At 42.3% G+C, this 107,284-nt stretch overlaps 3 protein-coding genes across 5 annotated transcripts; all 3 read left to right on the plus strand.

The window, feature by feature from the left end:
- Positions 1 to 39,560: 39,560 nt before the first annotated feature.
- Positions 39,561 to 94,678, plus strand: neto1l (neuropilin (NRP) and tolloid (TLL)-like 1, like). 2 transcript variants are annotated; one of them, XM_040166925.2, is made up of 12 exons: positions 39,561 to 40,398; positions 41,146 to 41,202; positions 41,319 to 41,453; positions 41,780 to 42,028; positions 74,620 to 74,661; positions 75,850 to 75,977; positions 81,367 to 81,449; positions 82,374 to 82,519; positions 87,046 to 87,159; positions 89,552 to 90,176; positions 91,063 to 91,137; positions 94,015 to 94,678. In XM_040166925.2, exons 1-11 carry the CDS (start codon positions 40,371 to 40,373, stop codon positions 91,121 to 91,123), a joined length of 1,668 nt encoding a protein of 555 aa, XP_040022859.2. In that variant the 5' UTR covers positions 39,561 to 40,370; the 3' UTR covers positions 91,124 to 91,137; positions 94,015 to 94,678. The 2 variants fall into 2 exon arrangements, with proteins under 2 accessions (XP_040022859.2, XP_040022857.2); XM_040166923.2 differs by lacking the exon at positions 94,015 to 94,678 and adding an exon at positions 92,051 to 92,884.
- timm21 (translocase of inner mitochondrial membrane 21) lies at positions 94,664 to 97,059 on the plus strand. Its single transcript, XM_040166930.2, is given in 7 exon segments — positions 94,664 to 95,574; positions 95,906 to 95,968; positions 96,071 to 96,168; positions 96,320 to 96,393; positions 96,537 to 96,642; positions 96,793 to 96,879; positions 96,882 to 97,059. Coding segments are annotated over 7 exon segments (750 nt in total). The 5' UTR covers positions 94,664 to 95,285; the 3' UTR covers positions 96,915 to 97,059.
- Positions 97,060 to 97,438: 379 nt separating this feature from the next.
- Positions 97,439 to 104,853, plus strand: LOC120811523 (uncharacterized). 2 transcript variants are annotated; one of them, XM_040166931.2, is made up of 5 exons: positions 97,439 to 97,698; positions 98,197 to 98,255; positions 98,348 to 98,507; positions 101,674 to 101,806; positions 102,907 to 104,853. In XM_040166931.2, exons 2-5 carry the CDS (start codon positions 98,236 to 98,238, stop codon positions 103,125 to 103,127), a joined length of 534 nt encoding a protein of 177 aa, XP_040022865.2. In that variant the 5' UTR covers positions 97,439 to 97,698; positions 98,197 to 98,235; the 3' UTR covers positions 103,128 to 104,853. The 2 variants fall into 2 exon arrangements, with proteins under 2 accessions (XP_040022865.2, XP_040022867.2); XM_040166933.2 differs by having other exon boundaries at positions 97,546 to 97,950.
- Positions 104,854 to 107,284: the final 2,431 nt, after the last annotated feature.

Consider the following 107,284-nt stretch of genomic DNA (forward strand, 5'->3'; position numbering starts at 1 on the left):
ATTATGCTTTGTCCATACATGGAGACCTGTGTGTCCACAACCTTGAGCATGAACTAATATTAAGCATTGACCCTTAAAATAAAACCCCATTAGCACACTTTTTAAAGTTTTCTAAACGAGGTCATCCTTCACATGTTTAAATGCAATGAAACTATTACTGCTTTTGTATGAATCACGCAAATTAAGTTTACGTTTTCTATTATCCTGTACGGCCAAATTACCTCAATTGCATTGTCAGCCATTATGCAATCACTTTTAGATAAAAATTGAGTTTAATGTCCACACCCTGGGCAAGCAGCAGCTCTGGCAGCAGCAATATAATTAGTGTAGGAGCAATGGTTGCAAACAGTTGCTCTGCTGCATATCATAGGGCAGCACTGCTGATGGCAATAAAATAACTCTGTGTAATAGGATTTCAGAGGCACCCCTTCCTTTTCTCTGTGAGGGTCATCATCACCTTGAAAATATGCTTATTTTCACCCAAATGCATCACCAACGTTGTTGGCACAGGATTCAAAATCAAGGAAATGAGTCCCGAGGGAAAACCAAGGGCAACAATATGTGATGAATTGGGTTTTTTTTTGTCTCATAAGCTCCACAATTAAGTGTAATGTCTATGGATCACAAGGAATCCTTGTGTTGCCATAATTTGAACATGTTACATGTGTTATATTCTCCAACTCCATCCACATCAGGACAGTTTGAAGGCTTAATGGCTGTGGAATTTGCTCGCTGTACAGATGAAAGCCATCCAGCAGCACAAGGGATGGCTGACTTGACAATTTGAAAGTCTTGACAAATTAAATGAAATTGGCTATTATCTGGACTGGATGGCATGTAACACATATGACTTCCAGGTTACAAGTGTGTTATAACGCATTTCCATCACAGTGGCCTTCATGGTGCCGTTTGCTGTCAAACCTGCCGCTGCAAACTGCCAATCGTTCATTCTCAATTTTATTAGAAAAAGCCGGAGTCAAGGGTATTGTGGATCGGTTAATGGACTTGCAAGAGCATAGAGCCACTTATTCAAAGGTTTGAGTAAAAGCTACATAAAGACTATGGATATGGGGGGCAAGGACTAGGAAACCTTGACTGAACGTAATATTCGGTGTCGCGGAAAATATTAATTTAATGTTCTGACAGTGACTTTAAAAATAAGAAGTGTTACTGGAAATACAACAATATTTTCATACAAGCATGCTGATGTAAATTAGTTTGTATATTTTAATATGGGTGGGCTTCCAGTAGATGGCTCTCTTTAATAAACAATGGGAGACTCCTTAAAACAGCACATGCGGTTTACATTGTGTCCAAAACGTAATTTTAGAGAAACTCAGCAATGTTTAGTTTTGTTGTCAGCACAGCATTGCTCTTTTCAGTGGATCATCTCTGAACTAGAAAAGACCCCCCCCCACACCCGCCCCCTTTCCCAATGGTTTTCTTCTTCTTTTGCTCTTTGCAGAGTAATTGCAAGCCCAGGTGTCAATCACAAGTTTAAACACACATTTAAACACTTTAACAACGATTAAGAAAAAGCCAGAGTCAAACCACTGAATGGTACATTTAGTGACATAACGCTTCACTAAACTCATCTTTCTGAGTTTCCTCACAGGCTAATCTTGGAAGAAAATTGCTTCCATTTTTAGCCTCTAATTCTCTCCCCTGTGAGTGACCAGCTGCGTCCGCAAATGTTTCGACCTCGGAAGCCAATGAAACCGTCCTTCTTTTTTTGTCCTCTCATTGAGAGAAAACAGTCGGCTAATGAAGGCTTGGTTACGTGTGCACGTGTGTTTCTGTGAACACAAATCAAAATGTATGGTTTGTCCTGTTTTCATTCACAATGACCTTCCAAACCGATTGTCTGAGAAAATATTAGAGCTCAATTGACGTCTCCGGGAAAAAAGACCGGGAGATAATCACGTGCCACAGTGATGCGCGCAAATCCTACAAAAACGCTTTAACCCCCGACGTCTCGGATTTAACACCTCATTGGGTGTGTACTTCAGGCCAGATAAGTTATTCATGCTTGTAATGTTCTGCACAAACTTCAACTACAACAACCCAAAGCACCTTTGCCACAAATCATAGAAACTGTTCATCCAGGAAAAGGTCCCTTTTTTTATGCCAAAAATGAACACGGTGTCAGGCATTTATACTGCTGTAAGAGAACCTCTGCGACTGCGCCACTGGGCAGCAGTATCCCTCCTCTCTCTCTCTCTCTCTCTCTCTCTCTCTCTCCCTCTCTCTGTGACATTTACTTCCTCAGCTTTTTGGATCGCGGTAGCGAAGTGGAACCGGATAGTGGGCCGACCTGTTAGGGGCGACGGCCTTACAATAGGCTCATGAGGCCCAGTAAGACCATCTTCCCCTTTAACTGGTTCATCACAACTTAGACCAGTCCATTCATATCGAAGCTATGTGGATCCAACAGCACAACGAGCAATGCTGCCGGGGTGACATTTACGCTGCCGTTATAGAACAGATGTAATATCCTGCATATCACTTAAGTCCAGGTAGTGATGATAACCTGTAGTTCTTCTCGTACAGATATTTATTGTCAAGTATCCAAGTAAATTGAATTAAGTATGTTTTACTTGAGAATTTCACATGTTCTATTAACCCAACGCAAATTGTACATTTCACTACACTGTATTTGAAGAAAGTATACTTGCTAAATTGCTAAACGGACGGTGCATTTGTTCCCATTTGATATTCAGTCTTGAACAATATCTGCTCCCAAAAGGTCTTCCTGTCCTTTACTCCTCATTGTCCTTTTGGATAACTGGACAGTAAATGTTCCTTGTTTCATAAAATAAATCATCTGCCACCATTTCTATCTTCCTCATGCAGGTTACTGGTACGTGCGCCGGGGGCATGAGAGGGGTGGACTGATTCAGCACATTATGCAGTATATTGTAAAAGCTCTTTCAACATTTTCTCACGGATCACTAGTTGTATTAGCCTCACAGTAACATCTGGCTGGTCTCTGAGCAGATGCTCTCCTGCTGAGGTTAAATAGGAGTTCAAAAAGGGTTGCTTGGTCAACAGCACCAACTTCAGGCAAACAGAGAAGATCGCTCTGTAACAGAAAGATAACTCATTACAACCTCCGCCAGGGGTTTGAAATGGTGTACACTTCCTGTTTGCTCAGTGGGCAGATTTGGTAATACCAGCATTAACACCCTTTATCTCTCAATTTCCACATTATTTCCATAATCATTTGTGGTACTAAGCCGGCCGTTGTCTGTTTTCACTCAACAGATATCAGATTGGTACCGACCTTCTCATCTGGATCACGTCATGACCGCTTGCTGCCATTGCAAACATCATGTATCCAAGACAAGATTGTGACATTAAGCAAAAATAGATGTTGTTTTCTAACCAAAGCAAATGTTAAATCCAGCACCTTGTGTTGGATGCACACATCAGGCAGGCTTCACAGAAAACAGCCCCATGCTCTGCATCTCTGTTAGCGAGTTCCTAGAACAATTGGTTTTCAGGCAAAGGTCTGTGCCTGAGGCTGACTCTATTGATCTGAACCACTATTATGAGGGGGGGGGGGGGGGAACAAGGAGAACACAGAAGCAGAAATTTGAGGTACAGAAAGACTACTTCGTTCATTATGTGCGAACGGACGTGCTGATTTTTTAAATAAAAAACGCTGCGGTTTTGCGTTATGATGCCCTCTATCTACTCAGTGTCAGTGACATTTTTTACAAATCAAACCAAACCACGTGCCATTTACTTCCACTCCCCAAGCCTCTGCATTACCAAAAACCAAGCGGTTTGTTGTCTCTGTCTCTGCAGTGTGTCGCTGAGACGCTGGGAGACTCCCAGGGGGACCATCAGCCATCGCTTGTGTCTGACTGGTTGCTGTGAAGTGCCACGTGGAGTCCTTCATTGCCAGCTTACAGCGCCAACTGAGAGGAAATGCTTTAATGTTCGCGGTCGCCGCTGAGGATCTGCATGGCTGCAGTGTATCACGCTGGAAAAACTACATTGGAACGTACACACACTGTATATCTCTTTAAAATCTCGGGCTTTAAGTGCTTTGCCAGCGTTTTAACTGGAAAATAAATGAGCTATTACGCACACATTCAACAGAGCAAGCCATCTAGTTGGCGTTGATTACCTTTTAATCACATCTCCGTTGTGGGCGGGTGCACCTGTGTGTGACACCCATTAAAGATGATGGCTGTCACTGTGGTTCGGATAACATTTCCACGTACTTGCAGGTGTCGTAAAAAGCAAATTGAGGCAGGTATTTGGGCAGTGTGCCACACTGACACTTGGGCCTCAGGTTCGGTCTGGTGGCTATTTATGCTTAGATGTCGAACAAGCGACATGCGAGGAGGCAAAGTCGGCAGTATTTCAACGTGTGTGTGTTACAAATTGGTCACGATGCCTGGAGTCATTCGGTTTGAAAAAGAATTCCACCAAAATGAGGCCTCGCTAAGCTGTCGTATGACTTTACTCACTCAGACACTCCATGATAGAACGGGTCAAATCTGCATTGCAGCCAAAAATGACAAGCAATGAGCGCTGTTCGTTGGGGCGAAGGCTTCTCCATCGTCTCTCTTACTTTGTGTGGTTTTGTGGCGAGAGTCTCCATTTACAGGCATGATGATGATTGATATTATCGGGTCACAAATTTTCCGCTCGAGTCTCCACACTTCATGATCACTCACCTCTGGTATTAGTGAGATGAATGATCTTTCTTTGTTTCAAACTGGAGAGGTAATTTTACTCTTGTGCTCACGTGAAAGCGAAAGCAGGGAGGGGGGGGGAGAAAAAAAATGATACGGAGGAAACGCAGCTTAACAGTGATTGCTGGAAATGGAAGGGATTATTTTTCATGTACACTTTAAACATCCTCTACTGTTCATGACGCTGCGTGGAGACTTTTAGATTGAAGATAAAGCCTCTTATTTTAATGCAGATTAAATGGGCATTACAGGGATGGAGAGAAACTTGATTTGCCCAAAAACGACCTATTTTATATCTCAAGGTATTTTATGGTCAATGTATTTTGTCCACTGAAAGTGACACACTAGTGAGAAAGAAGAAGAAATGGAAAGTGGCCACAAGACGGCACCGAAGAGCCTCGGGTCTCCCCTTTTTCCATTTTACAGAGGAGAAGGCTTTCTAGTAACATCTGGTTGAGGGATTTTTTATTTTTGTTTTTGTTGACTGTATGTGTATTTTCAGAGAAAAAATAATGTACCTTAATCCAAGAACAGATCGTTATGAAAGTGATTTCTGAGGATTGCACGGGTCATACTGTAACCCAACTCTCAGTTTATTTATCTGGGTACGTAAATGTTTGCATGATAAGCAGTTTTACCGTTTTCCCATCAAAGCCTATTTGGGCAATTTACCGACCGGCGGTCACAATAAAACATTGCTTCACGTTGCTTTTAAAAACAGCGGTTCAGTCTTCTTTGTAATGTCAACGCAACTTCAAGCCATATGAATGCATCCATGGTCTGGAGTATAAGAGGAATGTCATATGGCTTGTTGTGTATAGTCAGACACCATCTGCGTCAGGCGAAGCGAGACATAGTAATGCAATAATACACAATTTATTTCTGTTTGCTCATTTAAAACCAATTCAAATTGGTGGAGCTCGAAATTCAGTAGAGGAGAACTCCCAAAATAAACACATCCAAGGAATAAGAACTGCTCTCAGTGACTTTACTTCATTTGTGATGTCCGCCATAAAATCGTTCCCATCACTGCTCTGGTGACCCTTCCTCCCCCCCCTCCACCCTCCTCCCCGCCCCCGAGGACTTTTATTTACCAGCTCACACACTCTCACGTCATCACTTTTGTCGCCGTTGTCACAACCTTGCGGGCCGGAGCACGGGCTGCATCTCATCAGAGAATATTACCCAACACTCGGAGGACAACATTCATCAACGTCACAGGGCTTTTGCAAACAGTGCATTTCTCTCTGCGGGTGATGCGAGTCCATTTCAGTTGTTGCGGCGCCTTGCTGTGACCTGGGCCGCGTCATCAGTATCTCTTTCATGGTTCTTCAGTCTTGAGTTTCGGCAGATGAGAACATTATAGTGTTCTGTGTCCTGGATTTTGTCAGTAATCAGGATTTTAACTCATGTGCAGGATGACCATACAACAACAAGTGGGTTTTTGCAAGGTTCAAATCTTTACCGAAATCCTCATAATACAGAAAAACATGAGCCCATTTGAGTCAATAAAAACTGTAAAAACGGCCTTGCGACAAACAGGAATACACAAAAACAAAAACAGCTGTAAACGCTTGAGTTGGTTCACACAAATACTGGATGACATAGACTGGATGCTTGATGGTTGATAACATGACAGGAGGAACACTAGGTGGAGTTCATACAGATCGACTCAGATTATCAGTGGAAAGAACTAACCAAGATGGTTTTGATGAGTTTTATCTTGTTTTTGTGAGGTCAAAATCTAATTTATGTTTAAGAGTTTAAGTAAATCTGTTATTCTTATATTTAAGTGGACTTTTGTGTTTTTAGTGTTTATTCATAAATAAACATTCACACATTTTTTGGATGGCTTTTAGATTTACGTTTCAGTGTGTGCTCCGTTGGAAGCTGTATTGCCAGTATGTCAAAAATGACTTGAAAGCACCCTTCCAACTTTAAATTGAAATGCTGAAATCTGAGCTCTGGAATTCAAAAACATTTGTTCATCAAATTAGTTGGCGATTGGCTGAATGTGGTTTAGTGATTCAATGGGCTGCTTAACCTGCCTATCAGCGTATAAATAAAGAAGAAATATCATCACGACCACAAACCAAAATTTATAAAAACCCAGAGCCCCAGATCCTAAAATCTATGAAGTGAAATGGTCCCACAGGACGTGTTGTCCGCCGCTGCTCAGCAAAATATGTTTGAAACATCCAGAGGACTTTCTTACAAACAGACTGAGGTGGAGATATCTCCACCTTCCAGATGGCCAATCTGCATCAAACACACCTTGTTTGTGGGTGTTTGCAACGCACACACTATAGACCTGCAATATACACAACACCGAAATTGCCTAAAGCAGTTTAGACGTCCAACTTTCAGGAGCAGATGCATTGTAACATCACCATAATTTTATGCAGCAAGTGCACTTACTTTACACGGATGGCATCTCTTACAAAAATCAGCAGTCGTGGCATAAGCACAGCTCCGGGGGCTTTATGTTAGTTAGAGCCTCTAAAGAACAACAGTCTTTTAAAAACACCCTTGGGAATTTACAATGATTCCACTATCTGAGGGAGTCACGCAAGAGATACAGCCAACACACAAATGCAGGGGCAAAAAAAAATCACATTAGCTACTGGAAAGCCTTTTGGTTTGAGAAGTACAAACACGTAAGCCCCGTCGAGGAGGACGGCATGCATGCACTAAATCACGGATTCTGATTTATTGTTTTGGGTATACAGAATGAGCTTTGTCCTTGGCCTTTTGAACACGTTTGGTGTAAATCCTGAATATAAGTGTCTTCCAACGAAAAGGGTAAGAAACTGTCGGGACCAAGATGAACAGAGGCAGCTTAAGTATGACTAACATCTTAGAGAAAGCCTCACAGCCATGTGAATGAGTTACGCCGGGATTCTTTTGAAAATACGTAAAAGGTGCAGATGAGAGATTGTAAAATATTTAGGCTACAAAGAAAACAGTTGTATTTTCACAGAAAAATCACGACAATAATCAAAGCAGCTATTCACGTTGTTTGCATGTGGATTATTATTTCCTATATTCATCTCATTTATGCTGCATTTAATTAACAAGTCAAATGACTAAGAGTAATTATGTTGGATTCCCTCTACAAGTTTGCTCCCTTCATGTCCTTTTTAACTTTGCTTTTTCCTCCAGCCGGTCAGTCCAGGAAGGGGTTGATGTGGATGCACACAGGTAGAACAAAAGCCAATTTCAGATGCGTCAGTGGAACTGATGCTACCAGCCGCCTCTGACAGCTTGAGGGGAACAGCCCCAGCCTCCATTCCCCCCAAAAAATCACCTCTGCTTACTGAGTGGAAACAGTTTGTCCACTTCCTTGTCCTCAGGTGCTCTGTCAATCCCTGTCAGCATACATTTATTGTTGTAATTTGGTATTGTGCAATACGACGCCCAGCCTTTGTGTTTAAATCAATTAGCAACCAAGCCCTGTCCCAGTTGACATCCCATCTGTATCTTTCAATGGTATTTCTTTACTTATATTATATACAGTATGCCATTGCTATCCATATGAGCTTGTTATCTGGAAGGAAAATTGAAGCAGGAAGTGATTGGAACACTAAAATACTGATTTAATGTCTTGAACCTTTTCATGTTGTATTGTAGCTTTAAAAAAATTTATGAATCTTTTTGTATTCTTCCCTTTCGTGAATGGACGACAACTGATTCATAAACTTCAGCTCCCCTAGTAAGGCCGAACAATATTTTTTTGCATCCAGCTTTCCCTCCTTATCTAATCTTTGCTCTGGGATCATTAAGATAAAACTTGTCATGGTAATTGGAGTCTGACAGTCCCCCCCAAACGCCAGGCTCAGTTTGTACTGTGTGTATTGAAGTTGCTCCCCTGACATGAAAGAAAGAGGGTTAGCGAGACGACCATGAAGTAAACTTTAAAGCGTGCAGTAATGTATGCAGCCCCTTCCGTATTTGATGCTGCTCTGTTGCATTAAGATCCATCCCTCAATGCCCATATTTAATGTGTCGAGTCGGAGCTTTTTCTGTGGCAGAGGGTTGCCGCAGAGCATGCAGGGTGTCACTGGGGAGCTGCGATCACAGTCGCACTCCAGAAAGCATTGTGCGTTTTTTCCCCCGAGGAGCTCATTCAGCGTATTGCTGCATAATTACCTCAAAGTGATTAAAGAAATCAATGGTGTACTCTCCCTGCCCGGGGCACTAAGCCTCGGATAATCGCAGCATACATACCTGTCCAGCTTTCCTGTGTGAGATCTTTTAAAAACACTCTGCAATATGCACACACCTCCAACAAAATCTACAAATCATACACTTTATTCGTATTCCTCCAATGTGTTGCCCTCGGGGTCGGCTGTGAAACGGTTGTTGGGGGTGTAAGGCTGGGAGTGTTTGCAGTTTCACAGGAAACCCTGCAGACGGGGCGTCAGGATGCTTCCCCCTTCTACGCCAACAGCATTTCTTTGTGATATTTTAGTATTGGAGATAATGACTCAGCGGGAGTCTACTAAATAGTTCATGCTGAGGCCTAGTTGGAAAACAACTGCTTGTGTTCCTGGTGAGACCTGATGGGCCTTCTTTTATAATTTACTGGGTAGACTCAACGGGTTGCATTTTTTTCTCCACGTTTTGGAACATATACTGCTCAAATGTGGTCATTTAAATCCTTCAAATGTATGTAATTGATATCACCCTCACCTTTCACATTCCTACCAACTGTTGCCATTCATCCGCAAACCCTAAGCAAACATTTCACACTGCCATTGCTACACAATTAGAGAGGGGTGGCATTATAGTGACGCAATCACAGGGAAATGCAATGTATTCATCAACAATGAAGATACTTCATTTTAAATATGTTTAAAAATATGTAAATATATGCTTTATTTTAAACAGTCATTGAATAAGGTGCAGCTACAATGAAATGAAGAGTTTCACAGAACGCAAATCTTCAACAAGATAACCGACGTGAGTCCACGGTGTTGTTTATCCTGGCACAGACGGTGTGTTAGCTCAGCAAGTGAAAAGCAGCTGAGTGCAAAAGCCAGGTTTCAGCAAGAATGATATTGTGAACTGAAAGTGCCAACTAAAGATTCATTGTTGATGAAAACAAATGGAAAGCTCCTGAGAACGATGCAGCTGCCCAGTATTATGCACAGGTGGTGGATAAAAGACTTTCGTAACAGCTGTTTAACTAAACTGATGGCACAACATCAAGCAGATTATATTAAAAAAAAAACTGCAAAATTCATACTGAGGAATACAACAGGACAAACAAACGCCGCCACTTTTCAATGAATTATAGCCACTAAGAGAACAGAAAATCTTAGACCCGAGAAAGTTATTGCGTCTTTAACTCAAACGCAGAAGTTGATCCCTCCGTTATCCGAAACGGAATCCAGCCGAGAGAAACAACATTTATTCCGTACTAAGCTTCATCGCTACGCGTCCTGAAATAATTAAGAAAAGATAAGCTGCAGAAAACACAGAGTAATGGTGCGAAACAGAAAAAAAACATCCAATTAAAATATACCTTAAACACTGTAGTCGCAGTGTTGTCACTCTGAGCACCGTGTCATTCAGGATCATTTATGCCAAAATAAGAGCTAAAGTGTAGCACCAAATATCATTTTAGACATATTGTTAGGGAGCTAGGATTCTAATGCAGACTTGTGGCACAGTTGTCAGGTTCACAAAACGAGCTCTTTACATTACAGGTCACTTAGCTGGTGCTTTTATCCAAAGCGACTTACATTACATTTTTAACCCATGGCTTTTTACATTCTTGCCCCGGGAGAAATTAGAGGTTAGGCATCTTGCTCAGGGACACTTTGACTTGGGACAGTTATAGACACATACTAAATACACAGGGAAACGAGACACAGGTGGACGCGATGAGGGCGGGGCTTGCAATCACAGAGCAGGGCGGGACACAGGAAGGGAAGAGTCTGAAACAAGGGGCGAGGTGAAGGACAGACAAAACACAGCAGAAGACAGATGGTGATCGCAACAACTACCCAGAAGGTCTGAGCATTACACACACACAGCATTCTTTGTGGAAGATTAGTTTAAGCAGCACTACACTACAGCTGCTGAAATGTCCCCCAACCGGTCCTTAATCTCCCTCCAGTAATGGGGAAAATAAAAAGATAGCGTATTCCCATTATTACAATTCCATTAAAACCCAAGCGAGAACAGAAGACACAGCAATTATTCTGGCTTTATCTCCCTAGATACTTGGTTAAGAACACCCTCTCGTTTAGGGAATAATCATTATTTATTTATCTACCAATACCAACCAATAGTCTGGTATGAACATGTACCGGTTTAATTTCGCTGTTCCGGTTGGATACTACAGTGTAACGGTGAATATTTAGTCATCACCTTCAAATACCAGTGAAAAAAAAATACTTTTAATCATCAATATATTTTAAATGTCTTTCGAACTTCAAAATGCTCGCAGATACATTGTTTTTGTATTAATCCATTTATTTACCAACTACATCAAAATGAATCAAATCCGACTGTGTGTATTGTTTTTCAAAAAGTGTGAGCAGACATTGTGCTTATAGTGCTGCAAATGTGTGCGATGTTTTGCTCTTTCTTGGTGTACTTCACTCACACTACTCTAATTGCTAAAAGTGTTTAAGGTTTTCAACCACAGTGTGTAACTGGTCCAAACAGATTAAAGGCATATGCAGCGTGTGTGTGTCATATGGTAAGAAAATATGGTCTTGACAAATAAGTGTATAGTTTTTACAGGAGGGATCTTTGCAAAATGAAACACAGAACTAAACACACTAACACACTAAAAGTGTTGTTTGTTTGTTTTTTGTTTTTTTGGGGGGGGGGGTCAAATCAGAACACACATCAAAACCGTGCTTAAGCAATCAAGAAACACTAAAGATGATTTGCTTTTTCAGAGAGGTCACTGGTCTGAAATATCACTTTTTTAAATCAACTGTATTCCAGCATATTTTGTGGCATAACACAAGTAATGTTACTTAGTGAACTTTCATTAAATGATAATCCACTGCAAGGTTTATAATCGCATATGTTATAGTGATTACACAACACAATTCATTAACTAATTCATGAGGCATTATTCAAACATGCATATCTTTACTCGAGCGTGACCAAATTCAATAAACAAATTATACAGTCAAAAAATACTTTTAGTTACTCATATCGCACTCTTTCACTCTCGAGAAGAAGGCTAGACAGCCCTAAAAAGCTCTGCCTTTTCGTGGTTCAGTGGAGTTGACTCTCCAGCTGTGGAAGCGCTGCTGTGCCAAAAGTAATGATAGAATACTTTAAAATGAGTTAAACATTTGTTCAGATGCATCATCTTTATTGTATTTTTCCGTCTGACTACAGACAGTCTGAGTCACCGGCTGCTCCTCATTTCAGTCTCGGGCATCGCTTGCGATCACCTTGAAATTAAAGTAAAAGGTTTTGATTGTAACTTATATCTTTGTTGCGTATATCATAGAAGTTTGTTTCCCATTTAAGGAGTAATGTATTATACTAGCATTTGGCTAAATGCTATATGTATGTATATGTATCATTTCACCTAATGATAATAATGTACATTTCCATTACAGTACTTGTCAAGAGGCTCTACGTGCTTTAAATCCACTGATTTCTCTCTCTCTCATGACCTCACCTGTTGCATTTGGATTTAATCTTAACTGACAAGCTCAACTGTTTTGCATGCAGGGTGGAGACATTAAAGGCTGAGTTAATCCTCTCTGATTCCCTGCTGCTGTCACTCACACAGTCTGACTGAAAGCCACAAAATGTTCCTGAGTCAAACCACACAGCGTCACACCTTTGATGTGGCGTGTAATTTTAGACTTAAACACGCTAATACCCAGTCATTTGAAAGGATTTATTTTTATTTCTGTGGTAATCACCTTAGGGTTTACATTGTGTTATATTGTCTCAACCTGATTTTAAACAAAGATCTAATTTGCAGATCATGTTTTTAAATGTACTGTATTGCATAAATATTTCGGGCCTGAGCCGACTGTAATTGTTATTATTTTGCCACGGACCTTTAGCAATTTTTGCCCCAGGTCCATTATCCCTTGCCCCAGGTTCATTGCCCCATACCCCACCCCTGAGGCTGATTGCACCAGGTCCATTGCCCTTTTCCCCATGCCCCATACACAAGGCCCCATGCCCCAGGTCCATTAAACCTTGCCCCGGGTTCATTGCCCCAGGTCCATTGCCCCTGGTCGATTGCCCATTGCCCCAGGTCCGGTGCCCCTTGCCCCAAGTCCATTGTCCCTTGCCCTAAGTCAATTGCCCCTTTCCCCAGGACCATTGCCCCACGCCCCATGTTCATTGGCCCATGTTCATCTTTGCCGTTACTGAATGGAGGTGATCCCACACACCATATTGACGTTTTGAATGTTGCCAAGCGGTAATACATTCTGTATTCAAAACCACAGACTTGTGTTCTATTTATTTGTCTTGACAGCGTGTCCGGCTGACCGCTGACACCTCCAACATGCAAGGGGAGGCGAAGGCCCGTTAATCGCTTCTCTAATTTTGATTACACTCCCAAGCTTCACTTTATCATTGTGTCAGTCATTAATCTGATGATTAATCCCTACAAATTGTTCATAAGCAACCTCCAAATTTATTCTGTTGCTTGGTGAACTTGGTCTGTGTGCATGTCGATACCGCCATGGGATTTTGCATGCTTTGTAACTGAGAAATGATGTATTCCTAACAGGAACTCCACAGGGCCTACTTCAATGAATGCCCTCAAAAATCTATTTAAATTCACAGTCGTGGTCCAATCTATACAATTAGGGCAAATACATGCTTTTATCAACAAACCATAATTTGATTTAACAAACAGAGATGAAGAGATGAAGCTGTGACCGTTAAATAGCTTTCTGGCAACGTTGTTCATTGTGAAGTGGATCTGATTTACTGTGAGGGAATAAAAGATGTTTCGCTAAACATTTAATGTGGAATAACACTGTGTGCTCGCTTCTTTTGATGGTGGTGTGCGTTTTTATGTGTGTTCATGTGACGTGCTGTTCCCGCTTACTTTATGCAAACATAATTCCCACACGAGTGGAGGAAGCTGAACTTTAAGCTGTTATGGGGAAAAAAAATGGTTTTACATAAACTTCTGGCTTAAGTCAGTAAATTAGCAAAATCTGTTGACTGAGAACTGAAAACATCTTTTTTCAAACAATTGGAATATAAAGGTTCAGGTATATTACTGATGACAATATCCCATGTGCATATTGCTAATTTAGTCATATTTTTCTCCCTACCCAGTTATGTTATCAATTCTGAATCCGTCCAACCAATGCTGCGTACAAATTCTCCTCCATTTGTCCTACATTTCATGATCTGTCGGACTGAAAGGTTAAACCGTCGTCGCCTTCAACGGTTTCCAAATTGTGTGCTTGATGAGCAAGCAGAGCGAAAACGTCAACGTGATTCTGTGCTGCTTCTTATAACATTTAAAGTTGATTATTCAGCATTAAACAAGAAAAGCTAAGTGACTTCATTTTAATTTTTAGGACCGTTTAGAGGACACCGCAATTAATGGCAGTGTAACATGCAAAGGCAGAACATGTTACCGGGGATTTATTCCATAATAATTTACAAAAAAACAAAATCTAGCTCATTCAATAGCTCTCTAATAAACTTGACACCTGAGGCCGGGTTGTTGCCGGGATGTTCTTTCATGACCGAATGAACATTTCTGCGAATTATTATATCGTGTGTATGATGTATTTGTGTATTGTATTCATGTTTTAGCAAAAGTTAGCTGCAGTTAGCTAGGAAGTTAGGAAACAGTTAGGAAAGCAGTCCTGCTTCCTAAGCAGTTAGGAAACAGTTAGCTGCCAACTACGACCATCAGGGTTGATTACACGGTTAATTCATTTATCGTTCATTCTCACCGAGTTGTGTAATAAAATGGTTAAGTTGTGCTACTTTACAGTCACAATCAACCCAGTACACGTCATTTTTCACTCAACATATGTAGCCAGTGTGATAACCATTGATTTTAATACAAGGGTGTATAGTGATATCATAGTACAAAAAAACAAACCACTGCGTAGAAATATGTGTGGTATTATGTTTTCATTTAACTCTCATCAAGACACATTAAGCACATTAGCAAACATGTGAAACTATTCCCCTATGTCAGTGGCTACTCAGTAACCCCCGCCAAGGGAATTTAATAGAACAACCATCAATCAACCAATAATGCACTTACAAAAAACCCACAATATGTAAACTTTAAAACCATAAAGTATTTCAAAGGTTGTCACTGCTGTTTGCCTGGCAATTTTACTCTCCCCTTCAGAAGATAATATTTCACTTTAGCTCACATAACCCTTCAGGTTTTCCAGCTTGCGTCGTTCATGTGAATAAAGAGACAAAATAAATCCATCACAACCTGAGAAGTTGTGATGGAACGCGATGGGTGATTCACAGTGACATCGGAAACGCGAAGCAGCAAAAGCGCACACGCTGTGATTGAACCTGGCATTTGTTTTGTTAGGGTTAGATCTGTAATATAATCACCGTACTTAACCGGCATACCTATTTGGTGAAAGGCCAGACTTTATTAGGTGGATGACGTGGACAACGTTGTGGACAGGAAACTGCAGGCATTGCTCAAGAGATGGAACATATCTCCTCTCTGTGCTCTCTCACGGTTCTTTTTTAAATAATAAATATGTTAAATATAAAGAATTCGGTTTCTACATATGGGAATTTTACCTAAACGTTTAGCCACACCACACGCCTTCAATCGTTGATTATCTGTCTGACAGATTCAAGCCTGAAGCTACAGTCAGCAGTTCCATAAGTTAGGCAGAAAAAATATGACATAATATATTTTAAAGTGTGTAAAATATGTAATACATTTAATGTTGAATATACAATAAATAGATTATATTTGAGGGTGCAAAAAATATTGGTACTTTCTAATTTCCACAAAATGAATTAAAACCAAACATTGTATAACCAAACATTATATATGTGGAATTTAAATCTAATTTCCTATTTTTTTATATATATATCATATATAGCACTCGTCACTCTGACCATGAAGGTTATGCAAGATGCTGCTGACATAAAGTAAAATAACGTGGTCGCCATTTCCCTCCATAAAGCACTAAATTCCTGCCAAATCCTGCAAAGTGTGGAGTAACTCTTCTAAATGTAAACTTGACTAAGCATGCATCATCTTCATTGACCTTTCAATGACAAATCCCCCCTCATCTCCGATGCATAGAAGTGGCTTAATAGTCCCTCTGAGAGTCTCCTCTTGATGGGCAAAATCAATAAGCAGTTTTCATACAGCATTCGTCTTGGTGTTTACGTTTGCCTAATCAGCACTAGGAAAAGTGCTGACACTATTTAACTTTCACCGGCCCCACTCGGTATTAGTGCTTTTTTTCCAATGGCAATCTGCTATCTCCTGTGTTCTGGCATTTACTACAGCAGAGAGTGTGTTAATTGGCCCCGGGGCCTGATGTTTGCTTATTAAAGGCAAAACTCAGTCCTCCATCTCTTCTTAATGTCCTTAATTCTCACAGACCGTGGTACAGCTCATAGTTTGTCTATTCACACAGCATACATATGAGCACCGACACTAGGAAACCAGGAATATCTTGAGAGTAATTACTGGTCTCCGCTTCATGCTGTCACGTTACCTTGAATTGAATATACACGTATGTAGTTTGTCATTCTTTTGCTTTACTCTGCAGTTAACAATGCATGTAGTTGGTAGTTGTTTTATGCAATGAATAAAAAATGTCTGGTTCAGACAGCAAAATCTAATTTGTTTAGCACAAGTCAAATTGTTATGTTGTCAGTGTTTCTCCAAAGGCGTTCCATGAGAAGTGGCTACACGTTGCATTTTAAATGGCAGTGTCAGAGCCTCACCTTTGTTGACAACAGCTAAAATTGAATAAGGATGAAACCATGATTGGAAGCATTTGTCTAGAGACAGAATAACAAAAACAAAACTATAATAAGAAGGATAGTGCAGAATGTTTATCAGCCTGACGCATTTATGTCAAATTTTACTTGTTGCTTTTTAGCTAAAATTTACAACAATATTGTTTCCATAAATTCCTTTGATTCCATTCCAGGTGTATAAAACATCATACATGTGGTATCTCCATCCTCCCACTTTTTAGCCGTGGTGCCATGTCGGCACAAGTCGCCACTGTATTTCAGTTTCATTCTGCTCTTAATTATTTTATTTAAGTCACCGCTGGACCAGTGATCTGTTTCGAATGAATCTCGCGGCCCCCGGAATCACAAATGATCGATGCCTCCCGCCGTGATCCCGTCGCAGAGGCTGAGCAGAGGGAATAACCAGACCATCACCCTCTCAAAGACCGTTTCCCTTTGTCTCAAACACCTCCTAATCCTACAAGCATTCACACCCTTACACAATGACAGCCACATACACACTGGGTCGAATATACAGTGCATTCACAAGCATACAGCCTTGTCCCCTGCCAAATCAGAGCTGTGAGTCAGCTATTGGAAATCTGGCAACTAAGGCAAGCACTTGAAATGCAGGCATCTGCTTTGTGGCTTATCTCCACTGCTCAACTGTGCAGAGCAATTGCTGCTTGGCTGGCCCCCCTCGTAAAAAGCTTTCTTTTTTCTCTCCGCCTTTTCATTTTGATTTTCTCTGGTCGCCTATGGCTTCACTGCTCTTAATTGCTATTTTGGAAAGACACTATTAGAATAATTTCCAATTATTTCAATTGCAATCAAATGGATGATTTAACCCTAATGTGGAAGATGGTCCATTGCCATTCCCAATTATGTCAGTGTTAGGGCACAGCTGCAGATAGTAAATTGAGGATGGGGGCATTTAGGGAGGGAAACAAACAAAACATGTCCTTATCGTATGACAACAGTGAGACCAATATCACCAAGGAAATCTAGAAACTGGACCTAATGTGCACAATTCTGTTTTTGAGATAATCTCTATGGCATAGTATAAGTGTTGGTGAATATAATGTGGGATTTAAGGTTTTGACCCATTGGGTGTTTTTGTACAAACACATACAAACACGTCTGTGTATTGAAAGATATATTTAAGTAAGTTCAAGGGGAACTTAAAAGGTCCTGTGAAAGAAATTTACAATAAGCAATACTTTCCACAACATATACTGATCTGTTGTATCCAAGTTAACTTCTAGTAATTTCTCACTACAGAAATATGCAAAAAATCTGGTTCAAGCTGGTTCAACTGTGTCATATATATCAGACACAGTATGTATGTATTTTCTATTTTAAACCTCATGTTTAGGTCAGAAATCTTAATCCACAGAAACAGCTGCACCTCCAGTCACCAGTCCGTCAAGCTCCTGAAGTTTGCGGATGACACCACCCTCATTGGACTGATCTCTGGTGGGGACCACTCCGCCTACAGGTCGGAGTCTGACCATCTGGTGACAAGGTGCAGGCAAAACCACCTGGAGCTCAACGCTCTGAAAACAGTGGAGATGGTGGAAGAACGGAGTCCCACCTTCCCCAATTCCCCTGTGTGACTCCCCCTCCATCATCACCCAAGAGCTCAAGGGCTCGGCACAGGCTGTTCTACCTGAGGCAGCTAAAGAAATTCAACCTGCCAAAGTCGATGATGGTGCACTTCTACTCGGCCATCATGGAGTCCATCCTCTGCTCCTCCATCACCGTCTGGTACACTGCAGCCACAACCAACGACAAGGGTCGTCTCTCCAGGACCCTGAACTGAGCTAAAAGGACCCCTCCCACCCCAGACAAAACCTGTTTGTTCCCCTTCCATCTGTCATGAGGCTGAGGTCCATCAGGACCAAGACCTCCCGCCACACAGTTTCTTCCCGTCAGCAGTTGGGCTCATTAACAGAGCCCGGGTACCTCACTGACTGACTTTGACATCCCCTTTTCCACCGGTCACTCCCTTCACACTCCACATGCACATACACTTGTCACGTTCACATACACTCACAAGACAATTGTGTAGAGTACTGGTTATTGCTTGTGTGTTATTTTTAAATTGTCTATTCTATATCCCCCTAGCCTGTAACCTTATGTTTTATTCTATAAAGTTAAATTGTATATTTGTAAATTGAACATGCCATTTTCTTGCACTTTATCTTATCTTATGTCTTGTTGTCCATTGTCTTACTGTCTGATGTTATGCACGTACCACCATGTCAAATTCCTGATTCCTGATACCTGGTAAGGGCGGATTCCCGACATTTTATATTCCAGTTTTCACATAGTAAGACCAAAGTATTCCACATGTATTCTGTAGCTGGCTGACTCTCCTCCTGAGAATACAACCTACATCACTGCTTCTTTCATCCCATTATGCATGGAGCGTATCGGAAATGTCAGTGGGAGTGTAAGGCTTGATTGAGCTCAAGCAGTGGCTCAAATGGGATTTAAAAATAATAAAGTCAAGACGAAAAGTTGTACCTTTCCCCCACAGGTAAAATAAATGCTAAATGCACAGCATTTATTGAAAGCCATGCAAATTATTAAAGTTTTGTCATATATAATGTTCATCTCTCACAAAGTAGCCTCACATCTTTCTTATAAAAACCATTATGACTCCATGTAATCAGGCTGCATTGAGTATGGAATAAAGCACACCTAATCGGGACAAAAAAAATCCCCAAGTAATTGTTCAGCTTATTCCTGCATTTGAGAGAATGAAAGGAGGGTATAATGTTCATAATCGCCCGTTGGCACGAGGAACAAAAGGTGATGTAGGGAAATCGCAGGGAAGTGATGACGAGGTGGAGATATCTGTGAGGTCATTGCAATTCTTTTTAGCTTTTATGTTGTTGAATAATCTTTGGTTCAATTACTCACCCTGAAGGTGTTTCTGATTTTAAGGTACAATTGAATGATGCTGATTATTATAATCAGATATTTCACTGAAGAATACTTTTTTCACCACTTCCTCATCTTATTTCCAACCACCGTTCAACTTTCCCCTGTTAACCTCAAAGTATATTCATGTATTCCTGCCTGTGTACAGGTTCCTGTATAACCTTCAAATACCTTTTTTATTGTATTCCCAGGGCAGTGTAACAAGGAGAATCTAACAGATAAATGATATGGACTATTTCCGTCAGTTATTCCCAGTTCACAGCCATCCTATTACTTTTTATGAGAGTTTCTGACACCTTTGCTGATGCCTTCATCTATCACTTACGTTTTCTTATGCTCTCCAGCAATAATCAGGTTGCTCGCGGTGACTTTATTTAGTTCATTCAATGTCGTGTGAGGACGGGAGGATGTATCCGTAAAGCGCATAATGTGGAAGGTGTTTTTAAAGCTAGGGCATCCAATGTAGCTTTAAAAAGACACCTGTGTTTTCAAAACCATTTATAAGTTCACGGTACACTGTGATTCGTCTGGTGCCGTCTTCACTGCCGGCTCTCTCTCTCTCTCTCTCTCTCTCTCTCTCTTTTTGTCTCTGTTGCATGATGTCAGTTATACTGTCGGACATTTTTCGTGCCGCATCTGACTGCTCATTCTTCTTTCATTATGTATGTTTACTGAACAATATTAGATTAAATGACCCCATTCAATTTTCATTCAAACCCAAATGTAGCAAATTTAATTGAAACAAGGCCCATTTTTAACTTTCTGAGGGTGGCAATAAAGCCTTTCCAATGTACTCTTCTTTTTTCGCTGCTTCTAGCGCACTGGGACAACAGTTATTTACTGGCTGTCATACTTAACAGGTGGTCGAGGAAGAGAAGTGACACTGAGTACCTCTCTGGAGTCGGATTAAGTGCCTTGGGTCTAAAACAGTGGCTGGCTGATAAATTGTCCGGTAAGTTATGGTTGATAAAACCGATACTGTCATACTTACTGACATTGTTTCACATGATATTCTCTTCTTCAAATGCAAGGAAACAGCCGCAAATATTCACATTTCGAAGACAAATAAGCCAGTACACTCAGGCTTTTGCTGCATATCAATCCACCTGTCTGACATCCATCCCGTTTTTGACAATGATGGCGTGAAAAATGAATATATGGAGGTATGAAATATGAGCTTGGCCCCACAGCGTGTGATTGATAATTGCTGTAGCGCGGCTTCCCGCCCCGCCTGCTCTTCTGTGTCAGATTGGGCCGATGACTAATGTGTGCATCTGTCTGTGACAAAGCTCGGTGTGCGCTTTCCGCTGCAGCCAGACAGCGCAGATCATGGCTTATTAGTAAGGTGACAGTCCAACACTTCAACCTGGCATCAAACAATAACATAAAAGAGAACGAATTTGTTTGAAGTTCCTTACCCTTCCGACACTTCAAAAGTAAAAGTTTCCCAAATTTGGAAAGTTTTCGGCTACTCTGTTTCTAGAAAAGTGTCAAGTCACGTAGAGCAATATCAAATAAAAAATCTCTTTCCAAAACAATCATGTAATCATTGCCACCAATGAGCAGGTGCTCCCAGGCTCCGTCCCATGTGTTAATGAGGCGAGGACGCGCTCCCTCCCTCTGTTCCTTGCTGATTGACTTCCTATTTGCACACCTCGTTCTTAGATGGGGTCGTTATTAGGCAAATGAATTGCTGCTCCAGTGGGCTTTGCCATCAGATAGCCGAGACTGAAGGTTAATGACAGTGTTGTAGAGCAGGAAATAGGAAGCCTCGCCAGGCATGACGCCCTACTATGAACATGTGCCCTTTGACCTGGTCGTCACCTGTGTCCCGTTCCAGGTCCCGACTCCCCCGGGTGAACAATCTGTGAGAGCCGGCTGCACCAGAAGCTCAATGAATGAACCATTAATCAGGGTAAAGGGTTGCTTCATTTACTTTTCCTTCCACTGTATACCTGGACGGTTTATCACAGTAGCTAGGCTGCATGTCATGCTACACGTTAGCTAGCAGTCCCGGATAATGTATCCAATGAACAAAAGAGAGTAAGACTTGCTTTAAATTGAATTTGTCATGTGCATTGTGTGAAATGCTTTGCAATAAGGTAATCAAGTGATTGCAAAGGTCTGCAGTGACGGAGCGGCACTTAAGAATTATCTTTAATGCAGTTAATGGCTCTCCCTGTTTGATTTACTATTCATACATTTTACAAAACTTTTCCTCTTGTACTAATGTGTAAATTCAATTCCTCTCTGTTGTTAAATCAATTTGCACCCCCCCCCCCCCTCTTCACCCACACATACAAACCCAAGTACTGTGAAAGCAAAAACCAAGAAGCGGTTTAGTTTCTCTTTTAGACAAATCCAAAAATCCGCACCAAAAATCTTTTGCCGTAGGTTCATTTCCAGGGTGGAAAAGTCCAACCTCCTTTGCCAGACTTTAATGAATTCTTTCTTTTCTCCCTTTGCCGAACGTAAAAAAAAGAAGAAAAATGAATAGCGAGAGTCCATAGGGTTGGCCGTGCCAACAGACATTGTTCTTGGCACTGTGCCTGGTTTCAAGGGAAGATTCTTTTGTTTGCAGCTGGCTTCCCTCCCTCGACGCAGGGATGAAGGTGGATTTTACTGTAATACACCAGAAGAACTCTTTTTTAATTTGAATTCTGGGTTGTTGTTTTTTTACTTCAGTGGAGACTTTTTCTCAGAAAAGCAGAAGAATATACAGAAAATTCAATATGGTATCTTAGCAATTGTAAGGAAATACCTGTAACAAAGGTCACAATATTGCAACACGATTGGTACGCCTTCTGGCTGAGAAATAAATGAACAAGTACGTCCAAAAATAACAACATGTGTGTGTTTCTTCTGGTGGAGAAATGGCTTCTTTATCAAAACAGCAGTTATCCGAAAGTAAGAGGTCAAAGGAGTCATCTTTTTCCATATGGTTAGCTCTGACATTGAGAACAGCTATCAACCAATGACCATCATCATTGGTTGATAGCTGTCCACCATTCAAATAACATGGCGGAGGTGGGGCCTTTGAAACTGCACTTTATTGTGGGTATAGATTTCCACATCCTGCATTTGATGCTGTTTTACTTCTGCAGATCATTGCTTTTATCTGGCACGGAGAGCAGAGTTTGCCAGCCACATTATTAATTACTACCTCGGTGGTTGATTACAACGGATTAATAGGTAAATAAAAACAATTTACAGTGTGATTAAGTACCAGATGGCACAACCCATTCGCAGTCAATAAACAAACTTACCAAAACGTTGATTAATTACCAGTCAATTAATTATACATTACTCTGTCTCTCTACACCGAAAACATTTCCTAATTTATGAATGTATTTGTAAAATGTTCTTTGGGGCATGATGTTTCTTGTATTCTGATTCAACATTGCTAAACGTCTGATTTTAAATAAAATGTTTCAAACGGTTCTCCAATGGCATCAGGAGTTTCATAGGAATGACGGAAGATAATTAATAATATAATGATTTATAAGTGTGTACTAAATAAAACTCCTCATTTGCATCATCATTCATATACATGTTTGTCACATGACGAATAAGTCAAAAAAACTTTTTACGAAACTAGGTGTGTGTATTAAACCTGGAAATGACCAATCAACAATGGGACATGTTTGCATGAACAGCAGCTGACTCTGATGCCTTAGAGCAGGACGTCTCTTCCTGTTTGTTTGTTCTGTTTTTATCGGTTTTAGATTAAGAAAGAAGCAGTGTATTAAGTTTAGATCAGTGAATTCATTTAATAAGTAATATATTATTTTTAAGCCAGTTTAAACATGGTTTCAGGATGATAATGTAAGAATGGTGTTTAAAATGTATAAAATATAGGTCTTCTGTTGGAATGATGATGTAAGTGTCTTTAAGATAAAAACATCTTATTTTTCTTCCAAAGGTCTCTGAAGTCTTTTTTAACTGAATAGGCAAAAAGTTTCAGTTAAAAAAGACTTCAGAGACCTTTGGAAGCAAAATGTACACAAGTTGAGCTAAAGCAAACGTTAAGCTTCAAACCCTAACAACGTGAGTGACTATATTATGCGTTTGGAAAAGTCCCAGCTGTTTGAACAAATTGAAAAAAAAACAATTTTATGGTTATGTCTTGAGAACTAATTCATTCATCCATGAATAGAACCATGCTGCGAGTCTTTGTAAATCAAGTAAAAGAGCTGCATGGAATCTGGAAACCAGTCCTTTGATTGAAGTTTTTGCAATAGATTCCTACATTTTTTTACTTTACTTACTTTATTTTACTCTCTATTTTGTTGTTTTACTACGCTTCAATTTCATTCACCGTAACAATAATAGCTTCATTATTTAGGAAGAAACTACTTCCAAACTTTACCCCTCAGACATCTTTTTAATTGCCCATTTGATCAGCGGTCATTAGTTCATCAGCCTGATGAACGTTCAACAGAGCATCAACAGACAGTTGAGACTGACATTTAGAAGTGAGCCTTTTGTGAAAGAAGGTATTGACTTTGTCCCAATATATTGCTCTTTTCTTCTTTCTTACTTCTTTTCTCTTCCAGCTGAACAAGGTTTGCCAAGAGGTTCAACACTTAAAAAAATAAGAGAAAGATGCCTGAATTAAAAAGGATGCCGTCCAGCATGTGTTTGTCGTGGGTTCAAAGCAAGGTTGAGTATGAAATAATGTCCTTTTATTCGAGAACAGCATAATTGTTGTGAGGATCAAATGTCCAGAACATCTTCAGGATACAACACTGCCTGCACATGTTGTAATGATTTATGTATAAGTTACCATTGCAGATTGTTTCTTGCTGTTAGTGTTGACCTATTTATTCTGCTCACTGTGGGCAATAAAATGATGTATTTTATTAATAACGCCGTCTCTAAAGGACACTTGGCACCCTTTGTAACCCACCATGAAGTATTGTTCCCATTGCATTATTTATGCTTTGCTATTGAGTGGGATCAAGCAAACTAGCTTGGTTGCTCCAATTGTCTGCGATATTTGGGTTTGCGATAACCATCAAAGAAAATACACATAAAGAACTCACATGCAAAGGTAACACTTTTATCCCTGAATAGATTTCCAGTTTATAAGTAAACATTTTTTCAGGATCTTTTTTGAACCTCTGATTAGTTTTGATGGAATAATTTTAGCTTCTTATATTAAGACAAACTTGCAAGATTTATAAATTAAACTGTCTCGTGTGATTATTTATACAAGAACCAAATTACAACCGCAATCACTCGTCAAACAAGTGTAAGACAGAATTTATTAAAGACTTACAGACAAAGGTGACTGAAAGTTGGAGTCAGCGAGAGGTAAGGTATTGCTTTAATTCAGCCTGCTTTTCCCCAACCTTTGTTGTATATGTTTGTTGCAGCTCATGCTCGACAACAAAGACAGTGGCCCTTGGGACACATGAACAGTATCACGAGGTCACAGCAGACCCAGAGGAGCCTGCATTTCTTTATGGATGGGAAAGGACAGAATGCTCTATCCATTACCAGCGGAAGTGAGGCCTCGGGTGAGCTTTTTGTTTTTTCAAACCTGCAATGTCTGGTGTTTTAGGCCATTTGGGACACAGTGGAAACAAGCTAACCAAATATTGACATACTTTCAACTAATACGTCCATATGATGATGATTTACATATTCAGGAGATTTGGTGCAGAATTAGCATTCCATTGTTTTTGTGATCACAAAAACTTAGCTCTTAGCTGATGAATGCTCAATCATGTTCACCAGAAAGTTATTAATTCATTGATTCAACATTTTTAACTGAAAACGTCAGCCTACAGTAATGCTATGAAAAAAAGAAAGTGAATCAAAACAGTGAAGTTTTGGACTGGAAAACCAAAACACGTTCTTTCGTCTACGTACATTATACATATTGGCATTTTACCAGTGCATGCCAAACCTAATTTTATTTTAGTTTTAACCCAAAAAATTTAAAAGACATATTTTGTAGATGTAAAACACATGAATGGCAATTTCATGGTTATTATTATAATTACAAATCCTTTGAGTGTGAAAAATATCAACAACACGCTCATTATGGGTTTTACAACAGACATTTACAGCAACAATTTATTTAACAAAAAAGAAAATGCTTATTTGCTTGATGGTTCCTGCTCAGCTTATCAAATGGAAAAATTAGAAGACAATTATTATTAGTTTTTAAGCTTTCACATTTTCATTATTCTTCAACTCAGAAAGAACACATGTGCCTGGAGACGCAGGATTAATAGGAAAGTATGAGGGGATTGTGACGTTTGGTTGACAGAGACATACTGTGGCTGCTGGTTATTTGACTGATGAATTATATTTACAAGAACAAGAATTACAAGAACATCTGAATGAACAACATAAAGATATTCAGAAATATTCATCATTTAGAATTACAACAACTCTGTAGGTAATAATGGAAATACCCATTCGTCTAAAAACTCAATGTGGCATTCTATTGTGTGTGCAGCCCTTTAACTCCTTTAATCACTGCTGTGATTCAATGGTGGTTTTAACAAGGATTCACATGATTGAGTTGGTAAATAATATTATCTTAATAAAGGAATGTATTGGAATTCTTTATTGATTAACAGCATCATCCATCGCCTGCGCTTATTTGAAACCTTTTCATTTTATTTATTTTGTATTAGAGATTAAATTACAATGTTTCCACATTGTGTCTTTTCCCTTTTTTTTGGTTCCCAGTTTGATGTTTTTAGTGGATGGATTTTTACTTCAGTCCTTACATCCAAACGTCAGTTTCACTGCTGACCCTTATTATTTTTGTGCGTGTGTGTGCATTGAGAAAGGAGCTGAAAGAGGACAGAAAGGTGAAGAGCTGTGCTCAAATACAGACTTTTAGCAAATATTTATGGTTTGTGTTTAGCAGGCAGCTTCATTATCAGCTATGAGTCAGGCATTATAATGACTTCCGACCTTCAAACTGCCATAGCACAAAGAAATTTGTGTTTTAAAGACACACATAGTGCAGCCCTAGCAAGATTGTGTCGGTTCAACAGGCTTATCGAAAAACACAAGCTGAGCCAACAAAAACACATCAAGTTACAACAAATGATTTATCTACCTCTTATAATCTGTCCAATTTAAAATGTCTTTCTACGGGCAATCAGTGTGCAATTTACAATCTACTAATCCCTGAAAAAACACTACCGGTCTGACGCACTGTGTGCCCAGTTAGCATATGCAGAATAGAGGAATCTAACGGGCAATCATCTAACCATCATCAGGAATCAGGAATTCTATGAGGGGTCAGGCAACGAGGCCTGTTTTCTGATTTATCAAAAGCAATTGCCTTACAAAAACATTAGCAAGTCATTCAATTACCCAGCTTAGCCACAGCAAGTGAACAGAATCACTTCAGGGTACATGGATTTTAAATTTTAAATTTGCAAATAGTGTTGATAATTTCTGATGCATTCATCTGATTGTCAGCTGTCAATTAATTCACGTAGGTTGTATAATACAACCTGGACAATTTATTATGTGTTTCTAATCCCTCCTTATATGGAGCGGTTTGGTAAATGTTATTTAACTGACATCAATTTATACTTTCTTAGCATACTAAGTGCTTTGATGGTGGCTTAAATACACTAATGTAGCAGTCAGTGACTGCAAATAATAAATATAAATTTTCTCCATCCCAACAGATATAAATGCAACTCCTGGTGTAGTTGGATCAATTATAACATCATAACTTATGCAAAACACATGTGGAAGGGACAATGGAGCATAACTGTGGCGCAAACGGGGAGACTTTGCACACGGCGTGATGCAAGTGTACAACAAATGAATGCTTTTAAGTCCTAAATAATTGTCTTAGCCGTATAGCTGCTGCACCGATCGACCCGGAGTTTACATGAAAAACGTCCAAGTGGCTAGTATCTGTGTGCATGTATGTGTTATAGGCCTGCAAATTACAAGCGGCCCCGGCTCCAGGTCCTTTGGCCCCAATAATTGCAGTTTGAGTGTGTGGCTGTTTCACTCAATCCGAAGGTCTACGGAGGTAATATCTATTGGAAGGAAATGTGGATGGGGACTCTCAAACATGTCTGAGAGAGCAAGTACTCAACACCTCAATTTTAGCTTTAATTTGTCTCCCACGTGGACATTACTGTAGTGCATGCGCCTCTTTATATTACTCGTCCCCAACAGCCGAGCACCTTTTAAATGGTGGCTGGTGGCGCCGGCTTGTTATTTGAAAGGCGTCAAAGTCGAAAGTGGAGCCTCTTCATTTCCTCTCCATTCTGTTGAGTGCAGCGGCAGACAGAAAATCACAGCACGGATGGACGCGGCTCTGTCATAACTTGTCACGCCGATTGCACTTTGTGATCCTTGTTTCAGCTGTCATGTCTCTGCTTTGATTCAAGAAGACTTTCATACCTTTTGTTCTTTTTTTTTCGTTCTTAATCCTACTACAGTCTAATGAGATGCAATAATAATAAACGCTAAAAGGTAGCAAGAGCCTTTGACTTCTAATTTGGTAGCAAATCACCCCCAGTGCTCTATGGGTAACATGTGCAACCTTCTGGACATTGACAGTGGCTTATTGGCTAAAAGTGACAGCAGAGTGGTGTTTTTTTTGTTTTTTTTCAAGGCTGCCGGGTCTGGAGATGCAGGTTGCTGTTTAATATGCATAGACTCTCTAATTACAGCCCTCTTACTCTAATGATGTGGCCTTGAGACCGGCATGCAGAGAAATGGAAAGAAATAAGCATGCATGCACACACACTTGACACAAGCACACACACATTCTGTCTCTTTTACTTACACACACACATACAAGTCACTAAAACGCACAAAAGCCCGGCTGGCTAGGTTTGAATCAATCTGAGGAACCCCCCCTCGGGTAAATTACCATGTTAGTGGGGAATGGAGATGGGGGTGCGTGGGTCGGCACAGCACATATGCCATGACAGATAAAATATAACAGCATTCCGTAAACAAGAATGAGAAAAATAAGCATTTTGTGGCAGAAACCGTCTTATTTGCGTGCACCTTTGGAATATGGCAGCATAACACAACAGACATCCATACAGATGAGGCAGAAAAGGTCAATTGGCCGATCAAATGGTTGCATGCGCGTCGCCCGCTTTATGCGCATATTATTTGCTTGCCACTCTCTCTCCTACATAGTTTTATTCACACACAAACCAGAGCCGAGACAAATAGCTACCCCCTCCTTACTTTTGTTTCTCTTGCTGTCTCTCACACACACATATACTCTCTCTAGCACTCCAAAGGCACCGTGGGAGCTTGCTTTGGTGGAGACCTTAAACACACGCAAGCAAAATATCCTGTTTGAGCCACGGCAAACCGACACAACCCTGCAGCTACGCTCTTTGATGAAACGAACGCCCGGCTTAGAAACAGAATTTCACCAAATAAATACTTGACATTCAGAGGATGCCCCGTTCAGAGGATACTCCGTGTCGCGGGAGGTGATTGCATTGTGTTTGTGGAATACAAAGCCAATGAATAATTCACACAAGTCAGAGACATTCCACCGTTTACACGACGCCTCTGCATTTTCAATGAATTGTGCCGGATTAGTTAAGTCCGGATAAGCTTTCTCATATTTCTTTTTTTCTGAGGGTCATGTACGGCGATGCATTGGAAACTCCTTGGGAGAGTTCTGTGCTGAAAATTGGAAGCAAGGCATCCAAATTGTTCCTCAGCCCTCAGCGGGGCTTCTGCAGCTATACACGGCAGAAATTCCACAGCACCGTGCCGCACCGCGGCTGACAGGGCGGGAGATTACAGCGCTGTGTATGCCTTCGCCAGCCGTGTCTTCGCGGCCCCCCGCTCAGCGGGCGGCTCTCACACCCGCAAAATGGATCAATTATCCAGTCGCAGACACCCATCCACACCACTCTCACACAATTAACTCGCCCTGACACATGACAAGAGGGACCGGAGGATTTGGGAACAGTTTCCTGACTGGTAAAACAAATCTTAGAGCATGCCCTCTCAACTTTCTCCCCCCAAAAAACATCAAATCTGTCTTTTTCATTTCTGTTTTACTCCTTTACGATCACAACGTGTCCCATCTGCAGTCGCCTCATGTTGCACAAGAAGTAGCAACACTGCCTCAACTCTGGCATATGTAGGAATGTGACCACCAAACTGTTTGGACTTGAAACTCTAAGACTGAGATGCACAATTGTTTGTTCAGTCTCCAACCTTGACTCAATCGGCGAAATCTCATTCATAACAAATTGATATGCTCCGAATGGTTTCCATGTGGTTCTTCTCTTGAGATGGACTGAGATCCCGACATTGCTTTAATTGCTGTTTTGTGAGGAGAGATCGTATGATTATTTTTGACTTAACTTGTCTAGGTTTAGGTTCAGGGTTTGGGTAGGATCGTTTAAAACTCAAGCAGACACACATGAACTGATGCGGATCAGTGCTGCGTGATTATTACACAGTAATGCGTTGATGTCCTGTGACAGCTCAGGGGTGCGGACCTCGTAGTGAAGTCTGCCCGCTTCTATTTTTAATGATAACCAGACTGTATTTTACTGGTGTGTTTGACTGTGATTATTTCAAACTTGGGTGAGTGACACGACCTTCACACGGCAGATGTAGTGCTCACAATGTTGACTTTGTTTTTTGTATCAGTAGGTTTCGAGGAAGCGTCGAGCTTCAATACCAAAGGTCAAGTATTCAGACAGCTCTGAACAGGCATGTTCTGAAAAAGTTGTTTCATCTGCCAGTGAGTTGTCAAAAAGATCAGTTAGTGCTGGAATAATGCTTCTGGCATTCCTTACTCTTTTAAGTTTGGAATACTAATAGATCTTCTTTATATATACAAACTAATGGGTACACAAACTGCCACATGTGATTAATCATTGTACCTTCAGGTAAAGAACGTGCAGTCATCCATCGCAAGAAGTATCGGAGGAGAGGGAAGGACACAGAGAGGTTGAAAAAAGCTGTGAAGGACAAAGCTGTTTCATCTAACAACCTCACCTACGTAGCCCCCAACGCGCTCTATGTGATCATCGTGCCGCAGAAACCTCTTTGTGACATGAAACACGATCCTTATATGATTTCATAAATAACATTCCGTACATTGTGGCATTTGCTTTGGAAGTAACTTTTCAGAACAACTCACATTAATATTAGCATATGTTCAGCCAGACATTTTATTGCCTGCCTAGATTTTTTTTTTTTCATTCCTTCAGCAGATGTTCTCATGGCTATCATCAAACAGATTTATGCAAGCTGATTGGGGCCAAAGAATCTCCAGGAACTGAATAAACATATTCAAGCCGGAAATGGACCATGGCTCCTGCTGTAGCGAAGAAAGGTTGCCTCTTCTTTGGTCCGTAGTTTAACCTCCATGTGGAAAGAGACTCGCTGTAGTGTGAAAATGTCAGGAATCTTGGTCAGTGTCCTGGGACTTAAAAGTAATTCATGAAATCCTAAATTCTTCTTTCCATTCTTTTCATTTCACTGTGGGTTTCCTTATACCCGCGTGTTTCAGCATCTCCAGATATGTGCAATTATACCTTCTATTCTCAGTTTTCAGAATTTCTCCATTATTTGCTTAACTTTTTACTGCCCAATTGTCTCCCATTTCTGCCCCAAAACACCCAATTCAGAACCTTCAAATGAAATGAAAACAATTTTCTTTTTTACAGCATTCTGTTAACTTACCAGACTCCTACTTACTTTTGTAAGTAAGAATTCCTTGTGATCATGTGATTCTTTCTCATGCATACCTCAATATGTTAAAAGTTTCCATTTTTCTGTTTTATGAATTTGTTTTGAGAAAAGATTTAGTAAAATCAGCCCTATGGTCCGTCTGTGCCTAAACATCAAATTAGAAACGTCTCCAAATAATCACACTATTAGTGCCCAACGACCTGCGTGGAACATGTGGCCTGGCCTGTCGCTCCGCGTTTAACTGCTGGAAACATTCCGTCTTTTGTGACATCAATTTGTTAACCGTGGTCCGGCACGGCTGCCGCTGGTATCTCCTGGGTTCTGAGCTGTCAACATGAAGGACAAACAGCCTTCCGACGGGAGAATAAAGCAACAGTCAGCCCGAATCGGCAGATTAACAAACATCTATTTTACATGAATTCATTGCCGCCTAAAATGTCTAAAAATGATATACATTCATGTTACAACATACTTTGAGCTTGTGTTTAGGTGGGTAAAGCCTTTGTGTTAGTCCACAGCGAGCTGTGCTAACCTCATTAGAATGCGTGTGTATTAAAAACAAAATTACAATTGTTTTCTACTGAACGCCTCAGATGTTCATTAGTTGTTTAAACATTTTATTTGAGCCTTTTTGCACTTAATGTCTCCCTATTAACAAGCAGAAATCACATTTGCCACTGACACAGCACTGTCGTCCTGCAGGTTGATGGGGTCCGGCTGCTTTCATGATGCGCTTTTGTTGAATGCTGAAAAGGTTGATTAAAACACCAGAATGATGTGTCTCGCAGCACAATTAAATCCATTGATCCCGCAGAGGACGGGGGAAAAGGGATTCATGTCCTCATTGATTGTTTGTCCATTCCAATTTGTTGATCCCCTCAATGGCTTTGGAGCTGTGGTGTGATGACTCCTGACCAGGGTAAATGCATTTTTCTCTTTTAACTCAATAAATCTTCACAAGAAAAAAAAAAGCTTTGGATTTCGCCACAAGACGGAAGCTTATAAGTCAAGCCCAACACAATCAGCAAACTGCATTTGAACAAATGTATATATTTTTTACCAGGGTTTCGGCTTCACTGCAATGCTACGAGTAAAAATACTTTCTGGTTGGTTCTCTGTCGCATTCTGCAGCTATGCACATTCCCCCTCATGTCCCCTCACCCCTCAGACCTTCCATCCTGAGACCTTCCACTGGTTTCCCTCTCTTGCCAGTTCTAGCATACTTGACATATCCTCCCCCCCCAAGTTCACACCAGATCTTTCTTTTGCTCTTCACCCCTCTAGTATATAACTGGCCCTTTTCCACCCACTGCTTTCCACTTCGTCAAAGCTGTGATGCCGACTGTCCTTTGTGCTATCGCCTGTTCGGGGCAACCTGACTCCTGCAAAAGTACTGCCTGCCTGTGTGAAACTGTCCCAGATCTTCTGACATTTTCTCAGTCCTCGTCATACTTGCCTGCCTGTTTGGTCCTTATTCTTAAACATGCCAGTAAGCCAATGTTCCCTTTATTAAATCATTGAACTGATGTCTGTCTTCCAGCTTTGTCAGCGCCCGGGTCAAATCTTTCATTTCCTGAGTGATGATAAATGCATTCTCGTTCCTCCGTGTTCTTGGGCTAATGAGCTGCTCTGCAGTGAAAAAACCCCAACAGCGCTGCTCTTTTGTGCCGGTGTCCTCAACATGGTAATCGGCTTGCACTCGTCATGAGGCTCAGTCTTTGATATGCAGGAAGCTGTAAAGTGCACATTTAGCTGCCATTTCAAAACAAGACAGCTGGACAAAGAGTTTTGTACCAACACATGAAGCTAGTTAGCCACAATCATTCATACAAGGGACAATTGTCATTTCAGATGTCTTAAATCAATGACTGTTTGCTAGAACTCTGTCCACATCTGCCTGGAATCATGGAGCCCTTGTTCTAAAGATTGTCATTATGAAATACAGATGTAGTATTTCCTAATGGCACACACACACACACACACGGTGGAACTGGGTATGCGTGTGCGCCTCCTGCTCCCTGCGGTCTGCCGTTGGCTAAGCCTCTGTTAATTTCACTAACCACCTTGGCCATCTTCTCTACGGCGATCATTAATCATCTCCCTCCTCTCTTTTGCTTTCCTCTCCTCCCCGCTACCCTTCCCCCACATCCCCTCCTTTATTTTCCTGCGCTGCGCTATCTTTTTCCCCTCTCCTCTGCTTCCTCGTGCTCCGGCGTTTGTGGCAGAGCTGCAGTGATGAGATAACACCAACAGGACTAATGGTAAGAAGGCAATAAAGTTAACAAAAAGCCTATTACATGCAAATTATACAGATAATGTGATGCTGCAGCGCTGTGGAATAGTGTAAACCAGAGAAACATTTTCATGATTTTACTTAAAACAAAATGCTGCAGGCTAAAATCTTGACCAATAACACAATAATTGTTTAAATAAATGTTTTATGTGTGTGTGTGTGTGTGTGTGTGTGTGTGTGTGTGTGTGTGTGTGTGTGTCTGTGTATTTATATCTGTTTTAATCATAGCTCTTCATGCTGTCAAACAGATACAACACACTGACTGATTTAATAAAGAATCAGTTAAGCCAGATGAGAGATCAAAGGACAATAATGGTTACCAGCGTCTCATGAACTGCACGGTCTCACATTAGGGCAACATGGCTCAGAGATAAATTATTGCACTTCAATATTACAACATTTGCGGTCGACTCAATCGTGAATACATATGCTGCCGTGTCTTTTTATTTGTTGTTTTATTTGGAGATATATTCATTTATGCATCTTTTTTGAATGTCTTCATAGGACAAATAAACGCCGCTGTTAAATGCCACATTAATAAAAACTACCGGAAAATAACTTTTGTTATTTCAAATTCAGATTTAGTCTTTTGCTGCTGATCTACTCGCTGTGCAGTGTCTCCAACGCGTTTGTGTCGTACTTTTAGTGGTGGGACAATATGTGCTGCAAAACAGGAGCAATAAAAACTGCCGTGAGTACAATAATTCTTGGAGCTGGCTGTGAAAACACAATTATAAAAGGTTCCTTGGGGCTGTATTAAATCGTTCCACTGGTCCAAAAGCGTGAATGGTTGCATTCACCATTTTGTCAGATCTTTGACCAAACAGACATGTGTAGACAACTTTCATATACCCGACAAATCTATTTCCTGGGGCTTCATCTCTTAAGTCATCAGTTTACTGTCAACAATTCTTGCAAGATTAGGCTACTCTGCCTGAGGCTACGTACAAGAAGAACTATTAGTTAATTGCTGTATATTAAACTGTATTCACTTTTACTCTGTCAATTAATCAAGCTTCATTTCAGACTCAAGGTCCAGATTCTTCTGACTCTTATGGATTTGTATATTTAAAAGAATAAGTGATGTAATGTATGTGGGACTTAATGTTGATCTGCTGTTGGATTACTTTCATAAATAGCGACACAGTTTCCTTTTGACTGTAGGCCACCTGGGTTATGTCATTTTACAACCTTTTTTGGTTGCTTTCATTATAGGCCAACTCATTACTTATATTATTTACTTTTTTGGCAAAACACATGTATGGTAAATCTCAATGTAAGGGGTCAGTGTTGGTGTAAACAATAAAGAGTTGGGGAAGATTTTTGATTCCACTCATCTTGTGTAATTCATGTTGTACGCACACTACTATTGATACTGATAGATACATAGTCTTTTCCCCTCAGTGCTTCTGCTGTTTGGGCGCAGATGGACTCCCTCTACAAAATACAACTTGTGAGATCAAACTTCAAAGTGAAAATTTCCTCTTTCACTTGGACAAAATCATTTCTTCTATTATAGACATTAACTGCTGCCCTGTGCCCCAGAAAACTGAATTCGTCACACACCAATGACTTCCCCTCACATGTCAATGAGTTGGTTCGGACTTCTTCCCATCACACAGCTTCTAACCCAGAAGAGAAAGCTCTTGTCGGAAAGGCAAGTTATGTTGCATAACTTCAAATTGTGCGTAGTTTGTGCGGTTTGTATGTCCGAGGTGTTGAAAGGAATTACCCAGCGGAATTTCATTCCTCGCCACCACAATCGCCTTCCTGCCCCCAAAGTGAGTACACTGTTCACTGTGACATTTTCGAAAGCCACATCGTTGACTTAACTCAATGAAATGTACCACAAAAAAAAAAAAAAACACAGGTACCTGACAGTGTGGAAACGGAGCGGGACGTTAAAGGGGAGAAGAATTCAGCAAAACATTTAGGCCATTATAAAAAGGTCATTCTCACCACAACACAGAGCCCACCTATGCTATAAATAAAGGTCTATATACACATACGCTATATATTACTTAACGCTTAAGCAATATTGATTCTCGCTCTCTACCCTAAAGAATCTATTTCGGTATGACATTCCTCCATCAGAGGTGTTATGGCCCAGAGAGTGTCACTCCACAGGCTCTATGGCACTCCTACCAAGTGGCCAGCGAGGTCAAGTGACCAATTACGCGGTCATCTTAACTCATGGGCTGGTGACTTCATACACAGAAGAGACTGCAGAGGGGATCTCAGCTTCCTCATTATACGGAAAGAAGGACAAAGTGATGTACAAAAAATATATATATCTGCTTGAAAAATGCCCTCTCATATAGCTGCTCGCCATACTATCACTATCCGCAGACCACGCGTCGCAATTCAGCGTTTAGAGTCATAGACGGTGCAGCTGCCCCTCTTGGGCGGAGATTAATTGCTGAATGGATAAAATTCGAGTTTATTCAGCAAAAAAAGGATTTTATTCATCGAGTCAGAAACACTGGCCAACTCATAGATTTGTTTTACTGAATGTGTTTTCAAACCAGAGATCAGTCCATTAATAAGTATTCTATTGACTGCAAACCTGTATTGTGTATGCTTGCATTATGTATTCGCCACTGAAGGGCATGTCGTCTGCCTCCGCGAATAAGCGTGTGCATAAGGAACAAAGCACATTTGACCTTCTGGATGTTCTAACATGTACGGACCGTTTAACATACAACATAAAGGGGCTGTTTGTGTCAATGTGTCTTTAAGAGAAGAGAGGAATGAAGCACTAATTGCACCTTTGTTGTTTAGTGTTCATTACAATCTCTATGCATTATTGTTCATGTCTTTTGATTGAAACGGTTCTGATAATTAACTTCAGCAGAATATCTTTTTTCAAATTACTTTTTTTAATGGGCATTTTCAGTCTTTGGAGGTATTGAATTAAATAAAACAAATCATACATTAGTTTGTTTTACTCTAAGAATTGTATTTGGAAGTGTAGTTCTTTTCAACCACGTGTCATTTTGCACCAAAGCAGATAGATCTGTGTATGCAATTGAGTAATTGAGTGCTGCATCGCAGAGTAACATCGGCACCTCAACCAAAATAAAACCACATAGTTTGCGAGGCATCATCTGATAGAATTATTTCCCTGCTGCCTCCAGGTGCCGGGCCAGGATAAAGGCAGTCTATCACCAGAGACCCAGCAGCTAATGTAGCATAAAGCTCAAAATTGAACCGTGGTGGCTGCAACTTTTTCTTGTAACTGGGTCTTGCTTTTCAAACTACAAAGCGCATTGAATGACAAATAAATGTGTGTGCTCAATGCATCACTAATAAAGTTCATTTGAGTCCCACCGGACAGGCTGCATTAGTCAGTGTTCATCAGCTTTAGCTGTCACTTACGACTGACAAAAAGAAACAGTACTGGCAGCTACATTAGAATAAAACAGAGTAGCAGTTGAATGCCCAATTTACTCATCTGGTCTGAGCCAAATGAACAGTTTGCAAACAAGAAGTAAGGATGATATACTTGTTGTGACTGCTCTCTTGCATTTTTAAGTGAAGCTTACGAGGCTTGATGTTCGTGAAAACAAGCCGAGAAAACTGCGGAAGTAATTAAACTGAAGCTTGACAGCGAGCAATCACGAGATGTAGCTCAACTGAAACGGTAGTTGCATGTGTTGATAGATGTGTCTGCCTGAACCTGTATAGTGCCGTGTGCTGCAGATGTCGGGTACGTGAGGCCGGAGTAGCAACAATGGGCCATCGCCAGCCAAACGATTTGACTTTGAGGCTGCCGTTGACTGAATTAATTCTCTTAAGATGCTTCCACTGCATTGGTGCCATTCAGAGCACAGCGACAGCTTATACATGGCGGAGAGCTAAACTAGAGGCTGCTGTTAAATTCATCAGGGCTACTGTGGCACACAGTGGGGCCAGATAAGCCTCATTTGAATAATTCCCATATAGCTCCCCTGTTTAATCACAGAGTTTATTGAAACGTGTTGTGCTGTGTTCTTAACGTAGTTGGACATAAACAGCACCACTGTTGATCAATAACGAGCTTTGGGCACTGCATTGTAACGTCCCTTCAGACTGAGAGAGTCATAGCAGGCTTTAGGAGGAGAAATTGGCATTTTAAATATTTTTCAGTCCTGCCGTGTTCCAGGAATTGGGGAGAAGTCAGCGTGAGTCGTGGGACGCTGTGGGCTTCAAGCGTTGGTGAGTTGATTGTACAGTAAGAAAGTTACTGGCTAATCTTCGCTTCTCGTGTTGGGGGGTCCTAAATCCCAAGTCCATTAAATCACTCTGTATGACAGCTCAGCAGGAGCATATTAGTTCAAAATGCTTCTGAGATTTCCTTCTCCCACATGTATTCTGGAAGTCACCACGGCCCCTCTAGCCTGCATTGCCTGAAAACCAAGCACTTTCAGAGTAGTGATAACTGGCCAATCTTTGGGACGGGATGTAATTAAGAGGACTTTAGAGACAGTAGTGTCTCTATATCTGAGAAATCTCAAGAGGACTTAAAAAAGAATAAACAGGAGGAGAGAGACGAGTCATTAGACGAGGGTGGTTCATTAGCAGAGCTGGTCCAAATTATCCACTGTATAACAAGTCGCATAAGGAAGGAAGGAAAAGGGATGAGGAGATTTTTATTGTCATTGTCGTGATACAATGACAATGTTTGGTAGCCCGCAACCAGTAACCAAGTATGAAAGATAAAAAATACACAGAAGGAATAGAAATATTACTAAAGTAGTAAAATGTGTATAAACAGAACATCAACTAATGGGGGACTGAATCCAAGATTGCTTCTGCAAGCAGGAGTATCTGAAGATGGATATTGTCTACAGGGTGCCAGGACTATTTTTGGAGCCTGAGCCCCTGACTTGTCCCTTGGCACCCTCTGATCAGCTCTGTCATCAGTTGCGACAGCGGCCACACCGTTCATACACCTCGTACCCTCACACCTCAGGAAGCCAGCGGGTCTGTTTCCCTTTGGCTTTCTGATGAAAAAGAAAAGCCTTCTTCACTTTACTTTCCTGGGCGGCACGACGGTGTGGTGGTTCCTCACAGCAGGAAGGTCTGGAAACCATCCAGCGGCCTTTCCGCGTTTGCATGTTCTCCCCGTGTATCCGGGTACGCCGGCTTCTTCCCACGGTCCTCAGTCATTCTCCAGGGGTTAAGGAACTGGTCACTCTAAATTGGTGCGAAAGTGAATGTGATTCTTTGTTTGCCTCTATATGTCCGCCACTGCAGTGTGTACCTGTCTCTCGCCTGTCACATCTGTGTGACGTGTGACATGTCTGGTGTCCAGAAGGCTCCCCCAGTGTCTCATGATGATCAGATGTATGTCTCAGGGTAAAGAACATGCTGGTCCTTGCACAATGAGATCATTGCACGTGCCCATAACCTCTCTGTTCATCCCAGTAGATCTGTTGCTGCTGGAAAAGAAAACCTTTGAGTAGCCTTGACGCATGACTTTTGTGTGTGTGTGTGTGTGTGTGTGTGTGTGTGTGTCAACTCTGGGTCCTGTTTGCAAACACTAAATATCCTGTTTTGAGTGAGAATGTTTCTAACACCAACCATGATAACCTTGAAGTGCTTGGCACTTTTGTTGCATGGGTGTAAAATGTTGCCAACGAGATAATCATGGGCTTCAACCAAAGACAAAGCTCTGCCCGCCGGATGAGCAAACGCGGGACGTGCTTTGATGCATCTAAAGCAACACTTTTTTTTGGAAACATAATTATTTTCCGTGTTTGATCTGATATAACTCTCCCTCTCTGAAATGTTTGTCCTTCTGCTTGTTTATTCCATTTTGTATCTCATTGCCTCGATGTGCCATCGCGCAAAAGATCCCCACGAACCGAAATGAATCCTGCGGCACGTGCTCGTATGGTTCAAGCGCGCATTCGCGTTCCGTTCCGTTCTCTGCCCGCTCTCTCTCTCTCTCTTTCTTTCTTTCTCCCTCTTCCTCTCTCTCTCTCTCTGTCTGTGAGCTTGCGCGCACGGCTGAAGTCGTGTCCGGGAGAAGTTTCCAATGCGTGCCTCAGGAGTGCGTGGGGACTGTGGCGCATTGGACGAGCGGCGGTGTTGAATGAAGGGGGAAAGGAGGAGGGAGATCGCACATTAACTCCTGCTGGCTGCGGGGACTCTTTCCAGTTTGTACCGAAGCGAAGGCAGAGGGATTCACTGGGAGCAGCACCGACAGCTTTTGGGACCAGAAGAGACAAATGGAACACAAACGCCAACCCACTTAATTCTGTGTCTATTTGCCTACCCGGTGTTTCCCGAGGGATTTTACGCACCGCAAAGGAGTGAAGGAAACGCTGCAGAGATGAGTGTTGCATGGTTGTACATGCCCCCGAAGGGTCCCCTCTCCTGATAAAGGGACCAAAGAGGACCAAACGCCGTCCCTGATATTTTCCCAAAGAAGATTGCAAAGGTGGAGCGATTAGAGAAGGGCTGATGACGGGACTATTAATCCTTTCAGTGCATCAAAAGCACCAAAGGGTATCGGAAACGCTTGGATGGAAATCGGGCGAGTGTTTAGAACTGTTTTTGGTTTTATATGAAACTGGTGATTAGTTCAATCTGCGAAGGATATTTTGTTTTTCCTCTGTATATTTCAATTGAGGAGTACGTTTGCTTGTTTAGTTTCACCGAAAGATTGCGTGACATGAGTGGTTTCCCGGAGTGAATTTTCAGAAACTCTCAGCTCAATCTTTTTTTTCTCTTTAAGTATTCCCAAATCTAAATGGAATTTGTTCAGTCTGAAGCCGTTTGTGAAAGGAACAGACATGGTACATGGGCACAGCTTCCATCACGGTAAGGAATCCATGTTCATCAGCTGAAGCACACTTGACCAAAGCGCTCTATTGCATGCTTCTGCCCGAACGGAAGAGAAGTGTACTTACCCTTTAATTGGAGGACACTGAATTCGACTCAACATACAAGCACGGTGTGAATAGATCAAATATCACGAGGTGATGCAGACAATCTGCAACCTGTAAGCTCGATGTTGAAGGTCAGTCTATAAGTTGTTGGCGGGGTTGTAGGTCATAGTTTGGTCCTTTTTTCGATTAATCGATATTTATTATCAAGTTTTTTCGTAACAAAATATTTATATTTATCAAAAATAATTAATTTTTGGAATTGTTAATTCTCCATCATCCATCGTTTGCATCATATCTTAGTTTGTAATCATAATTAATTAATTAATTAATTTTCTTTTTTTTTCGGGGGGAGGGGGGTTAACATTTATAGTTGACACATGAGTCATAGATTATTTTTAATTACAAATGATCATACTTGATAGGATGCCAATAATGACCTGTTATTGCAATCATCTTAGGGAAGTCTGCTGTTCGGGGACTATTTATGGCCACAGTCAGACACAGGTTTAATTACCATGTTGCTGATGTGCAGTACATATTAATTAAAACCTGAAACGTGGTCATTGCCGACTCAACCCCCCCTTTCCCACACACCTGAAATCAAGCTCAAAACAAAGGAAAGAAATAAGTGGATTTCCCAGTCTTCAGTCAAAATGCATTTTTCATTCTGTTCTTACAGTTGTTGCAAGTCTTCTCATTCTTGGGTTGTCTGGAGCAACAAGGAAGGATACATCAGGTAATCCCCATCACCAAAGCTGTGTGTCTTGAATCCCTAAAAATCCCCTCTTCAAAGCATAGATCTTTCACTTCTTTTTTTTCTTCTTCTTTTCTATTTGCTGTATGTATCTTTAGTGAAGAACAACTCTGGAGTGAAGCCTGCTGGTCAATGTGGAACGTGGGTGAAAGAACCAGAAGGAGGCATCTTCACTTCTCCCAATTACCCAAACAAATACCCCCCAGACACAGAGTGTGTTTACATCCTTGAAGGTAAATATTCTGATTTAAAGAAGCAATGTGGTTTAAAGCTAAAGCAAAAGGGTGATCTGGTTTATTAGACAGTGTTTTTTCTTTTTTCACATCAGGAGGGGTTATTTGAATGTCCAGTACTGATAAGCCAGGCAATACAATCACCTAAGTGACTGATGAGGAGGTCAGGTGTTTTAGAGATAAATTGATTAACAACCAGTGTTGAGGTATTTAGCGCGTGGCCGTGGCTGATAATGAAACAAGTTGAACCTTCATCAATGAACGACTTGACTAATATTTCACTCAATCCTGTGTGCTGGACGGTAATTATTTGCATTGTTTTCCAGCACCCCCGAGGCAATGCATCGATCTACACTTTGATGAGAATTATTCGATCGAGTCCTCCTGGGAATGTAAATTTGACAACATCGAGGTCCGGGATGGACCGTTTGGCTTCTCCCCGATACTGGGACGGTACTGCGGTCAGCACAGGCCGCCTTACATCAGGAGTAGCGGCCGATATCTGTGGATAAAATTTGTTACGGACGGTGAACTGGAGGCGGTGGGGTTTTCGGCGAGCTACAACTTCACCGCAGGTACGAGTTTTTGTTGCTGCTTTGTCGTTCTTCTCTCGTCAATTCACTACGTTCATGCTTTGTGGCCCTAACGGGGAGGCTCCAAATGAATAACAAACATGGTCCATGCAGGAAACTCGCCCTTGTGGGAGCCTCGTGCAGTTTTATTGATTGTCTGTCTGCACACAGGCAGTATTTGCGTTGGTAATATACTGACATTGGCCGGGACACTCTTGTGACTGGCAAGGCTATTTCTACCTTCTCTATATCAGGACATATTTGAATTCAGATCAGCACCACCACTCTACAGTTGAGACGGGTAAACTAATCAGCAAGGTCCAACACGACAGTGGAAATTACGGTTGTGTGTAAAACCTTGGCTTTCTTAATTTGCGTCATCTTCGGTTGAGGGTCGATGACAAGAAATCCGGAGGGAACCAAGATTGTATACCTTTACCCTGCCAACTTTTTTAGTGCGCTCGAGCATTGAAGGCACAATGCCAGAAAGCACAAACAGCATATGCCAATTTATCTCCACAACCACTGCACCGTTAGTGCCATCTTATTGTTCAGATGAACACTTATGCAGTAAATCAACCTTTTACCCGAAAACATGCTACTAGCGACAAGCTATTAAAAAGAAAGCTAATTGAGACAAAGAAGGTCTATAGATTTACTGCATAGCTACTGTGTGTGTGTGTGTGTGTGTGTGTGTGTGTGTGTGTGTGTGTGTGTGTGTGTGTGTGTGCGTTGTTGTTTAAGGATGGTGAAGCTCTTTTTCTAGAATTAGTGGAGAAGTGCAGTCACAAGGAAGGAAATGTACTGAATAAAGCAGAAATACTGCTGCTGTGGTAAAAGTTGAATTGCCAATGAAAAACTACTCCAGGCAGAGCCACTGTAGCTCCATGGGTTCAGTGTAAAAATGAGTGTTAAACTATCCGTTACAATAAGTCTCATGCATTTCAGGGGTTTGAAAAAGCAAAATGTATATATAGGAACAAAATTCAAGCGAGTGTCGGGCATAGATGTGTTGTATAGATTTCTGCTGAGTCATGAAAATTTGAACTGCAGCAGTGTACATCAGTTTTGTCAACTTAGATTTTAAGTGTTTAGATAATATAATATATAATATAGTTGGATGGTGTTTTAGCTCTAATATTGGCTACCCCAAAACAAATAGTTCAACATTTAGACTGTACATATGAAGTGGACTTTCGGTTTGTCGACTGCGATTTTGATCCCTTGAGTTTTTCATTTTAGCTGTCGCCATCTTGGATTTTTGCCATTGCCTTCGTGTTTTTTTTCTGGGCTGTGGGAGAGCGACTTAAAGACACCATAAACAACCAGTAGTGTTTAAAGAAGGTAGTGACTTTCCAGTCATAAGGTTGCAACTCCTCAAAGTAAACGTTGCTTTATAGTTGATTCGAATCCCAGCGGGACCATAATATACTAAAAGGACATCATGCTGTATTGATGACGACTTGAAACTAGCGATTGGGAGCATAAATCAATGTTTGCAATGTTTACTGACATAATAAATGAAGGGAGAATTAGAATAATTTCCTCATAGACTTTTATACAATTGAACGTATAAATAAAGGCATTTAATATAGCTGTGTCCTTGTGTTGAAATATATTACTTTAAGGATAATCTGCCTTCCCTAATGAAGGTCTTTCATATAGATTTAAGTACAGTAAGCATTTTGAAAAAAATATCTCTACAAAAAATACTTAAATCGACACAGATGAAAGACAATTTGTATTTGCTCTGCACTAGTAAGGGCAGGAAATAGGCTTTCAGACTACATTTTGTGTAAGATGCAGTTTAAGCATTGTTTCCTTTGCCTGCTTCTCTTGGGAGTCTCATTGAAAATATGCTGAGAGGAAGGGGGAAAAAAAGCCTGCCCCTCGACTTGATAGTGGATATCTGTGGCATATGATTTACATAATCAAAGAAGATAAAAGTCCTGAATTTGCTTGACTTGATACTCGAATACTTGAATAGTGTCTCACATCTGCAGCTGCTCTACACACCATTCTAATTCACACAGCCCTCCTCTGATGAATGTAAGAGAAACAAGAGGCAACAAAGGGGACATGAATCAGCTCCTCTTACTCTCTTTCCTCAGTCATTTTAGGAGCGGATAGATAAAAACTCTCCTTCCCATTCTGCCCTGTTGTGCTTCTGATGACTCATGCGTATGGTACAGAAGCCAGTCGATGAACAAGCAGTGACTAGAATCTTATAATATCTAGAGTCATTTTAAATGTGGAAGTACTTCCGTAAACCACTTAAAGTCTACAGATGCTGCGTATTTGGTTTATTCGAGGCATCAGAGGAAGAAAGAGACGCTGGTGCAACAGTCTGTGGAGATTCAGTCACTTAGTGAACTGGCCTGTCCCATTGATGTGATCCGTACTTTATTTATCAAACAAATACACCCGGATGCCTCGTGCTCGGTCTCTTCTTGTGTCATAGATTGTTTACAGGAGTCTTTTTTTTTACATTGCATCCGGGAGGCTGCATGTGTGACTCGCAGAAGAACTAAAAAACAGGCAACGCTAGTATTCCATGGTGGGCTGGACAGCAGGTGGAGGGGTCAAACGCAGGACTTTCAATCACGAGAGAGACCCGCACCAGAGATCAGTGTGTGTGTGTCCCAAAGCGTTGTTGCAAAATTACGCATTTGGGACTTGCCTGAACCTTAACTTTTCGTTTATTGCCGTAATTCATGAGGCTGTCACACTGAAGGGAGGGAGTACCTCTGTCCACCGGACAAATGTGGGTTCCCCCAAGATCTTGAAGGTCAGCAATTTTCAAAATATGCTTATTTTCTTGACGAGTAAGATGACAAGATCGATACTGCTACACGCCTGTGTTGTAAATATAAAGCTTAGGATAAATACCGGAATCGCTCAATCCAGCTCGTTTATATCGTCGCAAAATCTGCGATTGCTCCAAAAGAACAACATTTTTGTTGTGCCTTGCACAAAAGCCCAAAGCAGAATTGGCAACCCATGAACACTTTGCATTAGTGTGCATTCTGGATATTTGATCAGGATGGGGAATAACGCATGGTAGTGCAAGCTGTAATTGCACACATCTGGATGAGTTCAAGCCAAAAGGTTAAGCTGGGTATAAATGCAATCCAAAAGGAGGAAGGTGAAAGGGACACCGATCCTTTCAAGCTAAAAGCTTTCCCAACTCCCTCTCCCTGACTACTCAAGCAGGCCTTGCAAAAAGGTAAGATGGTAGCAGTCACAGGCAAATTTCCCCTCACAAAAACAGGTACAAACAAGTCAATAAGCAGACTCGTCTGCAAGCCCTGCATGACTGAAGCGATTAGAATGAATCAGGATAATGAGAGCCCTCAATAATTCAGGTGTAAATGCATAAGTCTGTGTATTGGATGTCAATATCAAGATACAATTTACATATCAATTGACCCGTTGCCAAACATGCTGTTTTTCCAGTTTTGGATTTAAGCTAAGCTAACTGGCTTTTGATATTTAACATTCAGACATGGAAAATGTATTAATCTTCTCATCTTGCTCTTGGCTCAAAAAGGGATATGCATTTTTGCCAAACTGTTCCTTTAAGTGCGTCTTGATGCGCCATTAGTGACTCTCTCAAAACTGCAGGGATGCAATACACTTAACCACGACACGTTATCCTAATGGCACTTTGAAGCATCAAGCAGAGCCTACTGTAAGTGTATTGGAGGTGTCATCACGTTCTACTGCTCCATAAGTCCACGTATAAAAGACAGCTCAGTCATTTAAGCGAGGGAAGCCTGGCACAGAAGTTGCAAATCACCCACAAGAGGAGTGGCGCAGGAAAGGGCCAGAAGCCCAAGGCAAAGGATGTGATTGACTCAGCATAATAAAACCTGGGATGATTAAAAAAAAAAAAATATATATATATACAATCTTCCTGTGTCATTATTCTACCTGAATAAATTCAAATTGGAACATCAATTTAGTTTAAATGTAGTTTAAATACGGGACGTAATGGTTTAAGTGTGAGCCATTGTCTATATACTAACACAAACACAGCATAATGAGTGTAATTCAGTTGTCTGTCATTGACAGTACTCTAACAAGCTTCGTAGCCCATAGCCATGTCAATGGATTTACATCATCTGTGGAGGTTGATGACAAAGGCAACGTGTCACATTGTGACCGGCAGCCCTTTGTTCTTCCATATACTAAGAAAAGTTGAATTCAACATGTGCAGCGAGGGAAATTAGAGAGTGTTGGAAGAACGTGTGTGAATATTTCTTTTTGTAGGGGATTTGGGCAGCATTCTGCCCTCAGGGTGTCCTTGGGGGCCGTCACCTCAGAACCCTGTGGGCTGGTAGAATAAGTGGCGTTTCAGCACCTAAAGCCAAAGCCGGAGCAAAGAAAAGCTGCAAACTTCTGTACTTCGATCACTGTGCTGTGTGCAGAGCCTGGTGAGGCAGATTCTGCTCTCTGGTGATTAGGGCAGTTTATGTGCATTTCCTTGACCCAAAGACAAGTGATGCTGTTCCTGTATTGAACAAACATACCGGAGGCCCCGTCAATAGCCCCCTTCAGTAGATTTTTTCTTTGATCAAAAATTCTTAGCTATGACTAATTTATTTCTGATCAAGATGGCACCGGATTACTGCCCAAACCGAGCTATGGCTGAACTGAGAATCATTTTGAAATAAAGTGAGTCACCTGAAATGTAAGATTATTGCTTCAATAGGATATATGGGTCTATCATGAAGGAGGCAGAGCCATGAGATTGAACCTAGATGGGTCGAAAAGGGAAAATTGAACCGTAGAGATTGACTCTTCAGTCTTCAGCAGCACCACGGCCGGGGCAGAACACAGAGTTCAGCAACTTCCCGGCGTCACATCTTCCTCCAAAGTCATTTCCCAATGGCAAAACTCGACATTTAAATGTTTGAGTTTGTTTTTTGTTCAATTGCATTCATTGCACTCCCAGAATGAAGTCCCCGAAAACCCTGACATTTAACAGGTTGGCAGTAAGCAATCATAATTCATTATAGTCATTTCCAAAAGAAATCATCATGAAAATGTCAAATAACCTTTTTAACATTTGTTTTTATGATATTAATATGGTCTAGGTGAGAAACAAGCCATTCAACTGTGTAATCACCACTTGTACAGTGGTCCAAATAGGTAAAACTGAGCATGTGGTCTGACTCTGTCTCTCACACTAGATCCTACAAAGACCTTGTCCTACAGCACCTAAGTCACCGGGAGTAGAATTACATTTTCCGTAGCTCAGCAGCGGTCAGGGTTGAGACTCACAAAGGTGTGCAGAGGAAATGAGAGAAAAGTCCAATGTTGCATTTTCTTTGCAAAGAGTGGAGTGGAGCGTTAGCCTGAATGGGGCAAACATTTTGATTATTCCACACGGCAGAATGTTATTCTTAGTGGCACCTGGGTATATGTGTTTTTCTCTCCAAGTGTGTATTACTCACAGGCTAAGTACACAGAGTACATTCTTTGTTTTTCCCGTGGAGCCCCTTATACCTTTTGTGATTTGTGAGTTCTGATTGCCAAACATCAACTTCATTTTCTGAAGAATCTCCGGCGCTCCGATGTGAGTGAGGATGAGACTGACTGACGGTTGCTGCATTTGAGCTCAGCTGAAGACACCCGTCCCTCGACACTGACTCTGTTTTAGTAAAAGGAGATGGATGGAGTCAGTTAGCATTTCAGGCACACCTCTTGCAGCTGTGGAATAGGACAGTCTCGCCATCGCTCTCTGGACTCATCCCCCGGTCTCTCTTTCTTCAGCTAACACTATCTCTCTTCTTCTCTCCTAGCATGTCTCCCTGACGCGCATGGCTCATGCTCTCTACGTGTAACACACCAGATCCATGTTAAACAAAATACACCCACCTTGACAAACATGTCTGACGTACTTTGTGTGGTGTTCCAGGACAATATGGCAGTGTCCGCGTTTAAGGATAGTTACAGTTTCTTTACAACCTGGTTCTTAGTTTTCATAACTCCCAGATTGTTATCTGCAATATTTACACTCAACTCAAAATGTTTTGTAGTGGAGATCCATTATAAATATGGTTTAGACTTTCCATTTAATCTTTGACAAAACAAATCTCTTAAATTGTAAGTAACTGGAATCATCTTTTCAGCATCTACCCCCCATTAAGGCTTATTCACAGACAGATTGAATTGCAAAATGACAAATTAAAATGGCTTTGCTTTGGAAACCCTGTTGAGCCCTGACAGAGAAAGCTATTCTTCCTCATGTGTGGTTTCATTCACATTTTTATAATTGGTAATTAGTTGGGTTTGTTAACAAGTAATAGACAAGAGTCAATGATACAGATAAGCAAGGGTTTTAAAGATGTTAATTCTCTCTTGAGATTGTGTCCCTGTGTCTCAATACAATGTCCTGTATAAGGAAGAGTGAAATGCAATTTAAGGACTGACAACAAACCGTAGCAGGACAACATTAGCTAACACTGGGAGATATTGTGGCTGACTAGCATTAGCGTGTTCCCAACTGGCCATGCATGCTGTTAGTCCTCAAACTAGACCTCGCGAAGACGCAAGGAGATGAATTTGGCTGAACCGCTTTCTGGTGTGCCAGTACCTTTTATTCTCTTCTCCTATTCTCTTTCTGCCTCACGTGACTCCTCTCCCCGTTCTTCCTCCGACATCCTACCTTGATCCATTCTGCTCTGCAGAGAAGTCCCGGTACAAATTGTTCACCAGCTTAGCAGACTCCCAGCCTTCACTCAGGGGGCAACCAGTCAGAGTTTATCACCCCGTGGAACTAAACTCACTATCCAACAGGACCTCTGATAGTTACGTCCTTTGGCTGTTTCAGCCGCTCCCAGCCAATTACCTTGCAGATCAATCAGCGGCTCAGCCTGAGTCGTTCTTCTATTCTCTGGGGCTGTTTGCTACCCAACTATGCCGTTCAGATACAGATGCCGTGGGGGGTCAAGATGCCGCTCCCTTGTAGCTGTAGGACTGCAGTAATGTAAGCCATGCTGTTTGTGTGGATGTATTTATTTGTGGCCTGCTTCGGGGATTGCAGTGAAAAGGTTGTGTCGGGTATCGACTGACTGCTCACACCATACATAACGCATTAATACTCTTGTGTAGCTACAGTATGCCGGACCTTGTGTGTTTGTCCACACTGTGCGTCTCTCCAATCCGATCTTGGCTGCCTTCCTACCCAAACCCCAAATGTCCTTTCTGCGGTACGTCCACAATAGAACAACCTATTGTGTATTTGCACGGCGTTTGTTGAATTGCACATCATCCATATGGTCTTTGCTTCCACAACTGCATTGGAAATTAGGTGGATTGGTCTAAGTGTGTTTTCTCCCAGCAGCCCCCCCCCCCGACACTCCTTTACTGCGCAGGCATAACTGCATGCAGCATAACAGTCTGACTCTCTCCATTATACTGTATGAGGCAGCAGTGAGATTGACCTGTGTGTTTCATCTCTGCACACATGGAGGCCTCACAAGTCTTGGAGAATTATTCTCTTAAGAGTTGATTGAAAGGAAGGGGTATGTTTTGTTTGGTCATTGCTCCTGATTTGTTCCTCTGATATTCAAAAGGACGTTGCAGAGCAGATCGCTTTCCGTGCTTGACGGGTTTTCATCTTCATCTTACCAGGATGCTATAGGGAGTGCTTGTATTAACATAGGAGGAGAAAAAGTCTAATAACTGCCTCAAAAAGGAGTTTGAATGATGATCCTTTTTCTTTACGTACACGTTTCTCTAACATTTTCTTACAACCTTTTTTGCAGTGGATTGGACTTTCAATCCCCGGCTTATCATCTTAGAGCAAATGTCTGATTCCAAAGGGAGCTAAATCACATTTGGCATCAAGGTAATCTAATAGGTAATGGCTTGCTCTCCCATAGCCGCTAGGAGAATTATGTCAACGTTCAACAACTAGGGACGGCAAAACCATGATGGGATTATGAAATGCGGAATTTGAATAATCCTCTAAACATTTTAGAATGATGATTTGGGGATTCAAGAAGACGCCCGCAATAGTATATAAGACTCCTGTATAGCAAATGATAATGAAATGCGACTTCAGCGTGGGTCATATACTGCTGGGACTGTAGGGGATGGTTAATGCATATCATTACCATTTGATAGGCTTGTAAAAAAAAACATGACAAGGGGTTTATGTAATACTGTAATACTCCGGCTCGAGTTCATCATATATCATTCATTCTATGGTTCCCTAGGTTCCAACCAAGGAAGAAAAAGTCGCTGTAATAATAATTGAACAAAAATATGTCTACCGGCCAGAACAGAATAGTCTGTATCCGTGCAGGTTGTGGAAAGGTTGATGCCCGCTCATTCATACCGTAACGACAACATTTTGAAGCAGGCCGAGGCTCAATGTTCCACGGAAGGACCTGCAGAGACCTGCTGCTTCCCTCCATTTCTCCACCGGCCTAGTTTAAAGGATTCATATTGCGCCCAATGGATCCATTATGTGAGCTTGCGGGCTGCTCACCAGGTCCAACAGGAAAGACCATGTCAAATTTGAATGTTCACTGTTACTTTTCTCGGGGCATAAAACTGAATTTTGGAAGGTTCTCTTCATTGGGTTTCCCTTCATTTGGCTGAAGGTTAGCTCCAAAACATTGATTCGCAAGAGCTAAAAGGAGCCTCAGGGAGAGAGTGCCACAAACATAAACACCTCCTTAGCCAGGTGTTGGTTTCCTTCAGCTGCTTTTCGCACATTTAGTCTTCGTTCATCCTTCTCAAAGCTCAAATTGCTCATTCATCTGTGGTAATTGAGGTGCCGTAGTGTGCAAGAGAACATTTTCATTTCCTTCTCAGATCCCTAACCGTACAGCAATGGAGCCGAGCAAGTCAATTAGGACCATCGTCTTGCATTGGTTGTCCAAAGTCACTCTGGTACATTGCAGAGTGCAAGGACCCGGAAAGGTCAGCAAGTCGATCATGTGTGTTCATCTCTCTCTTCTCTCTCAAACAAACCCTAACAGCCTGCTGAACAGCGTGGCCTTGCTGGCATTTCATTTTCCATTTGGCAAGCTCGATTAATCACAGCACCCCAATACAATGCGACGCACACGGCCCCCCGCCGTGGCTTTCATTATTTCCCTATGCTGGAAAATCTACAGCTCGGGGTAGCTGGTGTGGAGAAAGAGTTTACTGCTGCGAGTGCGTACTATATACAGCAGAGGATCGATGCGAGGAGAGAGAGAGAGAGAGAGAGAAAGAAGGATCCATCGACACAGAGCGAGACTTGGACTGCTGTGAATGTGTTACGGCCACGCTGTGTCCTCGCAAGTCTGATAAAAGATTGGGAACGCTCCATGTCCCCCACAAGGCTCTGCAAGCACCTGAATATTCATTGAGCTGACAGCGGCTTTTCTCACCACCGTCTAAAAAAGGATGCCAATTGGCTTTTACCTTGTGGCCACTAATAAGCCTCTGTGCCTAACGTGCATACAAAGGACTCCTCGTGATACACAGGCACACGTTTCTGCACTTCCTTGTGAAACGCCTTGAAGCTGCTGATTGCCCGTTTATGCTTTAACGCGATACAAAAAAAACTGAAGCAGAAGTTTTCCATAATCAAATTTATGGTAACCAAACTCTTACAAGACTGTAATATTACACAGGACACAAATATTCTGAACTGACACTAAATAACAGCTGAGCTCAATGTACTTTTTTGAGATCTCCCATGCTGAGTCTGTTTGTGTAAATATAAATAGTTGTGTCCTCTTGTGGAAGAAGCAATTTTTGGATAACTGCTAACCTGTCAATATATAATCATGCAAATGCAGAATACAAGGCTGCTCTTTTGTTGTGTCTTCATGTGGAAAGGAAACATCTCAAGTAGAGCTGGATTCTAGCGGGTGCAATCCACTCAAATCTGTATGCTGTGTTCTGCTAAATCCACAAACGCACAAACTCGACCTCCGCTTAACAGCTACAACTGGACCCTCAGATCAAAACATGCTTTTTATTTCCGTTTGTTCGTAAAGGTGACGTTGGATCTTGGTTTGAAAATGATATTCATAAGGAAAGAAAACCACGTTTGTTTCCCTGCGAAACTTATTCACAATCACCATGTACAGCAATCTTAAATATTCAGGCATAATCCTTTAGGGGCTCTTCTGGCAAAATGTAGAACTCAAGTGAGATTGAAATCACCATCCCTTCCCTAGATAGCCGCGCACCAAAAGGACATTTTCACTCACATTTTCTTTCTGTTAAATTGGAAAAGATTAGGTTGAAACTGTGGGACTTGACTGAGAATTTTAACTCCCTCCCGGCAACACTTTCTTTCTTATCCTTTCAAAAGTCAGTCAAGTCTTGCTTCTGATTTACCTGATATATCTCTCTTTCTTTTTATATGTGCTGGCTGTAACTGGTGGTTTCGTACTAGTGGAAAATAATTTGTCTCTGTGCCTCCGTGAAATTCACTTATCTTTTCAAAGACCATAGACACGCTCGACTTGCAAAATGCTTTACAAATACAATCTAAAGCAACATGCGAGAGGCCGCTGTAGCGCAAGCATGGAGCGTACGTTTGTAATGGGACATCCATGACCCAATTTCCACTGCCAGAGCATTTATTTACACACAGCAATAAGGGCAAAGCGAGGGTGGGGTGGGGGGGGGGGGGGGCCTGAAACAGAATCCGAGAGTCCCAAGAAAAGTGGAGGGTAGGAGACGGACTTAAAATCAGCCTTCATTGTGTGTTTGTAATTTATAGCGGGGATTGACTGATAAGCAGGGAATTCAGGGTCATTGATTTTTATCGTACTGTGCTTTGTGGAAACTTAGATTGTGCTAGAAGGAGCTCAGTGGAAAAGCTTAAATTGAGTGTGTGGAGAGCATGGCTTTGACGGGGCTTAAATATTAATTTGCCAGTGGCACCGGCTCGGGAGCGAGGAGGTTTCCGCTCCTAGCGGTGGATCTCTTGACGCGCTTTTTGTTAAACATCTGTTGTTTTGCCCCTACGATATTCTCACAAAAGCATTTTTTATGTTGTATGTTGCAATAAAGTGGTACATTTCCTGTGTTTCCAGGGATTGTTGATTGGGGGTGATGGGGGGGTGAGGGTGGTGCGAGACATACGTTTCCATATATTTTCTGTTGCCCACATGCTGTCCACACCTTACTGGAGGTCCAAACCTCAAGGTGAGCCAGGTATGTGCAGTAATACGTTTACCCTCAAGATACCATCCCTTCAGACAAGGAAGAACCTCAACCAAACTGCAGGAGTAGCTTTAGCGCAGCGCCAAGTAGAAGATCCCCAGCTGGCTTCCCAACAGCGTGAGCACGTTCAGTTGTTTTTGTTGAAATGTGCAAAGAACATGTTGCCAAGAACGGAATATTCCATGTACCCCAAGTCAAGCAAATCCAAACACTGTTGCAGTGATCGTGGTGTTGATATATATTTTTTGCCACATCTGAAAATCTCTTTTGCACGTTCTCGGTGCAATCCTCATTGTGATCGGGTTTTTCATTTCATTAAATGTGAGTAGGATTTCGTCAGCCAGAGGCAGGTTGGCGTGAGGTTCAGAACAACAACAGAAATAATAGTTTATAGGAGGGAAATACTGCTGGATGGGATTATATGCAAAGCATTAGATACAGAGTGAGTCCACCAATGAGCCCGTCTGTTGTGCTCAAGCTTAAACGGAAAGGTTTCAAGTAACGGACGAACGGTGCAAACTCCATTTTAATCACTTCCCCACCTCCTATTGTTGCAGACTTCTTTTTGCTTTCAGCAATCTGTGCTGCAAACTTGTGCGGAAATGTGATTACCCGGCTCACACAAAGGAGGGTTTCTTTACATCGGAGCGAGATCTCTATTTGATGCTACTCTTTTAGCACATTTCCCCGTTAATACCCCTTCTGACTAACGTGGCTTCGACACACTACTCACACACGCTCCCTTGATCAGACACAAAAAAAGGCAATTTGAGAAAATTAAAAATCTTTTAAAAAGGATGTAGTTATCTCCTCCGTTTCCATCGGACATTTTTATGTAACTCAATTGATGCATGACTGCTTCCATTAACTTCTGATCCCTAAGTTGGTATAAATACTCTCTTTCAATCTAGACAGTGGCGAGCGGTGAATGGGCCGCTGCGTTGCCGTGCATGTAGAGTACGACCTCTGCCACACTTCTTGACAAATCATTCATTATTCTATGATCCAGCTCTTGTTCGGTTCCGCTGGCACATTCAAAAGAACCAGCTGTCTCCGGTGACGACGGGCGACACATCTGTCAATCTTTTATGGTGACTAAAGCCTGAAATTGCATATGTAAATCTTTGATAACAAACCCTGTGCCACCTGCAGATTATTTATTTTTATATTCATCTCAATCAATTTTTTCTTCCCCTTCTTCCCCTTCTACGTCATCTCGACTCCCACACAGTATCCTCGTACTTTTTGCCCTCACACGCATTCTTCTTAGGCTCCTATCTTGTTAATTTGTGCGAGAAAGAGAGAGGGAGAGACGGGGAAACACTAATGGGGTTTAACCTGAATACTCTAACGGTCTGGGCGTGAACATCAAAGCGTAGTCTAACACCACTCTGGACACCCATCAAACACCCGGGCAGGGGGAAGCCTAAATTGGATGACGGAAATGTTTGCGTTGTAGAGTCCAATACTCTGACAAAAGGTCTAATCTCAGCGTGTCAATTTGACTGTGATAAAACTCGAAAGTTCGGGGAATTGGCTCAAAGGTGTCGCAAGAAGCTCCGCTCTATTGGAAACTGTGGGAAAGAGAGAAGAAGCCCTCGTTTCCTGTCGGGGAATTATGCCAGAATGCTGCGAGGCCTTCTCCAACATACTTGATGACATGCTATCGATTCAAGAGAAGATAAAAGGAAATGCTGTGTGATTTGATTTCTCATTCAGGAGCCTTAATTCCCCCTGACACACATTGAGAAACAGACGGCCCTTTTGATTGCAGCGAATCTGACCAAAAGGGTTATTTTCTGTGGGAGATCAGAGCGTTTCTCCCCATATCATATTAGACTTCAAAGGTTACATACAGAAATAAAAGCACTGTATATACAGTATATAGATTAATCTTTTTGATAGCTGTGGATACACTTTAATGCATCATGAATCTGTGTGTTGTGCGTGCAAAACTGTGTCGATTTGGTTGTAGGGCGATTGTTTGCTTTCCTGGCAGTGATAATTGAAAGCATGTTTTCATAATTAAAAAAAGAAAAAACATATTGTCACTCTGCACATTAAGCCCATGTTAGGGATGAAAATCCATTATGTGAATTGTGCTTTTTTCCTCCACTAGTTGCAGAAAGAGATTTGCTTGCTTCCCTTTGAATTGCATAGTTGCATATCATCAGCCATATGCTGCCACTCTTAAATGGAGCTTTGTAGTTAGGACTGGGCCCCATATAGAGTAGAGGTTGTTGTTATGCTGCTGTGTTGTGAGATTACAGCCCCCCCCCCCCCCCCCTTTCTTGTCTGTGTTTATGGCTGACATATGGAGGTTATGGATAAGATATGTATAGCCAATTCGTGCAAGAAAAGCAATCTAAAATGTCCTAATCAATTAATTAATCAACTAATCAAAATCATTTTCTGAAAAGTGTTTTACAAATCAACATAGTCAAAGAGAAGACACGTCCATGATGCCTCATGAGGAAAAAAGGAAGGCAGTTAATTTATTTGTGTGCGGGAGCCATACCTTAGTTTAGCATGTTAGCCTAAATCAGCACATGTTACACCAGGCAGATATTTCACAGAATGAGTCAGACCTGATGGTGGCACTAAATAAAATATCAGAATATCAGAGTCATTTGGAGTCATCCTCTTGGCCCCATTAATATCGGTACTAAATTTACACGACAACGCATCCAATGGTTGTTGAGATATTCGACAAAGAGGCAGTTATTTTAAATAAAAGAGTGTCACCTCTATAAAGTAATTCTTTCAACCCTGAAATGCGCCACTAGTATTTATCTCCTAACGATGGAATACGTTATGTTGCAAGTATCAACCCCAAATGTCCAGTAGTGGTGGGGACAAGCACGCTCATGCACAAATTCACAAGAAATTCTATCAAATGACTGCGGTAGATGCAGTGTAAGTACGCTGCAAAGGCCAATGCGCCAGTGACACACATGCCCCCCCCCCCCCCGCCCCCCCCTCTACACACACACATTTTAACCGTATAGTTATTGATGGCTCCTCTCTATGTTGCTGAGACAGATGCCGTTCCTCACAGGATGGCACTCCACCACTCTCTCTCTCTCTCTCTTCCTTTTGCCTTTCCCCCCCCCTTTCCTTCTAGATAGCTATCCTTCATCAGCTCTCACACACACACACACACACACACGCTCACCTCAAATCATCATGTCACGAATAATCAGCTGCTTCTCTCACTTGATTTGAGTTTGCAGTCCTTCACATCTGTCTCACCTTCTTATCGCTCTCTCTGGGTCGATCAGATTACTTCTTTGCCCATTCCCACATCACTCGCTTTTCACATTTCTCCACACTCTTGGACGGTGTGTGTTCTTTCACTTTCGCTCCCTTTTCTCCAGCACCCAGACTCTCGACCATCTGCTGTTTCCTTATTCTCTTTTCTAACTCCGTCTTTCTCCTCGTCTCGCTTTCTCGACATCCAAGCCCAATCTTTCTCGCCCGGTCTCAGTGTTATTGCTGCCACTTTTGCCGTGGACTTTGCCTGCCTCTGCCTCTCAGCACCAAGCCGGGGCTTCTCTCTCACTCCTCACTTGGCTCTCGCTCTGTGTCCACAGCAGATGCACCCTGTCATTATTTTTGCTGCTTCATTGACAGACTTTATCATAGCAAGAAAAATCATAAAGAAAATAATTGTTCACTCCCTAAAAGCATCAGAACACGTGGAGGCCACGTGGACGTGAGCTGCTGATCGCTGGCCGTGCTGTCGACGGGAACACTGGGATTCAGGTGTAGCTTGTTTCAGCAAAGTGTTACTGAGCACTGCTGTGACATTTTTAATCTCAACTAGGCAGCTCTGTGATTTATGACTCAAACATGGAAACCGTAGATTTATTTGGGGTTATTAAACAGTAGAAGGGCGAACAGGGTACAAGAGCCCCCCCCCCACACACACACACACACACACATACAGTTGTTATACATTGTGGGGGAATTGGTGCTTCGTAATGAAATCAAATAAATTTTTTGTGTGAAAAACGCAACAAAAAGCAGTTAATGCAAGAAAGCTTCCGAATGCAGCGCAAGTACGATATTTAATGAAGTCACAAACACAATGAACACGCGCATTGAACTCACTGTTAAAAAAAAGTCTCCGTTAAACTTGACCATTCATGGCGCCGTTTTAGGCGTCCTTCTTCTCTCCGCAAGGCCTCCCTTCTTTTCTGACAAGTGAGCTGTGACTTGTTGAGCGATTCGGTCACGGCTCAACAAGCAGTGATCTCCTCGTCTGGCACCGTGCGCTGTGTCGGGCACAAGTGGGCTTTACTTCACTTATTCATTTCCAACCCATCAAAAATAGATCAAACTAATTTTAACTCGACACCTGTGAAATAATGCATGTGAGGAAAGGATAATGAATGATCATAGCAGGTGTCAGAAGTATTCTGGTTTAAAGCCCGAGGCTGTGGGAGAATTGGACAGATCTTGCTGTGTTTACTTATTCATGCTCACATTTGGCGGGCATGTAGCAAAGGCTATGATGCAATACTGCTTTCCTGCTGCTTAGACGCCGAGAGCTAGTGCTTGGCCAGCTTCCTGTTGCCTTCTTATTGTGCTGGTGGCCGTATCCTTCCCTAAAGCCATAAAGTATTATATGGAGAAAAAAGGCCCCATCTCTCTTATAATGGGAAGAGTTTAACTTCTTATAACGTTTTTTGTTTGGTAAAGCTAGGGCTCTCTTATTTGAGAGTATTGCCATCGGGCTGTTACGGAAATTGAAACAAATGTAATGGAACGTTTTGTTAAAGAAAATGACAAACGTTAGTTTTAAGTAAGCTCGATTTGTATGTGTTCTCCGGTCTGAAGGGACAAAGGCCGTGAGAGAAAAATAAGCCTATGAAGCTATGAATGTTATGTTAGAAAATGTTTAAGGAGCAAAAACACATGTTTTACTCATCCATTGGCTTTTTTCAACTTGTACTTCTTTTGCTCTGTTGTAGTTACGTCAGAAACAAGCACACACTGTTACAAGAACACAGACACGCGCAGGAAGGAGAGCTGAGACAGCACAGAGACTCCACCAGAATAATAATGGATAAAATGATCTCAGTGGAGGTCATAAATTATTTTAACCTGTAATCGTTTCCCGCAGGATCTTTTTGAGTGGAGGTCCGGCAACGTGCACAACATGATAGTGTGTGCTTTCAGCAAGCTCGGGGCACAAACCTGAAACTCCTGCGTATCTCTCCTGCAGAGGCAAGCTGAACCGAGGATGTGTTTTAATGCTTACTCACACATACGGTGCAGTGATACAAGTAGAATATATGAACGTACTATACAAGCCATAGACACTGTAAAATATACACAAATGCGCCCTTGTGGTGCTCATGATGAAAGTGGTTAATTCACACTTGTCAATCTATATGGATCATCATGGTGGACCTTGTTGTTGCATTAGAAACTGATGGAGCAACAATGCGTTTCTGTCTGAGAGAGACAGCAGGGCCTTACCACAGCTGGCAAGTAAGGAAGCGATTTTTAAAAAGGTAACATCCATCATGTGTGAACCAAAGGAAGCCCGTTCACCACATCTTAACAGTAAAGATCAGATTGAGCTGCCATCTGGTTTTTTGGTGCAAAGTAGTTTGCAATGAAGAAAACATGATCTGTCCACTTTTACAACGCTACGAGGGACATGCAGGTATGCGAGCAATGTAGACTAAGTGGTTTAGGAGGTCATTTAAAAATGTGTTGTTGTCGCTGTAACCTTTGCACCAGCTTTTTCCCCGTTATGATTACATACATTACATAATAATTCTGTATTCATTTATAAGATTAAGCACAAACCCATGTGGAGAGCTTGTAATTGGCCACAGGAGGAATAATGTTACACACGTTAAATCCACGTGACCTTTTAGACCCCGCTGACATTGTTGCCCATGATGTTGGCTCTCTTGACACATGAAGTGACATTAATAACGATGCAACAGTCAAGTGATGCCCGGAATGTGTGTGAAATGAAAGAATTATAAAATCTTCAGGGTCTGAGTCCGGAGTCTTTGTTTCAGGGTTGTCGGCCGTCTCATGAGTCCGAGGCTACTGACCGTAGACCTTCAGAGTGACAGCATGAGCACGGAGACCACGGAGACCAGGCGGCACACGCTGAAAGACTTTGTCAAACGCATGAACATGCAAGGACATTGAATGTTAAACGGTCACCAAGATAATGGTTATGTCAGACACCCGATTCGATGGGTGAAAAAGTTGACAGTACGTCATACGATGGTTCCACGAGTGCTTCTCGGACCCAAGAATGATGGTCAGAGGCTGGGAGATGAAGGAGGGAGGAGGGAAAGAAAGGCTTTCCCAGCCCCATGTTTGGTTCTGCATCATGAGATAGAAAGCGAACGCAGGGAGAGTTTGACAGGACAGGAGAGACAAGAGCTGACAGGTTGACAGCTGCTCTCTCTGTCTCTCTCCATTCACACACACACGCAAACATATAAGCATTTCCATAAAGAGAAGAAGGACTGATTTTGAAACCAAATTCCGCTGCATCCGGTTGAAGGTCAGGTTTGGCTCTTTTTATCATAATTTATTTAAGAAAACGTAGGTGCCCTGTCAACACCATCACCTTTTAGCAAGTTAGGTTTCTGGATACAAAGTCAGCCAGGAGCTCCCTGCAGAGCATTGCTGCAGGAGGATATTAAAAGTGTGCTGCAGGAGCTGATAGAGGGCAAAGCCATTAAAACTAAAACGCAGAGCCTGTAGAAGGGATCTCACAAGGATTATCTTTGTTTTCTTTGTTTTCTGATTAAAAATCAACCACACTTTTACTGTAGTTTGGAGGATAAGTAAGTAGTTTGTTTTAACTGAGGATGATAGCAACTTCATGCAGGTCTAAAACAAGTAAATAGTTTTGAAACCAACATTATTATACAAAGTAAATTAAAAACTAAAAAAATAGATCAGACTTTTATTTGCCACTACCAAAAATGTTCTCCTTTCATCAATGGAAGAAGCATTTTTTATAGTGAGGCAGTTTATTGCAGGGGGTTTACAAAATACATTTCTAATACAAAATAAATGAATAAAATCAAATTTATTGAGATTAGATGCTGAAGATGGGTCTGGGTAAAAAATAAAAGCTCCAAAAGAGACACAGTAATTGAACATTTGGTCCCTTGCTCTTACCCCTCCGAGTCCCCACATGTGTCCAGTGTTTGAGCCATTACATTTCGTGGATATCCTAAGAACTGCGGACGCGTATAGATTAGCTCTCGAGGGCCGTCTCACAATGAGCCCATTGGCTGTGACTGATTATATGACTGTCTGGCTCCTGCTTCAACTGAGAATATCAGTGGAAAGCCACAGCACACATCCTGAAGGCACAGTCAAGATTATGGTCAATAGTTCACCAAATGCTATTACTTAAGAGCCCACATGAACTGCAGACTTTTTAATCAGAGCAGTCAGTAACAACATGCTTTATATGCATATGTCATTAGAAAGTTTGATGTTTACCATGTCCACCATTTCTTTTATTTTATCAAATTAGTGAGATAGAGTTGGCAAGCTACGGTTAGTAATGAAGTAAATTAATTGTAAAGATATATATTTAAAAAGAAAACATTTGTTATAGATGATTGCACTGGATATAAAGTTAGGAGCTCACCAAAGCAATTACATTTTGTCTTGAAACGTGCGTAAATGTGTTTACTGAATTTCATATCAATCCTTCCAATAGTAGATAGTTCACTCAAAACCACAAATCTCAACTTTTAATGGACACTAGATGCAAAGTCTAACCATCAGGTCAGTCCAGTGTGCACCACAGATAGATATACAACACTAGACCAGAATTTATTGATTGCTAATGGTAAAAATGCTGCTCCTGCATTTTGTTCACTTACCGATTCCAACGGTACTCTTTCACATAGATGTCAGAGTTTAGGGTCAGCCTCAGCCCCTTGCGTTGTACTCCAGCTCCAACCTCTTGAAAAATGCAAAGTGACTGCTAGATTTTTTTCCTTGTGTGAGTACCCGTCTGATTGTCAGGCAGATCTCAGATGTGATTGTCCAGCAGCAGTTACAGTGTTCAATCTGGCGGCGGTCCAGTCCTATGAAGCGTTTCAGCGGCCTTCGCTGCCTAAAACGATGAGTCGGTTAACAAAGGCGTGTCCACGTGGGCGCGTGCCATAAAAGCATTGACTGCCAGCGGTACGACAAAACGGAACATCTGGACGCTGAAAGTCGAGTTTGCATGCAAACATCCTACGCACGCAGCGTGGGTACTAATTTATATACACACACACACACACACACACACACCCATCAAAGAAATGAGTGAGGCTCCTGCGTGGCCCTTACCGCCGGGAGCTCCCGCGATATATGATTGACCACAACCCCATAACAACCTCGCATGTCGCCGTCCTCCTGACGAAATCAGTCCCCGGCGCTGGAAGTGATCAGTCATGTGCTGAGATAAGGGTGCACTGAAATTGATTGTGTGAGGCCGAAGCAGCTTTTTCTTACGGCGTGATGGTAATGAGACTGCAAAAAAACACACAAAAAAAACGGACACAGCGGCGCGGGTGGATTTCAGTTGATAGTTCATCACTTGCTCAATGTGCATGCTGATATTTGCTGCTGTGCCAACGGGGACTTAATCAGGTGTCGCTGCAGTGAGTCGAGGTATATTGATGTGTCTATTTGTGTCTGTGTGAGAAAGTGGATGGAATGGACGTCATTTTGTCGTCTCTTGTGAGCGTTCTGATTTAAAGGAACAGTTTGACGTTTTGCTACAGTGAGAATGAAGCCGCCGCCAGCAGCTGTTTAGCTCAGCTCATCGTGAAGTCCTGAAACAAAAGGAAACGGCGTGCTCCGTCTGGAGCGAACAACCAGCAGAACACCGCAACAGGCCACCGAACAAGATGTAAGCGATTAAATGTGTTTCAACGGTGCTGCTTGGCTGATTTCATTACCTTCACAATCACGAAAGCAGTTCTGTCGTTGCTCGCTGTTTATTTCAAATACATTTTCGTGTTTATGTTTCCCATGAGGTTAAAGTATTCCTTTGTGAGACTAATTGTTTGTGTTAATGTAAACCAGATGTGCTCTCTACCTCTCCAACTTGAGGAACAAATTAATTTCTGTGGCTTTCTGATGTTTAAAATAAATTAAACACACTTTCACTCCTTGCTTGAAACCCAGGTTGTTGGTATTTTTCATACCTATGTCCATTCGTGCACACACTGGCTTTGAAGCGCCGATATCTCAGTACTTTTTGTATTGATTATTGGCTCCCTGGGCCAACAATAAATGAGATTGAAAGCAGAGTAACCCGCAATGTAAAAGCACAGAAGTGCTGAGCCTTTGTACATGGATCAGTGTGGAAGTGATATTGTTACTAAAGAATTCTGACCTGCTCGGCTCCCCTTTGATCCCAAGTAAGAAATGCTTTTCTCTGCTTTTTTTTTATACAGCACCTTGAAGATTTTTCCTCTCTGTTTCATTATTTTGAATGCAGGATTTCCTCTTCGCAGTTTCAGCTGAAGGAATGTTGAGCCTTCTGCCGTTGCAATTGGTTCACGTGCACAATGAGCACAAAACTGTCAATACAAGTAACACCCATTTACAGGAAATAACTAGGCGGTTTAAAATATTTAAAAAGGAGAGAAAGGTGTGGCTTTTAAAGGCTGTTCCTTTTTCAATTCATTATTGATGCATTTCAGCTGTTTCCTTTGCCCAAATTGTTGGCGAAATGAAGTCCAACGCCCCGTTCGCCCTCCATTAGCCTCCAGTCAGCCACGCTGGCAATTCCTTTGAAAAGGTAAACCTGTAGTTGTCGTTGTAAATGTTTTCACTGCATATGTAATTTAATAGTAATTTATATTAGTATGTGACTACAGTATCACCCTGCCCTTTTTAGCAACCGCCACCCCTTCCTGTCTTTCTTTGTATTTACTTATTTGGCTTGAAAATATGCTACGCTGCAAGAAATGCACTCAGCCTGGGTGTTTCTCATCATTATGTTTAACCACTCTGGGGGATTACTTACCTTGCAATTTCATGCAATTTCTTATTTATTGTGACATTTGGGGAGAATTGACAAAATCTTTGGTGACAAAATGAATTTCCCTCTCCTCCAAATAACACACAATGAAATGAGCGTTCCAGTTGGTGTGAAGCCATTTGGCAGTTTGCTGCCAGTCGCTCAGTCGAACAGTCTCTCCAAGAATAATTTGCTGACTGGCGTAAATGTGTCCTGCCAGTTACGGCCTCAATGCAAAGTCAGGATTGGCTAAATTTAGCGTTAAAGGAGTTTTAGGTAATGCATGGACAGAGTCGGGGAGGGAAGGGGCGCGACTCAAGGACAATAGCCCATAGAACAGCAAGTACGCTCTATTAGTATCTGCTTGTTATTTAGATGGGACGAGGTGAGTCTATCAACTGCAATTTCAAACCTAATTGCATCGCCATAAATACAAAACCATCTTAAAAACCCTGCACACAGAAAATCAATCCAGTTCAGTCTGATCAAACGTGGAATGAATTAACGGGAGGGCCAGAAATCCCCAAATTTGTTCCAATGCAGCTCCTGTTTCCAGTTACTGATTGAACAGACACCCGCCATGCATGGACAATCCTGTGAGCTCAGCGGAGAGGGGCTCAGACTCAACACAGGTAGCCCACCACACCGAATACTCTCATTCTGATTCAGCCGATGTAACAGCCGTCTCTAAGCTGCGGCCTGGTTACCCGCAGTGTTGGTGTGGTCAGAGGGGCCAGATGTTGGGGGCATTATGAGAAGCTGCATCTCCATGGTGACACCATGAAAACGGTGGCTCCTTGTTTGTGAAGAAGCACCTTGGGAGCTGGTAAGGGAGCTCAACATCTAATCAGATGGGATGAATCCAAAGGGATACTGATATTATATTGGTAAAGTTTTTTTAATTAAAAACATCACAATGCAGGAAAGTGGGAAAATATGTGGAGCCTCCAACTATATGTAATATTACAATTTAACAACATTGAAGAGCACAAAATGAATGTACATAAGACGTAACATTGTTAACAAAGAATGAGAAGAAGAATTTATATGACATGATAAACAATACATTATTAACAACAAATTGGAAATAAATGTGATTGTGAGCGATGCGCACAAGTTGTTAACTCCCTCTTATCTGCAGGTTTTGTTGCATTTCAGACTTGTATTTGCTGTAATAGTATTTTTTACCATCACAACTAAGTGTGGGCACAGTATAAGTGTTGTTTGTAGTATAAACTAACTCACATCTCCTTCAGTTCCCCTCAGTTTTAGCACTCTCTTTCACCTCAGGTTTTCACTGCTTTCCAAAAAGTAAATGCAGCAGAGGCCAACAAAAAAAAAAACAACCTGGATCCTTTTCGCTGTAGTCTTTTCCATGCACCTTATCTCCCTAGTGAACATCCTCTCTGGTGACATAGAGGGTTGTTTACTCAGGCTAGACAAAAGCTCCTTTCAGGCCGAGTGGTGCCCCCGACGACTCATAAGTAAAGGACTGTGGAAATTGCAGTTGAAATGTTAACATTGACTGTAGTGCAGTCTGCCGTTGATTACTTGAGAATATGCATGGATATATAAACCACTACATTACATTACAGGTCATTTAGCAGACGCTATTGTCCAAAGCGACTTACATTACACTTTAAACCCATGGTTTTTCACATTTTTGCCTGGGGAGCAATTAGGGGTTAGGTGTCTTGCTCAGGGACACTTCGACATGGAACATGGGGCAGCCTGGACTCGAACCACCAACCTTGTGCTTCCCAGCACACCTTCTCTAACCCCTGCACCACCACGACCCCCTGAGCTTCTATCACAAATGGAAAATAATCTGATACTAACAGCTATTTAATAAGGCCACTGATTAAAGATCATTCATTATTAGACAACAATGTCAGTATTTTGTTCACAATCTGTTACACAATGTGTAGTGTTGTAGGGATTACGTTCTCAAACGGAACATGAATGTTGGAAATGTATGCAACACGGCTCGCAGATGTGATTGTTAAAGAGCTGTAGATTTAACAGCTTGCTCTGCCTACGGTCCAATGACCAGTTTCCCTTCCACCGCTTGTTGTGCTGCACTGGTGGTGTAATATTCTTAATGCGGCTGTAAATCCTTTTACTGTTTTGTTTTTTTTCCAACAATTTGTCAGTCACTTTGGTGATGTGAATTGGACGGAAACCATGGACTTTATCGGCCAAGTCTCAATCTGTGTTTCTCTGCCTCTTTCTTAATCCCTCTCTTGTAATCTCTCTGACAGTCTTCCCGTCTCTCTCCAACCACAGATTTAGATGCCTCCACCCCCACTCGTCTTTATTTTTGTCGCCGCACTGATTCAGTCTTTTTAAAGGCTAATGTTCCGCATGGAAATCCACCATTAAATCAGATAATTTCTAACCTTAAACAACGTTACTGTATTGCATTCCTCGTTCTAAATCCATTTGTGTTTGTATTGGCCACCAGAGAAAGTGCGTTTGTTTGCAGTTCATCACCCCACTGGGTAAAATTGTAGACAGCTGTTGGCATAGACAAGTCTGTGAGCCATTGATCCCCCCCCCCCCCCCCCCGGGTACCTGGAACAGATTCAGAGCGGCAGTGAAAATTGAAACAGGGGTCTGCTACCTCTCATAATTCCATGACGGCAAAATGAAACAGTATCTCAAGAAAGCAATCAGACTCTCAAATTACCTTTCTTGAGGGGGGGTGCATTGTCTGCAGATCATTCTGTCCCTTTATGTCACTGCATCTCTCTCTTCACTCTCTCTCTCTCTCTCTCTTCTCTCTCTCTCTCTCTGTAATCAGTGGCAGAGTGGAGATGTTGTGTTGATTTATTGCATGGTTGCCCAAATGGAACCTGGATGGAATGTGTCCTGCATTGGGGTGTCACTTAGATAAAAACACCTGTGATGCCCAGGGACAGCTAAATTCTCCATCAGGAATTGGTTCCCTGAGCCATCCCTGCGTTTTACATAAACACACACACACACACACACACAAAAGTAGCTGATGTGAGCACTGAAAACAAAGTGTGCCCTCTCCATTGACAAGGCTGCACAGCCATTCGTGGAAATTGGCTCACAATCAGATGCTTCTACAGTATCCCGGAGGTGGCATTAAAACTGATTTAACTCTACACTTGTACAATGTGGACCGGACGCACAACAGTTTGAGAACCACAGATCTTCTGTCTTAACGCATTTTTTCTTACCCTTGTCAAAGTATGGAGGTCTTTGGACCCAACCGCTTGGGACTCCAGAGGTCACTCACTCAATTTCTCCTGCCAATATATACAAATGTAGAAAATTGAATTGGTATTGGTATGGTACGTTTCTGAAAGATATCTTCAATAATTGCAGAAAGTGTAATTGTGACCCATATTAACAACTAAGCGTCCCTCCCCCCTTTGAGACAAATCAATCATGCTCATGTTCAATTATTACATGCCAGCTGGTGAGTCTGCGCTGATGATATAAAGTGTGACATATAGCAGCAGAGATTTTGCAGAGGGTTTAACCCTTCGTGGCAGTGCTTTCTCTTGAACAATGGTTGTTCCACCCTGAGTGAGGCGACGCGGTGTCTGTCAGTTAAGCTCCAAGCAACAAACGTCCCTTCCTGTGCTGTTGTTTCCCAACCTACAAACTTTAAAAACCGTAGCACTTCAACCTAGTAAATCCTGCAGATGTGCAGTTACAAATATGAAGCCAATGCAGGGAAGCATATTATTAAACTTCATATTAAGCTTATATCACACTAGAAGCAAGGAGAAAGCCTGCAAGTGGAGCATTAGTTGTAATAGTATCCCAGCATCCGCTGGACCACATAGCTGTGTTCTAACTGGCCAGAGCTGCTTCCTGAACATCTGCTGGGATTTAAAAGATCACTTAACAAGCAAGCTGCTCCTTTCCTGTACGTTCTGGTTTATTAAACTCCAGTGGTGAAGAATTACGCTACGTCTTAATAAAACATATGATGGTCCTGTTAACACAGATAAAACTAACCAACAGTACAAGAGGTAAAAATCTTGTCGCACAACCACCTGCTAAGTACTACACACTACATCAGTGCAGTTTACTAACGCTCCCCCCCCCCCCCCCCCCACACACACACACACACATTCGGATAGGAGTAAATGATGTGCAAGGTGCAGGTGTAGCGTTGGTATGTGCCTTTGTCTTTGTTTCCCACCGGTTTCTGGAAGGAAGGAGGTGAGGAGAGTAGTTAACGGTTTGGTTAATTTAGGCAATGAAAGAGTACAACACACAAGACTATGGACGAACAGACACACAGCCAGAAACAGATTTCCATTAAATCCATCAGTGTGGATTTAGTTGCAAGATGAGGTGAAACGCTATCCCAGCGTCCAAATTTCCCATCTTGCGCTTTAAAACAAAATCTTGTTAGACACTTTTATTCAATATGGCAGAATATTGGTAACTGCATGTGCAAAACTCTGATATAAGAGGGAGATGTGAGGAGAGGGAGAGATGGATTCATGGGCAATTGAGCAGATTAATTAACAAACAAGAGGTTTTCTCCTTAACAACGTCAATACGCTCGACGGACTGGACCAAGAGACATTGACATGACATGACATTTTAGTCAATGAAAATCAAATTAATTAAGGAAATTAATATACAGACAATACAATAAAGCTGATTTTGATGCTCAACACCCAATCTGAAATGGTATAGTTTTTTATAATTTTCTTGCACAAAATTCCATTGCTGCAAATATGCACGTTCGATAACGTCCTATTATATCAATGATTTATCATAACAATTTACATACATGTAGTTCCACTACATCTCACCATGGTGGGAGAGATGGCAATAGACAAATAGATGAATGGGTGAATGAACATGTTAAGGCGCTTTTAAATATTTGCTTGAACTTAATTTGGCTTCAGACCTTCCTTCGTCAAAGATGTGACATAAACCCTGTTTATAGTATGAACCAGGAGATTCTGTAGATATTGCTCGTCTATGCTGGATATGTCAGGTACGGTATTTCCCTATTTAAATATTTTCATAATTTAGTTACTAATGTATGCTGTATAACAGTGATACCAAAATGCATTAAAAAAGCAGTGTGCTAAAATAAATTCTCAATTTCTTCTTACATATTTTTAACAATTTAAACCAGAGGGAGAACTTCTCTCCAGGCAGTGAAGGGATATCGTATACATCTCTGTCTCCGTGTTAGCTCTGAAAGTACTTTTCAATCGAGGCTTTTACTTTACATTTATGTCATTAAATGAAACGGCAGAATGAGCCGGTGTAATGTCGGCAATATTAATATGTTCAAACTTGTCTTGAGCCTTAGAATTTGAATTCAGACACCTTGTATGACTCCACACTGCCACCCACATGGATGAAAATAATGCGCCAAGAACATCTGTGACAAGTGACGGCTGATGATATTCTCTTTGGTGTCTAAAAGTAATGGATGACTAAACAACGAAAAGGTTAAATGAAGTACTTCTACCTAATGTCATTCTAAGTGGCACTAGTACCAATACAAACATGACTGAAGTCAACGGAACTCTTGCAGTCCAATTGGATGAAGACAACGGCGTAATTGTATTGAGATGTATGTATAATAAGTACATGTTTTTTTAATCAAGGTGTGCTTTAGTTCATCTGACAGGTCCAAGGAGACATCAGACAAAAACATTTTAGCGGAAGGTTTTGAGGTTAGAGAGGTCAGTGTTTGCCCGGCCTTGACGGAGACGCTGTATCCCTGTCTGCTTCAAGAACTGTTCTACAGCTGCTTCCCTCATGCAGATCGATAATGTATTGCATGACTCATTAGCTCACGCACAAGGGCACAGATCGCAGCGTTCTTGTAATCCACCTGAAATGCCGTGACAGTTCGTCCCCGCAGACCGATGATTAGTGTTATTTTTAAATATCACACCACCTCAGTGTGATACAGTTTCAGGGTTAAGTGCCTTGCTCAAAGGCAATCGTGCCATAGATGCCATAAATAAGGTTTGGGATTACCCAGAAGTTTTTTCACGCTGAGATCTCCTATACAAATCTTCTATACGCAGTATATTTTACCTTCAGGGTTCGATGGTTTCGGCGACCGTAATTTAAAAAAAAAGGTCAAAGGGCCGACTGTATCAATGCCTGTTCGGACGTGAAGCAGTGTTCAGCTGGCGGGAAAATTGTGATTCACGCAGCTTTGGCGCACAAAGCACGAGACACACTCCTGTACTTTCTCTATGCGGACTGGGTCAGTACAGTTCAACACCGCTGCCAATCGCCGTTTGGGGCACGGACCCAGCTCACTGGCCATGACTCCCAGGGTGTGTTGAATCCTATCAGCTCCCGGCAGATCCTGCTGCCTCTTCTTTTCACAGCTACTGTTCTGTGCAGTTGGGTTGTCATCCGCAGGGTCAACAGAGCCCTGTTGAGTGTGGGCTTTAGCTTTATATGGTTAATCTTCACCGCACCATTTGATCTAAAAGGGGTTTTCACAATAGCCTTTTGTTTGCTCCGGCAGCGTTTTTTTTAACAGTCCCGCATGTAACGCGTTTGTTTGCTCCGGGAGTTGAAAGCCGGGTGACTTGCTTGTACCGAAAACCTGCACTGACACACACTCGAAAACAGGGGGACGGTGGAAATATGACGGAGACAATGACCTCTGCCAGAATTGTGCTTTAACTGTTATTGAAAAGAATGGGGGGGGGGTTATCATACTAGGAAATTGTTCCTTTTCCTTCCACGTCTCTCTGCCTCTTCATCTGCCTCTCCTTTCACTTCAATCCACAGCTGTGTCTGGTGTGATTAATGACAGCCATTCAACGGCTTGATCAACCACTTTAGCGGAGATTGTTAATCAGATGCTTATTTAAATGTCACTGCTGAGCAGCTGAGAGGAAATGAGGCCACTGGGAAATGGAGTTTTTGCGTGTGGGCTGGTTCTCTGCGTGTTTCTGTCTTCTCACATATTGATAACCATGAGTCTCCTTCGTATGCTTTTAATACACACCGGGCTCAGCAGCTGATAATGAAGGGACGCAATGGAGCCTAGTGTACGATTCCGAATGAACAGTCGCGTGTCTCATTAATAAAACATTGTGCCCGTATTATGAAAAGCAATACTTCTGGGATTGAACAGTTACAAGAAATCAAAACCTCCTGACAGTTCTACAATGCTGTTTTTTGTGTGTTTCTGTGCTTTTTCTTACTCAGGTCGACATGTGCTCTGCATCACAACGCTTCACAACGCTTTGCGCTTTTGAGGAGCTCAATATGCGCAGGGACGTTGCTGAGGGGCAACTTAAAGTCTTTGGCTTTAAAGTGAGCATTTTCTTGGTTGCAAAGGGTAAACACAGTAATCTCCAGTAGATTACACTCTTAGTTAAGCTTCATGTAGATAAGAGAGAGGGTGTGGCCTCGCGTGGATGTGCTCTGAATTCAGCTCAGTAAGGCAAAGCCATTTATACAACTCAGCAGAGAGAAGCTGCAGTGTGAATACAATGGAGACACATATTCCACGTGTCAGCACTTACACTACGCTGTAGTGGAAGCGTTATTAGGATATTTATTAGTAACGTACGGAGATGCTCTTGAAGTTCCATCTTCTTGCTGTGATCAAATATTACATAGTAGATCATAGAGGAAAGTCAAAGCAAGGTTAAATCGCCTTCTGTGGATGTAGTACAAATCATTTATTTAGCACATCAGTCATTTTATCAATCCATATAAATTGATTGAATCGATGAATCAAAGAGGGCAGCGGAGGAGAGAAGGGTTGATTGATGACGCAGGAGACGGAACTTAGGGAGCAAGAGTCTAAAAAGGTCAAGGGTTGCATGGGAGGCATTTATGGGCAATGCTTCCTCTTAATAGAACCTATGTACTCTTTATCAAAAGTGGTTATGTGTGTGTGTGTGTGTGTGTGTGTGTGTGTGTGTGTGTGTGTGTGTGTGTGTGTGTGTGTGTGTGTGTGTGTGTGTGTGTGTGTGTGTGTGTGTGTGTGTGTGTGTGTGTGTGTGTGCGTGCGTGTCTTCATACATCCTGCAACTGTTCCCCTGAGGACGCTCGGCCTTGTGATCGTGGCGGGTTAAGTGATGGCAAAGCCCAATAATAAATCTCTAGCGCAACCTGCACAGGTGACCCGAAGGTCACCGTTTCATTAACTGTCTTCCACTTTGATTTTCTCATCCCTCGTTCCTGTCTGCTCGCAACACTCACATCATTCCTCGGAGGGTAACATGGAAAGAAATAGGAAGGTGGCTGCTATTGAGCTACGAAAAAGTAACAGGGTCACTCTTGTATATGTATGTTAAATATAAATGTATAAACAGCTTAGCTTATGCCGTAGATGCCATAAATCTTATCTTAGCTTCACCTCAGACTGGAAATAGCTAGCTTGGCTCTACCTAGAAGGTCAGTCCACCTCCAAACATAACGAAATAGCATTACGTCATCAATAACTTTTTGTCCATTCTCATTTAGCTAGCCTTTAAGCTAGGCTAACCGTTGCTTTAGCTTCAATATTGTTCAATGGATCTAGCATTACAAATGTAGTCAACAGATGGATCAAGAGAGAAGATAATTGGCAATTGGCATGTGTCTCACTCAAATCTTTTCATATAGTTCAATAACACTCCTTCTTTACTGTAATCGTTACAATAGTTACCAGAAGTGTGCGCTGTCCCAGGCTTTTATACAGTGTGGATGATTTGAGCCTTAGCTGAGAGCAACAACCAATGCAAAGGGAACTGTGGTGTAAACTTGTGTAAATTCCAAAAGCCTCCTCTGACCGCCTTTGTGTTTACATGAATGTTTTACGATGTCCCATGTTGGTACTAAAAGCGCCAAGGACTGAAGCCTAGTTTATGCTTCTGCGTTTTCAGAGCGACGCAGACGCAAGACCCCCTTGCGTGTCCCTTGAGTGCCTTTTCACACCTCCTTGCGTGTTTGCGTGTGTCGAGCCATTTTTCTAGGCTTGCGTCGCTTTCGACCTCCCTCAGCGCACCAGGCTGCGATTGGTCCGCTAACTACGTCCTTTACGTAGTCTCACATTTCCGCTTTCATAGCCCGATACCGCCATTATTAAAACGAAGAATGTTTACGAGAGAACGGATCAGATTTAAGAACTTTTGTCGGAAGAAATGCGTGAATATGACCGCTTATACAAGCCGTCATTGGCGGATTGGATTCACGGAGGGTGATCGCCGCAAATGCCGGTTTGCCAGTCGAGAGGTGCACAAAGTTGTGGAGGAAAATACGGGACAAATGTGTCCGCAATGAAAAGGAGCAGTGGCGATGCACGGGGCAATAAAGTCTATGATAAATACATAAACAAAAAAATTAATAGACAGAACACGTTACTACACCTGTTGTTCTGGCGGTGAATTGCTCTGCAACACACGCAAGACTTTTAGAACCATGAATTGAAACGAGTGCGTCAGCGCAACGACGCAGACGCAGAAGCATGCGCCGGCCCTGAGGGTTCTCTCCTCCGCCTTGCTGCATTTGTTGCGGGCATTCAACGGGCTCTTCTTCTCTTCGGCCCTGAGTGGAGGGTCGACTCTTCCGGATTGTCCACTGCGGCGCCGCTGAAATCGGGGGCCAAGAATCTCTCTCCTTTGATTACAGGCTTAACGTGCCCATTTCATGCGTTCTTGCCCCTCGTTTCCTGCACACACACAGCAAAGCTCTGACTCAATGTCTATACGGGAAAACTAAGGCAAAAATACAGAATAAAAAAAACTGTTTTAGAGGTGGATGTTCACGCTGCGCAATCAGACCTCACTTTCCACACTGAGCTCAGCCAGTGGGAGCCATGTCTCCAACCGGCAAGGAACATTCAGATTTAATGCGAAGCCTCTTTTTTTCCGATTCCTATTTCCGCAGGCCGTGTCCTCAAATGAATGCCGCCCAGAGCTCTTTGCTAACGGCACATCTTTGAAAGCACTACTGCTCTGTCACTGTGCCGGAGAACAAAGTGGAATCAGCAGGAATGTATTGAATGCTGAGAGGGAAGTGGGGGGGGGGGGGGGTATGTGAAGGACAGCGCCGCATGTCGTAGCATGGCGACAAGGTTTCGTGCCGTGTCATTATAGCGGAATACTGGTCGAAGAAAAATGATCCTGTTACTTTAATAGTTTGCATTATTGTTTTCCTTTTATTAAGTTGCAAAAACGGAGACAGACCCATGCATTTTGTCTGGGAATGGTACAGAAAAACCGGCCCTGCGCAGCACACACAGAAGTGATGACATGACACAACTGTAGAGATTGTTCAAGAGCCAATTTCTGTCCTGCGTCAAGACATCTGAGGAGCGATACTGAATCTACGGGGATGGATAACAAGAATGTGATGTTTCACAAGCAAGACGAGGAGGTATCACACCTCAGCGTGGCCGGACCTGTGACTTATTTTAACATTATAAACAAAAAATGTTTTTTAAATCTTTATGCTTCATGCTGACTTTCAAAAACGTCCCATATGTTGTTTTTCTGACTAACGAAATGGTCTTAACTTTAACTTAAAGTTCATCTTTTATACACAGTGGTACAGTTCCACTCTTGTTTAGGATTTTAGGATTAGATTTGTGTTCCCCAAGGGTTTGCTAAAACATTTCTAAAAACCTTTCCTGAGAATTTTTCTATTTATTTTTTTCTTCTCTTCCATTCATCTGCGTTAAGCTTCAGTTCTGTTTGTTCTGACAGTGCAAAAAGATAAAGAAGTCTATATTCATATTTATTGTCAGTCCCAAAGATATCCCTTTGTATTCTTATCGGGACTTCCACTGTGATCGGTCTTGTAAGTCGACAGTGACCTTTTTGCTTTCCCATCCAGTAAGACTGGCTATAATCCCCCCCGAAAAGAAAAACATGATTGCACAGGTACTTTGTTTAGGAAAATGTCCTTTTATGCTAAACCTAATTAATTCAAATCACTCCAAATGTGGCTGTAAAGTAAAAACTGCAAATTCTAATGATTGGGATGCTGAATGAAACCCCAAGAGAAGGTCTTCTGCACAAGAGTTTGTCCCTGATCCTTCAAAATTGCTTGTAAGGCTTTTAATGGCAGTCAATTTGGTTGATTCCCGATCTGAACTAATAGCTCTAATGAGGATATTTGACATCATTTCAAGGGAGTGGGAATACTGTGGTGATTGTGTTTTCTCCATTTGGTTTCAATGAGGATTTAATTACGTAATTAATAGTGCCACCGCTTCCAAACAGACCGAACCCGGAAGTGTAGCAAAGCAAAAATAAATCAGGCAGCAATTTGTATGTTTCTCTGGAAGTTCCTGTGTACATTGTTACAGCTGGTTGAATTGCCTCTGCGAGGATTCTGACTTTGTAACCATGTATTAATAATGAATGCCCCCCCCCTCTCTCCTCAGATCCGGACTTTGCAGACATGGGAGTACCCCCACCTCTGCCCTGTAGGTATACCCCCTCTCGCTCTCTCTGCCTTTGTTTCTTCCCCTCTCTCTCTCTCTCTCTCTCTCTCTCTCTGGTTACATTCACTTTTTTGATCACAATAAGCTAGGGGTGTAACGATTCATTTTACAATTCGATTCGAATCACGATTCATGGTTGCCGATTCGATTCATGGACGATCTGGGTTAATTTAGAACTATTCGATTCGATTCAGTGCCTTGAAATCGATTCAGGAACTTTACTGGACAGTGCAGGCAAAGTTTCTGAGATCCCTGTTGTTTCTTGTAAGGAAATCTGGTTTAAATTAATTATGGATATTATAAACAAGCAAACAACAATTAATGGCAAATGTATTAACCTTTTATTTGAATCAAGTGCCATTTTCAATGTAAACATTACACAATAATTACACAATGTTTGGATCAATTCACAGAACCACATTGTAGGGTCGCATGTCTTTACAGATAAACTTGGCAATTGTTACTGTGATGTTGAGTTTGGTGCTGGCGAGGCCTGAGGCGTCTGCAGAGCTGGAGTTACCTTCTGCTTCTGCTGCAGCGGTGACGCTGCTAGAGGTTCCTGACTGTCGCCGTTGTTTAATCCCATGGCGCCTTAGTAGATGGCCGGAAAGATTCGCCGTGTTTCCGTGGTTTTTTATTTGGCTTCTACATATTCTACAAACAGCAACCGCACTAACAGCACTTATTTAGAACACCTCCGTGTTTGCAAAAGCCAAAATGTTTCCACGCGCTGGATCGATAAGTTGGTTTGTAAATGTCTCGCTCGCAGTCGTCTCCTCCACGCTGTGTTTTGTTGTTGTTCAGAGTTTCACGTGGCTGCCGCTGCGTACTGATGACGTCACAGACAGGCAGACTGAATCCAGTAACGTTTAACGTGTCTAAAGTGCTAAAAAACCAACAAACAAACACGCATCCATGCCGTTTTGTTTATGGTTATGTTTAAATCAGTTGGATCGCAGGAATACAAATTGATAAATCGATTCAGTGAATGAATCGTTACACCCCTACTATAAGCCCATTTGTGTCGTTGTTCCTCCAGTTATTTGTACCATTTGACTTTCATTTGTTCAAATTGTGTACCTGTGCGTTTGCTTTAGCTGCACACGTGTACATATGCGTACGTGTGCATGCCTGTGTTTGTGTGTGTTTATGCGTTTGCACGTGTTTCAGCTTGTCAGTATGACATGGTCGGTCCAGACGGCATCGTTGAGTCCCTTCAGATCACCAGAGACGGGAAGGCGGATGCCACCGAGGCCGTCGATTGTAAATGGTACATCCGCGCTCCGCCGCGCTCCAAGGTCAGTGACGCTAAGCTGCGCTCCCATCCGACTGTGAAAAACAGTGTGGCAAAGCTTTGAAATGTGACACGTGACAGAGTGAAAGGGAAATTGTATTCCCATCAGATGGGATTATTACAGAGGAACGCAGGTAAATCAGACAACAAATAGGGAGAAGAAAAAATAAGAAAAAAAACATGCCCCAAGACTGCTGTTCATTTGACAAATACTGCATGTCTTCATTTATTCATTCGAGTTCCAACTTCAAAACATTTTCGGCTCAATTTCTAGTTGTTCCTCAGCATTCCTTCACACATGTGGTGAGATCAGGGGTTGCATCAGGGGGCTTTGATAGCGGATGGGTTTGGGTGCAGCTGTCAGTGGTCTCCCAAATGGGAGGTTTCGTGGCTGCGTCGGAACATCTTCCTCTGCTCGGGTCAGACTTATACACTCGTACATCTAGGCTGTACTTCTGAGGGTCTGACCCATTTTTTAATCAGCAAGCTGTTGCCAAGAGGAATAGAGCAATGGAAGGAGAGGGAGGGAGATGAAGGGTGTGGGGGGAGAGCGAGAGGTTAGGGAATGTAACTCCTGATGAGACAGTGTCACTGTGCAGTTTGACCCCCGAGGCCTCCAACAGCCTGCGTTTGTTTTCATCGCCAGTATTTTCTACACGGCCCTGCGAGCATATACAGACACTGCCCTGAAAACACACACATGTCGACACCTGTATTACATCCACTTACACTCACCAGGCATGCAGCGTTATCTGCCGGAGTTACCTGTGCTGCGTTAATGCTACAGGATTAGAGGGTGCCCGAGGGAGAAGGCCCAGCGGTAAAGGAAACATCGGCGCATATGGCCCGATCGTACACTCACGTCCACAGTTGAGTCCATGCCAGCCGTCCATCGACCACTGAAATAATGTTGGTCTTCTTCTGGTGCATTTGCATGCCTTGATTTGATGGAAAACGTCCACATGTTGTTGTTATAACAGCTTAAAGTTACAATTTCTGAGATCCGTGTTTTGTCCTCTTTGCCGGCACCCATGGCGATAAACCAAAACTGCAGGTGCGTTTCGGGATCTTACCCGGGAATCTTGCTACAGACAACCAGGTCACAATTCTGCAAATGCGAGAAGCTTTCGTCAGTGTGCCATTGGCTGAAACACTACTACAGTACCGTGCAATGCAATTTTGTTTTGGATGTTCAGGAAGCTTTTTTAAAAACGTCCCCTATTACCCCGATGGTGAGGCCCCTATTGCCTCTTTTGGGGCCTCGCCATCAGCTGTAACTGCTGCATGAGCACATGGCAGAGTGGTGGCCGTGAGCTGACCAGTGAGGCACATTTACAAGCACTGGAACTAATGCTCTAAAAGGCACGTGAGGCCGACCCGGGATGCGTCAACACAGCCCAGCGAATCACAACACATATGAGGAGTCCACACGTCGCACACATATGCTGCTGTAATTATGCTGTTATTGTACACCTTTAACGTTTAACCGTGTGACGATGTATTCAGAAACCCCACTAATGGTCACCGTGAGAAATAAAATCAATAGATTAAGGTATTATGTACGGTCGTGTTACTGGGATTTGGTTCTCACGGTGCGTTTATCTTCCTGATGGTCACACGGGAGTGAGTAATAGCCGCTGCCACGTCAGCTCAACAGACAGTTGTAGTTAATGCTGCAAGATGCTTTCATCGGTCACCGCAGAGATCTTATCACACGGCCCACATTAGGGAGGCTGTTAAACTTTGTTGCATCCCGCTCTAAAACTATGACTTTTTTTCATGCAGGTTTTTCATTTGGTACTGCCTGCTCTTACTTTACACACACACACACACACACACACACACACACACACACACACACACACACACACACTCATAATATGCCTTGCTGGTGTGACTGTAATTCATGGCCACGGAAGTTGCTTAGCTTCCATCTGACAACATGCTGTGGTTACTCCTTTTTTAGATTCAGCTTCTTTAGCCGAGGCCACAGGAACTCCCAAGTCTACCTGATCCATCTGTAGAGCTTTATTTTCATCATCAGCACCCATGAAGCCAAACGATTGTGTGAAACAGAAACAGAAGAAGCTTTCATTTTTCAATCACTCAAAGTGGAGTGTGTAATTCAACACTGCAGCTACAGCACCAGAAAGGATCCACGGGTCTTTGAGTGAGGCTGTTTGTGGGTGACATAGCGACCCAGGGCCTTGGTAGGATGATGTATTTTCCTTGGTTTGAATCAATGTCATATTTCGCCCTGCAGGAGCGTCTCACGCGGCAAGTTGTGTTCCAAAGGCTGACAGTTACCGGCACTGATGGACAAGGCCACAAATGTGCTTTTTTTTAGCAGGCATCTATCTTCAGTCACACAGTCCTGAAGCTCCCATATCCACTGTTCACCCTCGATCACTGGCCAAATGCATATATAGCTTACCGTATACTGCTGCAGTGAGGAGTGCGAAGGACGCCGCCCCCCCACACACACACACCACATCAGCGTATGTGCTGCATGCTTTCATTTGCCTGTGCTGATTCAGTACTGTACTGTACCCAGTGTGCCAGAAACAGCAGAGAGATAATGACATCCTATACCGCAGGCTCTAATTAGACCGTACCGGAGCGCTCCAGAGAGAAGGGAGCGGAGGGGGACAACGGAGGAGGGAAAAGTGGGAAAGGTGGGAATAAGGGAAATATATACTTAGTAGTGCATTTTATTAGGGATCTGCACGTACAGGGAGGGAGTCCAGTGGCGTTAGCGGCAGATAGGGATTGTGTCGTGAAAGGTAATTGAAGGGGGAAAACTGCCTGAAAGCGACACCGACTTTCGCCAGAAGTGACACCGCACAAATTCTAATGCCGTAGTGTTCTTCTTCGTGGTGTTTCTGTTTTGTGCAGCTGTCCTGTAGGGGAATATTTTCCTCTAAAACTAAGTCAATAGTTTGTACCCGTAACAATGACTGTATTTCCTCAACCATCGTTTGTGTCTTTTCTGTCGTGCATTGTGTGACTGTTTGACAGCTGCCGCCTAAATATTTGCATTCACATAGAATACGACGAACAGCACGTACTCCTGTTACAGACTCCTTTTAGCAACAGTGAGAACATATTCCTCCTCAGTCAGTGATGGATCCCGCGTCATTATTCGGCGGCTGCGGAATCAATGAGGATGCAGCCTTTTTTCCTGCTGGGAGCCAATCTCCCGCCTTACAAATTGGTGATTGTATCTGCGTGATCCATTACCGTCATTTGGCTTTGTGATACCATCTGCAGACTGATTTTTCTTCATATCGTGCCAGTTGGAAGAGTTCAACAACAAGAGCAAAGCTTGTTTTTTAGAAAAAAAACAAGCTTTTCCAGTATTTGTGCACTTGTTGGTTTTTGCATGTTACCCTGACATGTTGAGGCCTGTCCTGATGGCCTTACCCGTCATGTCTAGCGAGCATCGACCAGACGTTACTTCACAGGCATGAAGAACCGCGGTCGTTATTCTTCCATGCTTGAACTTGAGCGAAATGGGAAGGATGCATTCTGTGGTACCATTTACATTTCATGTCATAAAAATAATAACTTTCTGATCGAAGACCGTAAGGCAGTCATCTTTTACAACTTGGAAGTATGTCTATGTATGGTGTAAATGCTTATTTTCTTGTATCACTTTGTCGGCCATCTCCGGGAAAAAGAATATTTAAAATACTTTTTTTTCCCTCTTTTTAAAGTTTATGTTGAAACTACCAGCAGTTACAATGGTAGCTCTGTCCTGAAGCCACATTTACATTTGTCTTGCACAAGCTGTTCAAGGGTTTAAAAGTGCCATTTTTAGTCCTGGATTGATTGATTGAATACACAAAACATTATATATATCTACTGCTGCTATTGATCCACAACCCCTATTTGACCTAAACAACATTAGCTGCAATGTGAGCGATAAAGCAAGTGTCATCAGAAAGTTCATCATTGATCTTAAAGCAGAGCTATTATAAGCTGTGAAAAGACTTTGAGATTGGTCAGATGAACCACGTATGCTTTATTCTCTAGTACTGGTGCATTAGTGCAGGTCTAAAATATGTCATACTGTAGGTAATGACAGGACCAAGAGGCAACAGAACCGTCTCTCATCGCTCTGCTCACAGTAACAGCGCATGATAATTATAAGCAAGGGATGTGTTTACCACTCTGCCCATCTTACTTTGCATTGTACACCTTATTACTCGCAGTAATAAGGTGTACAATGAGACGATTATGTCAGATCCCGGACATAAAAATCATGTCTGCAAAACCAAATTGCATATCAACCACCTTTAAAAGGCACTGTGCAGACAATTAATGCTTTATTGGATACACCCCAACAGAACCCTACAGCGAAGTATGTGAAGAAATCATTTTCAGAGCAGCTTCGATCTTCCAGTCCTTGCTGCAGGCGTTAAAACCTGTTAGGAAAGGTACATCTCTATTTTCCCCTGAAATTACATAAAAGAAGACCAACATGATGTCCTTCTTTTCTTCTTGTGACAAAAGCCTTAAGAGTTACTGGAAATTGACAAATCTTCATAAGACGCAAGTTATTCAACATGGAATCCCAGGGGAAGTGGAAAGCTTTCCCCCCCCCAATCCAATCCCCTCGTCATGTTGTTGAGGCCAAGTTGACATTCCAAGGTCCATTATCCCGCTCCATCTGTAGCTTTCATCTTTGGGCATTTGGAGCGTCACATTTCCCTGTCACATTTCAGGAGCGATCCACTCATTAACCGTAATGGCGGTGAGTGCTGTGCACAGCCAACCAGAACCAAAGCCCTGATTGTGCAATCTCGACCTGACGAATGAGTGACAGACGATGCCGAGGCAATGAGGAAGTGTTACTTTCCCCTAGAAAAGCTGTTGTGAAGAGTCAAGGTGGTTACCAAGGTGGATATTTCACTCAGTAAGGGATCGTTACGGTAATAAAGTAGTCCATATAGCTATCATGGCTTTAAAAGCTTTGTTATAAACTGGTACCCATACATTTGAAAGAAAGGGTCCAAAATGAGCTGTACAAGGATGACACACAAAGATCTAAAGCTTGAGACAAAATATCCAAGGTCACCTTAAAGTTTAACATGGTTTTAGGTTCTGTGTGATACTTTTTCCCAATACATTATGAGTCTGAAGCTAATAGACGCTTGAGTCCTCTTTTCATATGAGATCATAATGACTTTTGTAGAAGCTACAGTCTGTCAGTCCTATTTCATTACAGAGCCTCTGAATCAAGTAAGAAGCAATATTAGAAATGAGCTGAAATATTTTCAGTTCACCGTTTTTTCTTTCCACATCTTTATATTCCTCATTTTATCTCTGCCTTTTCTCTCTGTGTTTCCCCCCTCCCTCCCCTCCCCTCCCCTCCTCCCTGCATTGAACAGATCTACCTGCGTTTTCTCGACTATGAAATGGCCAATTCCAACGAATGCAAGCGCAACTTTGTAGCAGTGTACGATGGTGGCAGGTGGGACATTTTCAACCTCTCATCTTGATGACTTGTACGTTATACAGGAGCTGAAAGTGGCCGTGGTCACACACTCCATTTAGGCCCTTTATCTTGATGATTGTGACTTAATCATCTCGTTATCGTGAGATAACAACTCACCATTGTGCTTTCTCTTTTGAAAGTTTTAATATTTAAATATGTGGCGGCATTGAATTAATGGTTTTGAAAAGATACAGTTCCTTTGCCCTGGTCGGTCCATGTCAATCACCCAATGAGTAGCACCCTGAGAAATGAAGACTGAAATCAGATCAATTACTTTACCGGAATCAACTTCTGACACAAGGAGAAACATATTTAAGACAAATTTAAGAGGAGGGTTATTGTTGAAAGAATAATACATACATTTTGTAAATACACTTGTTTGCTGTCTGGAAGGTTACAAACAGGCTAAGCTACAGGATGTTGCCACACCCAGCCAGGAAGTAGCCATGCACAAATCCCCTATGAAACCATTAATTTTCTTCCTGTTTTAGTGCTTATAATAAGCTAAGATAGGCAATGCTGGCAATTGATAAAGCAAGTGTACTCTCTAAAATATCCAGCCATTCCCAACTTCAAGATCATGAGATATTTAAATCCCGATTAAAGAAAACAATATTCAATATCTTGAGATAAAAAAATAAATTTAGTCATTAACGCTTATTAACGCAAGCTTGCAATACGCTTGACACAAATATGAGCTCAATCAAATGTGTTATTTTGAGATTAACTACGGTATGTGTGAAGTTGTGATTACATGATTTTGGGCCTCCAAATATTCCAGAGCAACCGTGGCTGCTGTTAAATAATGTAGAACTGATTTTCACGTTAAGATTCAGCGCCAATATCCATGTAACTCGATGATAAACTACAGATATGTTATCTCATCCTGATTTGTCCCAGCTCGGTGGAAGACCTGAAGAACAAGTTCTGCTCCACGGTGGCCAACGACATCATGCTGGTTTCCACGCTGGGCGTCATCCGCATGTGGGCAGACGAGGCCAGCCGCAAAAGCCGCTTTCGCATCCTCTACACGACCTACCAAGAGCGTAAGAGGTTTTTCATAAATATGTTTACTGCTGCATCACTCGCCTATTGAGGGAAACTGATTAGCTTTATTAAATCAGACTGTGGCTGTGACATTGATGCCAAAACAAAACGGGTCTGGTCTCGTGGCAGATGTTAAAAAGGCGGATGGAGGCACAGTGGCCATGTTTATGGCCACGTCTATTGCATGCCCTCAATACAAAAGGTGCTGTCAGATGTTTCCATTTATTTTAATGAGCAATTTAATAGCAGACAGTTGGAAACTAAGGGCTGAGATCTCCATTATAGGGAATACAGCCTGTGGGTTACTGCGGATGGGATAGTATTGGTGGATTTTAGCTTGGTCCTGCAGCACTACGGGCGTCGATCTTAATAGATCAATACAGAAACGGATAGAGAAAGGGCCAAAGACAAAAGGAATATCTGGGGTAACAGCGGTATATTCACATCTACCAATTTTCTCCGGCCAGTAAAGCACACGAGCCGGTTCCTCTTTCTCATTCAGTGGCTCCTCATTGATGGAGCTCGGAGTTTGACAGGGGTTGCAGAGGGCATTCTTTGCACTAGTGAGATGAATGAAGAGGGTCTCCGGCTTGTGAGTATACAATATGTCAAGTTCATTCAGCGCCTTTTACTGCCGCACCCCGCACACACAGCGCTACACAACACATTGCATCCTTTCGTTTTGTGAAGAGGTGTCTCTCACGGCAAACTGGAGATATTCTTTTTTTTTATGAAAACAGTAAAAAGTTCCTCATTAGTTCTAATCAATTCACTGAGTTCAAAACCATAATTTTCCATTGGTTCCACTGAAAATTCAGAGGTGCTATGATTTCATTGTCATGATTGCAAAAGGGAAACAACATGCTTTCTTCCAGACTGCTTTATTGTTGCCTCAGTGCATCAAATTTAGATTATGGCTCTGGAAAAAAAAAAAGAAATAATGCCAACTGGATTACGGCATATATATGTACTACATATATCAGGTTATTTGAAAGTGAGCTGAATTTGTCTCCATGGTCAATGTATTGAATGTCACAAACAAGACCCACACACCTAACCTAACCAATGATCAGACCCGCAAAGACAATCCATTGTTACTCCTCGTCTATATTGGTTCTACATGTATTTTGCAGTAATGCGATTCGTTTGGTGTCTTGCTGCTACAGGTCAAGTGAACAGCATTAGTATTATTTGTTTGTATTGTGAAGCCAGTGTCCCCCTTTGTACGGCCTCTTCACCGAGCAGAGCCAGGATGCGCTGTTGCCGGGGCAACGCTTCTGCTTTAGTCACTCAGGCGATCCCCAGCCAGGACTCAGCCTTTAGAGCAGCATCCACCACAGCTCAGCAGCACTGCACCAATCCTGTCCACAGTAAATGAACAGGTGTACCAGTGAGATAATACAGTCCAGTAAAACAGTCAGATGCTGTCTAGTGATGCTGGACAGTAATCACTTTGTTAATTAGAATGTAGGAGTAGTAGTAAAATGGTGGTGTGACAATCATTTTCATTTTGGCACAGGGCAAGATTTGTATTCTATGTGTGATGACAAAATTGAATTATATGCACTTGTTTTTGGAGGATGCATATAGTTGTTTTTTTTAAAGGCACTAATAGTAGATATAGAATAATTAGATGAACATTCTGCATTGCTGCTCATTAAGACACTGAAAGGCAAAGAAAACAACAAAGTGAAGAAGATGCCCTACGAGGTAACGTTCGCAAGATTACGCTTTTAAGGGAGATTCCAGGCTGAACCGACATCTGTTATATCCATCCATATATCAGGTTATTCACTTGCACCAGAACTAATTCTGAAAACTTAAAAAACACCATTTTATGATAATGCAAAAAAGAATATGTAGTGGAGACATTGTTCAAGGAAAGTGTGCAATGGAGTTGCAGTTGAAGGTACAATGCAAGGTGAAGTACAATGGTTACCGTGTATTACAGAGGTTAATAATGGTGAAAGGAAGACGGTGTGCAGCTACCACGAGTGAGTGTACAAGTGTACTCTTTCACAGGCCCCACTCTCTGTTTGCAGGGCAGTTTTTCAATAAGCGCTTTGTGCAGTAAATCCCAAGTCTTTATATGTCTTTTCACAGCTGCTTGTTCCCAGTGGGGTCCAACAGTTTTTAGAGATCCATTCACAGCTGCCGACTCCCAATAAGATGCTGCAATGGGGACGACAGTGGTCCCAAATGTAAACATCCACATTTATTCTCTGTGCTGCGTTCACACCTGCAGATACTACTGATCTGCCTCTGTTTGCAGACACACACACACACACGCACACACACACACACACACACTCCTGCTAAAGCAGAGCTTTAGTGAGAGATTACAAATATGAAGTATGAGAAAGTGAAGCCTATCTTTACCCAAGAAGCAATTATGTCTCAGGTGATAAATGTGCTCATGTGACATCACGTCTGTCAGCATTGTTACGCCTCATCAACTGATACCCGTCTCCGGGGCTGCAGATGGAAATTTGCTCTGGCTTCACTACACACATCGCTTCTGGTTTCTTTCAAAGCTTCTTTGCCGAATGCATGAAAGAGTTCAAGAACAACACAGTATGCTAATGTCTGGATTTTCGCGTACTAGGATTATATCATCTCTAAGCACTTTTTATCTTGGTTACTTTAGGATTATAAAAAGTAGCGTGGGAATTACATTAGATTGTGGAATTATACAGAAATCCATAGCAGAACGAGAAGCAGCGATGGCTGTGTGGACGGAAATGGATGAATGGCTTTTTGGAAAATCCTGCGTTTGGGGAAATTCCATGAATTGGGATTTAGTTGAAGGTGCATAATCAAAAGTAGTAAATGCAATCCACCTAATCAGCTGACACAGCCCACTGTTTTTTGCTAAGTAATAAATGGAAAGAGTAAAAAAAATAACATGCTTCCTGCCGCAACCAGTGAGGGGAGGCCTGTGGAGCCAGTCTGTCTTTTTGTAAATAATTGAGTCAAGTATACCTAACATTATAAAGTTAAAAACAACAATGGGTAGAGGATAACCAGTAACTGACTGTAATGTCCCAAATTAGAGCCAGTAAGAGATTATGCCACTCTGGACATGAGCGCGGAAAAAAGATCCTTAATTCAAAAAGGACAAAAAACATTAAGAACATCAGGCTTAAATAAAGAGATATCTTCCCCACCTCCTAGAAAAGGCCCAACTTCAGTCGAAATGGAACAACAACTCAGCTCTATAATGGTTATTTGATTAGAATCAATCGTGATAACCGTGTGTTGCTTCTGGCGCTTTGCTCTCAGAGTCCACCTCTGCAAACACACCCAGACTTTTCTCATCAGACACTCATCCAAGAGTTCATTTATACCTCTAGCAGTGACTCGGCGTGTTTATGTGCGGGCAGAGAGGCACTTTTATTGCAGAATGTCTTGAATTTTAATTTCGTAAGAGATTAGTTTGGATTTCACTCTCGAAATGGTTGTTTTCCTGCACCATCCTGTAGCATGTGGAGGAGAGACGAGACAAAAATAAGAAAATAAGAAGGATTGGGCTCCCTCTACTGGTTCTTAAGTTGGTTCGGATCTTTGGCATTCAATGTAAAATCCAAAAATGTGAGAAAGAGGCAATCAGTGGTAGAGGGGAGCGAAAGAGTAGAGTTGGCGAAGGCCCAGGCAGCACGGGATACAAAAAGAGAGATAAATCACTCTATTTCTGTGCGTTATTATGCACTAGGGATAAAAACGGCCACACATTACTGTGCTTACACTGTAATAGCCCCAGGCTTTGCCATATCATGCAAAGAGAGCGCACAACAATTATTTAACAGGTGACAGTAAAACTGCACTCTACTGGACAAAACGATTAGCACGCTGTTGGCTCGCCGCGGCGCTCTTCCTCCCAGTTGTCGCCCGTAGGCCACTGGTTTTTACGATCATGTCTTACAGATGAGGGGGGGCTCTACTTCTTATGCTGTGAAAGCAGCACTACGTCTCGGGCCAGCGGAGCGGTCGCCATGATAGATCCCGTGTCTGAGGACACGCTCGTGTTTACGACCCGGCTTTGAATTTGGCCGTGCACCGAGGACAAATAGACGGCGGCTTGCGTGAATAGAAATAATTTATTTTGGGGGGTTTGTACTGCGCGCAGATGATGAGGAAAAACCGCGGCCATCTTTCTGGTCCATTTCAAGACATTCATATCCACAAGTCGTCTTTGCAAATGTTTGAAGAGGAGGCAGATGATGAAAATTCATGACGAACAGATGGGTTTAGGGAGGGGCGGGTGGGGGTGGCCGGTCTGGTTTGAGTAATGCCCATCCCAATGTATTTCCTCAAAATCTGGCACACTGCTACATCTCCTCAGCCGTAAAACCTGATTCATGGCGCAGCATATCTAGTGTGTCCTACACGTCTGCTGATCAGAAAACCGCCTAAAAAAGTACAACTTTTCACTCAATCGTTCGTGCGTCTTCGTGACGTTTCAGCTGCGCCCAGATAGCGGCAGAGTGTAGTTGTGTAACTGTTTTGATTTGTCTGCCCTATCCAGCTCCATGTGAGCCAGAGGCCTTCTTCTGCCACAGCAACATGTGCATCAACAACACGCTGGTGTGTAACGGCCTGCAGAACTGTGTCTACCCCTGGGATGAGAACCAATGCAAAGGTGAGACGGTACCTTTTTTCCGCATCACGCTAGGGGAGATGTTTGAATGTGTGGAAACAGGGCAGGTTTGAACATTTTGTGCTTTTGCCAGTGGTGCCGCAACCGTGCTACTGTTATTTTAACACACACCCTAACCCTAACCCAGAAAATAAAAAGTTGTTGATCAAAATGTCATTATTGCAGATTTTTTCTTTTTAATGATATAATTGTAATAATGTTTTACTATCTTTTACTATTAAACCCTTTGATATATCTTTATATAAATATAGATATATGAGTTTGAGTACAATTCTATGTGCAGGTTCACAATTTCGTCCTTAGCTGATTTCCTTTGCGGTTGTCCTTATTTTACCTTGTTTACGCAAGTACGGTCCTACGTATTCTGTGACCTCGCAATACCGTCTATTTCTTAACATCCTCTTTAGTTTGCTTCCTCATGCACTCTGAATTTTAAAGCCACCGGATCTATACATTGATCTCCACTCCTGCCACTGGCTCCCTCCATATTAAACTGCACCTCAAAGTGAGATTAACTCATTGCAGAATTGTCATATGCTACATGATGCTATTCCAATAATTAGCTGAGATGTGTGAAGAAATCTGCATCATCAATTAGTCATTCTTCGGTTCCTGGTTCCATGAACCGTCACGACTCTTTACTGTCGCCCCTCGGACCCGTCTCACTTTGAAGCTCAGCACAGATTTCTTACTGTTATGCTGTTGTGCGTCACTTTAAGGCCTTTAAGTCGTGTTGCAGTTTGTTCTTGCTTCAAAACATGTTCGCAATCTCTCACCTAGGAAAAAAAAACTGGAGTAAGTACCCGCAGGGAGGCTACGGTGCCGTAACTCTCTCTTGAGCATGGCAAATGACAAATGACCTCGTTTAATTAAATCCCACGCTGCCTATTCCTCATTTAGACTAAGATACCTTTCAACCTCCAGAGTTTGAAGTTGTGCAGAACTCAGCCTGCAGTCCATGTTTCTCAGCCTGTTACCTCGTCTTCCACCTTGTCTCCGCGCCAGTAGTAACGCGTACTGGTCCTGCAGTGCCCACATTTGTCTTCATCACTGGTAAAATGTCAAGTTTCATTCTGTACTACTTTGCTTTCACGTGAAGCAAAGTGTCTCGCTACATGATCATACAGCATTTAAATGCCAGCCCTCTCTACACACTAGTCAGTCTTCGTGGTGATCGTGATAAATGCACTATAGTTATGAACCTAATGTGACCTTTTGCCCGTCGTTTCGATAGCTAATGGCAGTCATGGACTTATCTTGTACATGATGAGGTCCATTTGTTTGAGATTTCTTTACACGTGAGCTGTAATATCTTCTTTTCTGAGCGGTTGCTAAGGAGATCTTCGTGAGCTCCACCGCACTTAACTACAATGATAACTCAATGGAGGAAACAAGGAAACACTGCGGATGGGGCAGCAATTCTTTTGTAGGCTGATAGGCAGCACACACTGAGAGCACACATTACATTTTTATATCACATTTTGATTCCAATATGACAGCTTTAACTAACAAATGTGAATAGCCATTCATATTAAGTTGCAACAAGTCCTTGATGCAACTAGTGCAATCAACAAGCGTTGGACAAAATTAAGCAATGATAAAAATAGGTACAGTGATGAAAAATGTTTGCTCGTAAGGAGTTATCAAAAGAGGAAAAACGTAATGAAGAAAGAGTTTCAACATCTTTTAGCAACTCATTCCAGTCAGTCGACACAACTGAGCGATGGAACGAGACACGATGACATCCAGAAGAGGTGAATTCGCTTGAACGTACACTTTGGAGATATTGAATAATGAGCAGAGAAGTGGTGTGTTCTTCTTCCTTATACGCGTAGAGCGCACCAACAAAAGAGGGTTTCTTTGGCTTTAAAGATTATAAAGCCCCCTGAGGCAACTTTGTGATTAGTGATATTGGCCTATAAAGAAACAAAACAATGACTCAACTTTACTCTGTGTGTGTGTGCATGCTCAGTTGTCAGTCCTCAACCATCTTTGACAAATAATGGCTAAAATAATGTATGACAAAACCCATTACAGACAGACAGGGGGACATCTGTGAAGGTGTCGATAAGTAAATCAAAAGTTATATAGAAGGCTTATGTGGTTCTTAGTTTTTTTTCCATATGTAGTTGAGTTTGGGAAAAAGTGAGAGAAAGAAAACATCCAAACAGTATCTCTCTCACAAAAACCCGGAGACATCCAAAGCTTGGAGGGCTTGCTGTGCCTAGTTACAGTTGCTAAGCTGTGAATGAACAATCAATGAATTGTGTGAGGGTTTCACGTTTTGCGAAGCATTTCAAAGCCTGCAGTTAATAGTCTCATTGAAGTTGCTTTTTTGTTGTGATGTCTTTTCTTTTTTTTTACCAATGTGCAGAGAAGAGGAAAGCCAACATCCTCGACAACCTGAACAACACAAACGGGACCATAATCGGCGTCACTTGCTGCATCGTCCTCATCCTCCTGATCGTCTCCGTCATCGTCCAAATCAAGCAGCCGCGTAAAAAGTACATCCTCCGGCGCGAGGACTTTGACCCCACCATGTTCCAGGAGGTCTTCGAGCCGCCCCACTACGAGCTGTGCACTCTGCGGAGCGCCACCGCGGCTGCGGCCTCGGCCGACCTGGTCGACCTGGCGGAAGACTTTGAGAACTACCACGGCCTGCGGCGGGCCTCCTCCCGCTGCGTCCACGACCACCACTGCGGCTCCTTCTCCAACCCCGGCTCCGCCCACCTGTCCCAGCTGTCGCTCAGCGGGCGCGGCAGTCGCGGGAACCTGAGCGCCCGAGACTCGGCGGGCGGCGCTCTGCTCGCGGACCTGCCGCAGGCGCCCATGGCGGTGCGGCCCTTGCTGCCGTCCACCGGGAACCGCAGGAGCATCTTGGTCATGAAGCACAGCTACTCGCAGGAGGCGGCGGACAATGGGTGTGACCTGGAGGACGACCTGGAGGAGGTTCCCACCACCAGCCACCGGCTGTCGCGTCACGAGAAGGCAATACAGCGGTCAGTATCCATCGATTTCTGATGAGGGAAGAACAGCAACCGTAGCGTTAACTATGGGGATGTTTGAAATGTGTGTGGGATGCTTAGGCCGACGATCATTTATGTTTGTCCCTTAGCTTTGTTCTCCTCCTTTCTCTCATATTATTTGTTTATTTGCTATTATGATAAGCATCTTTTTTTTTGCATTGATCCTTGTTTTTTCTCCCCTTCCCATCATTGAAAAGGCTTTTTTTTCCCCAAAGGGCTAAATATGTTAACAAACATGCCCTCCGTTTCATGCCACCGCCCCTCCTAGTTTTTGCTTCAAACAGTGATGCACAGCTTACAATTATCTCACTGTGTTTTGAGGTTCCTTTCAGCTCTTTAAGCAAATACAGACCTCATTTTAGAAGATATTAATATTACAATCAGTCCAGTTTGGATTGTTAACCCAAGGGCTTGAATCTGTGCCTCATGAAGACGACTAACTTCATTGACGTGAATGCAAACTATTACAATACATGCATTAATATTCCTAACTGTTAATGATAACCGTTATCACTGTAAATTATACAAACTTATAATATATAATGGCATGAACCAGATGCTCTATCTAAAAATATATTTTTGGATGTGTACTGCTTGAAAAGTAAATGTTTACAACCACAATATGCGAAGATGTTAGAGAACATATTATACGTAGAATACTTTCCTGCATGCACTTTGTATGTTCTCTTTCTACAGTGGTCTTCACCTCTAATTCATTTTCTTTGCATGCGAGGCTCCCAGAGACTAGCAAAGCACTAATGACGTTTTTTTTTTTTTTGCTGTTGTGTAGCACATTAATGCATTCTAACCTCTATGCAAACGGAATTTGATATTAAATGAAAGAGCCGTGACATTTCAGGTTCTGCCTCATTGGCTCTTTGAGCAAACATGAATCAGAGTACAACACAACTAGGGTCTAAGAGACAATTTCAAGGTAAGCTACCCTATCCAACAATCCAAATCTCTAAATGTTTTTGTGTAGTTACCATTTGCCGAGTCAGTATATACTTTGATGCAAGTTAGTTTTCCTTTTCTGTGATTTTTGTCGGGGTTTATATTTTATGTTTTTTTTTGTTCTGTTTTTTGTTTTCACCAAGATGGTTTTATTGCTTGCAGCCATCTTGAGTTTGTTTTGACGTATTTGTGATGCTGAAGTCAACTGTATGTCCTCTCAAGGACATACATTGTATCACTCAGTGGACATTCATTGGCATGGATTCTTTAATCATCTTTTGTTGAAAATGTTATCAAATATGTCTAACCGCTTCACTCTCCTCCGCAGTAAATCAATTTACATCACTCATGTGAAGTAAATTGTTAAGTCGATATATAAAAGCACAAATTACAAAGCAATCGCATGTTTACATGAAAGCATCAATGATTTACACATCTTTACTGATCACACATTCACACTGAATCCCTTTATAGTCATGCATGGTGTCCAAGTCCAATGCAGTGTTTTGTTTGTTGTGTTTGGTTGATTGTCAAGAACAGTATTTATGCCTGTGTGTGACAGTTAATGTGTACGCTCCAGGGCTGTGCTTCATGAGGTTGCAATACGCATAATATGAGTATCAACATATGACGAATCAATATGAAATGTAAGTAAACGATGAGAAGAACCCATCATTTTTTTAAAAAGGTACATTTCAAATGCAAATATGGATTTATCTTGCATAATTTATGCTTGCAGCTTTACGCTTGCATAGAATGGAGCAGTCACAAAAAGTGTTACCTACTGTTTTGTCTTTAATTGTGTAAAGTGTGCTTTCATGTTGTGTTTTGTGTGTCTGTGTGTGTCAGTCTGCTTATGTTCTACATTATGTTGCATTGTCTCCATCATGTAGACTTCTTGAGAATAGTGCAATCCTGGATCAGTACGAACGGGCGTCGCTCGCATATGAAAAAGCGGAGCAGGGATTTACACCAGCATGATGCTGATGATGCTGATGATGGTGACGATGATGATGATGAAGGGACCCTTTGACGACAGGATACTGAATCTGTATTCATGTGCAAAGATGAACACAAAGGACTAGATGAAATGCTGTGAAGCGCATCAGCTCTGTACGCACTGCAGTAAACCCAGAATGTATGCGTCACTGTAAAAGAGATGGACCTTTTCAGAATGACTGATTACTGATTATTCTCTGGTAAACGTTAAAATATGGGATGTCAGTCAGAAACATATCGGTCACTGTTAATGATTCCTCACTGAAAACTAAAGAAATATGATCAAACATCTTCATGTTTATTTCTAAGCATGTCTTTTTTAAATGAATAGCACACATGTTATTATTTTATAGCAAACTTTAGATGCCCGCAATTTTTTTAATCTAGATTTATTTTATAAAAAAGGTAAAAATTTGGTTTAATTACTAAACTTGATCAATTTAAAGCTGTTGGAATACCCACAAATAGTTTAATTTGGATAACAGTTCAAGGCTGAGATGTGCATGCTTATTTTCTATTCAACAAACATTAACTTACTAACATTAAAGTTTGCCCCCCCCCCCCATCTACTAATACATATCTCTTAACACATAAAGAGTACTGAGGCATCTCAAATATGAAATACACTGCATGCTGTTGCTTATCCAATCAAGAGAATTGCGCAACTTCATTTAAACTTCATTTACACACTTTAAAACCCCCTTTGAAATACGTTGACTAACTTCCCCGCAGACGTTTTTACTTTCAAAAAGAGTTATTTTTTTGGTAAAGATATTTACTTCAAGTCTGTTTGTCTTCTAACTCTCTTCAACTGCAGGAGCTTAATATATTTGTATTAAAAACAGACTTTTATATTAGGAGAAGTTGAAAGGATGATTTTTTTCACAGTAACTAATTATCTTTCAGGCCTGGTTTTACTGATGCTTTGTAAAATAAATGAAAATAAAGCTTCGCCTATTTACTTTCTTTTTTTGTATTGGCTTCTGGTCAACAATTCCTGTTTTCATTTGGTGTGTCCTCAACCTGTCAACACACGCCATCCATGACTCACCTTCATGAACAGATGTTCTTTTTGTTTGTTGTGGCTACTTTTCTTTAAGAAGAAGACCAAAACCAAAAGGATTTGTTTCACAAAGCAGGACAATAAAACGAGTCCTGGACAATTCAAATAATCACAGGTATTTGCGAGTTAAGTCACTCTTGTGTTTTCTGTGTATACTGCAGAAGAGATGCTCGCTGTAATAACACTCACTGGTGGCAGGCTGCTTTTGTAGGTAAAACAGCCTTAAATATATGGAAGATGAGAATGGTAGATCAGCTGTGCAAAACAAAACAAGTTGCACTCACTCGCACATGACATTCTCTTTTTTCCCACACTTTTACATTCCCTGAGTTCCAACTTCCGTTGTGCTGTGTCTGTTTTTACATTTTCTCTGTGTGCATTATATTCTGTATGCAATGTCATGTATGTATTATTTACATCCATGCTGTCTTTTTCCTCCATGTACACATGCATCACATACTGAATTAAAGTGTTATTTTCTATACAAGCATTGTTCTCACGCCTGTGTGTTTTCTGTCAGTTTCATTATTTTGCCAAAGCTTCTGGCAAAACAGTCCAAACAGCTCACTCAAATTCTCTCTTCTTTACTCTCTCCCAAACACACACACACACACACACACACACACACACACACACAAAGTCATAAACTCATCTTCCAGTATATAGATGGAGGCAGACAGCCCTGTAATTAAGTAAGTCTGAACCAATTTGATCACAAGCAGCCAAAGCAGCAGATGAGAACAGTGTAGGGCCCAGGACAGACTTTTAAGTAATAGTGTTTTTATTTCTCTGCAGATACATCAGACAGATGTGGCATCATTCCTCGGCACCTTCGCCAATTTGAAAGCATTCGGAGCAAAGGTTTTATGTAGAGAGTTGTGGTGAAAAAAAAAAAAAAGGTTTGTGATGTTCTTGTTCTTTGCTTTGGGACCGCTAAAGTGCATTTTCCTTGTACCAGTGCTCCACCGGCTGCTGGGATCGACAAGCGCTGGAACACTGATGGTATCAAATAGAGGCCTGGAACTTTTCTTTTTTTTTTTTTTAGAAAGTACCTTTAATGTAAAGTTGTTTTTGGAGAAGAAAAAAAAATCTGGTTTTTTTAAACCATTTTCCATCAAGATATGAAATTGCATATTTTAGCTGCTGATTTCACATCAGGTTGTTTTTATATCCAGATAAGTAGAGAAAGCCTTATTGAGAAAACACAAAATGTTGAAGAATGTTTGAAATAAAGTGAAATGAAGTAACTTCATGAATTGGTGCAGAGGCCAATACATTATTCCACTGACCTATCAACTAACATTTTTTTTCCCATTTCACAGATGTCTGAACATCAATTACTTTATCTTTGTAAAACTAAATTGCATTGTGGTATTTTCAGTTTTTTAACCTGTTTGCATATTTATTTGATAACAGAAAATGCTGGACCGAATGTTTTCAATAAAGTAATGTTTACTGATTTTATTGTGATGATTTATTTGTTTATACATTGTGTGCATATTTGATATACTGATGCGTGTATTCAGCTTAGACTAGATTAAGCATACTATACGTTTATGCCAGGAAACCAATAAATGGTTTCACATCACATATTTATTTGAACCCAAATCATCATCAAATGGAATCATCCAAAGGTATGCAGTATGCTCGATCTAGTCTATGCTTAATATGCATCAGTATACAAATATAGGCACTATGTTCCGAATTGTTAAATCTTTTTTAGTATTAACTTCGCTGTCAAAACCAGAAAATGGCCGGGAAATAACACTGAGCGTCTGGTACGTTTGGTGCTGCGTGAAAAAAAACTCCATCTCCCATGAATCTCAGGGTGCGTGACGACATAATGATGCGCCTAAGCCATGAAAAAGACCACGAACGCGAGATAGTAACGTCACGTCCGAGTCGCCACCTTAACCTTATTTACTGTTATACGCTCCGCATTAATGCCGCACAATAAGTCCCTCTACATCACCGTAGGCGAATGCTAGTTTTTAGCGTCTCCGCTAGCCTTCGACCGCGCTGAAGCGCACCCACTCGCCTCGCTCGCTCTCCCGGAGGACACGGCCATGGCTTACGCGCAGGTACTGGGCGCCCTGCTGCACCGCAACCTGCGGCAACGTAAACTCGCGCAACTCGGCTTCCTCGTGTGCGCGCGCGGGCCGGCGTCGAGCGGCGGAGTCCACGCGCCTCCGCCCGCCTGCCGCTGGCCGGGCGGCCTGACGCCGACCCACGCGCGCGCTCAGAGGTGCTTTTCGCTCCATTCGGAAGCCAGAAATCAAAGCAGCCCCAAAGAGAGAGACGGGTCGGTCTCCAGGTACCAGGGTGGCAGCCCGAAGCCTTCGGCTGCACGAAAAGGTGACAGCCAGCTAAACTCGACATACACACACACACACACACACACACCACAACAAGTTTGTGTTTTATTTCTTATGTTGTTCGGACTGATATTTTAGGGACTAGTCCATAAAATATCATGTGAAATGTTGGCAAATCGTAACCATCACAAGTGACTGATACGATGTTTCATAGTAGTCTTCTGGTCCAGGAGCCCATTTATATAACAACTATTTGCACTTGTTCCATCGCATGTATTCTACTTCACCAAAATGTATTCAAAAGTACCAAACTGTGTGTTACAGTTGACACCAACTTCTGTCTAATACTTCCCACCCTTGATATCCTCCAGTGAAAGAAGCTGGCCGAGACTTCACCTACCTGATAGTTGTGATCATTGGGCTTAGTGTGACAGGTGACCACAACCTCCAGATCTCGTGTCGAAAAAATCATCTAATCTATAAGTCGAATGATGCGAACGGACAGTAAAATGCGTGGTTCTGTGCGCGTGTTTCAGGTGGATTGTTATACGTGGTGTTCCAAGAGCTGTTTTCCTCCTCCAGTCCAAATAAAGTCTACGGGAAAGCCTTCAACAAGGTCCGGTTGGACCCAGAGGTGAGAAAGATCACAGGTGGCCGAGGCCCAAAACAATCTCCCTTAACTCCCAGTTAAATAATCCAACCAAAAGACCAACTCCAAACGTGCACAACTATACTTTACATTTTGCCTACATATATTAACCGGTTTTGTTCTTTGAAAAATGCAGGTAATTGGCGCATTTGGGGAGCCAATCAAGTGTTATGGGGAGACTACCCGTCGAGGCAGGAGGCAGCAAGTCAGGTGAGCGTCCTGCTTCTGTGAATAAGCTGTTTATTATTATTATTATAAGAGTGTTAAATAAATGGTGTTATTCATAAGTTAGAATGTGTGTGGTAGTGGTGATGATGCAACCCATTTGTTTATCTTGTGTGTGTTCACATAAGTCACCGGGAGTACATGAAGGATGGACTAAAGCACATGAGGCTTAACTTTTACATCGAGGGCTCCGAGCCTGGACGCAAAGGAACTGTGCACTCTGAGTCAGTAGAGGTTGGTTACCAATATTTAAGAGTTCTAATTCCACATGTGACAGCAGTGGCCAAATGTACAGAGGTGGTGGTTAGACTGCTGCTGGTTAAATGTTCACACACAGCCACCAAATTGTGATTGTTTTCCTTTTACCTCTTTATTATTTATCAGAATCCTGAAACTGGAAAATATGAGTTCCGTTACATATATGTGGAAGTAGATACCTACCCAAGAAGATCCATCATTGTGGAAGATAACAGATGAGGAAGATAATGGACGTGTCTCTTCACTGAAAACGCATTCAGGAAATTTTTTGTGCGATTTCACTTTAATTTACCATTAAAACTTGTGTTGAAGTTCAACAGTTTGTCTGACCTTTTAACTTTAGATTTTGTAAGAACAAATACTGTTGAAATACAATAAAACTGTTGTTGTGGATATGTCTGTGTTTGGAACTTGATTTCACTGTGATCTATTTTTCAGCTTTATTGAATTATAGTACAATGTGAGGTCCGTTTCATTTTTGATATTTTGAAAATGGCAGATTGTGTAGTCCGCTTATAAATAACCTTTGCTTTTTGCAAATTTGAAATTTCCTCAATGTAGTTGAACACCTTTGTATTTGGTAATCCTTTTGAAATGGTAAATGAGTGATACGATAATGACCACTAGATCGAGCCAAAGAGTCAAAATGTGGGAACCTCGTATGACCTGACATGACATGTTTTATTGTCCACTCTGACTGCATGTTAATACACAGATCATGCCGTGATATTATGACAGCACAATAAGCTCCGTACTGCTAACACAACGGTCACAACAACAGAACCGCATTTTCATTCGGTCTCATCAGCACGTGAACGCCAAAAAAAAAACTAGCCGACATATTTTGAGAGGCGTTTACGGGAAACCCTGAAGGCATCACGGCCGTGAACCCCGCCCACTGTTAAATCATAGAGGTGTGCTAACGTTAAACTCTGTCGGGACCGGTTTGATGTGGATTGTCTCTTTGCTATCAACTTAAAAGCGTAGCTGGTCGAGCAACTATCTATTAAACTTGTACCTGACACCGAGAAGGTATGTTCGGAAAGCAGATTTCGATTTCCGTTTTGTTCTCGCTGGGCGCACCGTCAACGTGAGCTTGTAGCGTTAGCCACCCCGCTGTTGCTGCTGCTGTTGTGTTATCCTGCTATCCGGTAGCCTAGCTAAACTTAACGTTAGCTGTTAGCCTCGCCTTGATCCTGCAGCTCCCGACACAACGAGCGGGAATGACCCACCTTTCGAGCTAAAAGGCACGGGGGAGTGGGGGGCGAGTTGTCGCGAATAACAGTAAGTTCGCGACCCTGTTCCGGTGTTGAGTTGAGTAAAGTGAGCGGAGTTCCCCGCGGAGCCGCCGGGCTACACGCGCCATCTGTTCCAAGTTACAGAGTCGTATTTAAACTCAGCCGGGGAGCTGGTTTTATTTACTCTCGATGCATCCCGCGATTAAATGATTAAAGTTACATCAATGGTTTCAGGGCAAGTTGTGGTGTCGGCTGGCGATCATTGAGTTGTCTTCTCTTCCCCCCCCACCAGCAATGAGAGCCTCTGATAACTGATCGACACCTGGCCGTCATGGAACTGTACTGGTACATGTGAGTATAACGTGGGAGTTTTATCATTCAAAGTTACACGTAAGCTATAACGTATAGAGCTGTTGCTTGACCCCCCCCCCCCTTCTTTTCAGAGTGGTTATCGTATTCATCATCATCAAGATTTTCTTCTACGTGTGCTGGTACCGATCGAGGCAAAGGCAGCTGGCGGCGTACCTGAGCAACCCGCGCAACGCCCAGATCGTCATCGTTGGAGGGAGGGCCTACCTCCATCAGATGTGCGAGAGACAGAGTGTAAGTACACACACAAACACGTTTTAAACCGTGTGATCTACTCCTAAATTAGATGTTGTGGCATTGCCTTTGTCAGAGAGAGTCTGGGTATTTCAACATTGTACCACACTGGGGTCTAAGAGTGAGTCACACGGCTGCAAGATTGTTTCCTTTCGGCCAAAAGATCCACATTTTGAGAGACATATGGTGTCGTGGCTCATAAGGGGGGGTTTATTTTCCTCTTTTGTTTCAGTAGGGTGGGTGTTTGACGTGCTCCCGGGCAGACCCGTGCACCTAGAGACATAACCTTCACAAGGTCCGGTTTGCTGCAACTTCAAATATCGCCGGCAAATCGAGCTTCAATAAATGGTCGAAAGTAAACTTAAAAAAAGGTGTAACTATTCAGGTTCAGCTTGATCCACCTTGCAGCATTTAGCCAGTACGTAGCCAGAATGTACTGTCAAAGTCTCTTTATCTCTGCTGGAAAGACTGGAATCCTTTTTAAGGGGGTCAATATTTGTGCGCCTGGCTCTGTGTTGTGATGTCTGTTGCAGACAATACTGCTGGTGTGCACTAAATAGGTGCAATACACCTCGCGGTGCTGCCAATTTCTGGATATTGGAAAATGACGTTAACATCAGATGACATTAACAATCTATTTGGCCATCCGCACACTAAGTTCCTCCTCTTAGCGGCTCCAGCCTTCCTGACTCTTGCTTTCACAAAGCAAAGTGCGGCCCCCTACTTTCAGAACCGTGGCGGTTTTCCATCCGCCTGCAGTTGACCTCAGAAAGAAAGTCAAACTGGGTCACACGTGTGTTACATTTTTTTTTTTTTTTTGCTTGCACAGCAGCTATTTGCTCTGTTAGAAGAGCTTCTGCTTTTTCAGTGGGTTTCTTTCACAAGACGGCCTTCGCTTCACTCTGCGACATGCCGAGCCACGGTGTGGATGTGTACCGACAGGCGCCAGCTCGTTGTTTACATGTACTCATGAAGAAAGAAAAAAACGACTTTTCTGGTGTTTATTGTGCTTGCGATTCCGAGTAGTTTATGTGATGAATGCGAGCAGCTCTTTAAGAATCTTTTGTTTGGTTTGTCAACTCCTGCGTTTTCCCGGCGCACACACACACACACACACACGTTTGGATGTTTTGGCTACAAAATGCAGACCTATCTTTTTGTTGTTCCCATCAGGTGCCGGTTGAGTACGGTTTGATTTGTGTCGATGGTTTCAGCGATGCGTCTAGAATGGCGAGGCCGTTCCCTCAGCACCAATTTGTATCACGTAGTCCTCTGCGGGCCGCGGGCGGCACGCGCTCAGGAAGCCACCGTGGGCGCCAGAAATGGAATTCGCCATGAAGAGTCACTTCCGTTGAGCGAGACACCACCCCGGCTTTTGAGATATTCATCGCTGCAGTCGTTCCATCCAAGAGGCACTAGCTGTGATTATATTTAGAGGCGCTTAGAATATTTGTGGAACAGGAAATGCCCCACTTGTAAAAACAAATGAACAGCAGTTGCGGAGCCTGGACGTTTTGGCCTGGTTTTCCCCCAAATCACTGAACATTTCCTGTCGTCTATCTGAAACATTTGTCTTATTTTATTTCACACCCGTTTGTCTTTTCATATATTCTAGTTGAGGCCACATATCTTGTGGAAAGTCAACCGTTCCTCGTTGCACAAATGCCTTTGTAAAAACACCAACGGAATGCGTTAAAGTGGTCGGCCCACTTACTTTTGATGTATGAAAGTAAAATGGTGAAAACTAGATTTATTGCTTATTTATGAATACAGCCTCAACTGTGTGTGAACCCGGTAATCACATTTGAAGTGACGGCCCTCAAAGTCCTTCTTGCACACCCAGTCTCTTCCCTTTTGCTTCTCTTACCTCCTCGTCCCCTTTGAGACTACTCGTGTTCCCGATCTGACCTCGTTCCACCACTCTTCTTCTAGCTCTTTTATCCTCTCCTGCGTCCTCTGCTCCTCTCCCTGTGGTTCCCGCTGTCGTCTCTCGTGTACAACGCTCCCCGTTTTAGGTTTTAATGGAATGTGCCGCAGGGAGGTCCCGCGGTCGTCCACAACCGGGCCCCCTGAACGTGTTCTACAGAGACGCCAGGGCCCCTCGGAGGTCCCGGGATACGAATGAATCAAACGTGGCGGAGTCCTGATGTAGCATCGCTCGGGTCGGCTTATTCACCTGAAAGAGACAAAGCGAAAAACACCTTGTATTACTTAAAGGACCCAGAGAGGGATGGAAGATGGATTATTCGTAGCTTATCAAACTTCATCTCTTTCACCAGTCGTCTGGGCCGACAGAAACAGAAGGGACAACGATAATGATCTTGGCGTGGTCTCTTCATCACTCCGACAACAACAGGATGGCGGCGTTGAACTAATTAAAAGCCTTAGTCAAAGGCCTCACTGATTATGATTTAATAAAAAGCATTTAGAGCCCCCGCCACCCCCCCATCACCATGTTTGTTGTATTGTTCAAACCATAGGCACACTTACTAACCCTCTAACTCGTCTGTTGGTGCTGTGACACACGCGTGCGTGTGTGCGGGGAAAACGCTGTAGTTACTCGCTACACTAGTCATGCAAAAGTCTTGAGTTTGACTGACATTTTTTATTTACTGAAACAAAACAATATATCTTTTGAAAAACATTGACACGGCGAGCGTCGGCGCCCGGTGTCATTTTGACCACCGCAGCATATTTATGGGCTTCTCTGGCAGACGTTTGTGTACTTTATGGGGCGTCAACGTGGTGCATCGGGATCAGGATTTCCATTCTGGAAAACACATGTTGCAAAATACAGAAAATAACTGTAATCCGGGCAGCCCGGCTGCTGTACCGTGACAAGAGTCGTGTCTGTCTGTGTGTTTAGGGATGTTCCTCCTGTGTGTGTGTGTGTGTGTGTGTGTGTGTGTGTGTGTGTGTGTGTGTGTGTGTGTGTGTGTGTGTGTGTGTGTGTACCTGTACCTGTACCTGCTGGTCGATGTCAGCCTGGATCACAGGGTTTAAAAGGAAGAATATAATCACGGCCAGCAGCAGTTCGGCCCCTCTGGGGACGTTTCCTGTAAAACCAGCCGCATCAGCGTGTGAGCAGTAGGGACATATTGTGTGTTTGCATATGCTTCTGTTCTGCGTTTGGTCGTCACCTCTCTGTCTCTTTCCCCCTCTGTAGCAAACCTCCGTCTGGCCCAGTTGGTACGGCGTTCAGGACGACCTGTCTATAGAGGAGCCGTCCGCGGCTCTGGCGCCAGCTGCTTCCTTCTCCCACTTGGACATGCCCCCACCATACGAGGCCGTCTCCGGAGGTAGCACACGCGCTACACCGCGGCAGTCCGTTCCACGCGTTCCTTAGTTTGTTCGGCGACCCCATTACATCACGATGTGATAACTGAGCCTTTGTTACATGTCGAAGTTCTACTGGCATTAGAAGGGCCATTAATCCAGTTAATCCCACACATGACAAGCAAACCCCCCCCCCTTCCCCTTCCCCCCGTCAAGTCCCTCAAAACCACCAGCATTATGACTCTATCATTACCAGGTGGGAGGTTCGTGTAGCGTACTGATTGTAGGGGGCCACAACCAGCAAATTAGCACCTGGTGCTCCGAGAACAACACACACATGGCGTCTGGTTCTGAACAAACTCCCACATGTTTGCACACACAGATCACTTTGTTTGCTTTCGAAAGGGCAAAGTACTCTGCACATTTTGCGAGTTGCTTTTATTCCCTGTTCCCCTATTTATGTTTCTCCACAGCTCATTGTGGATTTCGTTGAATCGTTGTATCAATTCAGTCTCCTCCGCACACAACATGTAATTCGATGTGATGGACCTGTTCCGCCTGACACCAGGATGCATTTTAGCACTAATTCAATTACGTGACCTCACACTTTGCCCACACGCCTGATATTTTAGGGCGTTTCTCAGGGCGTGCTGGTGATACAAATACTTACTACCGCTTCATTACGTTAATATTTAATAAATACCAGGTAGGACTCGGAGCCGTATCAGATTGCTTCTTACACTCTTCCTATAATTTCAAATTCTGTGACAATTTGCACTGTTAGATCTGATAAAATTAAAAGATTGTACATCACTGTCTTCACGGAAAAATGCTCCTGCCTTTTTAAATGGAGTGTTGTCAACCTGAGACAGTAATATAGTAAGTGCTGTAACTGCAGAGTGACCAGGGGGATTCAGAATATCGCTGCTCTGGGGTCCGTTTCTTTCCTCCTCATCACACGTATATATTCCTATAAAACCGCCGTCACTGCAATTTCCCCCCGTGTCCCTTACTCGTACGTTTAGCTGCAATGCGTCAAGTCATTTGACAACATGCAGGTATGCGGTTGGTGTTTTTGGACTGCTGACGAAATGCTCGCCCTGTCTCCTGCCGTCCTTTTCAGAGGACGACCTGAAGCCCCCTCCTTACAGCGAGTGTGCCCGCGGCGACGAAAGGGTCGGCGCCGCTCGTCCCGCCCATCGAGCTGCTTTCCTCACCGAGGCGGACGCCGTTAGCGCAAACGAAGCCCCGCCCCCCTACACGCTGTCTCTCCCCACGCAAGACGGTCCGCAAGGCGTCCCCGGCGGCCACAGTGAGTCCCAGGCAGAGAGCAGGTCCACCTAATCGAGCCTGGATACCAGTTTGCCTTCTCCGTGCACTGCCTTTCCTACATTGAACCTCAGTGATCGAGACCAGATGTTTACTTGGATGTGAGAATAAATGAGTGTGTGTGTGTGTGTATGTGCAGGTTTGGTGGTTTATAGATCCACATTTTTTCTACTTTGTATTGTGTAAAAAAAAATTAAAAAAAGAATTAAAAAAAAAAGGAATAGAGATAATCTGATGGGTTTAACAACATCAGCAAGCCTGTGTGCCTCAGTCAGGAATGCAGAACCCCGAGGATGGAGATGGTCCCCATGACCTCCGAGCTCACGGGGAGCGGATGAGAAACGGATCAGCGGTCCTTCCCGCTGTGCGAGGCCACTTCCTCTCACATAACCAGGTCACTTATTCTGCAATTGTGTTTCAGTAAATGAGCCGTACTTGGCTCCTGCTACCGGCGGACGTCGTTTCTGAAGAAACACTCGACCCCGTTGTGTGCGTCATTACACATCCGAGTCGCATAAAATGACCAGAGGCATTATAGACATTCCAATTAGACTCCTGTGCAATTTATTCAATAACTTGTAAGTTTTTACTTTTCATCAAAACTGCACCACGTATTATTTGAAGACACAATGCACTAATTGTCTTCAATAATTACCCATTTAACACAACTGGTCCTGTTTTAATACATGGTGGTGACCATACTGGCACGTTAGGCAATTCAATATCACGTCTGTGAAGGAAGTGAGCGAGGACAAGCGGAACAAGTTGGTGAAATAGTTTATGCAGGTGGATAAGAGATTGTTCTCTGTGCTTTGTGTTGCATTGCTATTGCGCCTATATGCCAGAAATAAAAAGACGCTGCGCAGACTAAATAATCCAGAATTGCGTTATTTCTGTGTTATGCTGTGGATTTAAGGGGGAATAGTTGTTGTTCTCCCACAACGCATATGAAAACAGTTTCTGTAGTCGTAGATCAAGCTGTAAGATAATCAGGTCAGGTATGAATTCTAATTTTGAGCTTCAGGCTTGGAATGAAAAGGAAAATGAAAACAATCCTTTGAAGAGAATCGGCACAGGGCAGTGAACTCCGGCTCAGACAGCGTTGGAGCTGAAGGCTAAAATGTCAGACAAAACTCAGTTACTTTTCATAAATCTTGCAAAATGAAGACTAACCAAAAAAAACATGCTTTTATTTTTCCTCGTAATTTCCATGTAAACATGCCACAGGTTGGTAGGTCAGCCTGTGGATTTCCTGTGTTTATATTCTCCCGTTGTTTTGGGAGAAGCTGTTACTCTGCGTTTTGTATCGCTGCATTTCAGAAGTTCGATGCACTTAAATGATCCGCTTCCTATGTTTGTAACCCACTGCAATACACCTTTGAACAGTTGGAACAAACACCATGGCCGCTGTACTAATGCATCCTGTGGGACATTATGAGGTGACTTGCATGGGAGAGTCAGAAGTAGATCTCAAGCGTGTTTGACTGACAGTCCTTCATGTTGTGATGACAAATCGTGCGGCATCGATCACTGATGCCTTCCCCTGTGGATCTACAGAATGAATTCCGAATGTCGCCCTGACCGCCGTCTGACGTCACTAAACGGGGCTCCCTCTGCCACGTGTGTCCTGTTTGAGTAATTCGCTCCCGCGGTGGTTGACCCGTTACATCTCTCCACTTGCTAGCGTTGTGTGTTAATCTGGGGCAGGCGGGTGTGTGTGTGTATTAAACTGTTACTCATATTTGGGCTGTTTTGGTTTCCTTGCTTTACGGTTTCTTAGCAGATTTGATGGTTGCATTTCTTTCAAGTTCAAACTGTTTTTTTTTTTCTTTTTGCACAAATCCTTTTCCTTTTTTGAGACAAATCCTGTGCTGTGCCACTAGAGAGCAGTCTTCTACCAGGGAGGACCCCCCCCTCCTCCCTGCTCCTGTGCAGCCTGCACCTGTTGCTGAGCACGTGCACTGAGCGCTCGTTGCCATCTCCTCTGTATTGATTGAAACATTTGATTACATCTTTTTGGGGACAGAAAAAGGAATTGTGATTTTTTTTTTTTTTTTTTGTGTTCCAGTTTATTCTTCAGATGGAGGAAAAATGCCCTTTAATCTAAAATCAATAGTGCCGCCCGCTTGTGGAATACGGGGGAGAGTGGATTCTCAAGGACATTAATTTTTCATATCTTAGCCCCTCAGCTGCCGCATCACTAAGCTGCATACAAATCAGCCGAGCTTCAACAACTGACAATGTGCGTACTCTCCATTATGAACCTTTGTTTTTTTTTGTAAAGTATTGTGTGTGAGACAAAAGCGCACAAAACGAGCCATGAGAGGAGAAAAAAAAGTACTTCCATGCTTTATTGATTCTAAATATGCAGCATTTGGTGCTTTTATGTAAATATTACTTTAAACGTTTAAATAAAATAAAAAAGGTCAGAACTCAGCGATTGAGGTGTGACAGAATATCTCACTCCTGAATGCGGTGCACTGGTTCTGGCGTTGAGTAATTGATGCTTTCGGGGGGGGGGGGGGGGGGGGCTGTGTATTTGCATTTCGGGCAACAATCCATCATTTAAAACCGCTTTGCTAATCATTACATCTCCGTACAAACAGCTGCATGATGAACGCAGCACGGAACGCTGTCCTCAAGGAGAGACGTTTGTCCGTCAAAAAGGTGCACGCAGTGGTTGTGTGGGGGGGGGAGAGAAACATCACACCTTTTAAATTCAAGTAAAACACATTCCAGGCATGGGGGAGGCTGGATAAGATGTCCAAAAAAAGACACCTGTTATTGATCCCCCCTCAAAGTTGCTTTGGGAGGGGATGCCCGAAGGTAACCTGACCAAAAAAGGTGTTATTTTATTTCATCTAGCCACAAATTCATGTTGCATCCTTGTGCGAGGACGTTAATGCGTTCTGCAGGTCATTAAACCGCTAAGAGATTCTTTGTCTGAACGTCCTGGTGCTTCTAGCTTCCTGCCTTATTGGGTTCACTGGGATGGAGCCAAAGAGCCAGAACGGTTGCTCTGGCATTTCAGGGGCAAAATCAAAATCAATTTTACAGAAGATGTCCGTTTGCTTCGTACAAGAGGAGATGCAGAGAGAAGTAAAACAGCGAGGGAAAGCATTTAATCGAGCGCAATTTCCAAAGTTGTTCAGACTCCATTATACACACTACTTTTTAGTAGTGTTAATTTACAGATCTGAATTTAACAAACATCAACAGTCATTTTAAAGATCTGTCATGTCCCAGGTGTTGTTTGCTCCTTTATCTGAATTAATGTCGGTTTCATTTCTATGGCGGTTTGTGCCACATTAAACCTACCAACAAAAATATATGAATTCAAATCTGTGGTGCAGATCTTTGTTTTTGTTCTTCCTCATGAATCTTCTCACCACGGATCCAATGTATCACATTTCCTCAAGAGAGAAGTAAAAATGCAACAATCTTTTTTGATACTTTAGTTGAAATTGTTATAAGTAGGATTAAACGTCAGTCCTTTTTTATTACTTCTCGCCCCTTTGTTGGTACTTTTTGCTAAAGTGAATCGTATGATCCATCACAATCCGTTATGGTTTACTATTATCAGTGCATTTTATTCAAAAAGCATTGATTGACAATGAGGCGATTCCATGATTGCATGCGACTACTTAGTGGTATTTAATAAGGAGAAAGCCGGTTCTCTCTTCAGCAGTAGCACGGAGTAAAACGCCGCTGTCCATCCCAGCTTCCATCAACATCAAGTGTCAACAGCATGATAAGCAGGTTCATCGTGTCCCCTCGGCCGCCCGTACAGATGGGATCTAGAGGGCAGGGCCAGGCCGGCCTCTGCGCGATGACACGATAAGTGAGGACGTCTCAGAGGGGGCAGGACGACGACCTAATGCAGACAGGTAGGTGCGTGCGTGTGTAACATGGTGGCAGGCTGTTGAGTTTTAAGAATTTGTCACAACCTGTTTGATATGGTCGGGAACTCAAAAATTGCCTTATAGCCTTTATTTGTGTGCAAAAGGTGAAACTATGAGACAATAGCTGGGTTGGTAGCTGACGTTCATTGAACATCAAGTTACCAGAGATTACGCCCACAAAAACAATGTAAGGACAAAACTAACTAGAAAATAAAGAGTTCAGATTATAGAAACTATACCGAACTCCAAAACTAAACACCAAACAAGAAG

This window comes from Gasterosteus aculeatus, chromosome 21 (assembly GCF_964276395.1).
Source record: "Gasterosteus aculeatus chromosome 21, fGasAcu3.hap1.1, whole genome shotgun sequence".
NCBI classification, from domain to species: domain Eukaryota; kingdom Metazoa; phylum Chordata; class Actinopteri; order Perciformes; family Gasterosteidae; genus Gasterosteus; species Gasterosteus aculeatus.

Coding starts and splice junctions, on each gene's coding strand:
- neto1l (XM_040166925.2), top strand. CDS start 40,371: ATGGTACATGGGCACAGCTTCCATCACG. Junction 82,520..87,045: donor CTACACGACCTACCAAGAGC/GTAAGAGGTTTT, acceptor TGCCCTATCCAG/CTCCATGTGAGCCAGAGGCC. Junction 87,160..89,551: donor GGATGAGAACCAATGCAAAG/GTGAGACGGTAC, acceptor ACCAATGTGCAG/AGAAGAGGAAAGCCAACATC.
- LOC120811523 (XM_040166931.2), top strand. CDS start 98,236: ATGGAACTGTACTGGTACAT. Junction 98,256..98,347: donor ATGGAACTGTACTGGTACAT/GTGAGTATAACG, acceptor CCTTCTTTTCAG/AGTGGTTATCGTATTCATCA. Junction 101,807..102,906: donor ATACGAGGCCGTCTCCGGAG/GTAGCACACGCG, acceptor CGTCCTTTTCAG/AGGACGACCTGAAGCCCCCT.